Source organism: Pimephales promelas, chromosome 12 (genome assembly GCF_988280905.1).
Source record: "Pimephales promelas chromosome 12, fPimPro1.hap1.1, whole genome shotgun sequence".
NCBI lineage: Eukaryota > Metazoa > Chordata > Actinopteri > Cypriniformes > Leuciscidae > Pimephales > Pimephales promelas.
In genome coordinates this window covers 26,081,812-26,225,990 of record NC_142780.1, presented here as the reverse complement: position 1 = coordinate 26,225,990, position 144,179 = coordinate 26,081,812, and the positions used below count along the sequence as shown (strand labels likewise).

General features: G+C 37.7%; 4 protein-coding genes and 1 long non-coding RNA gene across 8 annotated transcripts; 2 read left to right on the top strand and 3 right to left on the bottom strand.

Moving 5' to 3' along the window:
* Positions 1–35,672: 35,672 nt before the first annotated feature.
* On the bottom strand, positions 35,673–38,870 carry paqr7b (progestin and adipoQ receptor family member VII, b). The gene is made up of 2 exons (XM_039679475.2): positions 38,717–38,870; positions 35,673–37,328 (listed from the first exon to the last, which is right to left on the bottom strand). The coding sequence occupies exon 2, from the start codon at positions 37,290–37,292 to the stop codon at positions 36,228–36,230; it is 1,065 nt and encodes a 354-aa protein (XP_039535409.2). The 5' UTR covers positions 37,293–37,328; positions 38,717–38,870; the 3' UTR covers positions 35,673–36,227.
* A 1,864-nt stretch (positions 38,871–40,734) lies between these two features.
* On the bottom strand, positions 40,735–43,736 carry stmn1b (stathmin 1b). The gene is made up of 5 exons (XM_039679476.2): positions 43,658–43,736; positions 41,882–41,927; positions 41,596–41,768; positions 41,321–41,512; positions 40,735–41,200 (listed from the first exon to the last, which is right to left on the bottom strand). The coding sequence occupies exons 2-5, from the start codon at positions 41,895–41,897 to the stop codon at positions 41,135–41,137; spliced, it is 447 nt and encodes a 148-aa protein (XP_039535410.1). The 5' UTR covers positions 41,898–41,927; positions 43,658–43,736; the 3' UTR covers positions 40,735–41,134.
* Positions 43,737–51,288: 7,552 nt separating this feature from the next.
* LOC148977029 (uncharacterized) lies at positions 51,289–61,736 on the bottom strand. Its single transcript, XR_016145764.1, has 3 exons — positions 61,549–61,736; positions 55,200–55,340; positions 51,289–53,033 (listed from the first exon to the last, which is right to left on the bottom strand). It is a non-coding gene; the product is annotated as an uncharacterized LOC148977029 (long non-coding RNA).
* Positions 61,737–62,865: 1,129 nt separating this feature from the next.
* Positions 62,866–80,807, top strand: serinc2l (serine incorporator 2, like). 3 transcript variants are annotated; one of them, XM_089117821.1, is made up of 11 exons: positions 62,866–63,015; positions 64,571–64,732; positions 64,822–65,009; positions 65,128–65,207; positions 65,948–66,085; positions 66,206–66,375; positions 67,513–67,603; positions 68,035–68,185; positions 69,198–69,407; positions 69,658–69,802; positions 79,884–80,807. In XM_089117821.1, exons 1-10 carry the CDS (start codon positions 62,977–62,979, stop codon positions 69,794–69,796), a joined length of 1,368 nt encoding a protein of 455 aa, XP_088973947.1. In that variant the 5' UTR covers positions 62,866–62,976; the 3' UTR covers positions 69,797–69,802; positions 79,884–80,807. The 3 variants fall into 3 exon arrangements, with proteins under 3 accessions (XP_088973947.1, XP_088973948.1, XP_039535929.1); XM_089117822.1 differs by having other exon boundaries at positions 79,875–80,807; XM_039679995.2 differs by lacking the exon at positions 79,884–80,807 and having other exon boundaries at positions 69,658–71,665.
* Positions 80,808–81,829: 1,022 nt separating this feature from the next.
* hivep3b (HIVEP zinc finger 3b) lies at positions 81,830–141,465 on the top strand. 2 transcript variants are annotated; one of them, XM_039679994.2, is made up of 7 exons: positions 81,830–82,103; positions 127,625–132,215; positions 132,397–132,548; positions 135,327–135,502; positions 135,629–135,730; positions 136,946–137,559; positions 139,740–141,465. In XM_039679994.2, the coding sequence occupies exons 2-7, from the start codon at positions 128,064–128,066 to the stop codon at positions 140,505–140,507; spliced, it is 5,964 nt and encodes a 1,987-aa protein (XP_039535928.2). In that variant the 5' UTR covers positions 81,830–82,103; positions 127,625–128,063; the 3' UTR covers positions 140,508–141,465. The 2 variants fall into 2 exon arrangements, with proteins under 2 accessions (XP_039535928.2, XP_088973946.1); XM_089117820.1 differs by lacking the exon at positions 81,830–82,103 and adding an exon at positions 118,660–118,875.
* Positions 141,466–144,179: the final 2,714 nt, after the last annotated feature.

The window sequence follows — 144,179 nt, the reverse complement described above, 5'->3', positions numbered from 1 at the left end:
CCTGTAATGGGTATTCTTAAAGGCAGTGTTGCAAAATTGGATTTGATTGTGTGGGTAAAAATGGGAGGGTGGATAAAATTGGGGCTGGTTTGGGGTCAGTTTGGCGGTTTTCAAACATCTAAATTTAGTAGGCTATTGGTTAATAAACTAAACTCTGGCCCACCGCAGAGTCGGCTGGCATTGGTGTTGATGTTGCTGACGAGCACGCACTTTTAGGCAATCAGTTACTCAGACATAGGAAATCAGTTAATCAGATAACTTGTAGCTGCATAATTGATTGCTATGCCAAAGTGGCATAAATATTCACTTAGTTGTATTTACAGTTAAGAGTGGGAGATTGACCAAACTCTCAAATTGTTGGCAGACGAAGGCTCTTTATAAATATAACTAACTCTAAGGCCGTGTGTCCACCACAGTGTTTTTCCTGGCGTATGTTTTCAATCGTTTTCAATGGGAGCCCCGCGTTTTTTAAACGCCATGAGCATGATGAGGCGCTGACCTTTTTTTTTTCACGCTGACGTGGCGAGCGCCCAGCGTTTTTTACTGGTCGCCCAGAGTTGAAGAATGTTCAACTTTGGATAAAACGCAGCACTCATCACTGTCACTTTTTACCCAGCCGTCCAATCACAGTGGAGGAGGGGCGGGGCTAAACCACACTGACCAACTGTCACAACATTCTTTCTTTAAAACGACATCAACCAGCAGAGCTAACCGAACAAAATGGATGAAAAATAAATTTTTAGTATGAAACAAACTATCTGCGAAATCAGTTACAAGTAAACTGTGCTGCGGATATTCTTTATCATAGCAACGAAACGTCTCAACGGAAAAAAACGCTCTTTTGCCATTTTCAGCTGGCAAAAAAACGCTTTGGTGGACACACGGCCTAAGAACACAGTTGAATGACTTAATTAAAATTGAATATGGGATGACTCCTGTCCATCATTATCTGAACACAGCCCATCTAACTGACGCTTTTGACCATGCGTCAACATCCGACGCACATGGCACCCTTTAGCGTCAATATGAGATGCGCCTCCTAGTGGTCTAACCCTAACCCTACCCCAGACCTAAACCTACCCGCATCAAGGTTGACATGTGCGTCGGATTTAGACGCATGATCAAAAACATCAGTTAGATGATGCCCTAGGATGAGAATGTGTTGATGAACACTGTCCTAAACATCTGTAACTTTTAAACCATCCAGACTGCACTTGTCCCTGACATCTGCTGAATGAGGTTTGAATCAACGGTAAATCAGTTTTGACTGTGCTAAGATCTGTTATATTCTACAATGTGTCTGTACTAGTTCTGTTTAAAGTTAAAGCGCAACACAAAGGTAAGAACATTATTATTATTGTCTGAGCACTAATGAGACCTTTTTGCCTTTTAAAGTTGCAGTATGCAACTGTTTATACTGCATCTTAACCCAACCAACCCCCTCCTTTATTGCTCCGCCCCCAAAATGCATGAACAACACGCAATGCAAGGGTGTTTCTATTATCGCAGCAGAACAAAAGCAAAAATAATAATTTGTTTTCCTCCTGGCAGGAGAATTGATTAATTTTAATAATTGTATTTTGAAATCATTATTTAGTTTTAAAGAGGGAAATGGTACTTATACATTGTGGTGGTCATGACAATTCTTTTTGGCAAAACTTTTGGCAGTGAATGATTTGGGCAGCTTGAGCAGAATCTTCAACCCTATCTGGCAACACTGCTTAAAAGTTAGGTGAGTTTGTTAGTTGGAAGTTTGAAAAGAAGACTTGATTATGGTCTTTACTACCAATTTTCTCAAAGAGGTGAGTAAAGTAATTCTGAAGCCTTTTACAAAAGCAAAAAGCAGGGAATGCAACGTTAAATTAATTCCCTTATCAAACAAGGCTCATTTAGTCTGTTTATGATTAGCTTTTATCCTCTAACACTGCCAAAATGGCTAACAACATGTAATTTCGGTGATGTTTACTCTCTTCCTTTGCCCCTTTCTACCATTCGCAATTCCCGTAACACCCCCCCCAGACCACACAAAAGCCCCAGACAACAGCACAATAAAAGAGATATCATCTCCATCTCTCACCCCATCTCTACATTGTACTGTGCAGCACTGTGGAAGCAGGCCAAATCTGGAGGATGCATTACCTGTTTGGCTCATGTTACGCTGGCCCATGGAGAGCCACGGATCAAGATTAAGTCACATTTGCATTTTAATACGCTCTCTGGCATGGCGACTTTCCTGTTCTTTCCTATTTTGCGCTTGTTTAATGGTCTTCCGTGAACCGAATGCACAAGTTTATAATAAACAGAGGACTTCATTATGTAAATGCAGGGTCTGAATTACACCCCGCAGTGGTTAAAATGTCTCTGGGGATGGATTGTGAAATATGTTGCATGAAATTCCACATCTAACGGAGGTGCGGAAAAGCCAGGTTGTTGTTATTATTGGATTATATGGAATACCAAGCTTGCTGACATGAATTAGACTCTGAGTAGGATTTTAGGTTGGGGGAATGCTATGAAATAAGAGATATTTCTGTTTGTATTATTGGTCATGATGGGGCGGCAGAGGATGAAATATTACCATGCAAAAACACATTTTGTAATCCTGTAGTGTCATGGAGTCTCTTTGAGAAATGTTGCCCTTTTATCAGTCATCTGGTGGCACTCTTTAGTCCCAGATTTATTGGGCAGAAAGGAAATGATAATTATAATTAAACAACCTAATTTGTATTTACATCGAGGCACGTTACCCAGTCTCCTTTGGGAAATATTTTACAAGTTCAAAACAGAGAAAATTTTAATTTTCCCTTTGCAGTGACCTTGTATGTGCACAGAGGCCCTGAACCGTAATGTTAAAAAAATCATTTCAAGATTAAAGTCCAAATATGTGTGTGTGTGTGTGTGTGTGTGTGTGACTATTGTCCATGTGTGTATTGCCAGGTGAAACATAACGGGCTCTTCGTGAATATTTTAGATGCTTGTTTTAATCAGTGTTGGTCATAAAATAATCAAATGTGTGTAAAGAAATGCGCTAATGAAGTCGATCTGCCTCGGACGTGAATCTAAACAAAATAGTAGATTTTTACTTTTATCTGGGCTTTCAACAAAAGGAAATTTTACAGGTACACATCTTAATTCTCCAGCGGGAGCCACCTTTGTTGTAAATGAATTCAACTTTAGGGACGTGGATGATTACGTTACGGTTGATCACCTGTCCATCATTGTATAAACTCCGCCCTGACATTTGATTGGTCCGAACAGCTTTGGTTTGGGCATACTTGTTTGACAACGGAGTCGAGACCAAACTTCCCGACCTCAAATGTTGTGGGCGGGGCTAAGGTCGGCTAGCATCCAGGCTACCAGAATAGACTTTATAGGCAGACTGATATCATGAAATGGCGTGTGTATGACACGGCCAATTCGTATTTCTATTTTTGCGCTTAATCGCTTTTCGCGTGTTTATGAACACCGTAACGTTACATTACTGTATATATAAATATGACCTACCTCAACCCCGTCCCTAAACCATGAGCCTTATCCTACCATCCTAGGAAAAAAAATATAGCTTCCCAGATGTAGATCATTTTGCTTCGTTTTGCTTGGACATTTAACAGCGTGTACATACAAGCGGAATCATTCGGACATTTAACGGCGTACGCATACACGCGGATAGCTCAAAATGCGTATAGGTAACACGTCACTTGACTTGAAAGTGGCGTGTATGTTTACGCAAAAGTCATGATGTCATGTTGTTGTATGAGAAACCTTTTCAGATTGTTCTTCTTCTTTTCGTTATATGGCAGATTGCAACCATGGCTTTTGAAGGTGCATACTGCCACCTACTGTATCGGAGTATGTAACATGAACTATGTTCGTTAGGACTCCTTTTCAGACTGGATGAGGTTTTCAAGCTTTATATAGGAAATTGCAGGAACTGGCCAAATGATTGGATAAAGAATGTTGCATTTACAATGTATCCAGAAAGTATTTACGGTGAAGAGGTATTTACGCTGCTTTTGTATATGTGTGATCAATGATGTTAGATTTCTAGCTATAAAATATTGCCAGGGCCTTGGTTTCCATATGTGTCATGAATTTGTTAGATTTAGCTATAAAATATAAAATATTGCCAGGGCCTTGAAGCAACAAAACGAATGATGCACATGAATGTGCGACTTAGTTGATTAAAATAGTTCATATTTAATTAACCTCAGCTCTGAGGAATCCAACGTTTGTCAGTGCTGTGTAGCCTACTGTCTTCCTTACTGCATAAACATCTCATATTGTGTTTATGAAACATCTGCTCTGTTGCAACACAAAACCAAATCTGAAAAGAGTCATGGAGTGCATAAACAGAGTAATTGGAGGTGGAGAAGGGTTTTTATGACTCCCACGTCTTAATACTGAATTGAAAATGAAACCTTTAAAAATAAAATGTGACCTCAAAACCTTCTAAGTGTTTACTTAGTGTGTATTATCTCAGTGGAGTTGTGGTTTTGAGCCACAACTATCTTTTACATTTTTTTTTCTCAAAAACTTTTCTCAAAGTTTCTCACTTTTTTTTCATTTGATCACAAACTCAACAATTGAAAAAGCATCTTTACCATATGTTTGATTTTTCTTTGTTTCTGTAAATTTACATATTCTTCAAGCTTCTCATTTCTGTCTGAGATACACATTTGCAAGTTTTTTTTTTTTTTTTTGTAATTCATGAAAGAAGTATACATCCTGTTCCCTCTTAGCAGGAAAAAGTACAGAAGCAAAAATGCAGAAAACCATAATGACATATTGCTCTTTCCACTCAGTCATTACGAGAACTAATGTCTTTTTGAGACTTGTGATTCAAGGGACTGTTGTAGTGTGAATATGATAATGGCCCACTGTTTACAGTTTCTCTTGATTAAAGTTGTAAATTAAAGGGAAAGGTTGCACAGCCTGATCACTTTTTCATAATGAAAGCTTCCAAATAGAGTTAATGCCTAACAGAGCTTGACTGGATGGAATATTTTCTGGTGTTCAGTTCAGTTGACATCAAATGAGCCGATCATGTGTCAAAATCAAGGCATTTTGCTTTCCCCAAAATTAATGTTTGAGTTTAATTTTTTCAGTCAGAACATAAATCATCAATACAAACACAACACAAGAAAAATAGATGTTAAATGTGTTCAATATGGATGATCAGGAAGATATAACAGAATTTTATTATACAAAAAAGAAAGCAAATATGCATATGTGGAGTGTGGAACAAAGAAAGATGGATGGACCAGTTAAAAACAAAGGCTGTGTGATCTGAAAACTTGTTTGATCTGGTGAATGCTGAGGATCTGCTACAGTATTAGTAACCAGAAATGTCAAGCAGAAGAGTGGTGGCCTTGTGTCACTTGACTTTGCTGTTCTTGGAAGCGTTAAGTGAGGAATCCATACAACCAGATGCTAAAATAAATTGTCAACGGAAGCTGTCTACAAAGTAACCTTTAGAAATAAAACTGACCTCTGAAAGGGGCACAGTTTAGGCAGACACATTTGGATTTATGCACATATTGATGTGGTTATTTTGAAATTAAATGTATAGCAGTAATGGAGATAAAATGAATTTTAAATGAGACACTTTGAATGAGATCATTATTTTATTGCGGATGATACACTTCATTACCAGGAGGACAGAGTTACAAACAAAGAAGTTTATTCAAGTGTGCTATTGTATATATTTTTTTAAACTAAAAATAAGACGGAATACTTTTTATGTACTTCAAAGAAATATTTTAAAATGACACTTTTTTAGTACATTTGGCAGAAACTAACTTATACTGACAGAAAAATCTAAATATATTTGGCCTGTACTTTTACTCAATCTTTTGATCGAGATATACTCAAAGTATAATCCGTTATTCAAAGTTCCTAGCTTAGTTGTGTTTTAGTTCTTCATCCTAAACTTGTTTTATTTCAGTTAGCTGTCAAAGCAGTATTTCAATATTTTAAAATACGTTTATGCCACTCAATATTTATAATTTGTTATGTTTCATCTCTATTCCAATTTAATGAAAACAAATATTTTTAGTAAACAGCAACAACACTAAAACTCTCAACTAACGGCATGGCACTGATGTGACTTGTGGGAAACGCTGATCTGCAATTCTATGTTGCATTCCCACTGCACCCCACCCGAAATTACATTTCACAATTCTATATTTCCCGTGTGTTTTGTTTAATGTGATGCTCACAATATGCAGCTCATATAAAGTGAAAAAAGATATGAAAATTAATTGTGAAACTATCACCTTTGAGCAATAGCTTGGAGCAGAGGCGGATCATGTCGTGATTTGGGATTTAAACTAGAAAAACATTCACACCCTGTGATGATATCACACGGTAATCTTTTGCATTTACAGTTTAATTTAAGATCTATCATTTTTATCTTTAATCTATCCTTGCTAGATAGAAAGTATGACTATTATATTTTCTATATTTTAATATTTACTATGTTTTTAGTGTTATTCATGTACACATTTCAAACTCTCTGCAGACGGTGACGATGGAACCACAACCATTAAATTGAGCAGCATTTTATTTTGTTTTTAGCTTTTCAGTGCCATTTACTTCTAAAGCAAACCTGAACGAGTTGTATGTCACAAGCATTGTGTGTTTCTTTGGTACTTGTGTTCTTGGGTCCGTCTTTTAGGATGCAATTTGCTTCACCTGTGATCGATTCCTGCAGTGCCTCAGAGAGCTGTAAGGAGAGCTGTTAATTTTTTTTGAATTGCTGCTGAAGCAGCACAAGGACTGATTTAAGTGTTTAAAAGACAGATTGTAATCTCTCCAGCTCTCTTTCTCTCACTCTTTCTCATTCTCTGTCCAGGATCAGGCCGGTCTCTTCTCTCTGCTGCTTAAGATAAGTTGTACGCCAGTGATTTGTCTCTGTCCGGCACCTGCCTCATTATTCCTGGTGAATGTTAAGGGACAGCTTAACCTATGCTGCTTGTCGACGAGAGCATTTGTCAACATTTAATAGCATCGTCTGCTGATACACCAGCAATCTGTATAGCCAAAAGCAGGGAACGGCAATAGAAGATGAGCCTTCACAAATGTCACATACATCTTAATATCCGTAGGATAGCTTCATCAGTCATAGTCAGAGGTTTATATGTATAACAAACAACTAAGATAAACTCAATGAAAAACTGGTTACAGGTAGAAAGCTAAACTATTTTGGGAAAACTCTTATAACAATGGAAGCTTGTTTCCATCTCAGAGAAATAAAAATAAATGTTTTTTTTTTATGTACTTGATAGTATACCCCACATTGCGATTTTCTCACAATTTTTATCTTGCAATCATAACTTTTTATCTCACAATTGCTAATAGTTAAGACAGTAACACCGTGTGTAATTTCCATTGTAGTTCCAACTTATTGTAGTCCCAATTTTATTCAAAAATAATAATAGATTAAAAAAAAAACGTAAAGATCCATAGGAAAATCTCAAGGGAACCACTATTGCACCAATCTATTGTTCTAATAAATCAATTAAATAAATGTTTAAAAAGATAATTGTGACTGCAAATGTCACTTCGTATGGAAATATTTCTTATAATTGTGTCTTCAGATCTCACATTTGTGACTATATATGCCTGCCTGTCTGTATTTATCCTGAAGTATATTTAGCAAAAAAGTTTATATTGGAGCTTCTGCCTGCTTGCCATGTCTTCCTCCAACACCATGACAGTATACTTAGCATAAAATAAATGTATTTCAAATACATTTTAGTATATTTATATATTCACAGGGTATATGCAACGCATTCTCATCCCAAGGCGTCATATACGACGCTTTTGCTAATGTGTAGACATCCAACGCACATGGCACCCTTTAGCGTCAATATGACACGCACAGTATTGGTAGGTTTAGGTCTGGGGTAGGGTTAGGGTTAGACCACTAGGAGGCGCCTTCTGCCCCGTATCTCACGATGTGCCATTATTTTTCACAATTGCGACTTTACAGTAGGCTATGTCATAATTGTTATCTCATATCTCACAATGCGACTTTATTTATTATATTTTACATTGTGACCTCATCTCACTATTGCAACTTATTTATTGTAAATGTGACTTTTTATCTCTCAAATACAACTTCACAAATGTGATTTCATATCTCTTCAATTGGACTTTATTTAATCGAATTGCAATGTTTATCTCACAGTTGCAACTTATTTTTTCACATTTGTGATTGACTATTTTACAATCAGACTGATCTCATGAAGTAGCGTGTGTATGACACGCCAATTCGTATTTCCATTTTTGGCGTGCTATCAAGACGCATAATCGCTTTTCAGCGTGTTTATGAACGCCGTTGACTTAACGTTATATAAATATATGATTTACCTCAATCCCATCCCTAAACTTAACCGTCACTGGGGTTAATGGCATTTATGACTGTTCCCTTACCATCCTAGGTAAAAAAAAAGATATGACTTACCTCAACCCCATCCCTAAACTTAACCGTCATTGGGGTTAATGGCATTTATGACTGGACATTTGACGGTGTGTACAGACACGCGGAATGACGCGAACGTTAATGGCGTAGACATACACGCGGATACACGCGGATAGCACAAAATGCGTAGAGATAACACGCCACTTGACTCGAAAGTGGCGTGTATGTTTACGCAAAAGTCATGATGTCATGTTGTTTATAATATATTATATAACTGCAACTTGATACTCATAATAGTGACTTCAAATCTCACAAATGCAGCAGTTTCTCACAATTGTGACTATATAGATCAGAGCCACAATGTGACAATTCTTTTTTCCTCACAGTTCTCTAAACTTTACCTCACAATGACAATTTCTTAGTTTTCTTCTTAGAAACAGTAGTTCTGTTCATAGTTCTGACCCTGCTGGATTCAGGCAACTTGGTAAATGTTTGCCCCAGTTGTTGCTTAGCTTATATTTTTCACTGCCCTATATCTTGTGGGCAATTAGGCAGATAAAAATCTCACAGTAACTTGATAAGTGAATTAATGTCCTTGCAGGCTCGGATTGAAAAGGGGTCAGCCAGGCAAAACCTGCATAAAGCATTCACAACATATTGAGAATTGGGCTAATCTTACTGTTCAAGCTGGAGGCAAGTGCATGAATGGTAATATTCATCACATATTTAGCCACTGACAAACTGTCTATTGAGAGAAGACACAGTGAAGTCTGAAGACAGTTCACACCCTCTAAAACCCCTGTAAAGCAGATTCGGTTAGAGGCTATTGTCTAACATTGTCATTAAGACTAATTACCTGCCTCAAGGGCAAGTAAACAGGGGGTAAATGAGATTAGACCTTGTTTGCACAGCTGATGAGTCCTGACCAACCCCTTCATTCAAGCAGCTGTGGACAGCCAGAGACAACTGGACAAAAAGTCAATGATGATGTGATGGAGTCATGCATGTGGTCAAACTTCATGATAGCTTCATCACACCTTTGATCAGAGAGGTTTATCCTGTGCATATGTCCTCAGTGGAGAAGAAAATCTGTAAAATGGCAATCAATAAAAGCCATTATGTGGAGCACCATGTGACATCCATGCTGTGAAGCGGTATTAAATTGATTTCTCCAGAACGAAGATGAATGCCAGGGATTCAAGATTGAAACGTTTTACAATCCATGTCAACAAGTCTCTTTTTAAACATTTGTATGTATGATATCCCACACATGCTACAGAAAGCTAAACAAAGTCTATATCAATCAGTCAGACTTTTAAAAAGGCTTTTGAGTTGTGAGTGACTGTCTCTGCTGTTATGCATTTTTTTCTGCTTGCTGAACCATTTGATTGAATGCTGTTTTGTTGCCTAGATTGCATAGCCTATCCATTTGCCATATTTCTTATCCTTAGAAACTTTTCATGCTTGTTATAAAATTGATTGGTCTAATTTGGACAGTTTACAGAGGAAATGCAAACCTAATTGGAATATATTGAGAAAATACGTATGTTTTGAACACAACTGCATTTTCATTTGCTGATGTTTTACTCTCTTCATTCAGAATGCATTACTGTGATTCATTCTAGAAGGCATTTGTGTTAATGGAAAAGAACATTGATGAGGCAGAACCCAGTCTATCAATCTGCACTAGTTCCATTTTTGTGATCCATCAAAGGGAAATTTAAGGCGCAAACCAAGACATCTTTGAATTACTGTACGCTCACACCTTGTGGTGTGGATGATGCATTACACAAAATTGTAGAAAGAAATGCTTAATTTGCTTTCATCCATTTACATGACTGTCTCCATGGGGCTGTAACACCTGGCCGCTTCATGTGTTTTCTGTGATCGGATAGCTATCCGATCGTGAAAAGACCAGGTGTAAATGCCCTCCGAAACGGAAAACAAATCCGAGATGGATTTGAATCCGATTGCTCAAACCACTGTGGTCTGTGCTGCATTCCAGACGAAACTGGACAAGTGTAAATGCATCTGGTTGTTGAAACCATATATGTAAATTTTACTCCTCCCAAACATACTAAAAAATAAACGTGTTAGAGCGTGTTATAGGCTATAAGTCATGCAGAGCCAGACCGATCTATCGGCAGGCCGATATTATAATAGGCATTTTCCAAACTATCGGTATCGGCAGTTATGATGGCCGATAAATGAATATTTAAAATGTCATGAGTGTTGGAGTTGTATGGTTTGTCCACCAGAGGGCACTCTACACCGTTCCCGTTAGCAACACTCGTTGAGTTGGTCACGAGACATACATTGCTTGAATAACAATTAAAAGAATATCTCCATCAGTTCTCTTAACTCAAATAAGCATGACAAAATTTGTGACTATCATGTCCAGTTTTGCTGCTGTTAAATAAGCTGAGAGTGAAGCGGAATTAGCTAGTAATAATTACGTTACGTTGTAACAGTGTAGTTGACTGATTGTCCTTTTAACTTTTGACAATGTGACTGAAGTATTTCTTTAATAGCGCGTGACAGTTATAGCAATGAGACGTACCATCTCTCCTTGGCCTGTTATATTGAAAATGTATGTTTTACAATTATGACGTTATCCATTGCTAAATTATGGCTCATCATAGACTACCTAACCATAAAGCTAACTAATGCCACTATCATCAGTCTGTTCTGTTGTGACTATATAAGAAACAAGTTTCTTTTTAAAATGCATTATCATATTATTTTAGTTAAAACTCAAATAACTACAAATAACTAATGTTAGGGAAATCTGTTAATGTTTTGTTGCGCGTTTCTGAAATAAAAAAAATATCGTCCGATATATCGGAATATCGGATTTTAAAACCAAAAAATATTTGTATCGGTCTCAGCCTTCAAAATCCTTTATCGGTCGGGCTCTAATGTCATGTTATAGTCAGATATGACGACGCTACGGCGATACGCATTACAGCAGAACAAATGAGCAGCTGAGCATCTATTCATCAAGCCAACATGCAAACTATCACATATCAAAGTGAAAGTAAGTCGCAGATGCTCAATCAGCAGACCCAATCATCATTAAAAAGAAACAATCATCTTACCGGGGCTGTTGCCGCACTCTCTTATTGCGGTCTTTGGTGATCGAAAAATGCACCTCATATCTGTTGCTTTCTGTGATGTACACTCCAGATCTGCATATCACGGGAGTTGAACATGGGATTTATATCCGTTTTGCAAAAACACATTTATATGACCAGCTGTAAATGGAATCGTTTTGATAAATGAGATAGCCATCTGATCTGAGTCACATGAAGTGGCCAGGTGTAAACAGCCCCCATGAGGCAACCACTTGTCCCAAAGATGGTTGCCTCATGTGGCTGGGCCCAAGCTTTGGAGTGCTCTGCCGTATCATGTGAGGTCTGCTCCTTCATTGGACATTTTTAAATCTACTCCGAAAACCCATTTTTATTCTTTAGCTTTTGGAAACTTGTAATTTGTTTTTTTTTTATATATAGTGTAGTCCTGCTATGCACTATGTACAGCACTTTGGATCAATTTGTATTGTGTTAAAAGTGCTTTAAAAATAAGGGGCACACTTTATGTGCACTTATGGTGGCTGTATGCACGTGTCCGTTAAGTTCAGAAGACTGTGTGGTGTTCTGTTTTTATTTTAGGTTTCACAAGGTGTTCGCGGGTGTCATTTGGGACAGGTTCTCTATGTAAAAGGCTGCTGATATGACTGTGAGCCATATCATCTTTTTAGAAGATGTACCGAGGAACGGAACATTTGATCTTAGGAAGAGATGTTTGTTTAATCTTGTGGCACTTTAGATCAAAAGTGTGTACGGAGGTTTGTCTCAAACATCTGGCTTTGGTTGGATCTGTCTTTTCAAACTTTCCCTCTATCTCTCTCTTGCGCCTGTTCTACTTTCTCCAGCCATCTGCCAGAGAGGCAGAGAAGGCCCCATTTCCCTGGCAATGTCTGTCAGGAGCCTCAAGGCCTACCAGTCTCTGTTAGTGCATCCTTCTTGGCAAGCCTTCCCCCATTCCATATGTCTGATATGCAGGGCTGAGAAACTGCCACGGGAGGACAAGGTAAGAAAGAACACGTCAGGGGGTGAAGAGACAGGCAAGCTGTTCCTCCGGTTTTCCTCAAAACATGGACGATAGTGAGGAGTTAGGTCACAGGTGCTGGGACCGTTTCTTCCGATGGTCTCAGCAGCATCATGGCAAAGACACTGTTGGAAGCATCGCTTAATTACTGAGATGAAATATGGAGAGTTCAACAGCAATTAGTGTTTATAGACAAGGCTGTAAGAATAATTATGGGGTTACATGAAAAGTGTGTGGTGTATCTGAAAATGTATTATTTATTTGTAGTGAGTATAATATTTTTTGTATAATATTCTAGGAAAAGGTTTAATGGACATACAGATATATGGAGCATTAATTGCGTTTATAAACGGTTTGAGATTTAGAATATAATGTGTTTGTAACGTTGAACCCGTAATGGGGGCTGAGTGTGGACGGAGGAGCCTCTATCTATAGCCTCATCAAACCTCTATTGCAGGTATAATAAATAATGCTGATGTACGGGCAAACAGTTTTAAACTTCAGACTTATAACATTTATATTTCCAACAAATTAAAGATGTACGACATCCTCACGAGTCATTTGCTAATTCAAAAAATTAATAAATGCTATAATAGTAAATAAATAATATTAAAGTCACTTAGTAATATAATAAAACTCAATAAGATTCACTTAATATATCAGTGATTCTGACAGGTACTAGTACAAATTAGTTGGCATGTTGCCGCAGAGTGTAAAGGCATAACAAAAGGTCCCTTTACTTTCTGTAACTTTCAGGGTGCCAAATACACATGGCATTTCATTAAATACTCTCTCAAATTCCTCAGTGTTATCATCAATAGGCCCAGACTCCTTATCGCCCTCTGCCAGTCTTCTCGGTGAATATTTCCAGCTGGGCTCGCCGGACCTGAGGAATACTAACACAAAGGCCGGTTACACATCATGGGAGGACTGTGTAGCAAGCCATCAAGACTACTTCAACACAACACTGATTAATACAACAAATATTTTCTCTTGCACATTCCACAACGCATTTAAATGAGTTTATTTAGGCTTGAGTGAACTGAAAGCAAATCACACCAGCAGGCGGAGCTTTTGAATAGGTTGTTTCAACGCTTTCATCTAAAAATAATGAATAGTATTTGGCTTTTAGTGTGGAAAAGCATAGGGGAAATAGCAGACTCATTGTAATTTAGAAGGAAAAAGCTGAAGGCATTGTCTTTTTTGGCTTTAATTCCACCTAAAAAGTTGAGATGTCCTTTTGCCATTAAGGTATTTTTCTGTTATCCCCTTTAAAAAAAGTAAAATGTCAGAGGAACTTTAAAGAAAAGACCCATAAAGTCAACATGACATCAGATTTGACCATTTTTTCTTTTTGTTAATACGTGTTCTTCTTGTGAACAATTGTGTTTGTAACTGCACACCATTTTTGTTCTTTGTAGAAAGATAAAAACGTACAGTATACAAAATCCAGTTGATTTCTGTATGATTATGCTATTTCAATTGAAAATTGTGGCAATTCTTTGCCTTTACAGATATCGACATGGAAAATCTTATAAAAGAAAGTGCCATGTCATGATGACATTAAATAAGAAACATTGTTTTTTGTTTCTAATGTGCAATTTCTATAACTGTCAGTTACTTTGTTTCCACAGTATTTTCAATTTTGATATTTTTAAGTCAAACCGTTCTTGTCTGTTAGTCATATAATGGTGGTTTATGGGGTCCACCTCAAAAAGCACAGAGAAGTCCAAATTAAACATGATTTAATTTAATTTACTCCTAAACGAAAGTACACATTGATGACCTAAGACACGAAACGAGCGGTTTGTGTGAGAAAACGAGCAGTATTTATATCGTTTTTACCTCTTGTAACAGCCACGTCCAAGTGATCTGAAGGCATGGGCGCTTCGGTCTGCGCAAACACGCGGAAAGCGCCGCAATTGATCTCTTGCGCGGAAGTGGGGAAAAAAAATCAACGTTGTCTGTTGATATATCGAAATCGTCTTCCATTGCGATTTCCTGTATATCTAAATATGTTTAGATCTTCACAGTGACGGATAACACTTCTGAAATCTCTGTGTAAACGATGAGTGACGTACACGCGCGAGAGATCACTTCCGGCGCTTTCCCACGCCCATGCCTTCAGATCACTTGGATGTGGCTGTTGTTAAAAGAGGTAAAAACGATATAAATACTGTTCGTTTTCTCACACAAACCGCTCGTTTCGTGTCTTAGGCCATCAATGTGTACTTACATTTACGAGTCGTTAAATCATGTTTAATTTGGACTTCTCTGTGCAATTTTAAAGGGTTAGTTCACCCAAAAATGAAAATTAAGTCATTAATTACTCACCCCCATGCTGTACCAACCCCGTAAGACCTTCGTTCGTCTTCGGAACACAAATGAAGATATTTTTGATTAAATTTGAGAGCTGTATAACTACCACATTGGCTCCTAAGGGACTGCCTCTTGACGGCCTAGAAAGTCAATGAAGAAAATGTTTAAATATCCCAAGTGACTACCGTGGCTCAACTATATGTTTATCAAGCGACGAGAATACTTTTTGTGCGAAAAAACAAACAAAAATAACGAGTTTATTCGACTATTCCTTTTCTTCCTTGTAGGCCAGAAACGAGACTTCCTTAGATTTCCACGACGCATGCGTGAGAATTGCGATCTCCTTACACTACTTTAGTTCAATTCTCTCGCATGCGTCGTGGAAATCTAAGGAAGTCTCGTTTCTGGCCTACAAGGAAGAAAAGGAATAGTCGAATAAAGTCGTTATTTTTGTTTGTTTTTTCGCACAAAAAGTATTCTCGTCGCTTGATAAACATATAGTTGAGCCACGGTAGTCACTTGGGATATTTAAACATTTTCTTCATTGACTTTCTGGGCAAAGCTCGCTCGCTGGTGACCCCTATCAAAATAGCAGAAATGTGGGTGCAGTTTTGTAAACGTGTTGTCATTTTTTAGCATATTATTGGCATGTGAACGTACAGAAACGGTCAGAAATCCCTTTCAAAATCAGTATTTAACAATGCAACAATCCACGTTGTCAGCTCTTGCTCAATCCATCTCTCCCTCTGTCAATCCAGAGATCTGATTTCAAACTTCAGCAGCTCGACCCCTCAATCCCCTTGTTTTCTCACAGACACTTTCATTAAGATTTTGTCAAGATATTCAGCATATTGTGTGCTTTGTTTTCCAGCGATTCTTGCCCCCCTCCGCCATCCTTTTGTGATAATATCAGGTAATGGGAGAATGTAGTACTCTTGAGAGGGTTGTTGCTGAGAGCACATTTAACTCTGTATGAAACCACTATTGTTACTGCTTTTCAGAGTCATTAACCTGATTTACAGTACTTTCTGACTATCATAGCAGTCCACTTCACAAGCTACAAAATTGAATCAGTCGAAAGGCTGTAAGGTTTTCAACAAGCTCACAGGAAACAAGCTCACCTCCAGTAAATTAAAATACCGTCATTTAGTTTCAGACCCCACTGAGTGAGGTCTGCAGGGAAGCACATTTGTGATTTCCTCATTCATGTTTGTTATCATTTAAAATGTCTCTGTGTGAAAATGGTCTCATTCCCATTGCTGCAGAGATAATCAAGATTGCAGAGTTTAGAGGAACTCCGTCCTGCTGTTGAGGTACCTTTCCTGGCTGGGGGCTGAGTGTAGAAAAGGTGTGCAAATTTAAATGTAAATTTCAACTGTTAATTAATGTCTGCATTTGATCTGGGTTCATAAAGGTGCAGTAAGTGATTTCTGAGAAACGCTGTTGAAAGTGGATCTGAGACAAACACAATGTTGGCTATAGCGGCTGGACAGTTTTGAGTGTCATTGTTAGTCTGGAGCTGGTGTGCTTGGATATTCTCTTACTTTGTTCGTATTTTGTTCTTCCTTGTCGTTTGTTCGCCATCTTTGCGTTATTTTTTTGCAAAGCATTATTTTTCTTCGCTTCATCTCTTGCATTGCGTGCTAGTTCATTTTGGGGGCGGAGCAATGAAGAAAGGGGTGTGTTTGCTGGGGTTGATTTCAAATATCAATATTGTTTCTTGGAAATCGCTTTTTTTTAGTTGTCACATTACAGATTTCTGCATAATGGCTGATCAGAAGAGCATTGATTGCATAGCTAAAATGTTGTGTTGATGGTTGAAAGATGTCACCCAAGCTAAGTTTTACGAGCTTAAAGCTAAGCTTACAGTTATACGTATTACTTTGAAGGACATAACCAAAAAATGACTCCAAGTTTAGAGAGGAGTCATTTTTGATGATTCACTCACTAACTGAGTCAGATTCAAATCACTCTAACTCACAAGCAGGTTTGGGATTTTTTCGGGAATCGTTTTGTTTGTTGTGCAGGAAACACTGGTATTTGAAGAAATTGCATATAGATGCTCTCACTGCTTTCCCAAATAAGTTTTAAATTATTGTTGTACATTTTTACTTTTTGTCACCATTTTAGCAGTAGCTAGTCAAGATTCCTAATTATTAGGTTTGAGCAAGCATAAGAACTAAATTAGTTAAGGAAAAAGGGAAATATAGAGTTGCCTCCTGGTAACCATGCACCCACAACACAGTGGCAACTTCAAACAACCTAAAAATATTTTATAATTTTTTATGAATTTTATCTGTTGAGGGCCTGATACTCAGTTTCCATTGGTTGTAATGCCACAGTATGCATCTGAATGCATGTCGTCATTCTCAGCATTTTGTGTCCATGTGTGTATTTATTTTTCTGAGCCATGTTTGCTTACGAGCAAGGTTTTTTGCAGTGATTCTGTCACTGTCAATGTAACAGATATCTGTTTGTATGATATATATATATATATATATATATATATATATATATATATATATGAAGAGTTCAGATGCAAAAGCCTCTAAATGCCATTTGAAATTTTTATCTTTAATGATGATTTTCATCAAACTTGTATATTTAAGTTCAGTAATTTCACTTAAATAACAATTAATAGGTAATTATCATTGCCATTTAAGTGAAATTACTGAACTTAAATATCCAAGTTTGATAAAAATCATCATTAAAGAAGAAAATTTCAAATGGCATTTAGAGGCTTTTGCATCTGAACTCTTCATATATATATACATTATCCACAAGTTTCCTACGCCCCATGAGGCCTTGCGTCAAAAGTGGGCGCGACTTCCGGTTGGAAGTAAACAAAGCACGATTTGACATGCTTGACACTCGTTCATTCAACAGTTGACAGTCATTCAAGTTATAGCGATCCAAACTAGCTAACGATGTGGGAACACAACCTCAACGAAATTAAAAAAGGTGAAATAACAGTACCTTTACCCTCCACAGTAGTTGATTGGGAGTATTATAACATTATTAATAATCAATACTCATCAAGGCATGGTGACAGACAGTTGTGCGAGCTGACAAACAATTATAATAAAAAATACACACTTAGTCATTGTGGTTTGGAGTTTATTCAAAATTATAAATGAATGTGCTACTTGAATACATTAACTGGCACATTTGGTATTCTGTCAACACAGGCTTTGATCCTGAGTAGGTGCAACATGTAGTGAACAGCCAAACACATGCTGATAAAAGTTTATAGAATATTAAGAATTTAAACAAATGTACACAGGAAGATTCGTCGTCTTTTGGGAGGTGATGGAAACTACAGTCGTTGGCAGGAACACTCTGATTTCGTTTTCAGCTTATGTTAAAAACAATCACGTTTAAGCCACTGAACTAGTTTAGTCCGGTTATACATACAACCGCGAACAGCACATGTTGTCCATGAGCTCCGTAACGACATCTCTCATAAAGATTTGCGTCTTTAAATAGTAAAATAATTCTCCGAAAAACAGCTAGCCTCTTCGCTAACTAACACACAAAATACCATTGGAATGCTACTTCCGCCGCCTCACCGGAAGTTTCACCCACTTTATTTTTTACAGGAGCGCCCCTCGGAAACTTGTGGATAGGGCATGTCATTTTTCATGTCAGTGCTTTGCTGTTTTACAAAATCAGTGCGGCCAACAGTTTCTTCCTCAGTCAAGACAGTTAAACCATGTTGTCTTAACATATATGACACACATTGAGCTCATTATGGGGGAATTCACAAAAAATCAGTGCACACTTGCATATGCTGCATTCATTGTCTTGATGCCTGGTTATTATGCTCCTTACCATCATTTGATGAATGCAATAACCCCTGCTATGTTTAATTGAAAACACAACGAGCAGTTAATTGAGTTTTGTTAATAAAGTTCAATATATACTGAGCCTATTTCACACAGACAGTATGCATGTTTATAGGTTTCAACTTTTTTCACTTAACATTGTGAGTGTTTGGTGAATTAGATGCACTGATATACTGTTCACACTTACAGACGGTATGTGATTTGTTTCCTGAAAGTTGGTGAACCGTCTTGGATGAGTGTAAAAACTCTTTAAAACAACAAGAAATCCAAACAAATGAACTCTGCCTGACATTTGAATGTGTTTTGACTACAAGATAAAAAAATAATTCAACAAAATTTGACATTCAATAATCGTAAGGACAACCCTTTGAGGTCAATTAAGCAATATTACATGAGCATGAGTGCTGTTTGAAAGCAACATTTCTGTAAAATCACATTTTCCATCTAAACATATAGCCTAAATTACGACATATGCTGTCAATGACCAACGCGTTCTCATCCCAAAGCGCCATATAGGACGCTTTTGCAAAAGCGTAAATATCCAACGCACATGGCACCCTTTAACGTCTAATGAGACGCTTCGGTTTTGGTTAAGTTTAGGTAAGGTGTTGGGTAAGGGTTAGACCACTAGGGGGCGCCTTCTGCCCAAATATATCTGCGTCCCATTTCACGTTAAAGGGTGCCATGTGCGTTGGATATTTACGCTTTTGCAAAAGCGTCCTATATGGCGCTTTGGGATGAGAACGGGCTCCAATGACAGTTAGTTTATGTGCTTATGACCTCAAGGCTTGATTATTATAATGCTCTACTGGGTAGTTCCCTGAACACTTAGTAAACAAACTCCAGCTGGTTCAAAATGCAGCTGATTTCTTACTAGAACCAAGAAATATGACCATATTAGCCCTGTTCTGTCAACACTGCATTGACATCACAGTTTTCTGCAGAGCTCCTTTATAGCTGAATTGAACTAATTTCATAAATGATGTACTTTACACAGTTATAGCACCGAATTAACACTGAACTGATTTTTAACTGAATAGTAACTGTTTACTATTAACATTTTAGAGCTGATTTGCAGCTGAATTGAATTCTGTTTGCATCATTGAACCATTATGTTCCCGTTTATCACTATAAAGCTCCCTTGAAACAATCTGTATTGAGCGCTAAGGTGACTAGGACTAGAAGTTGTAGCTACTAGAATATCAGCTTATTTTGGATATTAAATATCAGCAATAGTAATGCCGCTCAGCCAATCAAATTAGAGGAGCTAGCATTAACAATAACCGTTTTATTTAAAAGATATTCTCAAAGAGCAGTCTGAAGTGGATTGAGAACCAAAACTACTCGTGGCGGTTGTTTTAAATATGCGTTTGATTATTTTTACAAGAAAAGGTTTTATGGCAGTAAGACATAATTCATTTTCCCTTTTCTGTTGAGCAGTTAGCAGGCAGGTCGGTGACCTTCAGATAGAATTGTGCATTTCTCATCTCCTTGGCAATCTTTTCCAAGCCGGCTCTCATCTTTCCCATGATGAATTGGCCTGATCAGGAGGCTGAGTGGCTGTAGCTGAGCAGGTTGGATATCCAAATAGGCAAAGGTGCTGAAGATCTCAAACCAAGAATTACATAAGTGTATGTGTCTGTGCTGTGAACAGGTCCTTTTAATGGGCCTGTTTACTTCCATTTTTCCCCGTGCTTATTTGCTGTTTTATGTAAGCATAATTTTGTGCTGTTTCAAGTGGCTTTTTGCAATCTTTGCCATCTCGTCAAAATGAATGGGATCTAGTTGAAACGTGTGCCATGTAAAACAGATGAAACAGCCTGCAACTTGCCACAGGCCTAAAGACGGATATCAGTTCCTGTCAGCTTACCTCAGAGCGCTTCTTCCACGAACTTACCTCAGAAATGGGTGATTACACAAGGCCATGCATAAATAAAAGTGACCTAAGAGCAAAATCTGCCCGAGGTTCTGTTTAGTATGGTAATTCTCTAAATCCTACTGCAATCCTCCTTCCCAATCTATTGGTTTAATTTAAGTTTACCCTAAAATATATTCCAACGTTGCTCTCAAAATTGGCAAATATATCTTCAGTGGGCCAGTGTCCTACTTTCTAAGTGCTTTAATTAATCTTGCGTTAAGGCGAGACCACATCCACTCGCGTTGCTTTTGTCACAGAGTCAGCCACACCGTCACAGCCCCAATCATCACTCAATCACCAGGATGCGCCCACTCGTTCACAATCACCAGAGTACTGACTCGCTGCTCCTGCACTCCCTCATCAACACACCCTTTATATGCCACTTCACCTTTCATTCCTTGTCTGGTCTCCAGTGTTGTAGTCGAGACCACCTCACTCGAGTCCGAGTCGACACCGAGTCCATAGAGAGTCGAGTCCGAGTCGAGTCCGAGACCAGAGACGGTCGAGTCCGAGTCGAGACCGAGACCAGTGAGGGTTGATTACCTAATTTACTTTTATTTACTTAGAGTTGAAAAAATATGATCAGTTTAGGGTAAAAAGGCCACATAGTAGGTGGTGTTAAAAGTAATTTTATTACAATTTGTCATGTGCAGTTGCGCACTAGAAAATCACTGGGCGTGTCAATCAATTTAAAGAAATATTTTATTAACATACATTAATAATCATGAAAAATATTTTTAATTGAACTCGAGTGGACTCGGGAATAATTCCGAGTCCTAAAAAAAAAAATGTTCGAGTACGAGTCAATTCCGAGTCCAAATGGACACGAGTCCATGACAAGACCAAGACCATTAAAATATGGTCTCGAGACCGAGTCCGAGACGAGTCTCGAGTACTACAACACTGCTGGTCTCGTTGCAGTATACACTCACTCTATAAAAATGCTGGGTTGTTTTAATCCAATTTTGGGTCAAATATGGACAAACTCAAACAATGGGTTAAAAATATAATTTAAAAATGTAACCCAATGGCTTGGGTTAAAACAACCCAGCATTTTTTTAGAGTGCTGCTTTATGTCAGACTCCTTACCAATCTACTCACCTGAGATAGTTTCATCCTGTCTGTGTGTCTATTTCATCCTGATCGCCAGTCTTTGTGTTCACTCGTCACCTGCACAGAGAATCCACTTAAGTCTTCGCCAGCTAAGTCACCATCATAATCATTCTACAACCATCCTCTCACCATCACCTGGTTCTTGTTGTTCCACCACCACGCTGCTTTTAATAAATCGTGTGCACCTAAACCTGTCTGTCTCCACCTGCTTTTGAGTGGGCAGAAATGGGTTTTGAATTTATATTTCCTTTAAATCCTCCACATGGCTCTCTTGAGCTCTAGAATATTTGTAAATGGATATGTCCCTCCTATCATCCCATTAATCTTATTGTCTCAAACTTTTGGCTGAGAGATATTGGACCTGCTTTTTTATTTTTCCTCAGTTATTTATAAGTAACTACAAATGCCTTTGTATTGATCCAGTGACCATGACGATAATGACGGGCTGAAATGTCAACAATTGCTACAAATAAGTGGTATATTGAATTTGTTTTAGTGTGTGTGTTTATATTAAAACAGCTCAAATTATTTTAAAATAGCATGTGAAATGTGTAACATGGGAACTGTGAAATAAAGTGTTTCCCAGAACACTGCAGAAGAGGATCGAGTAGGTGCTGAATGCATCATTAGTCCACTGGAAAGTGACCTCATATTCTGGTATTGATCATATCCGCTTGCCGCTACACAAAGCCAGTCTGCCTTTTGATTACCTCCAGAAATGAAACAGAGGGAAATGCTGGTCTTGTTTTCAGACATGTTCGTTTTAAAATCATCTATTACTGAAAGCGATAATTGGAAAGAATAACATCTTAGCACATGCCCTCTGCCATGAAGCCATTACTCCGTCTTAATGAGGCCATCCATGTCATTTAAGACGAAGCAGCTCTCAGCAGCGAACTGAAATACAACCCCTCGCACAATCATTAGACGACTAAATGCCCATAATGTTTACACTGATCTTCAGGCTGTGTGGACAACGAAAGCACTTCATCCTCTCTGCATTGATTCTGCCATGGATCCTAAATCTCCTCCAACTGTTAAAAGGGTGAAAAGTGCATTACACGATTCCCCCAAGTCTTTAGCGTTAACACATTTTCTTCACCATTTTTAGTGATTCATTTTATACGACGTCCATGTGGTCTAGATTTGTTAGGTCTCATTCACAAATAATTGCTTACAAATTACAAATGGCTGCAAGATAGATTCTCGCTCACAAATCTGATTTTTTCTAAATATATAATGTTGTCTGTGAGCATATGTCGTAATTAGGTATAAATAGCTGGTTGATCTTATGGATTGAGAAATTTTCAAGTAATAAGCCCCAGTGAGTCTGTGTTAATGGGTTCTTATCTTATTGCATAGCACAGGGATGTGTATTATTCACCTCTGCTTTTCTCTGTTTGTACTAACGAATTTCAATGTAACAGGGACGATCTCGCTTTAATCAAATACTCTACTTGGTTTTCATTTCTTACCAAACAGACATAAATTGTTCAACTTATTTTGAGTATATTAAAATTCGGTAACACTTTATATTATGACCCGCAAACAATTGTGTAAGTAAACCAAAATTACAGTGTACTTTTACGTAATTACAGTGTACTTTCGTGTAGGTGTAAGGGAACAATATGTTAAGTTTTGGGTAATAAAGCAGTATAACCAGATAAAAAAAAAAAATTGGCTTAACGTTAAGTAGTTTAGGAGGAAAAGCCAATAGCCTGATGTACGTACAAAAAACATTTTGCTGGGTTTGGGAATAGACCTGTTTTTGTTATTGTTTTTCTATGAAATGTCCATATATGAATCACTTCATATGAATTCAAATGAAATCGCCACCTTGTGAAAAAGTTTGTGATTCGGTTGAAGCCTTTTATCCCCAACAAGGCTACATTTATTTAATCAAACATACATTAAAAACAGTAATACCGGTATTGTGAGATATTATTACATATTTATTCCTGTGATGGACAAGCTGAATTTTCTGTAACCATTACTCCAGTCTTCAGTGCCACATGATCCTTCACAAATCATTTTCTGCTCCAGATATATTTTTTATTATTATCAATGTTGAGAACAGCTTAATATTTTCGTGGAACCCATGAACCTCCATGTTTTCAGGATTCTTTGATTAGAAAGTTTAAAAGGACAGCATTCATTTAAAATTGAATTGAATTTTTGGTCACACTTTATCTTAAGCTCCAATTCTCACTATTAACAATCTATTGATTTTTGCGTCAAAACTCCTAATTACTGCTTATTAATAATTAGTTGGGCGTTGGGTAGAATATGGTCATGCAGAATAAGACATTAATATGTGCTTTATAAGTAGCTAATATCCTATACATGCAATGTCACTAATATCATGCTGTCACTTTTGATCAATTAAATGCGTTCTTGCTCCAAAAAGTATTAATATCTAGCAAAAAAAATGACACCAAATGTTAGTTGTTTCTTTATCGTTAATGGAAGTGCATCATGTTATTGATGAATCATGATTTCTGCTTGAAAATGTCCGCACACAGGTTTTACATATGGTGAATATGTACATTTAAGTCTTTCAATGCCTCTGTAATGCAAGTTTGTCCAATTATGCCTCAAGTCTGATGATCTCTAAAACATTCAAGACCTCTGACAGATCATCATTATAGCTGTATGTCCTGACTCCTGTGGATTAAGCACCAGCCTCAGGCGCATGTCACATGATATGAGCCGGGCTCTGTCTCACACTTCATATCTTTCTTAGATTTACTGTGCTCTATAAAGAACGGTTTGTTCTTTTACTCGGTTTCTGTTGTTTTCTCGCCCCCTCTTTCTTTCAACCTTTACTGAAGACAACGGCCTGCTTGTCAGGCCCAGTGCTTAATATTCTAAAAATGCAGATTCTTAACTGTCACTTTGCTTTTAGTGCTGCAAAAACATAATAAAATAATAATAATAATAATGCTATGAAATAAAACAGCTCTATAAAGCTATAATCTGGAAATCCATCTGAAACAGAATTGTGTCATTTCATTTTAACATGCCATTCTTGCATCAGACTTGTGGTGGACAGAAAAAGGCTTTCATCTTCAGGGCTCAAAAAATATCTTTCTTGACCGTGACCAGTTCAGAATACTATAGACCGATTCCGGGTTCCTTATTTTTCTTATAGATCCCTGATTAACTTCCCGGAGGGATCCGAGCAATGTTAGGCAGGGAAGCTGGGATGACAGGGAAAGTGTGGGAGTGATGTTCAGAAGTCAGCCAGGCTGAATCATGTTGATGAGGAGTTGGCTTTTCTGCCCTGTAAAAAATCAAATAAAACAATAAATTCAGCGCAACCCACTAAAAGTTTAACCATGTGTTTATTTTTTAAGTGGTGTCAAAGTTTAACCTGCACCGATGAGTATATTTTTTTAAACTACTTTGAATTTAAAGTAATACCGGTAGTTCACCCAAATATGAAAATTCTGTCATCATTTACTCACCCTCAAGTTGTTCTAAACCTGTATACGTTTATTTCTTCGGGAGAACACAATAGTAAGTATTTTGAAGAATGTCAGAAACAGTTCCTGGTCCCCATTGACTTTCATAGTTATTTATGGAAAGCTATGTGGCCCATCAACTATTTGGTTAGCCAAATTCTTTAAAATATCTTCTTTTGTGTTCAGCAGAGGAAAGAAATTCATACAGATTTGGAACAACTTGAGGGTCAGTGATGACAGAATGAAAAAAACCTATCCCTTTAAATTCAAAGAAGAAAATAAAAAAATAACCAGAGTAGCAGAATGAATTCACAGTACTCATAAAAGAGTAGGCAAAAAATACCTGGATGACCCAGCGAGACTCTAAAGTGTGCATATGATGGACACTTTACTATCTCTAGCAAGAAGATTTGTGAATAACAGTGAAGCAGCATAACTGATGCTGGTAGGTCACATGATAATGACATCATGGCTAGTGTAGATTACATTCATACTACTTTTACATTTAGTCATTTAGCAGACGCTTTTATCCAAAGCGACTTACATCTGAATACTACACACATTCATACTATATAGAACATTTTTAGCAGCAATTATTTATTCAAAATAAGTACCTCCCATGTATAGCGTATTTGATGCACACTTTAGTAATGAACCCAAAGTCATTTGTTTGCTGTTTATTTTTTTCTGCCTTCAGACTATCTGAGATGGTGTTGCCATCTAACCTTTTTTTTCTTTTGGTTATTCTCCTTATTGTACATGCATAAAATACAAGAACTTTATAACAATTGTCCCATATTTATAATTGTAACCACACTGTTTTATAGGCCTATAAATATAATGACTGTAGAAATTGTTATGTTGGATATTGTTGTAATTATATGATGCCTCTCTTTTATATTTGAGCCCCTGAGCCCTACTTGGGTTGATTTTAATAACTTTAATGTAGCTATTCATTTGTACCAAGCACTACTAGGAAAATACATGTTTCGTATTGTTACTTGGTATGGGCAGATATTCACTATAAGTTAACTCAATAAATATTACTCAATATCCAATGGATTGGATCGGGGGACCAAATATTATAGTTCACTAGCTAAATAAAAAAGGTAGATTTGAACAAAAATGTGTCAATGCAAAATGTAACCTTCTAAAATAACGTCGCACTGAGAAATAATCACTGGAGTAAACAAACAACAAAAAACAGTTCAAAAATACTTATTCCAGTGAGGATAACAAGTTGATGAATAATAAGTTTAGACATTGATGTGTTGACAGCACTGCATTCAAAAACACATACACAAGTGCACACATTATAGTCATTATTTTTTAAATGACAGAAAAACAGTATAAATGGCTACATAAATAGACTCTCTAGAGAGATAATGCAAGTGTAAAAGTTAAGAGCAATTACACCTTTGTCATGTTCTCCTACAGATTAGCCAACTGGGCCAAGGCTGCTGACATGTTTAGACTTGTAGCCATGGTACCGGCATTGTGTGTCATCACTTCCTTTTACTCACAAAGTAAGAAAATGTACGTAATGCTATATGAGGGCCATATAGAAGTTAGAGTGTGTTCACTAAGCCACATTTTCCTGCAGATCTGTTCGAGGAAATCAGTGAAACTTAAAGTATAAATTGGCTCCTGCCTTATATCTGTGCGCTGATGAATTCTCTCTGTAGTATTATATGGTTAGAGGGCTCTAAATCAGACAGACGAGATGGGCATAATCACCTTGCCGCCTGCTTCCTGTCTTCTAACTATAAATTCCCTCTCTTGTCTCCATCCATTTTCATCTCGAAATGTCCTCTTAGCTTCCTACCTCTCCGTTCCTGGCTCTTTCCAAGGAACCTCGGCTATCTCCACATTCAAAGCTCCTTTTCTAAATGTTCCATTTGGTCCATCAGACAATGATATGGATCAAAGTTGGCGAGGTAATATCAAGAGGCTTGCATCTCCTATCGTGCGGTGTAATTAAAGATCACGCCATAGCTCTGTGTTCAAAGTTATTAAATTGCATGGCCCTTCACCGCGACAGCCACCTCTCTGGCTTTTCTGCCTCTCGCCTTAGATTAGGCCTCTTCCTCCCTTTGTTGTTGCTGAATTTCCATCGTGTCCCACCTTTTCATTATCTCTCTGAGAAAAGCACAAAAGCACGAATCAATAAATTCTTCAGAGCTAATCCCCCAAGCATAGAAGAAAAACAAAACCTGAAGAGACTCGACATATGTTGAGGAATGCAGCTCACACATGTCTTTAGAGGACCTGTGGGTCAACATGATACAAAACTTGGGCTTTCTTAGGCCTACCTTGTTTGGTCCAGATTTTCAGTTTGATCCGAATCAAAATTACAGGTGTGAAACCCCGGACCACGGTCCGGAAATTTGGTCAGACGACTGAACAAAGGTTTGGTTCGTTTAGTGTGAAAGCATTTTGCGAGATGCATGGCGGTTTGAAATTGTGTCCGAGTGTGGCGCTGTGTAAATTTTGGTGAAAATATCTCGCTTCTGAGTTATAGACATATGAAGAAACACATTAAAAAATGACAGACACGTGACTTTGATTGAATTTTAATACCCCTTACTATCAATATTTTGACATTTGGGGATTTGCATTTTTGCCAACGACCTATGTTTCCAAACTTCTGACAGTGGTTTTGTCTGTCAACGGTTTTGAAGCGCTAAATCACAGCGCTACACAAACCGTAAGGAGAAACCTAGCATGGGTGGTATTGTTGGACTCGGCAAGGATTTAGGAACTCAGGAACTCCCGTGAAAATCAATGAACCACACCCAGAGTTATGCGCATTATAAACTATTGTAGAAAAAAATCACCACTAGGTGGCGCTGTTTCAAAACTTCTCAGGCTCCTTCAGGGCATTGTACTGATGACCGAGTTCCGTGACAATCTGTTTATGCGTTCATAAAATACAGCATTTTAGCAAATAATTCAAAATGGCCGACATCCAACATGGCCGACCTGTGAAAATTTGGCATGATGTCTTGAATCTAAAATGACATCTTTTATGATTTTTTGGGCAAACCGTTCAGAAGTTATAAGCCAAAATAGCATTTTTCATATCTCCGGACCAGTAGGTGGCGCTGCACCGAAACGCAGCATGTAGCTTCAAGTCATGCTTGTAATAACATGCATCAAGTTTGGTCTGAATACAGTTAACTGTTGCGGGATACAGCCTTACATCTGTGTTCGGAGGCGCTACATAAATTAGTTTGTGCAGTATTCGAGAACAGTTTGATAAATCAACATGAATTCCATAACTTTTTGTCGGCACTGCCTGGAGATGATCTGGTGCAATTTTCGTGAAAATCGGAGTAACGGCCTAGGAGTTAGAAAAAAGTAGGTTTTTCAGAAACTTTAAAATGGCGGAAAGATTTTGATGACGGAAAATCATGTGTACAATCGAATCGTCTTGATCTAAGGAATCAGATGAAAAATGTCGTTTCTAGCCCTTACGGTTCAAAAGTTATAAGCATAAACATGAGTGAAACTTTGGACAGATGGTGGCGCTAGAGTGAATGAGTTAGACACACCAAAATTGGTATTTGATGTTGGGAATGTCCTCTATCAGAATATCAAACCGTTACACCTTTCCCGCTGGAAAACGGGAAAAACGAAGACCTAAAACGGAGAAGTTTAGAAACGCTGCAGCTGCGTTTTTAAACGAAAACACAGTAGTGCAGTGGACGGGGCCTATGATTGATAAACACGTATTTGGAATGGAATTAAATAACAAGTAGCCTACTTTGGTCATTATATTTATTTTCATAAAGCAACAGAACTTAAATTACATGCAGTATAGCAACTAAACACTGTGCACGAGCGTGAATCCCGCGATATCCGTCTTTGATCTCACAGGTGTCTGATCCACTGCGAGAAGAGAGACTGTCCTCTTCCCCTGCTCTCTTTTCACTCCTCCCCTCACTGCAGCCGCCTACTCTCTCTGTCTGGACTACATTTCAGTCGAGGCAAGGCGCATCTCAAACAAGGCTAATGTCAAGATGCAGCCCACATAGTTGATGACGATAGGACCCAAGTATGTCATGTAAAGTTCTTTAGTGCACGCGCATAATTGCAATGTGAAAGCAAAACTTACCGAATGTATTAATTGTATCAAAACATGAACTTTGGTTCGGACCTTGGTGCGGACTTTCAGGTGTGAAAACGCCAGCCTGCCTTGTTGGAATGGAAGTTGGGGCCTAAAGTTATATGAATGTGATCAGAGCTTGAATGTTGTGTGTCAAGCCTTGCACTCTTCCCACTTTTCTAAAGAGGTCTGATGGGAAGATGTGACTCATAGCCAACATTTCCACAACAAAGAGAATAACACACAACAACAACTAAAAATATAAGTGCATGTTAAAAATAAGACGAGCAGGTGAGTTTGTAGGTGACACAATTAATGTTTTGAATCAAAATACAGAGGGTTTTTACACAAGTGTTATGGTGTTAAATAGCTGAAAAGGATTGTGCAACATTCACTTTGAAAAACTTTGAAAAAAATTGTTGTTCAATTTTGTCTCTGACAACACTGCCATCTTGTGGTGGGTGTGTGTGCTTTTAAAGATATATTTCCTCATTACAGTTTGTCTTGGTCGCTTTAGTGGATTTCTTGAATCATCCTTAAAATGTGCAAACCAGTCAGTGCATTTCTCAGCACAATTATAGGCCTACAAACAGCACAACACAATGGATTACCAGCAAAAGCCTGTTATTCGCTCAAAATCCTTAGTTTATCTAGTATTTATGTCAATATAAATATCAGTGCCATCATCAGAATAAGAAGTCATTGTGTCATGGTCCAAATTCTTGTCACGTTGTCAATATCAGCTTAGCCTACTCTGTCAGTGTTTTTTTTTTTTTATGACAATGACTGAGTGCACAAGACTGCACTTTATCTGTATGACATATATACATTTCAACAGCACAAATTGACACATATAAGCCCATGTATATGGGAGACTGGACAGGGTTACAGTTACGCTTTCACTGTTGGTCTGTCAACAAATTACAGTAAAAAGTCATTGTGATATTTGTATCGCAATGACATTGTACTGTGTGTATATATATATATATATATATATATATATATATATGTGTGTGTGTGTATAATATATATGTATATATCGTATATGTACATACATATATATATATATATATATATGTGTGTGTGTGTGTGTGTGTGTGTATATATATGTATATATCGTATATGTACTGTATATATATATATATATATATATATATATATATATATATATATCAGGATGATTGAGGAAAGAGTTGTCCTCCCAACATTTAGCTGTACTTTCGACCCGCCTCAGCCATTGTAAGGTCATGATTGAGAACATGGTGCAAAATAGTATTCCTTCATCAGAAACGTTTGCCTCTTCCTCATCTTGTGTTTTGTTGTTCTTACATTATGACACATTTTAACTCTGTGTTGTGTTGTGCTCTGTCTATACTTTCCGATTGAAGATTCATGACATGCATCTCTGATCTAATGCCTTTCATTCCCCTTCATTAATAAAATTCAAGAACTGAACAATAAATGAATCCACATTCACAAAAAAAAAGTGTCATAGAAATGTATAAAAAATAGCCTATACTTGATGCATTATGACAACTACTGTAGTTCAATCATTTCGCATTTCATGACTTATCCAAAACAAGACCAAAGCACACGCATCACTGGCAAAAATATCAAATCAAATCAAAGTTTATTTATAAAGCACCTTAAAAAACACAATGTGTACCAAAGTGCTGTACAATTACAAACGGATTAGATGAAACACAGTAAAATACAAAGAAAGAAATAGTACAATATAAAAATGAAATAATAATAATACTTACATAAACATAAAATCAAAGCCTAATGGTCCTTACAAAGTAAAGGCCTCATCAAATAAATTTGTCTAAAGTTGAGTTTTAAACATGGTTACAGAAGTACAGGATCTGATAAACATTGCTGACCCATTCTGTTGCCTTCTGTTATCTTCTCTGAAAAGCATTCCACACATTCAGATGACATAAACCACACTTTCAATAAACACACAAAATCTATCCAGTGATGAAATGTTTATTGATGTACAGTCTAAATGTATAGTTGTCAGGTGTCATGTTGAATAGAAGCGTGGATTATTGTTTGACACATATTTCTGTTTTAGCTCTATGTGAAGGCACAGGCTCAGATGATGACAGCCAGAATGAGAGCGAAACTGATAATCTCCAGAGCCACCCAGACCAGAGTCCCCAGATAGTGCTGCTTCCAACGGTGAGTTACCATCTTCTTACTGTGTGCATATTTTAAATAATTTTATATAAGTGACAACATGATTATGAAACTTAAAAGATGGATTCAGAATGTGTATATATATATATATATATATATATATATATATATATATACCTGTACTGTATGAGATGTTTAAGCTGGGAGGTATAAATATATCCACACTGTAAATTGTATTTGATTAATTAATCACTGTTCTGTACTTTAGTGTGTTCTTATGTTATTTATGCATTGTGTTCTTTATGCACAGTATAAATAAATTAAGAAAAAAACATTACGAAATTTACTGGCTAGAATTGCCATATATATATATATATATATATATATATATATAAGCCATGTATTATTTCTAGCAGTTTTACTGAAAAAGATGGAATAGGCTACAGTACAAAACATTTTCACGGATTACGATGAGTTTCTAATTTTTTTCTATTTTTTTTTTTTTAATGAAACAAATGAATAAGCTAAATAAAATATCAAAATTGGCATACATGCCATACTAAAGAGTATGGATTTATTGCATCCATACATTTATTGGAATAAGCTTCTAGACACAGATGGACTACCTTACAAGATTGCAAACAGCTCACTTTTGCAAATTCAGATTCAAATTGTGAAAATTATGTCATTTTACTCTCTCAAGTCATTCCAAGTGAATGAGAGAATTTGTATATTTTTGGGTGAACTTTCCCTCAAAGTGATCTGGCATATGTTGTTTTATCACTTCAGTTGAAGCTGTGAGCTGTGGATTGAATGGATTACAATAGCTTTTTTGTTCACGACAATTGTTACTCGTTAGTGTGTGCATACACTAAACTGATGTTTTATATTAAAGAGGACCACAGAGAGCACAATAACATGTAGTGGAAGGTAGGACACATTTGTTTATTTACTTAAATACCATAGTACATCAACACAGTCATTTCCACACACAATGGTATAGTTTAGGTTAACTTAACACAGTCTTTATTTCCCAGTTCTGCACTGCAGCGTTAGTTCAGCTCTGTGCAAGGGCTCGTGGTTGAGTACAGTCAAAAACTGAATTCAAGTGCTGAACGAAATCAAGAGGTTCTAAAGAAACTTTCTGAGTGGTCCTTCCTCTTCACTTAAGGGCAATACAAAAGAAACACCATCATCAAACTCTACATGGTCATGTTTAAAATAGAAAAGTCTATTCAGATTCTTTTAGTGTCTTCGAGGTGAATTTAAGAAAGAGACATTTCACAGTTTAGCACAAATCATTTACTGACTTTTTTTTTTTTTTTTTAATTCCACTTGAGCGTTACAGGAATTGAGGCTTTAGGTCAAATCCCGGTCGTGCCAGGATATGACCTCATCTGTTGTCTTCCTCAGAGACATCAGCTCTTGGCAGCCTCCCTGTTCGCTCTATGTGATTTCAGAGGGTCCATTTGTTTCCTAAACACAGGCTGGTACAACAGTAAAAACAACATGTTCTGTTTCTGTTTAATATCTTCTGTAAAAATTAATATTCTAAAATAATTTCTCATTTATATCATTATGGTTTTTCAATAAATAAAGCACCCACCATGTGATAATTTTCTGAGACATTTGCCTTGTAAATCACCATTTAGAGCCAACTGACGTCACTTCATCAGTCCCAGACTTGCGACAACATCATCAATCTGTGACATCATTGTTGTCTGCTGGTGCTGTTAAAATGGCTTAGGGGCCGTTCACACAGAATACTTTTTTTCAATTTCACTGCGCTACTTTTCCATTTTCGTACGTGTTTGACTGGTGCGGTCGCGTTTTTTGCAGTGTCTCGCGTATGATACGGCCTGGTATTCTAAAAACGTGGGGCTCAAGTTAAAATAAGTTCAACTTCAACCCTTAAGGACTGCTCACATTGAGCACATTTTTTCATTTCACTGCACTTTTCCATTACTTTTCGATGTAAACATCTTTTACAGCATCCCACTGCCCTGCGTCTCGCGTTTTAAGCACATTTTTTTTTTTTAGGTAAACAAGCGATAGACTAATGTCTTTGTCCATTCTGCTTGCGTCTCGGGTCTTTTTCCAGCATAGCTCTCAAACATAGCATTTTAAAACTTAAAAAAACCCATTCTCTAGTCCATGCAAATTTTCATCCCACTACCCTGCAACTTACGTTTGCTTTTCACTTTGCTGCTTTTCCATTATTGTTCAATGTAAACATGCGCTAGATGGACACATTTGACCTTTGTCTTTTGCAGTGCCTCGTGCATGACAGGGCTATTTTAAAAAGTAGCGCTAAAATAAGTTTAACTTTTTAAAAAAGCATTCCTAGACCTTGATTTTTGTATTACATTATCTAGTGTCTCGCAAAAACATGGTCTGTGTGAATGGCCCCTTTTTCTGCCATATGTATTCCAGGTTGAAAAAATAAATGCTGGTCACCGTTTATCATGAGTTTGATCTCAAACGGCTCATACCACAGCAACAATTTGTTTTTCTGGGACCGGAAATGCAGCAACAGTCTAGTGACACCACAATATTCATCTCAGGTGAATATGGATCACTTCAATGGGAAAGTAGATTATCCTTCTACTTTCTATCTGATGGATATGTGTTATGGACAAGGTCTGAAACAAGGGAAGATACACAAGATGTATTTCACGGTCATTAAAAGGCCAGACAGGTTCAGACTAAGATGGAGGCAGCCTTCATATCCTTTCTCATCAGTAGCCATCTCACATAGGTATACATTTACATTCAAAAACGCACACACACACACACACACACACACACAACAAGCACCTGTATGTATACTCACACAAGGAAGCATGCATGTAGTCAGGCACATTAGAATATACATTTCACACATATTAGTTCTGATGTGATGCTCAGACTGCTCTTGTAAGTAAAGTGCGGAACTTCTAATAGAAAAATCCATGTATGCACAGAACACACAAAGGCATTCATATCAGGGTATGAGTAAAGGTAAAGGCCATACCGTAGTTTTAGCCCTTGTGTACAAAAGGAGCATCTTCATGACAAAAGGACATCATAGAATTGAAGGACGTGTCATTGTTTCTCAAAAGCCTCTTTGGCTGTGAAAGTTCACCCGAAAATGAACATTCTGCCATCATTTACAATGAAAATCAATATAATCCAATGTTATTTGGACCCCATTGACCTTCATTGTTTGAACAAATAAAACAGGTTTAGAACAACATTAGGGTGAGTAAATGATGGATTTTCATTTTGGGGGGAACTGTCTATTGTAACATTATGCAAAAAAGTGTCATTGAGCAACTTTCTAATAAGTTTGAGAATCATAAAATACAGACCGTTTTTCATTTTTGCGTCAAATTAATAATCATCCAGTTGTTGCATTGAAATCCTTCAATTTGACTATACAAGTGAGTGACATAAAGTGAAGGCCAAGTATGGTGACCCATATTTGGAATATATCCTCTGCATTTAACCCATTCAAGTTAGTGAAGACACATTAGGAGCAGTGAGTAATGGACACACACACACACAACTCAGTCATAACGTACCGGTTTTGAGAATCATATCCACAACCTTCGGGTTACCTTCTGACACTCTAACCATTAGGCCACGACTGCCCAAGTCCAACATTGCTTGCACTCTACCCCTGAGCTACAACCCCTATACTTCAATCCAGTAACACCACATCCTGCCTACTGTCTTTTTCATAGCATCTGGCACTTTAGCCCTCTTAGCTCACTGGCTATACATCTAAAAGGCAGGGAAGTGTTCACTGGCAGTGCAAAACCAGTCGATTGCAATTCACAGGTATTTCTAAACTAACCTTAACATGGCACTGGGTGGGTTAGACGCACTGTAAGGCAAGTCAGAAGTTAATTTGACACTGATTTGCATTGCTCTGTTGAAATAAGTGAAGCCAAAACGTTTAAAATCTAAAAAGCACTGTAGAGGTCGGAATTTGATCGGATTAATTAAAGAGAAACTGGTTAAAAATCTTTCAATAAGGTAATTCTTATGGAGTTTGTAACATTTCTTTCATGGTTTATCCTGTGCATTTAACTGACATCTACTGTAAATTAGGTTCATCTGAGCTCCACATTTTGATAATTGCACTGGTCTAATGGCGTGGGAACTTTAGTTGCTCGCATTTTAATTTCCAGTGTGCATTCTTGTAACAGTAGCATGTGGCACTTGCAAAGCCAATGTTATGGGTTTGATTTACATGGAATGCTGGGGGAAAGAGTGTATTTTGAATGCAATATAATATGTCTGGCAAATGCGTAAATGACATGTCACAAATAATTAAGACCAGCACACTACGCCAAAATTAGGTTGGATTTAGAGGCACAATGCAAGTATGATCATATCCAGTTATGGTCAACATAAACTATCAAGTATGCAAACTAACCTACCAGCAAAATGCTGACATTCCCTCACAGATTTCACGTAAACTGGGTTTATAAGGTTGGAATGGCACTATCAAACAGATCCGCTTAGGAACTGAGCACCTTCCAGCAAGCAATCCATTATTTTAGAGCCATTCTCGATGAGTAATGGCATGCGGTTTGGTTAAAAGCATGTCACCAGTTTGGTTAACAGAAAGCTGTTGCTTCAAAATGCACTGGCAGGCCACATAATTAAACCATTAACAGCAAATATGGGATCAACTGGAAAAAAAAAAAGAAGGTCCTTTATTGTTAGTTGCTTCAGTTGTTGTAGACCAGTGCAATCCCTCCTACATGTGCAAGCAAGGTCCCTGCCAAGACATCTACTCCTGCTTCTCTTCTAGATACGCCTTCACCCGTTTGCGCACATAGAACGCAGTGAGAGCGCTGCAACACGCTGTGAAGATAAAAAGAGCCACTGCATCGTGAGCCAAATCACCATGAAGACGTTCGTAGAGAGGTCTCCTCTCGGTGAAATCCATGCGTACAGCTTCGATCTGCACTAGAGTGCAGAGCACAAGGAACACGTGGAAGATCTGATGGCCCTGTCCGATGAAGTCGCAACATCCCGGGAGCCAGCGCTCAGGATGGGGGTACGAGAAGAAGTAGGCGCTGATCAGAAAAAAGAGGATCTGATAGCAGTGGTAGTCCACCACCTGGTCAGCACAGCCTTGTTCGGAGCTGTAGCATTTATAGATGCGATGGAACACCGGACTGATGTCTAAACAGTAGGCCAGGCCCGAGGGGACCACCTGGAATAGCTTGTGAACGAACTTGGGCAAGCTTGGGCTGGCGTACTTGCCGTAGCAGCAGCCCGTACAGGACAGCCAGGCCAGGAAGGCTGCAGCTGGCAAGAAAAAGCTTCGTACTTGGGCGTGCCATTCTTCTTCGACAACGTAATAGAAGTGGGCCAGGGCGCTGCCATACTGGTAAACGGCTACGCCCACATAGTCCAAAAAATAAAAGGTGTAATGGGAGAGCTCAGACTTGGCTGAGAGTAGGTGGGCCAGCGCACTGCAGCCCAGGTAGGTGAACGCGGCTAGGAGCAAGATGAACATCGGCTGGGCGTGCGGGTCTCGCAGGAAATCCACAGTTTCAGACAGCTCCTGAAACTTGACTAAGATAATGAGGGAGGCTAGCAGGTGTGTCCACACATTTACAGACTCATTATGCCTCTGAAACAGAGTGAGGAAGTAGTAGCGCCAGTTCTGGTCAGGCGACCGGTAGCCCGTGAATATGTGTGACTCGCGGAAAACCCACGGCACATCGCTCACCATCACAGTACAAGGCAGTTTAGGGAAAGCTGACTCCAGGAAACGTGGGATCTGGCGAAGCTGCTGTGCATTGATGAACAGCCGCCCAATCTGCTCCATCACAACTGTCGCCATGGTGAGGAAAAATTAAGCGTCCGTCTAGCGTGAAATCTGTTTGGGGAAAGTATTAAATAGTTAAATATTATCCTTGCAATTTTTTGGTAAGTTCACAAGGGAGAATATCTAAATACAATGTTTTTTTACACTCTCACCACTTTAATTTGTCAACCAACAGTTTGAATATGCATCACATATGAGTTAGAAAAATGTACAGCTCAAATAATGTATTGTATAACATTCTGTGGAGGAAATGATGGTCATGGAAATTATTTCTCATGAGCTGAGGACAAATACATAGCAAACATTTCATTTGATATTCTGTTTTGTTTAATTTAACAAAATTAAAAATTGTTTACTTTGTAAATGACTCTCAATATACAACTTGGGCTCACAATAACTTTAGATGACTTTCCGTTTAGGTTATCAAAGTAGTAGACATTCTCATAGTTTTAGATTAAAAGTCTGAGCTGGGTAAAGCTATTTAAAAAAATACACATTTGAAAAATAAATCATGAAGACATAGTAAAAAGTTTCCAACACATTTTAATGTGAATTTCAACAAAAAAGAAATAAGATGAACCCAGTTAGATTTAATATAAAATCAACCAATAGAACATAAATGTACCTAAAGTTGCAGAACCCTTACATTTTTAAAGGTTTGCGTTTTTGAAACGTATTAATTTCTATGTTTTTAAGATCGTGGCCTATACTTTTTATTGGTTAATTTATTTTCATTCTATTTGAATGCAAACTCTAAACGATCCGTGCAAATTGATACTGTTTAAATTAATTATCAGGATTATTCAAATTTTATTTTATCAAAAGCGTTACCGAATAGTTTGCAAAAACTGTTTCTTTCTTTTTTTTGTAGCACAAATTGGTTCATCCTGAAAATTAAGGTAACATGATGTACAACGGGGCGTTTCTTCTCACCGCTTACGTAACATCAACTCGCTGCGTAAAGCTCCTCGTGCACATTAATTAATGAGGACGAAACTGACCAAACGAAATCATCGATCATAATGTCTGGAAAACAAAGGGTCAGGGAAAATAATGAGTTTTAATTTTCGAATCTGTTAAAAAACACGTAATAAGGGGGAAGCTGAGGACAAATTTAAATGATGGCATCCCAAAAGACAACCCTTCCCACACCCTCAAGCTGTCTCGTAAAATCTCGAAAAAGAAACGTGAGACGCCGGAAGCGCAACAATGAAATGTCTTGACGAAATTCAACGTCTACAGGTGCAAGCAACAACCCAACACGTTATAATGATCTATTTTGAACTATATATTCATTCCCCCCGTTTGTACACATTAACGGTTCAACACAAAGGCTATGTATGTTTATTTTTTCCGTTATCTAAAATAATATAGTGCATACAGCATAGGGTGGATAATTTTCACCTTTCATTTAGCATAAAACAAATGAAATGGTTTACCTTTTAAGAGGATAATCCCCTCAGTCAGAGAACTGCATTTAACCGAGCCTTCATATGCGTCTTGAGGAAGCGAAATAAAACAGAGGAAATTTCATAATGAAAAATTACGTAAAAATGTGTTGAGCGGTAGAGGCTCCTGTCAGCTCCCTGCAGTACCGCTGTCAGATGGATGTCTAAAGATTTTTGATGGGCATGTAAACTGTCCAATCAGAAAGACCGAAGAGCATTGTCCCCGCCTTCGTCTAGAGTAACTCGCCAATAGGAAACACCAATAGGTGGCGACACCCTGTCAAATGTATGGGCTGTGAAATGTGAAACTACCCTCTTTTTATTAATACCGCCTACACACCCTCTTTAATAAAAGGCGATGTGAGAGCCACTGAGGTATCACACCGACAAAAGATGTGTGTGTGTATACATACTATAATTTGCACATATCACATAATATGTGCCCATATATTTGCAAAGTAGTAAATTCACCTACATTCAGAGTTAATGTATTTGGTAAAAGCCACATGTACATTTTTAATGTCCTGTAATTACAATTAAATACATTTAAAGGTTATTTTAATTGTACACATTTTAATTACACATTGTGAATGTACTGTTTTCTCTTCTTGTGCTTAAGTTAAACTATGTGAAGGCTTATCTCATCACCCACACAGGCACTCTGACAATGTGTCCTTGTCATACTCCATTCACAGTGGAAACAAAGATCCACATTGTGAATTTAGACACAGGAAGGCAAAATGTTTCAGTCACGTAATTATACCATATTTCCATTCGATTTGCAGTATTGTACCAGCATAAAGTTGTCAAAGAGGCAGAATAAAATTATTCAAGACTTCCTGTTTAAATATAATTGTATGTCATATTGACAGGCTTTTCTGTCTACAGTACTGTAGTGACTGAATCATTCTGGCTGGGTCAAAACAGCATGTGGATGACTGAAGGAAATTTGGATATTCATAAACCTTCCTATGACACAGACAAGCATGTGATTTCATTTTTATTTTATTCAATTAAAAAAACATTTATTCAAACAACTGGGCATGATCTTTTTTTTTTTTTGGACTGATCTACTAAGTGAGTTTGAATTTGGAAATAAGGTATAATTAATTTTAGAAAAGATTGATGCACTACTTCTAATCTTAACACATAATAACGTGACAGCATGTGGACAACAAACCATTCGTCATTGCAAAGCAATACATTTTCATGCAAGCAACTCTATTTTGAACAAAAAAATAAATCCATAATAGTTGATTACGTCATTTTTTTCTGAAATAATTTTGAGATTTTTCACAAAAACCTTTTCCAATACCTGTTTGACAAACTCAAACCACTAGATGTCAGTATAGTTCAAAAACAGTCTCAAGCGACGTATTTTATGAGATTTTCTGGTAACACTAAAATAAGGTTTCATTTAACATTAGTTAGTATTTACTGATCATTAACTAACATGAACAATACTTTATTTGTTAACATCAGTTAACAGCGTGATTCTTTGTTCATGTTACTTCACAGTGCATTAATTAATGTTAAGAAAATACAACTGTTGATTTTAATAATATATTAGTAAATGTTGAAATTAACACTAACAAAGGTTAATAAATGGTGTAGAAGTGCCGTTCATTGTAAGTTCATGTGTGCAAGTGTTACAATAAGATTTTTATTGTCAGATTTTCTTTTTAACTTGTACCTTTCCAAGTAGGAAACATTTATATATTTTTTTTTTTCATTAACACATATTAGGTATGATTTATGATCTAGTGAAGGAAATGCTTGTGGATAATGTTTAGTATTAACATGAAAAATCTCATGCAGATTACAAAAAATACATCAAAACGTATCCCAGAAGATTAAATTATTATTTGGGCAAAATCATTTTTTTTTTCTATATAGAATTACAGAAACTGCCATTCATCTCCACAATGTACAAATTTTATGAAGTTATTTTACTCCACATTACATTCTGGCTGACTGCAGATCAACAAAGAGGCAGTGGCCAAAACTGGTACCATAACAAACAACTGTGCAACTTTATTAAGCTCAAAGGATGGCAGTACTGACATACAAGGGAACAGGTGCACAATGCAATATACCAAGTATATATTAGACCTATGCATAACACAGGCATGCATCCCTATCAGTAAAACACTGCTCATTTTAAATGCTATAGAGCTGCAACTAGACAAATCTACAGATTAGAGGGGATGATAAAAGACACAACTGAATACACACGGTGATGAAATGTTGTGGACCAGCTTTCCCCCAAAACCCCTTAATAAAAAAGTGGCAAGTACATGGATCCAAACATGGAAAACAGGCCATTTAATGGAACAAAAAATAAATCTTTGGATACATTAAAAAACCCAACACTATACCCTAAATGAAAAGGAAAATGAGAGAGGAAACTTAGTTTTCATCCTCGCCCCCCTCTTTTGTTTCTTTGTTCTTTCGTACCTCTTCAAGCTTCTTGTCCTAAAATAAAGCAACAAATGTCCATTAAAATAATGTGTTATTCAATATAGAACTAAAGCTTTATGGCGTAAACCACAATACATACTGTATGTATTCATCTATACACACACACACACACACCTTCTCTTTGAATTTCTCGTTCATAGCTGCCATGCGTGCTGTGCGGTTTTCTTTGTTGGCTTCCATTTTCTGGTTGAGCTTCTCCTCTGCCATCTTGCTGAAGTTGTTGTTCTCCTCCATTGCTTTCTGAAGGACCTCCTTCTCATGCTCTCGTTTCTCAGCCAAATGCTTCAGGACCTCTGCCTCGTGGTTCTAACGTGAGGAACGAATGAAGAAAAAAAAATGAAGAGGAACATAATGCAGGATCAGTAATTAATTCCTAAACAAGCACTTACCTTGCGTCTCTCCTCTGCTGCATCCAGCTTTTTCTGGATCTCATCCAGAGATACCTCCTTCTTCTTGGGGGTAGAAAGTGGGAATTCTCCCTTGGCATCTGGAGCCGTGGGACTCAGGATGACTTCAAAAGCCTGTCCTGAGGCACGCTTGTCCAGTTCCTTAACCTGAAACTCTGTGAACGGAACAGCATTGCATTTAATAATCCACGCTCCATTTTCTTTGCAGAATGGCTTCAATTAGAGTATGGTTATAGTGAAGCATATTGATGTAGAAATCACTTCTTACCTCCAGAGGACGCCATTGCACTTCTAACCTTGAAGGTTTCACACACCTGCCAAATGAAAGCATATAATAATAATATCAGATATAATAATATAAACATTCTGCTACTAACATTGATGCAACTTAATCTTAATCATCTGTATTCCGTCACATATTGTAAACAATAACATTCATATATTGTAAACAAGCCTGAGCTATACAACAGCCTTTCTATCATCTTTAAGGTAAGCTATTCATGAAAAATCCATTTGAGTGGAATCAGTCTCTGCGGTGACATATAAAATAAAAAAATATATAAATAACTATAAATAGCACACTATTTTAGGGAGTGGCGTCGCCAAAATAGTCATGAATAATTTACTAAATTAATAATATTATGGGAAGGAAACAAGCTAGACAAAACTCTTGTTAAAAATGTAAAATGTCCTGCCTAATAAATGGCAATATATCCTTTTTTTTGCTGAAAGCCAAGAAAAGGACGAGTCGCTAACAGCACAATAACCACCGGATCCATCTCTTCAGACGTGCTGTCATCGTCAACCAATTAAAGGATAAAAGTTCAATTATAATCTGCAATACAGGGTGTCCACTCGGGTGAAATGTAGAGAAAACAAATCATATCTTGTAGTAATGTAATCTGATCGAACTGGTCATTGGGAGAAACAAAGGGGATATTGTGTAAGAAACGAACAAAGACAAACAGGGCAGTGATCCTCGAGCTAACGTTAGTTCGTTGTACAAATTCCTCGCATATTAAGTATTACACAAACTTGACATCTTAAATATGACCTGACAACAAATCATCACTCGATGGCTGAATATAAACATCCAGCACTAGTGTTTGTCTGATGGGATGCAGGATCTCATCTGGAGACAATAGATGGCCGAGATACACCCTGAACCCCTATTTAAGCATCATGCAAAAATCCATAATATTACATACTGTATCATATTAAATAATGATGATAGCTAATAATGTTCAAGGAACATTCTAATATTGAATGCAACCTTTACAAATAATGGTATGAACGTATGACCCGTTTCCATCAAACAAGATCACACCCAAATCTCTCCCATTTCACACCAGACACTTACTGCACTGCCCACTGAAAAGAATAATCTCAGTGCTGACATGCAACATGCATATTGCTATTCATTAATTCATGTTATTTATGCATGCGAAGATAAATAAAAAAAAATTGTCCGGATTAGTTGGTGAATGCAAAAACAACGAAGACAAAAGGCGCCGAGACCCTTAGATCACTTGTCACGTATTTGGACTAACGTTACAGAATATGGCGGGCTTATTGTTCAAATATGATATAAAAAAAAAAAAACTTCAAGTCTGTGTCAGCAACAGCAAAACGACAAAATAAACATTCCAAAATGAACTAATAAGAGCCAATTGGCTAGTGTTGAGCTGCACATCGACCACATTTGCACATTTCCTCACGATTAAACGACGTAAACACAAAATGTTAGCTAATGGTCGCGCGACGACGAGCAGCTGCGATTGCTTAGCCTATTTTTAAATTCATGGACTTTATTTATTACGGTAACTATCTAACCATACAGAATATTCTCGATGCTCTTGTCTATTATGATCAACGTCCCCTCCCCAAAGACTCGAGAGTGAGATAAATAACGTTAGTGGTTTTACTTTAAAAAAAAATCAACCCTGTATATGTTTACAGTTTTGATAGTTGCATTGCCTGTCACGCGAGGAACGCCTGGAACACACTGCAAAAATATTAATAATTGAAAACAAAAAGCACACACCTTTATGAAGTGGAAATCAGAGCCAGAGTTGACCGCGCGCAGATTCCTCTCTGCCTCAGCACCAACCGTTCGCGCAAAAGAGGACCAAAATGTGTTACGTCATATTTTGATGTGACCAATGACTGTCGATTAGAGATTTCTGGGATTTGTAGTAGGCCTATGCTATAATGGCAGCTGCGTAATAAGATCGTAGTCCTAATTTACTTTTAAATGACTGGCATAAATGACCACCGCCTTCATGTTTACATAGTACAACGCTTATTTATTAATAGAAATCACCATAAATTATAAATGGCCATTACAAAGCACTGGCAGCCTATAGAATAGCTTAATTTAGAGGAATAAAATATGACAACTTATATGAGACTAGCAAATTTATTTTCCTTAAAAAGTAACTTAAAGGCAATATGAGATGAGGCTTTATTAATGTGACCTCACCCATCTGGTCATGCAGAGATATAGACAGCCCAATAAATGATTAGAACAAAGCAGCAACGTGCATATGACCTACTTTACTAATTGTTTTTAGAGAAAAGCAATCTGGCAATTAACAGTTGACTTGGCATTAGTGATTGTTTTGCTTCTGTTCTTTCCGATGCCTCAGTGAATCCTCTGTCATCGCATGAACTTTAGCTAAATGGCAGAGCTGATAGTCTCAGCACTGTGTTTCAAGCTGACTTGTTTTTACTGTCTTGTGGCTGGTGTTTGTTTTCGTGTCACTGAATGGACTTGGCCACTGCCTGTTTGGAATCAGTTACTTGTTTTGACTAATGCATAAATATCACAAATGCAAATAACGGAGATTATAACTATTATTTGATTTGATTTGATTATAACTATATAGAAATAACTATTAATAACTTAATAGCAGATGCTCTTATCCAACACTTAATGGCATACATTTGCAATACATTTATATAATTATTATAATGTTGCCTTACATCATTGTATGCATTATATATATATATATATATATATATATATATATATATATATATATATATATACACTCAGTTAAATATCTCTCTAATATTTTCTTTGTAGGCCTCATCTCTTTCCAAAATTGCTTGTATCATGCTCTGCCAGTCTCCTCATGCCCCACCCTGGATCTCATTCATCCTGTGTAAGGGGGGAGACATTTAGTAAGCTGCCCAGGGAAAAGGGGGAGCAGATGGTGCTTACATGCCTCGCCCTGTCTAGGGTCTCTGGTGTCTTACACAAAGACACAAAGAAAGCTGGAAGAAAATCCTGCCAAAAAACTTTTTGGCTGGTATTACTGGGGCCAGAGGCTATCATTAAAGCTATTTCAGCATTTTAAATTAAATTCATAGGCCTTTCAGAGACTTGCTGCACGTGTTGCTTATCACACATGTTGCTGATTGGCAAAGGAACGATAGTGTTTGAACGCATCATGTAAGTATTTATCAAAACTACCTATCCAATATATATATATATGTAACATTCAGACAACAGTCCAATGGTTTTAAGGTTTAAGTCTTTTAGTATACAGTATTAAAGTGTCAATACAAATTGATCATGATGAAAAACACCACGTCCTATTGATCTTCCTTTGTTATGTGTCAAACTTATTATAATTGGGATACAAACCTAAACTGATACTTGATCTGTAAAAATGTTCTTAAAAGCCAGTCTATCCATAGACGTACGTGCATTTTGACTGACCCGCATGTGGACCAGATGTGCATAGATAAATGCCAAAATACATTCTGATAAATGCATTGGAACATCTATTGGCAGGGTTGAGGATCAAAATGTCTGCAGGCAGACAGACGGATAGATATGTGCGTTTAATTTCCCACCGCTGACAGTGACCCAGTTTGTAGAACCACTGAGCGACAGAGAGACTCTCTCTCTGAATACACACCAGCCTGAATAGATATACAGATAAAAAAAAAACCTTCTATTTGAATGCTGGTCTACTTCTAATATGCATTGTTTGCTTTTTTGAGACAGTTTTTTTTCCCAGTGCCTAGGCTGAAGTCATCAAATTTTTAGTTAGCTTTTTGGATGATGTCATGAAACGTAATGCCAGGGTGTTATGTAATGTTTCTCCTCTTTGGAGTGGGGGATGTTAGCTTCCATAAGAGTGATGCCCCTCCCATACCCTAACCACAACAACATATTGGTCGGTCGCTCATGCTTTCTTCACACAACCACATCCCCTCCCATTGTCCTTCTTCTCCCAAAGCCCCCCAGAGAAAGGAAACAAATAGAAAAGACAACAAATAGAAAATATATACAGTATATATTTAAAAATGAGTAGCCTTTGTGAGGGCCCCTGTCATTGTCTGGCTGTATCATGGTAATTCGTCACTAATGTATTAAGCAGTTAATGCAGCATTTGTTTGCCGTTACCTCACTAGAATCCAAGTTTAACATGTGAACTGTGCTGCCTCCATTAGAGGGTGAATAAGCTTGTGATAAATTACAGATTAATGAAGCACTCCTCTCTCTGTTGATGTCCAGCCAGCCCCACTCCAGAATTTATTTATTTATTTATTTATTTATTTATTTATTTATTTATTTTTTATGAAATGAAAGTGAACCTGACATTGTACATTTTGATGTTCATGTAAAAGGTAATCATATATGGATGATGGCCCAACTGCAGATCCGCAGAACCATACGTCATAGCAGTATGAGGACGACAGACTAGACCATTTATATAATATATATGGTATATATATATATAAAATCAAATACTAGGCTTTAATATAGACAAGAATTATGTTTTGTCCAATTAACAAAAGACAATACAGTACTATTAACAAATGTTAATACTGTAATGTTTTTAAAAGTTTAATGATAAATAAAATGATACTTTATCCATTTTGTTAAATCAAAAGATTAACAATATAAATTGAACAAAGCTTAAAAAACAATTAAAACAAAGCTTGAGCATTTGAACATTTAATTGAATATAATTTTTTAATACTCAACCAACAATTTTTTCAGAAACCATACAAAACAATTATATGAGACTGAAAAAACAAAAATGATTTATTTGAATAAAATTAGTTTTTTTCCTCTAAATCAAAATATTGTTATGTGCTCCTATACAGTAGGTGAAATAAAATACAATTAATGCAATTCTCATGGTCAGAAAATTTAACCAATGCTGTATACTACGCCAACAACAAATTAAATCACAAACCATGAATATGTACTCTAACAAAGTGATACAATTTAACTGTAATATAATAATAGCCTACCTGATCAAGCCTTCATCACAATTCTCGCTTCATCACATTTATTATATACTTTTTACAATAGGCTACAGATTGTTTCAAAGCAGCTTTATGGGGATAATAATGCAACAAAGTTTATCTCAGCAGATCTAGAACAAAATAGTGTCATAATCCAGCTGTTTAACCCCCCCCCCCCCCCCCCCCCATTACATTTCGTACATACAGCTCCTTTAAGTTTAATTGGACATACCCCACAGCGCCTCATTTTTGACAGAAAGAGCGAGTCTACTCAATGGCAGCATCCGAAAACTGATAAATGCTGCCTTGGAGGCCGCATTCCAGGTCAGAAGGCATAGGCACATCTCCTGAGATTAGGGCTGTCAAATGATTAATCGCATCCAAAATAAAAGTTTGTGTTTACATAATATATGTGGGTGCACTGTGTATAATTATTTTATATATATAAATACACACACATGCTTGTATATATTTAAGAAATATTTTCATGTATATTCTGTAGATTTATATATAAATAAATATATTAATATTTTATATGAATATATTATATATATAATATAAATATGTTTATATATTAATATTTTTTTCCCTTAAATATACATGCATGTGTGTGTATTTATATATAGGCTATACAAATAATTATACACAGTGCACCCACATATATTAGTAAACACAAACTTTTATTTTGGATGCGATTAATCGCGATTATTTAGTTTTTTTAACCGCAAAGCCTACTTGTAGCTACCTATGTAGCTTACTGATAAAAGGTTTCAACTAAATGTATCAACTGAAGTTTGACTATAGCCTACTATTGTGGACAATATTTCCTTGCTAGGCGTAATCATTACAGATGATTTCCCCCACCATAAAGCACACTGTTCCAGGAACAGATGACATTACACCCAACAATGAGACTAGTCTCTACACAATCTAAACTGTTCTCCTTGGCACTTTTCCTTTTGTGTCTCTCCCAATGGTGCCCAAGTGGAAAAATACCAGCGTCTCCTAGGAGGGAGCGTTGACGGTTGCTCCAGTATAAAGTTGTAATGCTGGTAGCCGCCTCGATCAAAATGCACAATGGAGATGCAGATATCAGATGCCTAGTTTTCTCCGGCCCAGAACGGCCCGCCAACATTTCAACAAAAGATCTGATTATAACGGTCAAAGCGGGTGAGCTGAATACCCGCCTGTAGTTGGTCACAAGGTGGGAGGGGGTAAATTCAGTTGAATCTGTCTCCTAGTCTTTTATCCCTATGACACCAAACATGTACACACATTGTAAACCGACCAGGGAACAAGTGCGTGCTGTATAACAAAACTCACGACAGCAATTGAACTTGTTTTTAGTTACCTTTTTAATTACTGTTACAATCCTTAAACGTATGACATTGACACATGTAAGCCGGTTCTTTTTAGAGAATCAAACATGGGCAATCGGGGCAGTCTGATTCTTGAATGAATGGCTAATTGAAACTAAATGAGTCGATTCTGTTTCGTGAATAAAACACATAGGCCTACCAGTTTACAACTAATAGCTGGAGCTAATAGCTGGAGCTAAATGCAACTAACCAAATAATTATGCAAAATAAAAAGATGTGTCAATTACTAACAATATACTAATAAAATACTAAGAAAGGTTTCATTATTATTCTTATTATTCTTAATATCATTATTCTTGAAGCATTTTTGCTCATCCCTAATTAATTATTATTAAACAATTTTGGGACTGTGTTTGGTTGCCACCTCTTGTCCAATGTAAATTATAATGCAAAACCATGCAGCTGCAAATCACTTACTTAAACCAGTACAAATTGTAAACCAATGAAATCCTCTTTTCCCATCTTGGATCATTGTAGCTTTTGGCTGGAGGTCTGACTTAATGTTTGTCTGCATGTCTTTTTCTATCATTGCACCTCTGCTCTGTCTCTCTTATCCATTGCACTCACTTTGGCTCTCCCCTCCTCCATTTGCTCCATCTCTCACTTTCTCTCTCTACCCCAGGCAGCATGACTGGCACGTTAAACGGCATGTGCCGTGAGTCTGAGTTGGTACTGCCACCCCATGCCCCTGCGCATTTGCAACAACACAACAAATCCCTCTTGCCCGGTACAGCCAAAATACTATTAGGCTCAGGACCAAAGAAAAGGTCACCCCAGTCAGACTGATCTTACGGAAGATCTGAGGGTGCCATGGATGGAGTCAACTGGGGTTGCGAGTACTAGTTGTGCTTTCACACGACATGTAGTTATTAGCATGCCTTTTGTCTGCACCGCATGTGGGCAGATGTGATAGTAGCCCGCTGCTGTGAGGATGTAGCCTTTGTTTTCAGCTTTGCATCAGGCTACACCCATCCCACCTCCACATAGTGTCTCTCCATGTCAACAGCATGCGAGCAGTTGTGGATCTTGCATGATTTCTGAAAACATCAGATGAAATAGTCTCGCGCAGAGTTTTTTTTAGCAATACGATGCATTTTCTAAGCCTAGGTGGTTTCCATGGCAACATGTTACCATAGCAATTGCACAGGCACCATTATTATTGGCTGACACTCCCTCGCAGCATATTTGGGTGGCTACATGCAAGCTAACGCTATCCTCAGACAGCCAGACACAAAGTCAGTCCATGTGCTCGATATAGCAAGGGAAGGTGTCCCAAGCTGTATTTGATGTCTCACTGAATCTGTATTATATTATCCCTTATATAGCTTGAATAATGAGTGCATTAGTATTCAGTAAATTGGGGATTTTGTCATTTCTGTCCTTTCATATAATTTATTATTTTATAACATGTGTGTTTTAAAAATATACATTCTATTATCAGGAATACATGTGAAACAGGTTTCATTACATTTACAAATATCTGATTGTACATTAATTAATGATCTAAACCTAGATTTAGATTCATCTAGATAATAAATATTATATGTATTATAGAGCCCGACCGATAAAGGATATTGAAGGCCGACACCGATAGAAATATTTGTTGGTTTTAAAATCCGATATTCCGATATATATTTTTTTTTCAGAAACACGCCTCAAAACATTAACAGATTTCCCTAACATTAATTATTTGTAGTTATTTGTGAGTTTTAACCAAAATAATATGATAATGCATTTTAAGACTTTTTTTAAATTATTATTTTAAAGTGAATTTATCAGTGTTTTTTTTTATTAAACATATTCATTAAGTTACAATATTGTCTTTTAACATGGTTGGAATTATGTTTTGACCACCAAGAAGCCTCGAAATATACTGTAATATTCAGCTCAGAAACAACAGAACAAATGCAAACTCTATTTCCTATCCTAGGGACGTTCAGCTTATTATTATGTGATACAGTGGAAGCAAATGATAAGACAGAAAAAAATTCTGTATCATTTACTCTAAACTTTTTGTTTGGCATGATAATCTGCATTTCAGGTTTAAAGCTTATTTAGACAAATTTAAGAATAAATGAAATGATCAGGGCCTATATAAACCTTCAAGTGTCCTTTTCATTGTGGATTCATCACAGATCTTAAAATGTCAGAGTGGCACAGATGGGCAGATGTTTAAAAGGGGTTCTTATCACGATTAGAAGTCTCCTTTAATCTTGATTGGATGGAGTCTGGATGTTGCCCTCATCAAACCTCCATTAGACAGCCAAGAGCAGGACGGACTCCATAATATCAGCAATATATCACTGTCGTTTTTGCTTAGTAATCAGTAAGACTGAGGCCATATGATGAGCACTATACAAAGATGTTTAGGACGATTCATTGAGAGTGTGATGGAAAACGTATTGGATGAAGGCTGCAATCATGATTGTTTTCAAACGTTTTTATTAACAGAAACTGGGAGTGTTTATATTAAATTACACTAGGCTACATATATGTAGGGGGAGAGGGTATGATTTGCTATGTTTGCTAAATCATAAACTAATAATGAACTAACTCTGTTAAAAGCACAAAAGGATGATACAAATAGCCCCTATTGTAAAAGGTTTCAGTAAATACATATTTGTAGCATAATTACTTTGGGTTAGCATGACGATTCTAGCATGAACATATTTGACGTGATTTTTGATTTGTGTTCTGCTGAAGAAAAATAAAAGGTTTGGAGTGACATGAGGCGGGTATAAATAATGAATTAACTTCTTACCAAAACACTATTCTCAAACGCTGCACTGTCATGACTTGTTTCCTACAAATCCTCATTTACGCTGACTGCCAAGGCTCACAGACCATCTCAGCATCTTATAATTGTTTTCACCCTGACTTGTTTACATCTACTGCTTGGGTGCTATGCCCAGATATAGATATAAGAATCCATTTGTATTGATTATAAGCACTTAAAACCAGCTTCACGACACGTGCCTCTTTACTTCCTGTAAAAAGCCAAGCTAAATGTATTATGGCATATATGTATGACATTAGACTTTTATTGCAGAGAAACACATGGTCACCCTCTTATTGTTTCATATTGAAAACATATGACGTGTACAGTAGCTTGCAATGTCCACATGCAAACAGTGGCTCCACCTGGTGGTGAACAGACAGCACTTAATGCATTTAAAAGGGTTCTGAGGTACAGCGAGTTTCAATTGATTTTTCTACTGGCGCCATTCGGTTTAATACGTTCTCGATATTTGTGTATATACATAAAGAGCTTCACAGATTCACTGTCTTTGTAATGGTAGATACAATACACACATTGTGTGACTTCATCGATGTGTTTTTAACAGCACAGTTACTGCAGTGTAAAAACATACAAAGGCAATTTTATCCCAGTTTGGCAATTACAACATTTTACATACATTAGCAGTTATTATCAGCGTATAGAGTATAAACGATTATGTAAAATAAACACACGTATTAAAATAGACAAAAATCGACATCCCAAAACGCCCTGCGCTTCATAAATAATACACTTTTCACACTTATGACACAGACAATAAAAAATATCTCCCTCGGCTTGTCAAACATCAAAGTCATTTTCCTCCATTAAGTTTGCATGTTTCAGACCTTAAAAAAGGCTATGGCTCTTGGACACTCTTGCACCACATTTAAAGAATACAAGTCACGGTTTTATCATATTGTTTAGATTAGCTCAATTATTAACTCGAGTTCATATGTATCTTCAAGAACATATATTTTCAACTGACATCAAAGATCTAAACTTAAATATACAGTATATTGTAAGTACGCTTCCTTTCGGTAAGGACACTCTATACATCAACATATAGTATATGAGAGGGTTTTTTTTAGTTATAAAATCATTTACACACTGAGATTACATTAGTTTAGCATTTTTATTCATTTTAATATGCTAAACCATTAAAATTTAAGTTTGGAACCAGTGTTCATTATTTTCTCAAAACGCTGCAAACAATTTTTTTCTTATCATACTCTGAACTTTCCATTTCCCTTTCAGCCTTTTCATACTGTATTTTGCACCCCAGGTTTGGCAGTTATGATTCATTTAATCACAAATATTTTTTCCCCAACAAAGCAAACTTTTGTATCCTTTTTTTTTTTTTTTTTTTTTTTGAAGGCTGAAAAAGATAGTGCTACATGACGCTTGAATATTCACACACATCTGTTTGTATCTTTTAACCGTTACCCTTTCCAAAGACAGGCGATTTCCAAAGACACATTACTAAGATCACATAATATCATACAATATCAAACCACAACTGGATGTATACGTAACTCACAATAGTCATAATTAGATAGAAAGCTCATAAAAAGAACAGCATTTTGTCAAACAAATGTGTAAAATTTATTAAAGCGTTCTCAAGCAGGTCCCACCATGTTTTGGCTTCACGTGTTTAAAAAAAAAAGTGAGGATTGCTCTTCGACTTCCTTTTGCAAGTCTGCTTCCTTTCCTGTTTTTTGGACATTCTATTCTTTCATTGCACAGACCCTTTGAAGACCTTGTCTTTCATTGCAGATTTTAGCTGCCCTCTGTTTCTTCCCATAATGCAGTCTGACAGGCATCAGGAACAGTTGGTAGAGGATGAGCTCCAGGGGAAAGGCGAGGGCGGTCGAGGCCCCATCTCTGTGGTCTAGGCATAGACTCAGCCACCTAGGAGCCCTCCTTCACCTCTGGGCTCTCTGTGGGAGTGGGGAGTTCCTCCGTAGACGGGGATTGAGCATCACCTGGACCGTCTGAAACAGAGAGACAAATAACACAGGGGAATCATAGCAAATTCATTACTGAAAATATCATTGTTCCCTCACTTTTTGAATGTAAAGTGCATTCAAATAAAGTGCGATTGATTCATTTACATTTAGCTGACGCCTTTATCCAAAGCGACTTACAATTGCTATATATGTCAGAGGTCGCACGCCTCTGGAGCAACTAAGGGTTAAGTGTCTTGCTCAGGGACACATTGGTGTCTCACAGTGGATTCGAACCCGGGTCTCTCACACCAAAGGCATGTGTCCCCTTGGTGGTGAATCAGCACAGGAGATTCACTAATCACCTGTGAACCAGTTGAAAATTTACAAGGTTTACTAGACACAATAGGAATATTTCAAATAATAACAAAACAGGAAAATTATATTTACGTGTATAATTATTGCCATACTTTAGTGGTATCGACACTCATCCGAAGTCTCAGACAAGCGCGCAAATATTGAGTTCTCTTTCAAGTCTTCTTCGATGGACAAATTCACACAAAAATGATGTCAACATGTCCGCCGTGATGAGTATCCTAGCAGACATAGTCTGTTATGCCGGCTTAAGTGAATTTATACGGCAACGCTTGTGTATCAGTATTTTGGATTCGTGCATTGTCTTAAAGTGACAGTAGCTTAATATTCCTGCTGTCTGTGTTGGTAATATTAATCAAACAACAAAAGACAAGGAATCACTCACTGCTCTTGATTGAATAGCTTTTGTAACTTTAATAACGATTAATCTTTAATTTATAGTCAAACATGCAATGTTACTTTAAATTTGATGATTACTTTATTCAATTTCTGTACCTGAACTATTGTTAGACCTACCTGAACAACCTGAAAAGCATGCACTGCTTATTTAATAAGTATCTTTGCTCTATTGTACTTATTTTAGGGGTGTAACGGTACATGTATTCGGATTGAACCGTTTCGGTTCGAGGCTTCCGGTTCGGTACGCATACAAACCGAACGATTGCTTGGACCATTTTTCTTGCCGGCAAAATTCGTGCTGACGCGGCCAACACAACGTTGCGCAACATCAAATGGCAAGCGTAATGAAAGCAGAACGAAACTGCGCTAACACTGCTCGTTATGTGCTTCACGGATCGTTTATTAGTTCAGACCAGCAACATCTGTGCAGCGCGAGCCGATCTCGATCAAGCAACACTGTTACCACACAGCGCTGAGAGATCCGGTAAAGAAAACATTTGAATTCGCCACTGAGGTAATAACATCGCTGCGAGATCTAGTGAGAAGCACTCACATTTCTCCGTTATTAACCGTAGATCTCTTTTAGATCAAACAGCGCTGTCATGGAAACCAGGAGAAACATTGTGCTGTGAATGAACTAGTTTCTTCCACAGACCAGCAACATTCACCATGGATTTAATATAGTAACACTAACTGGAACCAGTTTGGCTGGAATGGTGAAATGCTTTCAAGTACTTCACACATCTTTTTCCAGCACTTCAAAATTCAAATATTATATAAATAAATATATATTTAAATGTTATTTTTAATGTGATGACCAAAACATTATTTGTTCATCCTTCAAAGATGACCCCCATTTAAAAACCTGAAAGTTTCAAGATCTAGGAAAACTCACACTTATTTAAAAATATTTTTTCTTTAAACAAATAGGAAATTTCTCTGGCATTTCTTTCTTTTTGCTGTATCGAAAACGTACCGAACCGTGACTTTAAAACCGAGGTACGTACCGAACCGTGATTTTTGTGTACCGTTACACCTCTAACTTATTTGTGTTTTTATTTTCATTTTACAGTAGTCCTTTTCTCCCTGAACATAGCACATAGCGAAGCGCATCAAAACCGTGAACCTAAAACCGTGTTACAAACCGAAGCGTGAGCGATTTGAACCCTTGCACCACCCTATATATATATATATATATATATATATACACATACACACACACACACACCAGAAACACACATTCATTATATATTTACATTTATTTGTATACTAGATGCAAATATGACAGCACTACTTCATTTTCATATTTTTAAATATTATATATATATATATATATATATATATTTATAGTTATATTTTATATATATATATATAATTTTATACTTTGTATTTTATTTAATATATTTTTTTTTAATATATAATAATGTAAAAAAGAGTTACCTGTGAGGGACAGTTCTGCCAGTTTAAGAGGCAGATCAGGAGGGACTCCAACAGGAGAGCCCAGGATGTCGGGCAGTGCATTACGGCGACCAGAGCGGCCCGATGAGGCAAAATCCAACACCGGCTCCACTTCTGTCATCGCTAAAGAAAAAACAGTGCACACACAAGGCTTGCAAACGGTATTTGAATAACAGATAGTTATCTGAATAAAGCACATGGACATGTCTTTTCTGACCACTAGATGGAGGTGGCACCCCAGAAATGTTTTTCGCCCACAGGGGGAACAACAGAATTATATAAGCAAACATTTTTATGCTTGACCCATCTCGACGGTTTCACCGTGGCCCGAGGCTTGTCTTTCACAAGCACAAATAGGCCACTACACAGAACGCAAAGCCTTCCCAAATCACGCTCCATTCTCTCTCAGTCAGGAAGCAGTTGCCTTGGCAACAAGATGGATCACCTATATTGCATAGCAACAGGTAATCTCTTCTGACATACAGCGCTGAGATGCACTTTTGCTCTGTTTTCTTTTGACACGGCTGTTGCAAGATTCAATTCAGCTATTTTTCCATTTGATCCCAGTCTCTGTGTGTGTATCCACTCACATACCGTATGTGAACACTTGGGTGGACGGACATGAACATATGCATGATCTCGCATCCCCTGTCTTAGCATATGCTTGCCCAAACATATGTCTGTGCTTAAATATAGTGAAATTCACATGGCACGAGTGCGTCTTTTGACCATCCAGACCAGGACCAATCTGCTAATTAAATCAAGGCTTATTCAAAAAGCTTATAATATCTTGTCCACATTCTCACACTCTGTTTTACACACTGTCAAAGTAACTTGCACAAAAAACAGACTAATAAATCAGTGTGTACATATGCTGTAAATCATTGACACCCAAGGCCATGGAGAACATGAACTAAAAATTTAATGTCGGTCTTTAACGCAGAGGAACATATCAAAGATAACATATCTTTACGATAGCAGACTTAAAACGTCACACTTCAATTGTTCGCATGACTCAAGTGTTTATTGCAGTGTAAAAGCAGTATAATTCAAACACTTATCATCTAAAAGCATTACAATTATTGTTTATGCACTGTTACACGACACCATTTTCATCTACAAACGGAAAACTTTTATGACAACAGTGTTTTAGGAGATAACGATGCCATTATCATCTCCATGTAAACAACAAAAACACAAATTTGTGAAAACGTTGACATCATACATATGTAAATTACTTGTTCAGTCTATAGGCGTGTAGTGTTTCTTTACAAAGTAACATCGCCAACTACTGGCCTGGCAGCATAATACAGCGTTTTTAGTCATTTTCACATCTGTGTGAATGAGGATCGCTATGACAATCTTGTTGTCTGTGTGCAAAAACCATTCTCGTTTTTAGCACATTGTTGACGTAGAAAAATGTACCCTAATTTGCTGGAGTAGGTTCTACAAAAAAAAAAAACTACTTCATTTTTACAACTTCAAAGTTTCACATTTAATTCAATGTGTAACTTGCAGTGTCTTTGTAATTGTTTGTTAGTAAATTGTTTGACATTTGCTATCAATTTCTGAGTGAAAATGGTTTCTACACTAATTTGTGTGTGCGTGTTTTTTTACTTTGGCTTTCATGCAACTCATCTGTTTTTGTTTTGTTTTTGTACGAATGGGATATTATTACTTTTCAAAGCATATTTTTGCCTGGTGGACAATAAAAAAACGAATAGATTTACATTGAATGAGGCACCAGAATATTAGAGACCTGAGGGTGGGATCTTCTGACCTGAGACATTAACGTTGTGTCCGAAATCTTGTACTGTCTGAGTAGGTATGACATTTGAATTTGAAATTACTCTGCAACCATTAAAAAAGTATGTTCTATATAGTATGAATATGGGTAAGATGAATGGAATTCGGATATACAACATTTGCAATGTTGTTACCGTCACATGACTGACCAGTGTCAGTTGTGTCGCTTCACTGCCATTCATATATCCTCTCCTGTGGCCTCCCCCTCCATCGAATGCGCCCTTCAGAATCTCACCGGAAGTAGTAGGTCATCCAGGGACTTTTCGCCCACTGTTTTCAAATGCTATGCTTTTGGACATATAGGTCTACTACACTTTTGATGTACTGTTTTTCCAACGCATTCTCATCCCAGGGCGTCATATAGGTGACGCTTTTGAAATTTTGTCTAAATCCGATACACATGGCACCCTTTCGCGTCAATATAACACGTTTCGCTTATGGGTAGGTTTAGGTCTGGGGTAGTGTTAGGGTTAGACCACTAGGAGGCGCCTTCTGGCCCATATATGTCTGCGTCTCATATTGACGCTAAAGGGTGCCATGTGCGTCGGATGTAGACGCAATTTCAAAAGCGTCAGTATATGACGCCTTGGGATGAGACCGGGCTGGTTTTTCACATACTAAATAGCAGGGAAGTTTTTATGACTCAGCGTGAGAAACCACATAGCAACCAACCAAAACACCTTAGCAACCACATAGTAAGACCTTGGCAATGGCCCACAATACCCTAATGTCTGCTAATGCTATAAAATATAAAAAGGATTATGCAAGGTTCTCTCAGCCAGTCCTCAAGAACTCTTCTTGGGCTATTAAACACTAATCACTGGTAAAAGCACATCTAGGCTAACTAAAGACAGCATCACTTCCTCTCTCATTCTGCTTGTCTCTCTCATGGTAGGCTGCCTGACTAGCTGTGGCTTTTGTAGCTTTATAATCCATATTGCATATTGTATGAAGCTGGAGGATTACGGATGAGAGACAACGCTGGAGTGGATCCACTGCACTCCCAGCTACACTCCTAATTTATTATCATTTATTTAAACCTCCCTTTTTATTTAAACTTCTTTGTCCACACTTGCTTAAACACAGATCTTAAACTAAACCAGATGTTATTGCCTCAAATGTCAAGTTTCAAAGAATTGTATGACCAATGCTAAGTAGATGGCAAACATGTATCTAAGCGTGTGGACAATCAAAACTGAAACAAGCCATGCAAGTGTAGTGTAGTCGATCCTTGATTTGAATTGGTTTTTAAATTTTATTATGTTGTTATCTGAGGTCAACTTATGACATTCGCTTGGTTTTTGCATTCAAAAACATAAAAATGAATAAGTAATAGGCTATTTTCTACCCTAGTTTTGAGCCCAGCTGAAAAACGCTCGTTTTTTATGGGCGTCTCGCATTGAAGACTTGGAAGTAAACGCCCACTGCTGTGAGTGGATAACAGCTTTGCATATTATAATGAGTTTCGACTCACTCATCGGTGCACTTGGGGGAAATTGTTTTGAAAATGTCCAATGTTGTAAAATGGCAACCGGAATGATTTGCCCATACATGTTCGACCCAGAGTCTGTGCGTTGTGCAATTCCTGTCGTATCCAATATAGACGGCACAGCACCGTTCTTTAATCTTAATCGAAATCCAGTCTTGCTTACAAAACAATCCTCAGTGAAATGAAACGAACAGACGGACAATGTCGATTAGCTATGATTAGCTATGTGTGTAATGCGCGAATCGGTGGGCGGGGCTAAACCGGCCGTGTTGAATTAGGCGTTGATCTTCTTCTGCAGGAGTGATGTTTTATCCTCTTTGACGTCATAGTTCCCCACTTTGAAAAATAAGTCGTTTGCTGAGCTGTCATTAAAAGCTTTTATTGGACTAACAAGGACGTTTTCCGTTCTGAAACTTACAGGATATTCTTATAATATGATGACCTCTTAGATGTCAAAAGCTCAAAGAAAATTTGATTTCTCAGTTCATCACCCCTTTAAAATCTAATGTACAAGTTGAATCAACTTGTTATTTTATCGTTTTATGTTATTTAATTTATTGTAATTTTATCATTTTTTTAATGAAATAATAATAAAGTTTTTTATACATAAAAATGGCCATATATACTGTATATATATATATATATATATATAATTTTTTAAATAACAAAATAATCCTTTCATGGGAAAGTTGAAAACAGTTTTCTTTGAGGAATAAAACGTTCAAAAGATTCGTTTTTGTTTTTTTTAACAGAAATCGTTTGTAACATTATAAATGTCTTTACTGTCACTTTTGAACAATTGTGTCCTTGCTGAAAACTAAAAATATTCATTTCTTACTTTACTTACCCCAAACTTTTGAGCATCAAGTTAAGAATTTACCAAAATAAATCTGTAAGAAATCTTTAATCTTGAAAATTAAGTTAAACAATATTAAATGTGTTTTTATTAGAAATATACTGTATATTGTACTGCAAAAGTTGACGACAACAATGGCTTTTGCTTTAAATATAAGCCCATTATAGAAATATTAGTTATTTTACTATTTTACCACAGTTTAACCTGTTTGTTGCTGATGACTTGGTTTTTGCTTAAAGATGAATCTCTTGTAAGAAAATAATGGGTTAGTTTGAGCAGCTTGTGCAAAATGATACCATCTGTACCTGTTTGCTTTCTCACACAAATAGGCAAACAAGACACAATTTGTGTTTGGGAAACATAATCTAACCTGCTGTACATTAAACATAATATGTCATACTGTATATTGTGAGTGATATGCACTTTTTGATTGATGTGTTAGTTTTTCTATTAGACTGACACAACAGCTGGAAGCCCAAAGCAATGACCTTCACATTGAAAACCTAATTCTGATAGAGGAGAGACAGTGCACCCAGATTACTGATATTACATTCTGTTGACAGATCTCATTTTGTGATTGTTCTAAATCCACACAGAAAAGCAAAATATCAACAAGAGTCGAAGAGATAGCTTTGCACAAGACAGGAAGAGTGACAGACTTTAAACGAAAGGGTATGTAAGCAAATAGAGGTGTACCGCAGGGGTCACTTTACTTCTCGAAGCATGCAGACTAGACAACTCCAGAACACTTTGGGGATGACCTCATACTGTCTATCAAACTGGACGACACACATTTGGAAATTGCAAAACAACAACATGGGACGAGACAAGAGTGATCTTAACAACTGTCAGGTGATCATTCTCAAGATGATAGTTTCTTCTTTTGCTTCAAGTCCCTATCATCATGTGTCTAGATTAAAATAATGATAATAATATTTTAACCTTGAGTTTTATATTTTATTTAATTTCATTAGAGAAAATTGATCTTAACCCTATCAGAGTGAGGACCTGAATCAGAGCTAAACTGGAGCAGATGATGTCATGTTCATCCTGTAAATTGTGTTTTTTCTACAGTCCTAAAGCAAAGGCAGCTGTGTGTGTATGAAGGTAATTTCTTATAATACTGGTTTCCCTTCCAAGGCGCCATAACGTCTAATGATCTGGAACAAATTTCTCACTATAAAATCATAAGTTGAACATAAATTAAACAATGGACAGACGGTTATAAATCAGTTTACTTCTTTCAGCTGCTCCAACCAGCAGCTGGTGGTATCATGCATGATATTCAAGTCTACTGCCTTCAAAATCTGACTAGATGAAAGCCTCCAAGTAAACAGGATGATACACTAATATTGGCTTCAGATATGACTTGATCTTCCTATTGTCAAATTCTGTCAGCAAATGCAATTTTCAGTATACTGACAATATATTTTACAGTTTCTATCTGCATTTAATGTAAATCTAACATACAAACCTATTTAAACTACTACAATCTTTTTGTTAATATAAAAATATGGGATGAATCAAGTGAGACGGTGAAAGACCACATGATAATTTAAAGTTCAAAATAGGCCTCTCGGGTAATTGTAGCCAACAATAAAATAAAAACAGAGTATGTGTTACCTAGAAACAGAAAACACTATTAGGTAACAGATGATAATTAAACACACACACACACACACATAAATAAAACATAATTTATAAGGTAGGGTAAATAATAGTTAGCCATATAACAGGTTTTTACTTTAGCATTTTTACAGAGAATCTATGAAAGTTGCCTTCGGGTTAACTTAGGCTGAAATTGATCTGACAGCAGTAGGAGCCCATGGGCTATAAACGTTTATGTTGCACACAAGTCCCTTGATGCCTCAGATCTGCTCTGTCACCTTCACATATCGCAATTCAACAGTTTTACAGAGAATCATCTATTCAGAGCGTTTATTTACATTTTTATGGTTATATTATCATCCTTGGTTAATTTTAGTCAACAACAGGGGTGTCCATCCTCCCGATATGTCATTATATAGTGTATATCTTGGGTGCATTTCAGTGCAAGTGATCGTTATTGCAAAGATTTGGATAACGTTTCACCTTAATGATGATAAAGAATGACTTCCATACACTGTGAATGAAGATTAAGCTCACACCGAGCTCGAGGTAGCGAAGAGGGGAGAACTTACCAGCGGTGTATAGATATCCACAGTCCCTGACTGATGCTGATTTTTCACGGTACTGAAGAACTATTGCACCTTTTTCCACGGGAGACGGTGTGTTTTGAAAGCACCTGCCGCGGTCCTAAGGTTTAACACCATCTCGCCTCCCGTTTGCGATCGTGATTTCTATGGATTGACCATAGACTGACAGGGGCAAAGAGGAAGATACCATTAATTATCTGCAGGGGAGACGGTACGCTGCAGCGAGAAGGAATACGGTATAAAATCGTTATAATTTAATATAATCAAAGCTTAAAATGACTAAATAAATATTTTCTGGTTGCTGTTTTTTTTTATTTATTTAATATGTTTTTTTTTCTTCTTTAATTTGATTAGGTCGATTCAACAAGTCCGAGAGGTGGCCCCCCAGTGTTTACTTTAAGCACACTCTACAGCAATAAAATATTTTTTAATCAGCTTAAAATGTCACCGTTCCCAAATGTCTTATAGAATTTTCAGTCACTTAATTTGTAACCTAAGCTATGAGATTAAAATCTTTATCTAACATATAACCGTAATTTTGTGGATCTAATAAAAACTCATGGGAGAAAAAAGAATCATTGATCCCCACCCTGGCACCAACAAGTATAGTAGCCTATGTGTGATATATGGCCCACTTTACATCTCAAACATAGAGATCTCAAATCAGGACCTTGATCCGCCTCTGTCTGTCACAAAAAAAAAAAAAAAAAAAAACTATTATGATCAGCACTGTTATTCTTCAAAATTGCTGATATACTCACAATGTAATTCTCTATATGCTATGTGATCATATATATTTAAAAATCAACATCACAAATATAAATTTATTTCAAAATAAATGTATTTTCAAATGCAGACTTTGAACCATAGACTGTAAAAAATAGCTTTGAACAGATCATCACCTTTGCTGAGCTCACGTTTCAAAATAAAAGTTGTTGAAGTCATCTCAGTTGGTACCTTTTACTGTCTATGGTTGGTACATACTGTAACTCAGTCAGGGGCGGATAAGTCGCAATTATAACTACTCAAGTCACATTAATGTAATTAAGAAATCAATTTATTTTATATTTTTGATTATTAATTATATTATTATCAAAATGTCACACTACACTGAAGAATACATTTATATAAAAACAGAACCGAGTTTTTTGGTGAACATAAAAGTAATGCAGTAATTTACAAAACATCTTCTATGTTTTTATTATTTAAAAACAGGAATTATGTATCATCAAACATTGTCAGCTCACAGTTTTAATAATATATATTAAAAAGTGGAACTTTTATTATGAAATATAAGTTGGCAAATGCCAGTTACAATAGCTAGCTTCAAATACCAGTATCATTTGACCAAATAAGAGAAACACCTCACTGTCAGTTCTGACGGTTTGGAGTTGTTTATTTTTTTAATACAAAATGGGAGCCTGTATGGCGCTGTGCTCTCTTGCGAGCTGTGTAAGTATTCTGTTTAATTTCTTACGTTTTAACTGAGCTGCCCCTTGACAGCGTCGCTAAATCGTTTTCTGAACATAAAATTTAGACTAACATAACTAATAAAACGTGTGGATAAAAAAGTACGTAATGGAAAATGTGTAACGTTAATATTGTAGAGCTTTTCACTGAAAAACAACTAACGTTACACGGAAGTGTGTTCATATTTGCATTTAGATCTATTGTATCAAGTCCCAACTGGTTTCATAACAAATAACAATGTATGATTATATGAACCATTCTGTGATATTTATTCTTCTTGTAGTTTCGACGCGGTTTGTGATTTGCTCATAGTAGTTCAGGTTCTACAGGTTTTCAGAATAACTATTTGGGTTCACCAGTAACTTACTAATGTTCAACGCCCATTTTCAAAGAATTGTAATTTTTTGTAATAATTTTGCTGGGGAGTTGGTGTTCAGCTGAGTATGAGTAACAGTCATGTGTTGAATTTCCTTAATTTAACTTTTATGCAATATGCATGACTGGATTTATGAAGGCCAAAGTCTTTAGCAATAATTTTCTGACTGACTCCTGCCTCAATAGAGTCAACAAATCCTTCCTTCTCTCTGGTCATTTGTTCATGAAAATATGCTCTAATTTTACAAGTCAAAGCATGCATTGATTTTATAAAATGCTCCAATCTTTCATATGTGGCTGTGTACTTTATTTACTATATGTGTATCTTTACTATTAAAGACACAAACATAACTATACAACTTGTTCAAGTGTACTAGTAAATGCATTAAATAAAATAAGTTTTCACAATCTAGTTTCAGCCATTTGTTCACACTTTGACCTGTTATTTGTTAGATTAAAGGTTTAGTTCAGCCAAAAAGAAAATTATGTCATTAATGACTCACCCTCATGTCGTTCCAAGCCCGTAAGTTCATCTTCGGAACACAGTTTAAGATATTTTAGCTTTAATATCCGAGAGTTTTCTGTGCCTCCATTGAAAATGTATGTACGGTATACTGTCCTTATCCAGAAAGGAAATAAAGACATCATCAAAGAAAGTAGTCCATGTGTCATTAGTGGGTTAGTTAGAATGTTTTAAAGCATTGAAAATACATTTTGTTCCAAAAACAACAAAAACTACAACTTAATTAAACATTGTATTCTCTTGTAAGTAATGATGTTAAAAATTCAGCTTTGTCATCACATTTTAAAAACACATTCAAATAGAAAATTATACGTTGTAATAATATTTAGCAATATTACTGTTTTTACTATATTTTTGATCAAATAAATACAGGCTGCAGCCTTTGTGAGCATAAGAGACTTTCAAAAATGTTTTTTTTTTTTTTCTCACTGACCACAAACTTTAGTTTGGTATTGGATGTGTACTCTGTAGAACCTTTGTTCAGTACATCTGTTTTCTAGTTAGAAATGTTTTTATACACACTGTATATTAAAGTTTCAATTTTTTTCCAGATTGTTTGATTTCTGGCAAATTGTGGCAATTAAACAATATGCTACCCCATGTTAACTGGTGATTCCTTTCACTCCTTCCATGTTACAGGCCTCATGTTTGTGTGGCTCTGCTCCATGTCTGCTCTGTGGCTGCTGTCCTTCTTCCAACAACTCCACCGTCACCCGGCTGGTCTTCTCTTTCTTCCTCCTGCTGGGGACACTGGTGTCTGTAATCATGATCTTGCCGGGCATGGAGACGCAGCTTCGCAAGGTGGGTCCACCATCAGTGGACTTCACTTTTACTTCACGTGTACTTTCAATGCATTGTGTTGATTTTCTCTGTTTTTAATGTCTCTTCAGATTCCTGGCTTTTGTCAAGGGGGGACCACAATACCAGGGATCGACAACCATGTTAACTGTGACGTGATTGTCGGCTACAAATCAGTCTACCGCATGTGCTTTGCTATGGCGTGCTTCTTTTTCCTTTTTTCTGCAATAATGATTCGTGTAAAAAGCAGCAAAGACCCTCGTGCTGCTATTCAGAACGGGTAGGTCTGACTTATGCTTTATGACCATTAATTTATTCTGCTATTTTTGTTGTTGTTGTAATGCTTCCTACATGAATTTAAATTGGCTCGATTTTATCATTAAATACTTTGTCAACAGGTTCTGGTTCTTCAAGTTTCTGATCCTAGTTGGCATCACTGTTGGAGCCTTTTTCATCCCAGATGGCACATTTCATGATGGTACATTTTTGGTTGAACTCTTCCTTTAACAGAACATAATAAAACAATTTCCATTTTCATATATTCACAAAGGGAAACACAATGACAGCATGGCAATGATGTTAAGCTCTAAATGCAGCAAAAACATGATGATGTTAGTTTGGGAAGCCCGAAACGCAGGGCTCAATTTCAAGGGATGCATAAAATGCCCGGTTTTCTGCTGGGAAAAAGTCCATTACTTTTTAATGACTGTTTTGAATGCTCTGACATGCATGGGAAAAGATGGGTATTGAAAGTAGACTAGGATGTTATTATTTTTTCAGAGCAAATTACATTTGCAGGAAGAATGCGTTGTTACTGTCTTGCCAGAATCCTCATGGTGTGGAATTAAAGATGCAGAACTTTGTGTTCAGAGTTCATGGGTAACTTCCAAAACAAGATCTTGACATTAGTATGCTTCATTGTGAATCTAAGGATGAAAAAATGGGCCCTTCAGAGAAGCATGTTTTATTAAACCTAGTTATAAATATAGTTTAAAGACAATTCACCCAAAAATGAAAATTCTGTCATCATTTACTCATCAACCTGAATGACTTTATCATCTGCAGAAAACAAAAGAAAATATTTTGAGAAATATCCCAGTTTTGCTATTGTTGCTTTTTTTTTTTTTCCCCATACGCATGGGTGTGACGCATTTGTATGCAATTTCCACAAGCACAATTGTTTCCAGCTGTTTCATTTTATTCTTTTTTTTATTACAGTTTGGTTCTACTTTGGTATTGTTGGCTCCTTCATGTTCATCCTGATCCAGCTCATCCTCCTAATTGACTTTGCCCACTCCTGGAATGAGGTGTGGGTTAGGAATGCTGAGGAGGGCAACAACAAATGTTGGTTCTCAGGTATGTAGAGAGCTGATACTCAGTAAGATATCCTGTTCATCACTATAGGCTTGCAAAGCGGTGTGTCCCAATCCACTCTTTTCCGAGAAAGAAACATGAGACTATATCCTATGTCTACAGGTCTGTTGTTCTTCACTATCCTGCATTACGCCCTTGCCTTTGCTGCGATCGTGCTATTTTATCTATACTACACCAAACCTGACGACTGCACCGAACACAAGTTCTTTATCAGCTTCAACCTTATTCTCTGCGTCATCATATCTGTGGTCTCCATTCTGCCAAAAGTACAGGTAAAGTATTAAAGCACATGTCAGAGTACTTTTCATTTCTGGTCTTCAAAATTCCCTCCAAAAAATGGAAAAACATACAAATAAAACAATTACAGATTTCAAATTCAGATTATAAGTTTTTTGACTTCTAAATTCTTGTTGATGTTACTTACTGCCTGCAATTCTGACTCATGAACGGGATATTTTAGCGCTGGGACCACGTCATCTTTCAGTTTCAAACGATTTGCAAATCCAGCGTCGAACTGGGCCTTGTTCATAAAACATTTGTCACCGAACAAACACACTTGCACAACTTGAAAAACGAACTGCATCCACTGTTCCCCTAACGCTGGGTTCTTTGGGAAGCTGGACAAGATTATCTTTCCCTCACAACCAAAAACACACTTCTTTTATGACATTGTTGATTTTGTGGTCTAAAAACAAAATGACCGCTCTGCTGGTCTGTAACCCGATCTAAGCACGTTGATGGGCGTTGCTCTTGCTCTGATTTGATGTGTGCTGGCACTCTTCCAGGAGAAGTGCCCATATAAGGAATTTCACCCTTTATGATGTCATACTCAGGGAAAAAAAAAACATTACGTTTAAGTGTACCGGTATATAAATCCTGTAGGAGTGTATTTGGCACAGAAATACATCCAACTTGTTATTTTTTAAACTTTGGCCATGTTTCGCATGAGAATCCAACTATTTAACAGTGTAAACAAGTCAGAATGCATGAAATAGCATTAGGCATCCCCTTTAAGATATTAAGCAGCATAAAGACCTTGAATGTGAAGCAACATACAGGAAATGACAAAACCGCTTTAACTAGCTGTTTGAAATATGTAACATTTTGCCTCAGTACACAAATCCTGACATGAATGCTGATTTATAATGTGCATAAGAAAACAGTCTCCCTGTTGTACTGAAGGTCATCTACTATTTGCATTAGCCTCCAGCTTTTGTCTTTTAACCGGAACTTCTTTGTTCCCTCTTTTGCATTCAGAATATCAATGCTGGCCTGCCACAACAGACAAGCTTTCTTCACTGAAAATCTGCAGTTTAGATTCTGTAATTTCATACGAGCTTCACTGGTGTTTACAATATCTGATGTGTACTTAACTAAGCATGTTTCTTTATTTTTGTATGTTTTTGCAGGATGCCTCACCACAGTCTGGTCTGCTTCAGTCCTCTATTATTACCCTGTACACTATGTATGTCACCTGGTCCGCCATGACCAACAATCCTAGTAAGTTATGCAAGAAAATCTCAGAAAATATGTACTCTGATGAAAATACCTGACTTTGGTCCCTCTTCTCATTTGACGAGCTTTCTTTATGAACCTACTCGGGTTGATGCTTTTTTTGGTGAGTTTTGTGGTGTCATAAACACGAGATCCTTTATAGCCTCCTTACAGAATAAAGCCAAATTACCCATTAGAATCCAGATTATGAATGTTGCCCTCTTTACCTATATTTTGCTATGGTCTAGACTAGTATGCATATTATGAGCTAGTAAATTTACCTATTAGCAATCCAAATAAGCAATAAAATGTGATTAGCTGAGCAATAGAGGTGTAGTGTTTAGTTGTAAAGTATATAATTTAATTACAGCAATTAATCATATTATGGTTTAGTATGTTCACTTTTAAACCATTTATTTTTCTGACTCTACCCATAGATCGTGAATGTAACCCTAGTTTGCTCAGCCTGGTGTCCAATATCAGCGCATCTGAGGCAATGCCCACAAGCTCCCCTGGGATGGTGCAGTGGTGGGATGCTCAAGGCATTGTGGGATTGGTTATCTTCCTCTTCTGCACCTTTTATGCCAGGTACATCAAGCACCAAAAAAAAATGAACATGATTTAGATTTTTGTGTATTTTACAGCTCTACTTTACTATTAGTATTTGTTATTAAAATGCATAAAGACCATCTAAATTTCTACATCAGCTTCTGTAGTTAACTGGTGTTTTCCATGCTGATTTATTGTACAGTACAATTTAACGTTTATAATTAACTGATCCAGAGATGGGTGAGCCAGCTGTCTTGATGAATTGCTAGTTTAATAGTTTAAGAATCTTGAATTGCATGTTCTTTGTTGCCAAAACATGTTGATCAACCTTTGTAATGTTTTAATGAATCAGCCCAGCGTTTTAAACTTTTTAGTTTAACCATGTATATTAGGAATATTATTTTTTTCATGAACCAGAGATGGATTGATCAGTGTGGTGTCAGATGTGGACACCTGTAGGCAAGGTTCATAATTAACATTTGCCAAGCAGCAAATGTGAGAACAAAATTGCCCTGGCAAGTAAATAATAAAAAAATTTTTTAGTTAGATAGTAACTTTAACCTTCAACATTTTCAGTGTCATAAATCTGTTATTCAAGTAGTGACTAGAAATGGTGCAGAATCTTAAATATTTTTTCAGTCTGTAATGTATCTATTATTTCGGTCTGTGGTTTTTAGGTTTTTTTTTATTTAGGTTTTTCAGAAACAGTTCAAACACAGATTTTGTTTATTTTCACTCAGAATTTTGAGTGGCACTACTATATATACATTATCATTCAAAAGTTTTTTTTTTTTTTTTGCTCGTCAAGGCTGCATTTATTTGATCAAAAACACAGTGAAAATGAATGTTGTAAGGTATTAATATTCTGAATTATTGTTCTCTATTTATTATTTTAAGATTACTTGTTATGTCACAGAATCCTTCCAAAATTATTTTAAAATGCTGATTTGGTGCGATAGTAAAATTTTCCAAAATTATCCATATTGAAAAGAGATGTGCTGCTAAATCTTTTTTGAAACCATATTAAAAACCATGTATGTTCTCTTTTCAGCATTCGTTCATCCAGTAACGCTCAGGTGAACAGGCTGATGCAGACAGAAGAGGGAAAGGGCTCTGTGGGAGGAGAGGAGATGGGTGAAGACGGTCTGCGGCGTGTTGTGGATAATGAAGAGGAAGGCGTCACATACAACTACTCGTTTTTCCACTTCCACCTCTTTCTGGCCTCTCTCTATATCATGATGACTCTCACTAACTGGTACAAGTAAGTGTTCGTTCTTTAACTTGACCACTGGAGTGAGTTCATCTTTATATATTATAGTTTAAAGGTATAGTTCACCTAAAAATGGAAATTGTCGATCCTATAACCTTTGGTGGATCACAAAAGGAGAATTTTTGTAAAAATGTACTAGTTTTTATTCATGCAGTTATAATGAATAGAGCATAACTGCATCATAAATTGACTCAGGTCTAAATACTGGGGTTTTTTTTATTTCCCTTGCATCTATCTTTAGACCTGAAATAACCACTCAGGCCATGCAGAGCACTATGCCTGCTGTGTGGGTGAAGATCTGCTCCAGCTGGCTGAGTCTGGGGCTCTACCTGTGGACGCTTGTGGCTCCTCTCATATTCTCCAATCGAGACTTCAGCTAAGCTTAAGTGGGTGAGACTCCCTCACCCATTCAAACTGTCTTTGTTTGTGTTGTGTTCGAAATATTGCAATCCCAAAAACTGTTAAATAGCATGATTGAAAGCAATTCAAACCTTAAACGGAACATTCGTGACTAGTAACATAAGGCTAATAGGTACTTACAAGTTTATGAAATTGCATGGACAAAAACAAAAGTATATGATTCTGTGACATTTTAAAAGTACCAAAATGACACTTCAGTAACTTGACACGTGAGAATTACTGTTGTGCAGAAAGTTGCCATATATCATTAGATTTGACAATGGGTGCTTCTCAGTACTTTCATTGAGGTTTGACACCTGATGCACACCATTTTTTTTTTAATCGTTTACGTTTTTGTCCCCACACGTGATGGATACATGAAGTAAATGGGTTATATAAATTCTGTTGCTGCTTCTGTGTTGTCGATACCCTCAGTAATTAACTTCTCATGGTCCATAAGGGTTATTTTGCTGTCATTTCAAACACAATATTGCTGTAAGTGTGTTTTATAAAGTAAAAATTTCTAGTTGATTTTGTATTGCATTTAGGAAACAGCACTACACATCAAATCTGCTACTCAAATCTGACACCACACATTTCTATTGCAACAAATAAACTCGATAACTATCTTAGAGACGTAGTGGTCAGCCACGAATACTAATATGCATAATACTGCTGCTAGAAACCTACTCTACCTGAAGAGGAAACCTTTTTTACAGTGATAGCATTTCAACATCAGGGTCTTATTCAATGCATTGTACAATAGACTCTGTGTTACATACAATTTCACTCTGATTTAGCAAGTTTTTTTTCTCAAGTAATTGGGAGAGAGGACCGTGGGGAACCCACGTGCACTGGGGGGCTTGAACAGGGGATTGTTTTCACTCCAGGTCCTCTGTAGAGCCCCTAAAACGTGTGCATCCAGGAGATAAGCCCAATCTGACACACCCTTCCCCAGTACAGCTCACTACACTATACTCCACAGTGAGGTCACGCACGCTGACCAGGGTCTCCAGCACTTCCATGGTGCTGCCAACCCGTCAGAGCCTCATGTTGGCATATCTAGCTTGTCGTTTGGCAGAATGCTTAAGTAAAATGTACTTTAGTGTGGCAATAGCTAATTTAGTGTGGGAAAAAAATTAAATAGCACTTGTTCAGGGCTGGTTAATATGTTAATAATTTATGTATTTAATGGGTAGATGTTGTTCCCGAAAATTGATTCAAGCTTTCCGTTTATGACGCTACACTTTGTTTTTTGTTTTTAAATGACTAAAATGCTTATTTTTGTTGTTCGTTTTTCTTGTAAGCACATGCTGGAGTTAAATTACATAAGATTTTGTGGTGAAAAATGTTTTAAAATTGACATCATACATTTAGTTACCCGTAAAAAATATTTCACACGTGTGTTATGAAAGCAAAATATGAAATTTCATAACCAAGTATTGTAGGTGTGTCTGCCTCTAGTCATTCATTATTGCTCATGCTATGCTTGTGACATTGGACGAAACTGGTTGTGATTGTGAAGTATGTACTGTGTATATATAAAGTATATTTGACCTTTTTCCTAAGTAACAGTTTAACACGCAATCATGGTGGTTCATCTGTTGTCTATTATTAGGAGAAACATACAAGATTAGTAATTCTTCGTGTGCCTTCGGCGATTACCCGTCTTATCAAAAGCGACCAGGTTTATTTCAGACCTGTGGAGAAGTGCCTTTCCTGTTTTATAACATTTCATTTTCATACAATATTGCCCTTTTAGTTGTTTCTGTGAAAGTACTATTTCAGTGATCTGGTGTTGTTTGATTAGTGTGTATGCTGTATATATTTCAATAAACTAATATAATAGGTTGGTTAGTCAGAGTCGAATCTTTTAATATTGATCTGACTGATAATTCACTATCAAAATTAGTCATGATTACTGGATATGGAATTTGTCCGATTACTGATTGAAGTTTGTTCAGGGCTCAACTAATATATAAATAATCTGAAGTAATAGATAAATAAATAAATTTTTTTCCCTACAGGCCCCACCACAAAAGTGTTGATTATTATTATAGAATTTGCTAGAAATATAAATTTGCTATATGCCCTTTTCACAAGATAAGTCTCTGTTGTCCCCTGAGTGCGTAAGTGAAGTTTTAGCTAAAAAATACATATATTTTCATATAGCATGCTAAAATTGTCAAATTTGAGGGTGACCAAAAAGCACCTGTTTGTGTATGTTCCTTTAAATGCAAATGAGCTGCTGCTCCCAATTCAGAGGGCGGAGCTTCAACAGTCCTTTTACCTCACACAGGCATGAATTACAAATTTCTAAAACGTTTAGAATCAAAACATTCCTGACCATTTAAGCCTCAGAATAGGTGAGAATGTTATATTTTTATTTGCTGTCTGGCCACCAGGTGGAACTGATGTGCTGCTGATTTTATCTATACATCACGGAGAACATGCATTTCTCAATACTGATGGCCATCACTCTTCAAACAATGTGCCCTTTAATTACTTGATTCTACTCCAGTTATGCAATTTCATGTCAGCAGTTTTTCATAGTTTTCAAATGGCACATTGTTGGAGGTAAAAACAATAATTAAATCGGTATCTGAACCTTTTAAGTGCTGGTTTTCCTCTTTCTCCATCCATGTTTATGCTTTTTTCGTTTACCCAAATTTAGTCTCAGTGCCCCAAACTGGCCTCACTGACCATAAAACCCTCTTGGAGTTGCAAGCAATTATCATGCTCACAACTGTGTAGCCTTTGGCAGCATTCGCAGCAAAAAAGTTGCTTTACTATTGCCAGAGAAAAGTACGAAAAACAGGTCAAAAAATCTGTTTCAAAATAAGCCGCGATACCAAAAGGGAACGTGTTTCGTAAATTCCTCTCAGTGCTGGAGATGTTATGAGTGGCTTGTTGTGGAATGTGGATAAGGAAGGTATTGAATGTTAAGTGCTTTTGGGCCCTGAAAATCAGGCCCCTCTTCTCAAATGTGTGGTTTATCAGTTGGCAGCTTGACTAAGCATAGATAATGCCTGCTTATGCAATAGTGTTTTGCTATAGTGTTAGTATGTTTCCGCACACTAGCGCAGCAGAAAGACGGCTGAGGTCCGTATCTGTAGGTCAGGGTTCCATGACGGTTTTCCTTTAGAACCAGGTGGGTGTGTTACAAACCCATGAGTCGACGTCAAGAGCTCCGCAGTGGTTTATTTCCTTCTGTGGGCAGGCTATGGGGTGTTTCATGTGGTTTTTTGAGAGCATTGAAGTTTAAACATTGAATGGCATATACTCTGAAATATTTATAAAAGTTTCCAATTGATATTTCATGCGATTTCTAGGATTGTCTTGCTCTAAACCCAAGGTCTAGTACACTAGCTAATGGTATGTAAGATTTTCTGGCATGAGCCGTTCTGAAAGAGAGGGAAATATGTGCATACTATATGGCTATATCCTGCAATTTCAGTAAAATTGACTTTCTTAATACATGTTCTTGGTCTTATTGTGTATAATTCATTGTTGCATGTTATTTCAAAGAAAATACTTTGCTTTTCTGCTATTGAAGTTGGAGGGAGAGAAAATAATGGTAAAGCCAGAAAGTCTACGCCCATATAGGTTTTCAACCAGAGGTCCATGAAGGTCAGCAGAGAACTTATGTTTATAAAACATATTACATTCTCTTAAAGAATTTTACATTTTTTAGCTATTTGGATGAACATTAACTAATGAATTGACTGCAAAATTGCATTTGGGTCTCAAATCTTGACTTGTGATGCACTGATATTATAATCAAATCAGTTCCAGGTGGATAAAATCAAGTCTCGCACAATTATATTTATTGTTCATTAATTTTTAAAAAAGAATAAAAAAAATAGAAATACGCTACCAGTGATAAGTTTAGGGTCAGTAAGATTTTTTATTTACGGTATTTATTTTATTTGAAAAAGACTTTTATTCAGCAATGGTGCATTAATTTGGTCAAAAGTAATTGTAAAGAGATTTTCATTGTTACAAAACAAAATCTGTTTGAAATAAATTCTGTTCTTTTAATCTTTCTACTCATCAAATATCATGAAAAAACAATCATCCGGGTATCCACAGAAATAATAAGCAGCACAACTGTTACCATTGTCAACTGTTGTCATTCAAAATATATTTAAAGTTTGAAATCGAAATAATATTTCACATTATTACTGTTTTTATTGTATTTTTGCAGTCCTATTCCCCAAGTACAACCGTTAACCCAACCTTAACCCATGTAGTTATCGTATATTACCCACTACTTATAGGTAAGAACACTGTAACTGCACTCAAGTGCACATACTGTAAAACAAAGCTGGGCATAATAAACTTATTTTAAAAACATTGAAGTGCCCCTATTATGCAATTTTAAAGTTTCCTAATGTCGTTTTGGAGTCTTCTACGACAGCTTTACATGCATCAAAGGTAAAAAAAAAAAAACTGTTTAATTTTCTCATAATATACATTTGCACGTCACCACATTTTCGTCTCGTCAGATGAATCAATCTCTCTAAATTCCTCCTTTCTGCGAGTTTGCGAGTCCTTTCTGATTGGCCAGACAGCTCAGTCTGTTGTGATTGGTCTACCGTGTACAGCGCGTGTGTCAAAAACAAAAACGCCCATTTCTATGTATTTTCTATGAGTATTTTTCTAATTTATTGCGGTGAAAATTTGGAAACTGTGTCAATAACGTTAACTTGTGCGTACATTAGCCAAGCTCTAGCGTGAATGACTGATGAAACATAAACGTTAGTAAAACAAATCTTGCTCTATGCTTAATCTTTCCTCAAAGTAGTGAGAACGACAGACATTCTGTATTAATAGACACAGTTTAAGGTTATAGTGGTCCACAACTGACTAGCAGAAGTATTTCAGTAACACAGTAATAATGTGAGTTAACCAGTTAGCAGGTGACCAACACAATATAAAACTCAAAACTAAGTATTTTGAACACCCTCTTTCAAGAGCAAACGGTTTGCGAATTCTGCGTTCAACTTTTTAACGAGATTTGAGAAGCAGTCGTCAGTAAAATAAAGGGAACACAGCAAAAGTTTAGGATTACTGCTGTGGTATCATGGTAAAAATTAATTTTAACCACTGATTCTTCACATGCTCATCATTGGGTCTTTACCGTCACATTGTAGATCACAGCGTCTTCTGGACATGATGTTATCCAGTATCCACAGGAATCAGCTGCAGTGTTAGAGGTTGAAGTTTTCCCTGGTGTCTGCCCGCGCAATAAGTGGCCGGGTAATATGCTAATGTACGGTTAATTTCATTGACTCAGAGTGGACTCTTACTTTTAAAAAAGACCATAACTTTATATATGGTGCACTCTTAGATTTAAAACTTTATAGGATGTTTTCATTCACTTAGAGCTATGTTACACACTACATGAAAGGTCATTTTCAAAAATCAATAATAGGGGCACTTTAAAAAAAATCGTACTGACCTCAAACTTATGAACAGTCACATTACCAAATTCAAATGGGTTGGGGGTCTATTTTCGTTAGACTTTAAATTAACTATAGAGATAAAGCATTGAAATGGCTGTATTTTACCAACGCTAGCAGCCAATGAGGAGAGACGATAATGACTCTGATGTTGAGTATTAAAGACGGAGAGCTAATGTGTGTTTGCAGAGATAAAGCTTCCTAATTAGCGATGAGATATTGACTGAACATGCTGTACGTTACTCTTGATCCACATAGCTGCTGTGCTGTGTCACAGAACTCTCTCTCTCTCTCTCAGTTTGGCTACTGGAATGTACAGTTGATTTTGGCTGCTGTAGTGGAGTATAACATTTCACATTGTCTTTGTCCTCATTTTTAATCAGGTCTGTCTCATAGCTGCTGCCAGAAACCTTTGGTTTCTTCTTGTTAGAGTCCAGCATTTTCACAGAGGTTCTAAGAACAGTGTACTTGGTGCCAACTCAAAACCGCATGAAAACATGGTTGGAGAAAAATAAATGTGTCAGGGAGGATATGTGTCTCTCCATACTTTTCAAATGGGGCTTTGCAGTTGTCTTTCTCCATGCCGGACTAAAACAAACATGGTATTAGATGAAATCAAATTAAGCGTGAAGCATTCTTCAATGTTTTAATGATTTTACTATGAAAATTATGCATATTTTGGTCACAATAAAGTGAAATTTTGCTGGAGAAAAAGAAACTGCTTAAGTTGTTTTGCTGGTCATGATTATAAAACCCTCTTAACTTTGAAAAACATATCTCACAACAAGACTGTTTTATTATATTTTTGATCAAATAAATTCAGCCTTGGTAAGCATAAGAGACCTTTCAAAAACATTAAAAACTCACTGTCGCCAAATCTGTAAGTCTTTCCTGTTTTCTTTAGTAATTATGTTAACCAACTGCTATAGTGTATTTGATGGTTTTAGTGGTTTTTAGTTTGGAACACCAGTGTAAACTAGCTAAGACCAGCAAACCACGGTGTTTATTCACCAGGGACATTACGTTTTTAGTCTGTATAATGCAGTGTTCCTCCCTGAAGTCTACAGTAATGTGTTCTCACTGTATCATTTCTCAGCCCACTCTTCATCTAAAGGCTTGTTTTGTTCTCTCGGAGTTGCACACACACTATCTCATTGCAATATGAGAAACAAACTTTGGAAGAAGCATAAAAGAAAAATAACTCTCCTCATCAATTCATATAAACTACTTACTCCTGTCTGGAAACTCTCCCTCTCTGGCAGGTTCGCCTAACAATGAACAAGAGAGAGAGAGAGAGACTCATCAACAAAATGATCTCACTGCCTAAGCACCAACACACACACACACACACACACATACTGACTCAGCAGTGCTGCAGGATGTTCTGTCTCTGCTTTGACCCTCTCTGCTCCTGAGTTCTCAGAGCCAGACTGGTAAGTGTATCTCCAGGGAACCCTTTAACCCAATATGAAATCACAATGCTGATACTCAACCTGCTGTCAATAGGGTGTGATGATGTCCAGATGTGCATTTCAACAACAACCGTTAAGCTGAAGAAATTCTGGATCAGTTACTCACTGTCTGCATCATTACTGCAAAAAAAAAAAATTTAACCACCAAATATCTATCCATGTCCGACATGGCATCATGACTTTGCGCAAACATACACGCCACTTTCAAGTCCAGTGGCGTGTTATCTATACGCATTTTGAGCTATCCGCGTGTATGCGTGTATGTGCATGCCGTTAAAGAGTAACTAAACACTAAACCAACTTTTTTTAGTTGATGATCTGTAAGAATGGATCTTTATTAATACCAGTCAATGATTCGAGTAACTTTTTTGACATTTGTTTATAAAGTGTTTTATTTCTACAATATATCGTGTAAAAACGTCTTAGTGCTGCCCTCTTCAGGTTGAACGGTAGCTACTGCAGTTGAATTTTCCTATTGGATGTTCCGCACTTCGTGACGTATGCAGGTTTCAGCTCACCACGCGTCGCGAGCTACGCCCTTGGCAGTATAAAAACTATCTTGTGTCGTCAACAGCACTGTAGGGAGTCAGGAGTTGGAATTGTGAGTATTGAAAACGATCAGGATAGAGTGTTTTAGCGTCTATTTCGCCCTCTATCTCCGCTGGGGTCTGCCCACTTTTTCAGCATTTTTCAAATATTGCCAATGGGTGAAGTCAGGCTCTGACCAGAGGTTTAGTTACCCATTTTAATGTCCGAGCAAAACGAAGCAAAATGTAGATCTACATCTGGGGAGTGATATTTTTTTTCCTATGGTAGGGGAAGACTCAAAAATGTTATTATCCCCAGTGACGGGTATTGTTTAGGGACGGGGTTGGGTTAGGTCATATATTTATATATACAGTAATGTAGCGTTAAGTCAATGGCGTTGATAAACTCGCTGAAAGGCGATTATGCGTGTTGATAGCACGACAAAAATGGAAATACGCCATTTCATGAGATCAGTCTGCCATATCCATGTACTGTAAACATATTTACGCACCTAGTAAACTCATTGTTCAGTTTACAATATATAATAAGTGTGTGGTTTACACCAGGACAAGCTGCAATTTGGCCCATTGATTGGCTTTGAGAGAATACTGCGTTCCTAACATGCTCCTGAAATTATTCCACAAGCCCCAAAGAAGTTTAAAAAACCAGTCATTTTAGTTCATGGGAGTTCCTGCTTTATGTGACATTTGAGAGTCTACAAAAACTAGTTGTAACTGGATTTTAGAACAAAATCTTTTTCAGAGAAAAATCATATTGAGAGCAACTGTACTCGATTTGCAGGCGCTGCTCTTGTAGTGAAATGACTGAAAGCAGCTGTCAGAGGTGTAATTGCATTTTAAGTGTAAAACCCTAGCACATTGGATTACACTGCAGTAAGGAGCAAAGCTAATTGAGTTTTGGTCCTGCTGGCACATGTGTGCTGGAAACATTTACCCAACATTACCACCCCATTAGACTCCACAAGGCCCAAAGTCTGGCAGCAGAGGATGCCTTACTACCCGCCCGGTTGGGTTTATCTGCTCTGAAGCCCAGGAGCAAGAAACCGCTTCTAGCTTTTGCTGCTCTATGCAAGAATAATTATCCACATGGGCATGAGATGAGAGGAAACTTATGAGGGAATAAAAAGGTCATAGATTAAAAAAACAAACAAACAGATAATCCTTGTACAGTAGTTCCTCATTGATGACACAGATTTCATTCACTTTTCATTCCCCACTTGCTTGTGTTTATTCAATAATTTTTGATGATATGGTTATATAAGATACTTATCACCTCCATATAACACATTTTACCATCTTTAAATCCTTTCTGAAGTTCTTCCTCCACAATCAGATTTCATTTCAGATTTAATCTCTGTCCACCATTATGGAATTTATTTGAAAACATGAGCTCCACGTATTGGGGGAAGGATCAGATGTACATGGTAATGGAAGTAACCGAAAAATCCGATATTACAAGGGTGATGGTGTACATTGCCAACAAAGTGAGATATATTTCAACCCATTGATTTTACTCTGAGCTATTATATTGCATGTGTATCAAGATCAAATGTTTATATATGAAGAGTTCAGATGCAAAAGCCTCTAAATGCCATTTGAAATTTTCTTCTTTAATGATGATTTTTATCAAAGTTATATATTTAAGTTCAGTAATTTCACTTAAATAACAATTAATAGGTAATTATCATTGCCATTTAAGTGAAATCACTGAACTTAAATATACAAGCTTGATAAAAATGATCATTCTAGAAGAAAATTTCAAATGGCACTTAGAGGCTTTTGCATCTGAACTCTTCATATGCAGTTTGACAGGATCCCATATTTCTTAGAAATATTACTCTGGAAATACCATGCTGGTAAAAATGTTATTATTGTTAACTAAATAAAATAATTGAATAACAGAAGTGAAGCAAAATTATATATATATATATATATATATATATATATATATAATTAAACTTTTAACAAGAAAATGTAAATAAAAAAAATCAACTTAAAAAATTACAAAAATTAAAAAATAAATAAAACTGAAATAAAATTTAAAGCTAAAAAAAAACGGGTGATTTACAGTAAAGTTGGCATGAAATGAAAGTTGTGACGTATATCCGAGTGAAACAAACAACTAAATATGAATGGCATGATTTTGCCCATTGGGATTTATTGGATCATTGGATTTATCGTGGTTTGCGACTGCTGTGACAGGTTGTCCCGCCCTCGTACCAAAAAAAAAAAAAAATAATAATAATAGGAAGGGAGAGTTATTTTGATTAAAGATTATAAGGGCACATGAATTAAAAACACATAAATTATTTGCACAGAATATTTTATACTAAATACTGCCACGTTCCATTATGAAAAGAATTGCCAGTTTTGATTTCATGGTGACCTAAAAATGAACAGATAGTTTTGGATAAAAAAAAAACAAAAAACAATTGTAGGTCACTAACCAGACAAAAAATATTTTAAATTACCCTCCTGCATCATCTCTAACTCTCTTTGTGTTCCTGCAGCAGGTCAGCATTGTTTCTCTCTGTCTCACTCTCGACATCTCTGTCTCTCTCTCTCTCTCCTTAGCTTTGGCAGGCTGCTGTATGCCATGCACAGGCGCAGCCCGGCTCTGTGGGGAGGCTGATCTAGTTATATAACAGTCGGTGCAGCCGTTGTCTGCTGGAAGATGAGCATGCAGGCATCCCTGTTACATAAGCCTGTTAGGATCATATTGTCACACTGTGGAGCATTCACAACGCAGTGTCCTTGCTACTGTGCTTCCCCGCCCTCTCTCTCTCTCTCTCTGGAATGAAAACCCAACAAAAGTGTGTTCCAATGCGGTTCAAAGAGCGTGAACTTTGCGATCACGGTTAACCCAATCAAAACAGACCTCTATGCATGGCCTAAACCCCCTAACCACTCGGCCGTCACGCACCTCACAGCCACATGCCCAGTCAGGTGTCCTGTTTGACTCAGCCGAGGACGGCGGCTGTCATGACGATGGAGCCAGCAACCGTCTCGTTCTCCACAGGGAGTCTGAACAACAGTGGCATCCAGTGATGGGATCAGGCAGCTGTAGGCTATGACTCATCACCTGAATGCCAGGTGAACTTTACCAGACACCGAAGAGTCTACAGGAGTCCAGCTAAGCCTTCTAAATACACCACGTTAAGCCCACAGAGAAGGGGAGAGTCTCACCTTATCTCTTTACTAATTTTAGAGCCAACACGACGACCTATTCAACAGCAAGACACCGTTGCGCATTACGGTGGGAAAATGAACAATACCACACTGGTTTTGTCACGCAATGTTGCTCCAATCGACCCCACTGTGACCTTCTTACGCATTCAAGTTTTTCTCAGTTTCTCAAGCACTGCTCTTCAGCTTCCTTGAGAGTAATGTGATTCTTTTAAAATAAATCTAAAAAAGCATAATAACAGGTTGGAGGCCGAGCAGGCGTGGAGTTTGGTAAGCTATATTTATGCCCAGTAATTAAACTGTCCTTCGGGTATCGACCCAGCACTGCATTTGCATCTGTTAAACAAACCATAACTGTTTATCATATGGTAGTCAGGGGGACTGTGTTTAGCTTCATGAGAGTGTCACGAACACTAGTATATTCAGAAACAAACAACACAATAGATAGAACTTTTGAGGTTGAGCATTTCAAGTCTGCGGGAAATAATCTGATTGGAAATATAAACCCGAAAGGGAATGTATGAATCAACGGATTCCCATGCAGAACTGGTATAACTTCTGGAATTTTTTGTGGAGACAAAGAGCAGAAGTGATCATTTGCTCCTCAGGTTTGTTTTATAATACCAAGGAATAGCCACACTTTCCTAGGAGTTTAGTAATGTTTTTACAGAGCATTATGATTTACTTTTCCTCCATGCCCCTGGGAAAGAGTTAAATGAATTAAAGTCCATGCTGAAGGTTAACCCCACTAATAGTCCTCGTGTGGGCTATGCTATCATTAGTGCAACTGAGAAGCTTTAGTTCTGCTAAAGAGTACAACTGAGTCAGGGAATTGTGGGAATTGTGCTGACATAAGCAACCCAGTATGCATCCCCCAGATGGGCCTGCTTGTGAAACACTTGCTCTGGATGTGTTAAGGGATTCTCACCCTAATATTACATTAAACATTTTAGTTTGGTTATGATGACTGTTACAAATATCGGTTTAACTGATAATTATAAATAATAGGCTATAAATGATATGAAACTATTACCAAGGACCAATGTAAAAGGACTATTTCACCCCCACACTTTTCCCCCATATGGTAAATAATAACAGAATTTGGGTGAACTATAACCTTTAAAAAAACATGTAAAAGTAGTGGTTGGTTGTAAAATGACCTTCCCTTCGAAATGAAGAATACCGGGATAAGGAATTTTTGGAATGTTCCATGACGTCACCTCACAGTCCTGACAGCGAGGAGGGAGCTAAAAAATTAAGGTACTTCTTCGGCCAATGGGCGACGCGGGAGGATACTACCTCATGATTATTAATCACCCTAGGATCTGCGAGAGCATGGGAAGGGGGCGGGGCCCTCGGGGCGTCGCGTGCAGGGTGGTGCGGTGTGAACTGTTTGCGTTGCGCGACACTGTGGCTGTTGTTGTTGCCCTGATCAGCTGGACGCATGATTGCGCTTTCAGTTTGACAAGCAGGAGGGGAAGCCCTGTTGGCTCGCGAGCGTCCAAATAACGCAGAGAGAGGCGTCAGCAGCAATTCCGTTTGACAAGCGATGGACCACGGCACGCTGCCCTGGAGAGTAAACGGCTAATGTTACAGCAACGCCAACAGCTGTGTCAGGTAGGGTCTAGCCGCAAATGTTTTTTTTTTTGTTTCTACATCATGTAACGTTATGTCTTATTCGATAAATTGGTAAACATATTTACCTAGTAGTTCTTTGAAGTCTTGATTCGGTAGAATTCATATTTTATGAAGTAGGCTATGTTAGTAAAACTTTGACATGGCTTTTTGATTAAACCCCTGTCTTCAGTGACAACCGTCCAAGCTAATGCACTTTTCATACGTTAAAAACGAAGACTGACTTTCTTTAAACGATGCGGACAATATGAGTCAAAGTCAGCTGTCTTGATTGTTCAAACAAGTTGAGAAATGTAGCGCGAGCACACATTTCAGTCTATGGTTTTGTCCCGACGGTCAGCCAAGAATAACGTTTTGCTACAGTACATTAGTGTAACATTGCAAACCACATAACGCAGGAATCTGACTCTCTCTCCTAATTCTTGGAAAGGATAGAACATAGACGGAGTTCCCCCGTGTATGTGGTAGGCTATACAGGGAGCACTGGACAAATGCTCGAGTGAGAAATCGCACTTAAAGGGATAGTTCATTCCAAAACTGAAAATTATTAAAAATTCACTTTCGTGTTGTTCCAAACTCGCAACACAAAAAAGGCGATTTTCAATTTCAGTCACTGTCCATATCACCTTTTTTTCATGCAGTGTCATTGTTCCTCAACATATCCTGTTGGAAGGCATGAAGTCATGGTTTGAACAACATTTTTAGAAAGACTAAGCTCATTTTCTATAAAAAAAAAAATAGACAGTTTTTAAGTAAATCCAAAATGTAATAATTCTTAATTTTACCTGGTTTTCTAGGTCAGGAACTACTTCTTTTCTGGAGTCAAAATTTGGAGTAAAATCTTTTTTTGGAGTTTAAAGTCGGCTTGAAATGTAAATTTCCCATTTATCATCAACATTGGTTTAAAAATTAGTGTTATAGTCTGGTAGCTTTGCTTAGGTAATTATAGGTATTATAATTATATAACTTTGCTTAGGTATTAACTAGCCTACATTTTTTTTGTTATTATAATTTTTCATGTTGCAATCAAAGGATTGCATTCAATGATTGTTAACCACTGGTACTACATTTAAATCCTTTACGCTTGTCATGCACTTGAAAAGTGTTTGTGTTTCATACTGTTGTTAGCGACTATTTTATTTAGGCTGGTTTTGTTTGGAGTTAAGTCAACTCTCTAATGTGATCAAACAGTTTCCATCATCTCAAGTAACATGAAAAACTTGGCTTTGTTTGCCTCAGACACAGTTGGCTAGAGCTATGTATTTTAATGCAGTGTGTGGTGGTGAGGTGGGAGAGCTTAATGATATTATTTTTGAGTGTATCAGCACAAAGCGGAGAACTGTGTGAATGAGACGTGTTGTTGCTTGAACTAAGCGGCAACAGTGCTTTTCATTTGGAATACTTGGTTGTAATTTGTAATTTTATATTTAAGTGACTTTTTGGCAACAGTGATAATGTGTTCCTAGCTGATGTGATGTGAAAATTACAGTGTATTTACTCTCCCAATGTCATTCCTTTTCCTGTGGACTACTTGTGGATTTATGAAAGTCTTTATGGTTGTTTTCAATAATAATAATAATAAAAAAGTAAAGTTCTTATTATATGTATCTACATCCACCTAAATGGATCATTAGGAACACCATACTAATACTGTGTTTGACCCCCTTTCGCCTTTAGAACTGCCTTAATTCTACGTAGCATTGATTCAACAAGGCACTGAAAGCATTCTTTAGAAATTTTGGCCCATATTGATAGGATAGCATCTTGCAGTTGATGGAGATTTGTTGGATGCACATCCGGGGCACGAATGTCCCATTCCACCACATCCCAAAGATGCTCTATTGGGTTGAGATCTGGTGACTGTGGGGTCCATTTTAGTACAGTGAACTCATTTACATGTTCAAGAAACCAATTTGAAATGATTCGAGCTTTGTGACATGGTATATTATCCTGCTGGAAGTAGCCATCAGAGGATGGGTACATGGTGGCCATAATGAGATGGACATGGTCAGAAACAATGCTCGTGTAGGTTGTGGCATTTAAATGATGCCCAATTGGCATTAAGGGGCCTAAAGTGTGCCAAGAAACCACCACCACCACCAGCCTGCACAGTGGTAACAAGGCATGATGGATCCATGTTCTCATTCTTTTGACGCCAAATTCTGACTCTACCATCTGAATGTCTCAACTGAAATCGAGACGCATCAGACCAGGCAACATTTTTCAGTCTTCAACTGTCCAGTTTTGGTCAGCTCTTGCAAATTGTAGCTTCTTTTTCCTATTTGTAGTGGAGATGAGTGGTACCCAGTGGGGTCTTCTGCTGTTGTAGCCCATCCGCCTCAAGGTTGTGCGTGTTGTGGCTTCACAAATGCTTTGCTGCATCCCTCGGTTGTAACGAATGGTTATTTCAGTCAAAGTTGCTCTTCTATTAGCTTGAATCAGTCGGCCCATTCACCTCTGACCTCTAGCATCAACAAGGCATTTTCACCCACAGGACTGCCGCAAACTGGATGTTTTTTCCATTTTCACACCATTCTTTGTAAACCCTAGAAATGGTTGTGCGTGAAATATCTGAGCAGATTGTGAAATACTCAGACCGGCCCGTCTGGAACCAACAAATATGCCACTCTCAAAATTGCTTAAATAGCCTTTCTTTCCCATTCTGACATTCAGTTTGGAGTTCAGGAGATTGTCTTGACCAGGACCACACCCCTAAATGCATTGTAGCAACTGCCAAGTGGTTGATATAGATAATTGCATAATGAGATAATTGCATTAATAAATATAATTACCGAACCGCTAGATGCTGCTGAAAATCGCACACTGCATCTTTAATATGCCTACTTTCTCTCTATGCATAGTATACGTGCTATAAAGTATTCTCTTCGTGTTATATATGGTATGCAAATAATTGTTTGTCAAGTGAGCAGTATGTTTGAATACACATTATTCATAAAACGGTAATCAAAAACAATGTGTTTGAATAATGACAGAAAGAAACGAATATTCATTTTTGGCTAAACTGTCCTTCATAATTCTCATAGATGGCCCTATTATGTTAAAGTTAACTTTATTTCTAAAGAAACAGAAATCTAATAGCGTATCTTCCTTCTAATGGTTTCATTAGAAAAGAGCATGGCAAGGTCAAAAAACATTTGTAACTTTCGTCGTCAAACTCTCTTGAAATCCACAGAGGTTAGCAAGGTTAACGGCCGCGTGTCGCCAGTAAGTGCGCGAGAATCTTTAATGACCATTGCTTACCTCGTTAGCTAGGACACCGCAGCACCTGTGGTGCGCTATAACCGTCAGACTAATGAGCTGTTGGCTGAATTTCATCTTCAGGTTTTCCCTGGCTTAACTGCTCCATTTACATTTCTTTCACATGCAAAATGGAGGACATGAAAGATTTGTCTCAGTAAAACAATGGCATTCTGAGGCATTAGAATTCACACTGTGAAGAAAAATAATAACGTTCTCTGCTGATGTTAATGTGCTTTGTTTCATGCCAGCATGCCACACAGGCCCCATCAGCGGCGGATGGCATGAAGTGTAGATCTGAAGGATCACAGTATGTGCACAGTGCCTTGTCCTTATCAACCCTCAGTGCATCTCTTTTCTCCTTTTCACCTTATCCTTGAACATGTTCACAAACATAAACGGACCGGTTGGACATCAAGTTCGCTACTTGCTTCTCCCCTGCACACACTCTTTTAGCAAGTTTTGATTTTTGATTTAGCAACTCTAACTAAGGGGTGCTGCAATAGTTACTTGGCACATTTTAAAGGGCACCTATTATGCCCCTTTTTACAAGATGTAATATTGGTCTCTGGTGTCCCCAGAATGTATTTGTGAAGTTTCAGCTCAAAATACCCCACAGTTAATTTATTATAACCATTTGAAAATGTCATTTTGGGGCCTGCTTAAAAATGAGCGGTTTCAGGGGGTATTCCACCTTAAATGCAAATGAGCTGTATATCCCCGCCCTGCCATTGGATGAGGGCGTAACTTGATACCTATGGCAGGCAGTCGGTACTGAGAGAGTGAAGAGACGCGCCGTATTGAATGTCATTCAGAGTACGTTTGAATCGGAATATTTAAATAGTATGAAGAGACTCCGGCAGAATAAACAAATGAGAATGGACCAGTACGTCTCGGTATGGTTATTTGATACTTTTATGTACTTTAGAGTTGTAATCGCGTCCCATTTGAAATGATGGATGTCCAACACACACACACAGACACTAGCGCAATTTTTTGAAACTACATATACATTCTGTGATAAAGTTTGCAACGTACGAGCGAAATTACATTTATGCGAGGGACCTGTGGCGTCATGTTTAGCTACTTGTCATAGGTGCTTCTGTGGCAAATGTGAGAAGATGGCTAACTTACAGAACACCAACATATATGCAGTTTTTAATACAATATCTTTAAAAATATATATATTTATAAACGTGTGGTTACACACTATACAAACAAGGTTTTAAATTATATACACAGACATCCTATGACGGCAATAACTTTAGACGCATTTGTTATTGAATTGGCTGACATTGACTGAAAAGACTATTTGCTCTAAAATCATAAAATACACGTACTGTTACTGGAGGTGACGGTGGATCGCAAACAGTAGACGACAATCCACACTTGAGGATTAACTTTTAAGCCACAACAACAGGATTAACCCACGAGTCCACGACAGAACATAAATTTACGTTTCCAAGAGACATTACCGGCTGTCGTCGTTGAAACAATGAAGGATGGTGTGTACAGATCACCGAGGGCGGGGTCTAGGCCACAGCCACACTGTCAATCAACCCCCTGTCTCCCGTTCTACGTCACAAAGACCTGGATCTCAGAACAGCTCGTTCTGAGGCAGTGCATATGATTTATTGAGATTGTAAAAAAACTACTGGATGGATTTTTATCATTCTAGGGTGGTTTTGCTCACACACTGCCAACACACATTTATGTTCAAACACCATGTAAAAGTGAATTTTCCATAATAGGTGCCCTTTAAATGTAATATGAATGCACAGTCAAATTCCTAGAAAGAACTGGCCAACAAAATATATTCAAATTTTTAACTACTCCTTTAAGGACCGATCAGCCTCCGCCATCTAGAGTTTCAGTTGTATGTAGATCATTTATTTGTTTAAAAATACATTTTGTAAAATCTTTTTGAGTTCTCTCATTTTTGAAAGATTTTAGTATTTTATTGAGAAAGAGATTCATTTAGATGTTTCTTCAGAATGTAATGGTTTACAATATATAGAAGTATATTAATATTGAAAAGTATTCCGTGTTTATGATGGAATTTGGATAAAGGGAAACAATTTAATTCCACAATAGCCCTCAAAATATGGACTCAGGGTGGTTAATATACAGACTCCTGGGTGGTTTGTTAACAGTTTATATTTTGTGTAGAAATGTGTCAAATAACTGAAATGTAGGAAAGTGTTCTTTAGGGACACCGTATCAGCATCGCAGTAGAAAAACAGAATCATCATCCTGTCGGGTATGTTATTGCAGAAAGATAAGAACTTGGCCGTTATCTTAAACAACCCAAACTGATTAAATGCCCAGTCATCACGCCACACTGCTCCCCTCTGAGAGTCCCAGTCCGCCTGCGAAGACAGGTGAAATGAATGGGGATGTCTGCAAAGGGCATCGGCTGAGATATGAAGAATGTGCAAAGTAACATATTCTAGCAACAGTGTGAAAGTAAATGGCACATAACAGTCACAATACCTGTAAACATGAATATCTATTGGTACAACATGGATCACATGACTAAACTTACCGTTTCACAGTCCACACTACAACGCGAAAACAGCGGTTTCAAATTTATCTGGCTGCTTTGGAGACCGTTACCAAAAGTTACGTTTTCATTGACTTAAAACGTCTCGGTGTGGACGGAAGGCCAAACCGGAGAGAAAAATATACGTTTTCAAACGAAAACGTATACTAGTGTGGACATGGCCTTAATCCCCCACCTTTCACACCCACAGGTGCTGAGCATTTTGCTCTTGTTTTCAGGAGCCAGAAATGTCAACTTTCTGTCTTTCGTCCTTTCAGAAGAATTTGATGTTTCTGGTGTAATACTCTAATAGCAAGAGAACAGGAGGTGATTGTCACTATCATCTCTAGTCTGACACCTGCCTCATGCTGGCATTCTGTTTATGAAAGCATTCTTGCTGCTGTTACTGGCGAAGCTCGAGTTTGTGAACCAAGTTAAAATAATTTTAAATTTTAATTTAACAGTAATTTAATATTATTTAAGTAAAAGAGTATAGAGAATTTGATAACTGAAATAAGGTGAAATTAGTTTTTATATTTTAAAATCTGCTGTATTTTCTTTCTTGCTTTTTGCTTTGTGTTATTTTAGTATTATTTGTATAAGCCTACTGCTATAATATATTTTGAATTGGCTTTTATTTTCAGTTTCCTTTTAATTTTAGCATATGTTTTAGTAACTTGATGTGCTTTTGTTACGTCTATTAGTTATTGTTTTTTTTTTTTTCATTTATCTTAAATTTTTTTAAGTGTTTTTGTAATTTTAGTATCTCAGACATAGTTCATTTAGTTTCCAAAGCAGCATTTCAACATTTTAAGTTTTTCCTCTAATATTTTTGATTTTAGTCCGATATTTTGTTCAGCTTTATTTAATTTTACAAAAATAAAATGAAATAATCCGTTGAAGCACCATATGCTAATATAAGTTGAACTTGATACTAAGAGGAAAAAAAATTGTTTTGTTTTATTTTTTTATTGAAAAATAATCCAAAAAAAAATAGTTTTCCCTAGTTGTCTCTGACTTTTGGACCTCACTAACTGTATTTTTTTTATTTTTTGCATGTCGTCTTTTTCACATGCCCAGTTATTTTTATCTTTCCTTTACGAATTTGTTCCATTTCCCAAAACATTGCCATTTAGGCACCATTACCTCATACTTTGCTGTGAACAAGCATTGTCCTAACAACTGCAATGGGCTAATCATTAGTCCTTCCACAACAGTTCCACATACCTGCTAGGGTGCCGTCACATACTTTACTATACCCACATAGCCACACTATCTGGATCGTACTTTCACAAGTCAATGGCAATCAGATCTTGTGTTGATCTTCAGGGTTTTCCAGTGTTTGAAAATATTATTTCACTTTTGTATTGTGTTGGAAGGTTTTTTCTTCCTGGTTCAGCGTTTATTAAGCCTCATTAAGTCTGATTTTTGTGCATTGAAATACGATCAGATTTAGCATTAGCATCGGTGAATGGCAAACAATCCATTTCAAGCTACTTTTAAATGTGGTTTGAAATCCTATTCAAATCGCATTTCTGGAAATCCATTTCAGTCTGACTGCTCAGATCGGATTTTGCGTGGTTTATGTGAATTTCTCACGCCACAAAATGTAAACGTCAGACTTTGTTATTGGAAACATGCTGAAAGTTGCTGCAGAAACAAAGTTGTGTTGTTACAAAGTGCCAGACGAGCAGAAAACGACAATATAGGAGACGTGTTTTGAGAGCGAGGGAGACGACAGCATGGAATAAAGCCATACCAGCCTGCTACCTTTCTGCCACTGCCTCATCAGACGCAGTAGTCCAGTGTGCCTGATACACTTTGTCATGTTGTTGATAAGACAACATCTGTATTGCAAACTCCTCCATGTTGCAGTTGTTGTCGTTTTTGGCATATATCTACCAGCATTGCCATGACTGAAAACAAAAGAGCGGCATTGAAACGCAAATCAGATCTGTTGGTTGGTTTAGATTCCAATCGGATACACAAATAATCCAATTTGTATTGGCAGTGTGAACGTAGCCTTGGAGCCATTGTTGTTTAAAACAAGTAGTGTTTTATAGCATTTCGATGAACACTACTGTAGAATTTCAAGTGATCTCAATCTTAAAAGCACCCACGTGACTCTTATTCAAATGTTGAATTAAGGCATACCCACCGGTTTGGAAAAAGTTGTGTAGAAGTTTAACTTCATGCAAATTAAAAATTGTTGCTTTTGTTATGTGTTCACTTTATTCATTTATAATTGTTCATCACATGACTTTAAATTGTGTCATATCAGCAGTACCGTTTAGTCATATAATTTAGTCGTGTCTTATAGTGCAAAATTTGGGCCAGGTGTTTGTTTGCACGGTGCAGTTGTGTTGAACATCATCTGGCATAATCCCAGGGGAATGTTGGCTACCACTACTGACGAGGATTGCATTTCCTTTTCTTGTACTGGCATGGATTGCCAACTCCTGTAATGCAAATGACTATGGGCATGGTCAACACTATTGACAGCCTCTATTCAATAACATTACATATCTTTCCTTTCTATATTTTGTGTTGCATGTTTATTGAAACTAGGTATTACTATTTGTTAATGAAGAGGGAGTAATATTTCCTCACTCTTCCCTTTTTTTATTACTGATGTGTTTTTATTGGTTTTCTTTTAAAGGTTCTTATTATATCCTGGACAGTTTCAAGACATCAAATGACTCCCATTTTTGTCAGAGGCTGTCTTGCCCAAGCCCCCCCCCCCCCCCCCAAAAAAAAAAAAAACACCTATTGGCAAATGTAGCTGTTACAGCTTTGTTAAGCAGCATTGTAAAAGTCTACTATTTTATTCAGTCAAATTCATGACAGACTTTGAAGCGTATTAAAGTACTTTCACACTGTACACATTTAATTTGAAGTAGGAAATCGTAGTAAATGAAGTACCTTGAATTTGGCCCAAAAACTTTTTTTTACATCCCTATAGATTGCATTGTAACAACTTAATATGCACTGTGGTTAGCTGCTCAGTTGACCCTTATGTAGTCGATATCTAGGAGAAACACTTTTTTTTTTTTAAAGTATAACTTTAAATGTATTTCTGTCCAGGACAGAGTTCAATCCAATAGGGCTGTTTTTGTATTGATGCACTTTGACATCTCTTCCAGACTGACTTTGTTTACTGCAGTGTACATGTATCCAAAAGTAACAGTTCGTTTATTTAGATTGGCCACAGCTGTGAGATTTGCTGGCATGCAAAGACATTTTCTGGCACAGGCTTTTGTCCGATAGTTGTGGTTTACTTTTCTAATTATTGACCGCTCTGAAATGGATCGTATTGAGCAGGAGGAGAACACTCGGCTCTTTTGGGTCTACGCTGTTGTACTCTGATATTTTAAACTGTCTTATCTCATTGCTCTTATAGGGTCAAATGTATACAATTTCCCAGAATCAGAGTGCTGATAACAAGGAGCAGCTCTTTACTTCAACGTCATAGAGAAATAAGAATCTCAGACTCCACCCCAAGGAAAGCCAATCCAAAATCTCTACTCTCGGTCTGAGACTTCTCCCCCTCTCGTCCTTTCCTCCCTGAAAACATGTGTATCTGCATGTGTCTTCACGCTTGGCCTGGCTCAACTTCTTCCTTGAATATTGGAGGTGTATGTGTGTGTGTGTGTGTGAGAGAGAGAGCGTGAGATGCTTGAACACGGCTGAGCTCAGCAGTCAAAGACAGACACTCGCTGTCTGTTTCACTCACAAACATTCCTCTTCCGTATCCCTTGTGGTTTAGTAGGGATGCAGTAAACTATGTATTTTCATGAACCGTCAAAGTACAAATTACATTTTCATGCACAGTTACTGTACAATGATCTACAGTTTTTTTTTTATTCATCAAGCTACATGCTTCATTTGTCTGTCAAAAAATTCCTTACACAATGCATAATTGAATACATAATTGAAACGCACATCATCTGACAAAGATGAGCTAGCTACGATAAAATTAGATGATGTTATTTAAACATTCTACAGAATTGGTTCAAAGTCAGAGTCAAAAATATATTTTTCTGCATTTTGTATCTATGCAAACTGTATACTATCCAAGGTACACATTTCTAGTAATGGTACCGTTAATTATCATCCCAGTAAACACAAAACGTTGGCACAAACGTTGGTTATCATAAAAACTCATATAATTGTTTCCAGCATATACTGAAGATTATACTACACTGAAACTGTACAACTCTATTCATAAAGTTGTTTATACATACATTTTATATAGTTTTAGCTTTAAAATAAACATTTTACCCATCAAGATAATCATATTAAAAAAATGTGTGCATTTACCCTCAAAGACGCAACGAAATATTCTGAGGTGTGGTTCGTAAAATAATATATCCATAGACCTTAACCATAACTGTATACTGACCCAAAACTTAGCCACATATGGGCAAAAATAAAACCAATGCATCAAATCCTCTTCCTCATCCCCACATAATCTGATTTTTTTTTTTTTTTTTTTTTGCAATACTTTTATAAAAGATTTAAGTGGAAATATTCTGGAATATGAATCAATATAGTTCTATAATTTGTTCTAAAGTAATCCTTCCACAAAATTGGATCATTAAATGAATCTTCCCAAAACTGGCAGGTTCTGTGTGGAAAAAGTACAGTGTCTGTGATATTTAAACTCCAAATCTACATTCTTTTATTTATCTTTACACCAGACAACCATTTTTGGCATCTTATTGGTGGGAGACAAACCCTTCATTTATTCTTCTTACCATTTTGCAATTTTATTTTCCAAGTTTTAGGATTTGCAGAAATCAGCTGGTTGAATTCTAACTGATGCCAAAAAAAAAGGTCATTGACAAATATTAACCCATTTTTTACACATTCCTCCCACAACAATGGCTTGTCTCCAACCGTAATGTTTGAATTCATCCATAGCAAGTGTGTGTGAATATCTTGAATTGTATCTAGGTGGTACTAGAAATTCAACCAAGCTTTCAGTGCATCCTTGAAGAATGGTGATAACTCGTTTAAACGGTTTTGAAATAGTTTATCAATATGTATTGTTTTTAATTGGTGAAAATTATCTAACAGTTAAATCTATCTTTCGACTAGTTGAAACTACCAAAACTAGTTGAATAGTCACTTATCATGAGCCATCCTTATTGCTTCCAATCAGTTGCTTCAACACACCTGTCCTACTCTGAAGACATTTTGAATAGGATTTACTTGGAATCTATTTTCACTCAGAAATTGCTTGTCATTTATTTGTGAAAGTAAAAAGACTGAAATAGTACTTTCTCATAAAACATCCTCTTATAATCACTGTTTTATTTACAACTTTGAAAAAAAAAGTTTTTTTCAGAGTGTACCTGTTGTCCCGCCTCCACCCTGTGTCCAGGTGATACATTGTTTACAATGAAAGCTGAGTCTTTGTGATCACCAGGCCTACGAAATTTTGGATGAGAAATCTTTGGAATTCTTGGACTAAAACATGATTAAACACACTACACTCTGTTTGGTGGCTAAAAAAAACATAATATTAGCCAAAATAGCTTATAATCAAACATGGAGGTGGGGACTACGTAGAACTTGATTGATTAAATAATGCATTTCAGTGCAGTAAGAAATGGACCTGGCAATCAGCCGTGTGACTGAAGCTGCTTCTTTTCTCTTTGCTCAGATGGAAGGAGGGGTTTAGGGGGCTTTGGCTGGTAAATCCCCAGGCGCAAAGGGGATCAACAGCACCAGGCTGAGCTCCAGCAAAGCATGTCTGGCATCAGATCCGTCATTAGCATGGGCTGCTTCAATACTCTAAATCTCTGACGGGCCTCTCAGAGTGATCTAGCTGTGATATCCCGCACCTGTGATTCTGATTTCTGCCTGCCTTTTAAGCCTTTTAAGGGGCTTGAGTTTTGCTGTGTGCACAAGTGTGATACAGAGGAAGGACAATGGTTGGGATTGCAAAGGGCAGAACAAGTTGTACATTGTCTGAGGTCATGATGTTTTTTTGTTGTTGTTGTTGTTGGATATACTGCAAAGTTCGCTGCACAGATTACTGGAGTGTTTCGGACCACCTTTGCATATTTGTATCAGATGTCAGTCAGTGCTTGTGCTGGTCCTGGTTGCGGAGCCCCTGATGTTAAACTGCATGTTTGAATGTTGATGGTTACATAACCACACGTCCAACGAGTCTCTCACCACTGCAGCTGTCTGCCAAGCTGCCAGCAGTCAGAAAGCTGCCAAATATCTTTTGCTGTCCAACAGAAACTGACTAACGAACAGAAGCTGAGTTTACACCTTCATTTGACAATCCAGTCTGTCACACTCTCATGCCTTTTTTAAATGTGTTACGAACCCAGTTAAGAAAAGTTATGAACTTAGCGATCATATGAATTTAAAAGTTAAAGGAGTAGTTCAATTTAAAAAAAAAAAAAAACATTTGCTGATAATTTGCTTACCCCCATGTCATCCAAGATCTCCATATCATTCTTTCTTCAGTCGAAAAGAAATTAAGGTTTTTGATGAAAACATTCCAGGATTTTCTCCATATACTGTAATGCACTTTACTTGGCACCAAACGGTTCAAGGTCCAAAAGACCGTTTCAGTGCAAAGGATCTTAAGGATCTTATCAAGCGAAACGATCGCTCATTTAAAAAAAAAGTTTGAACTCGTTCATCGAAATGAACAAATCTTTTTCCGAGTCAATTCGTTCATTTCGTTTGTTGAATGAACCAAATGACACGACAAAATATTTGTTCATTTTGATAAACGAGTTCAAACAGGAGAGTCAAGGTGAGCATTTGAGCTTATAAAACTTAAACCTTTTTTTGACTTGGGTTTGTCTGAGTATTTACACTAGTGTGCACTTTATGATGTTTAAAGATCAAATAGGTTTTTGTCTGTGTTATGCTGGTTTTGCCCCAGCCCTCTGTAAACACAACTCAGGGAATGCGTCAAGTTAGACTGCAGTGTGAGGCCATTGAGTTTCCTTAAGAGCGAGCTACCTGCCTCTTGACATATAGTACAGTCTGTTCTCAGCTGTACTGTCTGAGGTTTTTTTTTTTATTTTGGTGAGCAAAATAGAGTGAGAGGGGGCACATTTTCGAACTCGTTCGTGCCAAATTGCATGTGCCAGACTGACGACAAAAATAACCTGATTTGGATGTACATGCCTGCTAAACAACAACAACAGATTTTATAACCAAATACATCCTCTCGTTTCTGTTTGTATTTCTGTTATCAAATAGATGATGTTGTGTCATTAGCATGCTTAAACGGTGAGTTGCTGGAGAAATGCAAATATTTTTTGCCATAATTATGCTTTGCTGGATATGAAACATTTTTTTTTTATTTTATATATATATATATATATATATATATATTTAATTAATATATAATATAGTTATAACTATAATTAATATATTTTTTATTATATATATATATATATATATATATTTATACATATATATATATATATATATATATATATATATATATATTACCCTATTGCATAGAGATTATGCAGGTTTCTCTTGCAAATGTATAACAAGAGAAAGGTATGTAATAGTTAATGATACACTCGCAGCATCATATATGAAATGAGTCAGATCTCTGGTTAAAACCGTGCCTGCTGCATGAAAATGTGAAGACATATAGTCTAGTGATTTTGTTCCTCATATTTTCAATTTGGTGGCTAAATATGATGAATATTCCACGTACTGGAGTTCTGGAGAAGAAAAACTTGAGAAGAGAAACATTTTCGTATAGCTTCCCAATTTTACAGTCCGAAATTGCATGCTTTCTTTTTATATGCTATATAAGTGCAACTCAAAGGAGAATCATTCTTAATACCTACAGCACTTACACTTGGGAAGTATTTTTATATTATTATTTTTATAAATGCTTGTGACATTTCAGTGTTGCGTCGTAATTGTTTATCCTATTCATGCATTTTTTAAGCTTTGCCAATTACAGTGCAGGATGCTTTTCTGACAGGCAATTTTCAATGTGCACACACGCAAATTCTTCTGTTTATGAATCTTTGTTCTTTTGTTTTTATTGTCCTGTTGCTTGCATTTGGTTTCTTTGTTCTTCTTTAATAGCTGACTGTTTACTCTTCTTCAGTATCCTTGAGCCTTTTACTAGTAGACTAGTATAATATTGTGTAGAATGCATATTTGTTACATTTCTAAGTCATTAAAGTTCTTCATCATAACAACCTTATTTTAAGCGAAAGTAACTGTATTGTGATGTATATTATCTTAAAATAAAATTGCTCGTATCACGACATGAACTTAGTCATATCGCCCACCTCTAATAGTTTTGCAGTATTACGGAATCATTATAACATGGATATTTCTGTAGGCTCAGAGAGAGCAGTGCTTATAAATACTGTTAGATTTAACAAACGTTTCATCTTGGTGCTCATGTGGAAACATTCAAACCCTATCTATATATCATATCCTGATTCCTTTCTTTCCTGTTTTTTTAATACTTTTTTTAATAAAAGCTCAAAAATAGAATAAAACACTAACGTTTATTCTTAGAAGAATTGAGACCCCAATTGTTTTTTTCCCCTGCTCTGCATGAACCACTTTACCTGTAAAACAGAATCTTAAATGCACTAGCTCATTTCCTCTGATTCACCCCGAGATCCAATAATGGCCCGTGCTGTATTATGCAACACCCGTGTGGTATTTCAATGGAAAGAAATATTCTGGCAAACGAACGCCTACTCATGTCTCTGTTCTGCTTCTCTCACAGTTGTCTTTCTACAACAGCAGCTATTTTCAGTGCTGCCATAGTATCACATTGTATGTCATGAGCCGATGGAAAGGATGTTAGCTTGTAAACTGCTCGCCAAAGTCATTGCCATTCCCTCAGGCAAATGAAGATAGGGACCCGTTTTAATATCTGGCTGAAAGTGCTGCATATCACACCCAATCAGTGATAATAGCAGATTTATTTTTAAAGGGGCAATGTGTACTTTTTTTAAGGTATTTTATTATCTAAAATCGATTTTTATTCAGAAATATGTCCTCAATGGTGTACAAATACCTCTGCCAATAATGTGACTTATCCTCGTAAACAAAGAATTTATGTTTTATTATCTTTATATACATGGGACGGGTGGGTCCACAGAGTCTTCCATGTTCCGCCATCTTGAAAAACTATTATATCAGAGAGGGACATAAAGTACTAGGCTAATGCGTTTCCACAACGCGTTTTCGTTCAGAGCCAGCGTGACTTGACTGAAAGCACCAGAAATGGAGCACAACAGTGAGAGGCGCTTGTCACTGCCCCGGGCAAGTTTCACAGTCAGTAATTCACTGTAACATTCGTTTGTTCTTCGTTGTCAAGTTGCAGTTGGTTTGAAATACTACTGTACAACCTGTGCTGAACGCAGGTGTGCCGTTGGTGTCTTGCACGGACAGACAGTAGCCTGATAACCATTTTTGTGCTTATCCCAATATAATGAAAAATATTTGAAGGATTTAATTTGAAGGAAAAGGTATCTGACAACTTTTGTGCGTATGCAAAATCTAGCTTATGTGTGTATGTATATTTTTAGGATGAAATCTTAATCTACAGAAAGTTTTATACATGAGGCCCCTGCTGTTTCAGCCCGGTCTCATCCCAAGGCGTAATATATGTGATGCTTTTGAAATTGCGTCTACATCCGACGCACATGGCACCCTTTGGCGTCAAAATGAAACGCAGTTATATATGGGCCAGAAGGCGCCTCCTAGTGGTCTAACCCTAACACTACCCCAGACCAAAACCTACCCATAACCGAAGCGTGTTATATTGACGCGAAAGGATGCCATGTGCGTCGGATTTAGACGCAATTTCAAAAGCGTCACCTATATGACGCCCTGGGATGAGAATACATTGGCTGTTTAAGCCTCCTGCCGTGTTTAGTGTACATCTCTCAACGGTCTTCGCACTGTGGCACTATGGCCCCGCAGGAAATCCTCCAGACCCCTAGGGACGCTTAATGTGTGCCCCCCTGATCTGCCCACTTGAAAATAAACAGTAGACCACGTGCTTTGACTGCGTGTTTATGGTAAACTGCTGGATATGAAAAAGTCTGTTTGTCACCCCGTGGGTAACGTTTGTATAGGTCATGTTTTGTGAATGTTCAGACTCGATCTCTGAGTAAAACTGTGTCCCATGTCTCTCCTCTTTACATTTTGGTGCCTGGCTCTTGAGTAGAGTAGATCTGTGATTTTTCGTCACTCTTGTTTGTCAGAAAGGCTCTGTGCTTGAAAACTGGGATATGAATGACAAACCAAAAAAGTTTTAATGACCTATGTAATTCAGGCTTGTGAGGTGGGACAGAAAGTTTCACTAGGTTGAAGTTGCTCTCTCTGCTGATTAAAATTCATCTTGAAGCAATTTAAGCTATCCTGGTCTAAAATGGCCATTTTAGACTTGCGCATTACATTTTGATATATAATGTGTAGCCATTACCCATCTAAACATGTTGAGGATTGTTGGTCTTTTTGCATAGTTTCAAATTGGAATTAATTTCCTGCCAAACTTATTATCTGACACATTGTGAACTGTTGTTATGCAGTTTTACATGATATTTAGTCAAAACAAATTATTTAATTGCGTGAATTGCTGCAGCTTTTCTCTGCAGTGTCATTGTGTTTTATGTCCAACAAAGTCTGATTTAAGATGTTTTTAAGGAGGACTAAGACAAAATGGAGGATTTGCTCTGTCTTACCCATATGCTAATTTTTTGGCTATGACAATCTAAAAAAAACGCACTAGTGAAATTAAAACCATAGTATAAATAAAGGAAAAATGTTAAATGTCACATTAGTTTCAGACGTCTTCTATGCTCTGTTTCCCTTACAGTGCTGACATGAAACTTAGCAACCTAAAATGAAATGAAAACCCAGACACACTTGCTAAACCAGTAACCATAGAAACACACTGGAAGTCTCTATAACTCTAACTCGGGCTCGGGTCCCGACTGTTCCCACTTGTGAAAAATGGACTGTTTTGGAAGGTCAGTGAAGTACCCAGTTGAATGTTTTGGCAGTGAGCTCTGACACAAGGCACTTCGCTGGAGACTCTTGTTCCAAACCCAAAGCACTGGCGGCGTGTTGACCGAGCCTGGTTAATGACTTAAAAACTCAACAGACTTATGACTAGTCGTGAGTGCATGCTGGGTCAGCGACAGACCTAACAGTCTGTGAGGTGTAAAGAAAGCATATCTGGCTTAGTCCAGTCATTGACGCTTGGCTCAGAAATGAATTTCACCCCGTTTCGTTTGCCAGTTCTGAGATTCCATGAACACACTCATGGTTTATGAGCTTTAATGTGATGTAGCCCTGGAATGGCACCATGAACTTATTACAGGGTCAGTCTCACAGGAGAAACTGGTGCAAAGAAAGACAATTTTATTTTATTGTCCCTTCTTCCATTCTCCAAACTGCTTGTCCCATGTAGTGATGCTTGATCCCATCCCAGCTACTCAAGCTGAAGGCAGGGAAACGACCTCAACACAGTCTTATTTTAGTATGTTTATGTACTATTCCTTTTTTTAGTTTATTTTTGTTTTGGTTTGTAGTTTCATGGCATATTACACACATGACACTGTCATTTCAGTTACTGTTTTTTTTCTTCTTCTTTTTTACTCCTTTGGTGAAAATGGTTTTCTTATTTTATAAAAAACTCTGCTCAATTTTGTCAACGCATTTATTTGATTACACTAGTAATCGTATATACTTTTTGTCTCAAGTACATTTTCTTGATTTAAAAATATGGATATATTTTTATTAGAAAATTAGACAAAAATACTGATGATTTTGATGACTTCTTTTACTGACCAAACCAATTGTAATTGTAAATGTCCTATTGCTCATCATTTGTTGCAGGTATCACTTTGCTTAGTACACTGTGTTAGCCTCTTAAGATCAGCTTTTGCAGCTCTTAAGGAACATTAAAGGTGATTTATGTCTCAAGCCCTAATGGTCAACCTAGTAGGCCATTTGTAATAGCATGTGTTTTTGTGAGGAATTCCCTCTGCACACAACGATGGATGGGTTTGTATTCGCCTCATCCTCCCACCTCACATCTGACCTAACAGAGCTTACCAGGATGCAGTATTGCTGCATGCATTGCTGTACACCAGAGAAACACCAATTACTGTTTCCGTTACGAGATCAAAAGTAGGTTTAGTATTAAATTCTGAGCTTATCTAAATGCTTATGAATTTCAGGTAATTGTGTGGCGTAGCATATTCACCTCAGAATATCTGACGGTGTCTTTCTTTGTCAGACATCATGCAGATTCCTTTCGTCTGAAGCTCCTCAACCCTGCCAGGCTGTGACAGCTCCTCTCAGCCACCAGCAGGAGGGAGCGGAGTGGATGTGTACATCCATTATTTTCCTTCACTCCATCCGTTTTCTCAACTTGGAGCAGCTGGGCTGTGTCAGTAGTCTGTGGAAGACTGTATTGAAACGCCTGTGCTTAGTCACTGTAGAGGTTTTTTTTTTTTTTTTTTTTTTTTTTTTTTCATTATCATTCCAGCTATTTATGCAGGTTCTCTGTGCTCTGTTTTGGCTGGGACTCGCCCAGTCTCGAGGAAAGAAGAATGGATTCCTTTTACAATTAATCTGTTGATCTGGTTCACAAAATCAGTCTGAACGATTGGTTTACATATTGGTCTGTGCAATTTTCAGTTTACCATCACTTTTCACCCGAGAATGAAGAACTATCTGTTTTAGACATGCTGACATGTTGGCACTATTCTTTTATTAATACTGTAGCTGTAAAAATGTGTAATTGCAAAGTAAAAGCTTAACTTATTTGGTGTAGGGAGCCTTTTTGTTTAGCAGACTTGAGATTCTATGGAGGAAAATAATTAATATAAATGTAAATATAATTAATATAAATTATTTAATAATTAATCTTCATATTTCCAAACTTCTCAGAAGTATAAGTCGTCATGGGTTAACTTCTATAGTGGTGAATGGAATTTGTATGTTCACATTTGCCCCAGTAGGGAAAGAAACCATTCACTCAAGTGTTTTTATGACTTGTCAAAAGAGGAAAAAACATTGAGAAATTGATTATGTTGGTCAGAAGAAAAGTGTAAGATTTGCCATCACTTCCTCTGGTGTTGTATAAGAAATATTCATGCAGCAGCGTTAACTACTTGTCTGTAATTTCATGCCAAGACAATTTAACGTAGTGTCATAAATGTACATTAAACTTTACAAAAATTAAAAAGTTGCTAGATTTACTATGTTAATAATTGAAAACACATCATCACAGGGTCCATAAGTATCAAATATTGAATTATATTATTACTAAAATTAAAATTATGTTCATATTTAGACTAAAACGTTTGATAAATATGAAATTGTATAATTTTAATGTTCTTAGTGCATGAATATCTTTAATTTCATTATGAGTTACATGAGTTTTGAGACATTTAGACCACAAGCAGTTCAGCAGAGATGTAACTGACCCAGTCTCCTGATGTCCTGGGCGTGACTGGATCTATCCATCATGGTCTCGGCCCTGTGTCTGTTAGAGCTGACTCAGGCCTTCAGTCTGCTTGGAGGAGACCTCCCCACCTCAACCCCTTACAGCCAAGCTAACACCCATAAAATGGAGATGTCAGCTTACCAGTAAATAAGATTAAGGATGATAAGTATGCGTGTGCCAGAGTGTAAGGGAGGGGTGACTGTGTATGTGTAACTGGATGAGGGCCAGAGGACAGGATGCAGCCCTGTTCTGCAACAGTTTGCCTGTGTCTCACACTCAGTAGGAAGCGCCACACTTATAGACTTCTAGTTGTGGGACATTGTATTCCATAATTTTCCAAACTATTAAAGTATTTATTAATATTTAATTAGCATTTTCATATAGTTTTGAAAGTTTTAGTAATTTTGTGTTTTTGTCATTTTTATTTATTTATTGTAACTTTAATTCATTTCAGTTTTAGGTTTGGTCATTTTAGCACTTTAAATTTATTTCAGTTAATTTTTCACGTTATATATCTTATTTTATTTCAATTGCCGGAAGCAATGTTTAATAGTTTTAGTTAGCAACGACAACACTGGACCATCCCGTTAGTTTTTGTTTTGCCCTCGTCCTATATCTTTCAATGTTTATGCAAGGATGCAAAATGTCTGTTTAAAAGCGTTTAATCTCACCAAATTAATTGCAAAAATAATGTATTGCCTATTAATAGTATAATTGTCTCTGCACCTCAGACTTGGATAGGAGAAAATATTGTATCATATCATGGTCTTCAGTCGCAATGTTTTCAGTGGGAGTTTTTTTCATTATATTTAATGGTTACTCTATTCATTTATCTGTAGAGAGACTTGGTTTAGTAAATCATTTTTATACCCTTTCAATAAAGGGGACTCTGTGAAGTATCAGGACACATTGACCTTTTCATTAGAGAAAAGGTCTTCCTTGAGCTGGCACTTGGCTGTAAGTGGTCACTTACAGAGCTTCAATGTTTTAACATGGTAACTTAAACTTGACTGATTGAGTTATTCTTTCTACACTTGCTACAAAAACCAATACTTTTTCACAGCAAGGCTACAGAAGAGCCATTTTGGGTTCCCCAAAGAACCTTTCAGTGAGCAGTTCTAAATAACTATAAAGAACCTTTTGTGCAATGTAAAGGTCCCATGAATGTTAAAGGTTCTTCATGGAATCATAGATGCCAATAAATTGAATTCCTCTTGGAATCATAAATGATATTTGGTCTACTAGGTCTTTATTAGTCTCAGTAAAAAAAATATGCACAATTTTTTTACACTCTAAAAAATGCAGGGTTGTTTAAACCCAATTTTGGGTCAAATATGGACAAACCCAGCCATTGGGTTACATTTTTAAATTACATTTTTAACCCAATGTTTGAGTTTGTCCATATCTGACCCAAAAGAGAACAGTGTAGAGAACAGTTTACTTGCCTGTGGGACTGTTCAGATCAGCGGCAATGTTAGGGCCATTAAAATCAAAATCTGCTCACAATATAATTGGAATCACATTATTATAAAGGCATTATTTGTTGCTGAAAAAAGGTTTGGCATTTCAATCAAAAGACCTTTAACACAGGTCAGATGATATTGTACTCAAGCATTCAATCACATTTTTCTTTCCTTCAACCTCATAGAAGACCAGATTTTTCTTCTTTCTTTTTCCCTAGTCTCATTATACAGCAGTTTGGTTTTAAATCAGAGAAGTTCATCAGTTCCTTGAATAAAAAGATTCTGGCTCAATTCCAAGATTGGTGTGCTCGATAAAACAGTTTTGATCTCTGCTTCCTCTGTGTGTATTCCACACTGTATATTGATTTCTGAGTGCAGTGCTAAAGTTGAAGGCCTTGGCCAGCTCCCATTCTGTGGCAATTCACAAGTAGAAGAGTTTAAGAGAGAGGAATAGAGAGAGAGAGAGAGAGAGAGAGAGAGAATGTTTTTTCTTTGTCTACTCATTTCTAGCTTGGAGCTGCTGAGGTCATTGGGAGTGATCCAGAGATGGAGGCCCTGGGATATTAGATATTGTGGTTTGGATTCCCTGTATTGGTTCTCTCACTTTACTCGGAAAATTGTGTGTTGTTAAAGGACAAGTGCGGTATTTTACAATTAAAGCCCTGTTTTAAGATCGTCCCTGATGAAATAGAATGGTTAAGATTGTTTTTTAGACAGATGCTCCTGTCACGAGAATTTTTGGATTCTGTGTTAGCACCCCCCCACCTTTATAATGAAAGCATAGGTGCACTCGAACAATCATTCATTAAAACGCATAAAACTTTAGTTTACAAAGACGTGCAACTCACCAAGTGGTCTGGCGTGTTCACTGATATGCTCACACAAAAATCGCTGCAAAATATGCTTTCCAACAGGTTTTATCGTAGTTTTTGTCCAAGTCCATTTTCTTCCTGTTTTTGGTCGAAGGCCACAGTAGTCGATTATCGAGTTTGCGTGCGCGATCCTTAGTTATCTAGTTACCAATGATCGCGCACGTGAACTCTACAATTTATTACTGAGGACTTCGACCGAAAACAGGAAGAAAATAAAAGTCGGACAAAAACTACGATAAAACTACGGGAAATCAATGGGGTCCATACAAAACAAAATATAAACGTGCGTACACACTGTAAGTGCCCTCAGGAAGTGGAGAAGGAAATTTACCCACCAGTCATTGCCCATAAAGAAATGCATACCCGTTTGGAACAACAAGGCACATTTTCATTTTTGTGTGAACTATCCCTTTTAAAATGACTGCTATTTGTGCACATGTACCATTTAGACCCCATCAGAATCTTTCAGACGTGCCTGTGGATCATCAGGAAAGATTAATGAAGCATTGTGTCAGCTTTCAGACAGAATACTGTGACTGTCACTCTTGGCCCCATAACAGCAGGATGTAGTTGTACAGCACATTTAGAGTATAATGAAGACACTCAGTGGCTCAGAGCCCTTCCTCATCTGCACTTCCTCCAGATACACACACACACATCTCTGCTCTTCAAGCGGCGGGTAGATCAGAGACACAAAATGCAGTGTTTTAAATTGTAAAGCGTCTTTATTGGGGCTCCGTACTTGACGGGTATTAAATCTGCTTGACGGCATGAGACCAAAGACAGCAACCCAAGGACCCTTAAAGAATGCACAATAAACCTCAGGTGTTTTACAGTTTGTGAATGTTGCTGTATAGGATCTGAAAAAGGTTGCACCCAGTGCATTACATTTTTGCAACTAAACTCACTTTGGGCCGACTGGAACAATCTCTCCGGGGTGCCGTAACACTGACATCCTCCTACAGCTGGTATCCTTTGTCCTTGTCACTGTGGTTTCAAAAATAAGGATACCTTCCTGAATACCGATTGTAACCTCTCACAGTTAAATTTGGAGATGCTACTTCTGGAATTGTTAGATATCTTCGTCATAACTAGGTGTGAGGCATCACCGTGTGTGGGATTATCCAGCACGAGAGGTTAAAAATAGAAACCAAGCATCTGTCAAATCATCTTGATGTGCAACTGTGTTGACATTTGTGGCTAGTTGGGTTAACAAACACTCAAATTAACGTGATGGAGATGCCATTTATCACTTGAAGGTTTATTGTTAGGACATGGCACTGCTGCTACCCTTGTCTGCCATTTCTAGTTCACTTGCGTTTCATCCAGTCCTCTTAAATGACATCATCATTGGCCTAAAGGTGAGAGATGATGGAGTTTTGGCAGTAGCCAAGCAAAGTTTTTGGCAGGCAACCTCTGTCTGAAAATGTACTTTTGTGCTGAGTTGAAAGGTGAGGGATGACGTACTCGATACGATACTTTTATATCCTTCCACCATGAGCAGTTGTTGCTGCAATGTTAAAAATATATATTTTAATGAATTGGCTAATATATAGAATTCATAGCAGTTGGTGCTATAATCTGGTATTTGTAATAAAACAATTTAATTTTTAATTTTAGACGGACTGGATCTGCTGTGCATGCAACACAAGTTTAAATGGACATTAAGTTCCTGTGTTTGTCACATCACCGCTTTCATTGTAGACTGGTTTGTTGAAGTATAAGGAGACTGATTTTTTTTTTTTTTTAAGTTTAATATAATTTCATTTTGATTTACATCAGTCTATCCAAACTAAAGGTCACCTTAGCAAAATATGGGTGAAAATGTAAGAGCATCTTTGCTCTTAACAGTCCATTGCCTGTTGTCAGTAGTAGCAATATATGAAACACGGCAACCACAGAAGTCACTTTCAAACAAAAAAGTTATAAAAGTTATTTCTTTTATCTTTTCCATTGTACTATTTTGGTGTAATTTCAAGGTTCCTATTTATTTGAACTGGGAAGCACAATATTAATGCACAACATTTGTATCCTCGTGAAAATAATGTATAATAAAACTTTAAATCAGGGACATATCAATTATTTTGCTGTTAAATGGCAGACTTTGTATACTTCCGCTCAATTTCAGTTCGCTTCTGTACTCAATCTCTCAGTTTTCCTTCGGCCTGAAAACAGCCAATACGCTAAGCGTATGGAGATACGGGATGCAATTTGGCTTACGGATAACCAATGTTTTTATACTTCAGACACGAACCCCCCCCCACACACACACACACACACACAATTGTTCCAACTTTACATTTCAAGTGAACTGTGTAGAACTTGATTACCCAACAGCAACTGCTAGTTAAACTAAACTCTGCATGAAGGTCGATCTTCAGGAGATTGAGTACCATGTGTTCTCAGTGTTCAAGACGTAGTCTCCTTTTCCCGCTTGTGTTGGTATTGGTTGACGCGTGCACACACACACGCACACGCACGCACACACACACACACACACACACACACACAAAAAGAGAAAGAGAAAGAACAAAATCGATACAGAACAGAAGCTCTAGGCCATCAACCAGAGACACTTATATGTGCCCCCTCCCCATGAGCTCCTAGTCAAAGTGAGAGGGAAGATGAGATCCTAAGGGTTTTGTTTGAGAGCTGCTGGGAGCGACGGGCTACGGTGGAAGCGAGGTCAGATTTCCCCTCAACAGATTTTTTATGAGTTGATGACAGCTGCCAGAGTGTGGTGCCAATCCCCCTGACAAGAGTCATGTGACCCCTGCCTCAATTACTCGAGCTAACTCGGCCTCAGCTTCTCAATGATACGTGGCATACTATGGAGACGTAGGCTAAAGTTGCCCTGTCAGCAGTTTTTTGAAATGTATTGCTTGTACAGTATATCAGGGTTTCTGCTTCAGCCTGTGAAAGGGATCCACAACCACTCATCATTCCAATCCGATTACAAATCTAACAATTGCTTGTTAGGTGTGTGTGACCACACCCCAGGAGTCCATTCTGACCTGATTCCATTCCAGACCACCAGCGAGCGCCGACTCGTTTCTCTGACACACTTCTGCCTTGTTGATGGTGGAAAACTGGGCCAGTTGGGTTTGTAATGGAGTAGAATCTTTCACTTATGCCTAGGCAGGATTAATACTGCCATATCATATCACATCACTCCAGCTTCTTTAGAATTTGTTCCCATGCCTGATGTGGCCATAAGCCACTTTTTATTTTTATTTTTTAGGGCTAACTTATTTGTGTCTGTTGCCAGGCAGTATTCAACCGTTAACTGTGCTTTGGTCCCAAAAGACTTCTGCAAACGTGTGTTCACACCTCGCTGGAGGTGCTAAGCCGCTATTGTTGGTTGCTAGTTGCTGTTCCTAGTCGACCGCTGTTTCCAGCAATATCAGACTGTGGAAGTTTCTGCAAAAAAAGTTGAAGTTGAACAAGTTTCTAGGGATGCATAAAAAAATTAAGCCACAAATTATGTTCTGCTATTTGGCTGAATAAATTAAAAATGCTACAAGTGAATTCAGGCATCACATCATTATAATGTAGTTAGATTATGGCATGTACACTACAGTTCAAAAGTTTGGTTTTAATTAATACTTTACTTAGCAAGGATGCAGTAAATTTAATAGAAAGTAACAGTAAAGACTTGTACATTGTTGCAAACAATTTTATTTCAAATTTTTTTTGAACTTTCTATTCATCAAACACAAAAAAATCCACAAAAAAAATATTTAGCATAATAATAAGTAGAAATCTTGAGCAAATCACCATATTAGAATGACTTTTGACAGATGAGAATGATCATGGGACACTGACGACTGGAGTGTAATGCCTGCTAAAATTAATTTTTGCCATGACGGGAATAAATTACATTTTAAAATGTATTAACTCTTTCCCTGCCAGCGTAAAAAGAAAAGAAAGTTGTCTTGTCAGCCACCGCCAGCATTTTTGATAATTTTTAATACGCTCACTTTTTCTTCTCACATGTTGCCAGTACTCTAACCGCCCACACTGAAACAATCAGGCTTAATTGTATACATTGCACATCCGGAGCTTTTATAAGCTTGACAAATGAGTTGTTCCTTCCACCATAGGCTAATTTATTAACTTTATTAACTATAGGCTACTTTTTATAACTCAAGTCTGATTGAAAATGAATGGCATCCGGGTGCTTAATTGCAAATCGCTGTCACCCCTTTAGAATAATGACCTATAGTTACTCCGAACTATGAAATATTGGCTCACTTTTACCATCATGATAGATTGATTTGCCTACAGGAGGAGTTTTAAATGGTCTGTTCATCATGTTTTGTTTTTTTTTTTTCTATAAAATGGAGTATTAGATTTTGGTGGTGAATGAGTTTGCTTGCCAGCAACCCCTGGAGTGTTCTTCAGACCCCTACTTGAGAAACACCTTTTTAAATGATATTTGTCTGCACGTGTGTGTGTGTGCTTGTACGCCAGCCGTACACTCCCCCCAGAGGTCTGCAGTAGAGATCGAGCACAGTCAAACCTCTCTTTCTGTGCAGGCTGTAATAGCGAGCCAGGAGACCTGAACGAGAGAGGATAGAAATAGATGCCTGGTGTCAGGGGAGAGTCCTAGGGACGGCTCGCATCCAAGAACATAAACCACAGAACGTAAAGTAAACCACCCTGACCTAATGTGTCTGATTGACAGCTATCTGCCAATTAAGCCTTGTTTTGTTCTTCAGACTGTTTGTATAATAGAAACAACAAACAATTCACTAACTCCCAACTATTGTGCCCTCATTGGAAGCTAATTAAGCGTTACCAATGGGCAGATGAGAGTTTTTCCTCCATTTAACTTGTTTATGTCTGTGGCTCTTCCTTTGCATTTTTTCAGGCAGTCATTTGTTGGGCGTGAATGTGGAGTTTATCTGCAGAAGAGTCATTTAGGAATAAACTGCAGCAATCTTGCACTGGAGCTGCACTGCACTGATGGCAGACAGCTGTAATTTAATGTGCGACTCGTTGCACTGTCCCTAATATCATTGCCATGGGTGAGAGATGGACAGCAGATAGTGCACAACTGTACATGTCTGATGACCTTTTTGAGATGTTATCTGCAGTCATTCAAGCTCTTTTTCTGTGTGTTTGATAAACATAAACACGTAGATGGCCCTCTTGGAATGAGAGCCTTATGGTGAAAATGCTTGTCAAAAACAGGCAAATCGACATGCATGCATTAGTGTAGTAAAGATGAGGGTGACTTGCCCTTCTAAAATAATAGCTATTAGATGACTGCAGTATGCCATAGGCATGCCCCTCGCTGTATGTATGATTAGCAGAGGAAAAATTTGTCCAGGAAGTCATTAATTTTCTTTATACAACATTGAGGTTTGGCTATGCAGTCTGATTAGCTAAAAGAAATACTCAAAAAGCACAGTCTTCAGTGTGACATGATCCTTCAGAAATCATAAGTTGTCATACACATTCAATAATAAGACATAAATCACACACATTACAATATTAAGACATAAACAAAACAACAATTAACACAGTGCCATTAAAAAAGCCACACAGACGCTGTGGCTTGGCGACTTAAATTAGTATAGTATCACCTGAAACATGAACAATTTAGTTCAAAATAAGAAGACAAACTATTTTTAAATATGTGAACTGATGTTAAAGATCGTATATTTGAAGGTAAGATCTTCCAGTCTGAAGGAGCCTAAAACATAAATGCTCTCTGTCCTATTGCTTTTTTGACTATAGGTGTAAGAAAAGAAGTATAGAATGCCTCAGGTTATGTATTGAAGAATACGGTACCAGAAGCTGTTGTAAATATTGAGGATAGTTAAAATGTACACATTTAAATAAGATTTGCACCCAATGTATGTGAGGGCCATTTAAGTAAAAAAAATTGCAGACGAGCTTTTATTTTGTCTGCAAACAAGTTTACAAATTCGTGTCAACTATGTAAATGTGAAAATAATGCGTTACTGCATTCTCAAATGCACACTAAACACATGCCCAATGCAGTTCACTGCATTCATTCACTGTAAACAACTATTGAGAATTGAACCCGCAGAGCTGGCCGTGCTGGTCGCAGCAGCGCAGCGCAAACAGACAGTCATTCGCGATTTGTTGAGGACACAAAGCCTTTATCATGCTTTCGATTTAAGTTTGTTTGACCGCAATGGCGTAAAACATGACATTAAACACCTTTTATCTTATTATGAGTAGTCTCCGGTCGCCACAGTGTAGTTAATGAATGGCAAGCACTGAAATCTATTTGTGGCGGTCAATGTTGATATTGTGGTGGGCCTCCACAGATAATTCAGTGTATGGGAAGCAGTGCATGCCACTGAGAAATTTTCTCCGACTTGAGACAGCGCCGACGCCACATCACTGCGATGTATGGCATCAAAGTATCGTGAGATCGATTTGAGCGCAGAGAGCTGACTCATCTGGCGCAACTTCTCCAGAGCAACACATATGTTTCATGATTGGCTGGATTCAATGCATGTTTGCACGTGTGTTTTGTTTATCTGACACCTTCAGTTCCACTAAAGCTCACAAATCTGTGTCATTTTTATTAAAAAACATAGACCCCACTTCATTGGTACAGTATTTAAATAGTGTTGAACTTGCGCTTAACTTTATTCTTGTACAAAGACGCTGTATTAAGCAGTACATAGTATATAAATATTGCATTTAATTCACTTGAACTGTGAAAGTTTTGCGAACACAGCACGTATGTCACTATGGCAACCAGAAAGTGTCCAACATCAGGTGTCCGTTTTCAACTCCTACCCGACTGCAAACACTGATTGGTTACTTCCACACCTGTTCACCTAACACACCTATTCTAATATGCTGAAACATTTCTTATTATTCTCAATGTTGGAAATAGTTGTGCTGCTTAATTTTGTTGAAATTGTGATGCATCTTTTTTTAAACATTTTTTTTAGGAAAGTCATATTATAAATATATTTACTGGCACTGCATCCTTGCTGAATAAAATTACTTTAAGAAATAAAAAATACTTTCTCACTCCATACTTTTGAGCAGTCGTGTGTAGGTATTATAACGTATTGACCCAATGCTCTATAGATTTTGTTTCACTCAACCCTTATAGGTGTAGGCTAGTTATAGATATAAACATGGTCAACCAGATAAGAATGTTGTTCAACCACTAACCTCAGCTGAAAGTCAAACACCTACCCAAAACCTAAGCCTAACCCTATCCTTAACTTGATATGATGATGCTCTGCCAAAGACACACAAAAAAAATCTGTACCTTTAGCTTGTCCCTGGGGCTGTACCCTAAAGCTGGTAAGGCCCGGCTCAATCGATCCAATGGCGGCATTCAATCAGCAGGTGAAGGTCTCTGCGTGTTACTGTCTTTCCGCATGGCAATTTGTAATTTGATAAAATGAAATACATTTTGAATCACATTATGAAATAAACGTTTTTCTCAAACACGTTGGCCACAATTATTGGCAATGGCACCCTTTTATTAAATACTTTTTGCAATCTCCTTTTGCCAAGATTCCAGCTCTGATTTTTCTCCTATAATGCCTGATAAGTTTAGAGAACACCAGACAAGAGATCGGAGACCATTTCTCTCCAGATTCTTCTTCTCTTCTGTTCTGCGAGTGCCGTCAAGGTTACTCTCTCTGGAGCCCGCACAGCTGATTTTGAAGCATCTCACAGCCGCTTTGCGTCTAGTGTGGACAGACAAATTATTTGTCGCTGGAATCTTATCCCATCGCATCTAGTGTATGCAAATGATGGTTTTATAATCTGTTCTGTTTGTTGTCATGAATGTGTGTGAGCTCAGCTGTGTTCGTTTTTCTTTACACTTGGTTGGAGAAGCTCTGTTCTTGTGCCTGGTTAGAAATAAGACTTGCTTTTGTTGTTTTTACAGTGAGAAATTTTCTCTCGGATCATAGTCGGGTTGATGTCTTTGAATATGGCAAAGAGAAAAGAGAAAAGAAAAGAGCTGATTTTTTTTGGAACTTATTGGAGAGGAATTAATGTGTAAAATGTAAAAGGACCAGTGGAGTTCACAATCAAAAAATCAGCTGTCGGTTTATGCAGGCCAGTGTCACAGTTCTAAGTGAAACCATTTTTATTCTTAATTCCCTCTCCTTCATCTATGCCATTTCCTGGCTCACTGACCACTTCCTTGTCTTGTCGGTCATGTCTCAGCAAGTTCAGGTTGTTGTGTAGAGTGTGTGTGTTGTGGTTTCCCTGTGCTTTGAGACTTATCACCCACGCAATGACGTGTGAAACTTGTCGGCTTCGAAATGAGTGGGCGGCTTCTAAAAGTGTGACATCCTCCTTCTATTTTTATCGCTCATGTTCTCTTCCCATGACATGTCATGCTAATTTCGGTCTCTCTCTCTCTCTCCTTTGTTGCTCTCTTTAATTTTTCTTCCGCTAAGTAACTTGAGATTCTGATTGTTGCCATGACAGCTGGAAGTTTCTGTCAGAGAGTGTCTCATTTTGTCCCTTTACTTTCACAGATGCCCCCGTTCTTTTTACAGTTGTTTTCTGAACATTGGGTTCTCTGGTCCTTTTACATTCTCACGTTTATATCTCTTCTTTTTTTTTCTGTTTGTTCACAGAGAGAGAGCTTTTTCATGACAGTCATCATGACATTACAACCGAAACTGTACGTACAGATGCTGATAGTAGTTCCTGTAGCTAAACTGGTAGAGCACAGCAACGTTAGGGACATACAGATAAAATGTATCTTGAATGCACTGAAGTGTCTGCCAAAGGCATAAACGTAATGTAAATGATAGGGGAGGATACACAAGTGCTGGATTACACAACACACAACACCGGAGAGCTTCACTCCTACTCATGCTTCTGATGAGAGCTTCAAACTGCAGTATTGCACTATGCCACCTGAGTTTGAACAGTCTAGAGAAAGTGTATTTTAAATTTGGAATCAAGCGCATGATTTTGATGGATTTTTGGCTGCTTTGCTTTTCTGTATAGCGTAGCTCAGTGAAGCTGGATAAAGAGAATTGTGAGAGATATTGGCACTCTAATGCAATGCAGACTATACACAGAATTAGGATTACTCTGTAGACATAATCAGATCACATATCCGAGCCAAAGAGCAGCTTTATTGATCGATCATAACAAAAAGGACTTGCATGCAGTAGTCCATCAGGATCTCGTTCACTTTAGGTCATGAGAGTGGGAGGTATCTATGTGCACCTGTCTGTGTGCTTAACTGAGTTACTTTATAATGTGCTTATAAATACTTATATGCTTGTGTATTTAAATAATAAACACACTTTATTTACATTCCTTCCGGGTAAACCCTCATGTTTACTCACCCTCATGTTGTTCCAACCCCGTAAGACCTTCGTTAATCTTCGGAACACAAATTAAGGTGTTTTAGATGAAATCTGAGAGCTGGATCACTCCTCCATACAAGTCCATAGGCTTCTTGAGGGATTGAAACTTGCTGGCCTCGAAAAGTTGTTAAAGACATTGTTAAAATAGTCCAAGTGACTACGGGGGCTCAATCTTAAGTTTATCAATTGATGAGAACACTTTTTGTGCGCAAAAAATAACGACTTTATTTCAACTATTCATTTACTTCTCTCTCTGCCTCGAGTCAGGTTACTAGTTTAATAGCGTAAGCTTCTGTTCTTGTACGTCACACCACACGCATCACACACATGACCAGCGTCGGCCAATAGGAGCCTACGTGTTGCGTAGCTCAACTCTATTACACTACTATGTTAACTGACTAGAGGCCCACAGAGAAGGGAGTGAATAGTTGAAATAAAGTCATTATTTTTGTTTGTTTTTGTGCTCAAAACGTGTTCTCGTCGCATGATAAAGTTAAGATTGAGCCACTGAAGTCACTTGGACTATTTTAACGATGTCTTTAATAACTTTGAGGCGCGCAAATTTCAATTCCTCAAGAAGCCTATGGACTAGTGTGCAGGAGTGATCCAGCTCTCAGATTTAATCAGAAATATCTTCATTTGTGTTCCGAAGATGAACGAAGGTCTTACGGGGTTGGAACAACATGAGGGTGAATAAATACGGACAGAATTTTCATTTTTTTTGGGTGAACCAACCCTTTAAAATACTAATGAGAATTTTTAATAAAAGTAAATGACAAAGTTTTCATTTAGACCCTAAACATTCATATTAACTTGTACAAAAATTGCATTATATGACCCCTTTAAGATTTGTTAAGCTTTTTTATTTTCTTTAATTTTATGAGTAAACGCCCACATTTCTACAAATTTTCTTAGAATTTTGTCACTAGGAGCTACTCTTTGCATTAAGATTATTTATGAAAACGGGCCCTGGACTTCAAGAAATCCAAATTTTGCACCAGCATCATTTTGGGGGAAAAAAGCATCTGCCAAATGTATACGGGTCTATCACACCCAATAAATTAAGGAATTGTTGATTTGTTTTGAGTTCTTTTCCTGAACTCCAAAACCATGTTGTCTACTTGGTCTGCCATTTGACATCCCTGTGCAAATATTTTCACAAGCAGAACCATTTTTCCATTTTTATAGGTCCTCATTTTGTGGGCGGCAGTGCAAAAATACATTTCATCTGTCTGCAAAGTCTAAGACCGCTAATTTGATTTAAATTACAGTCTAGGATAGGGCCAGAATGACATAAATGTGCCTTGTAAAGCTTGATATGTACACATTGCCTCACATTGCCTGATTTAGCTAGGATAACTTGAAGAGCCCTAACGACAGATAACCCTGAGTGGAAAATAGCGTGGAATTACCTTGGGGGCACATAACTGCCACAACCAGGGGCACTGTTGTAAACCAAACTACCATCTCTGTTTGCCATCAGGGGTGTGAGGGAGTGTCACTGGCCGTAAGTTATTCACTTTTGCATGTGTGGGTGTTTTATTGTTGGTGATCGGGCTATTTTTGATTTCCAGTCCCCCACCTTCAACCATCTCCCCTCTGGAGAGAGACTGGTTGGTGACTGCCAAGGAGACAAAGGCCTGCTATATCGCTTTCGCTCTAAAAACAAACCCTCATCACTCCCACTGCAGGAGAACACTAATAGAAGTGAGTGTTTTGCTGAGAAAGCTGGGAAAGTTTGCCATAGCGCCAGCATTTTCAGAATATTTTTTTTTATCCCTCTAAATGTGTATCTAATGACATTGATAAGATATTGATGTATTTTTAAATAGCAACTTTAGCTTTTGAATAGGTGACACACTGTTAAAACCGAGAGTCCCGTCCGCTTTAGGTAAATTAACTGACGTACTTAGATTTTCAGGACCCCACCTGTTTAAACTGTTGCTTTTGTGCCGGGAGCTGAATTTCCAGAGAAGACTCATTAGTTGCATAAGAGTCTGAATGAGAATAACAAACAGGAGTCATGTGGAGATGTCACCCTGGAGGTATAGACTAATGGCAAGCTTCTGTCATTCCACCTTGAGGAAATCCAATACCTGACTTTGAGCAGCCACACAAAGCTCATTCTTAGTAGAAGTGCGTGCTACGTAATTACTATTCCTCGCACTTTGGGTTAGGGGAGCATGAATATTTGAGAATCTGAGACCCCCCTCAACAACTTCATAAAAACACCTTGGCACCCTAGAATGAGGGCTGACAAGAATCTTTGTTGTGTCGCCATGCTACTCCATTGAATTCTTGGTGTACAAGGTTTTTGAGAAGCAAACACGCCGGGTAAGGTAGTGGTCTTTCTCTTTCATGTGTGTACAGATGCCTCAACTATGTGGAGCCTCAGGCTGAAACGGTTTCAGTTTGTAAAGAACACTGAACATCAAACCTACTTTCGTTTTTTGTGTAATCTCTGGCTTTCATGATATCCAGTTAGTTTTGTTTTGATCTGGTATTGACAGTCCAGATCATTTTCTAATTTCAGTGCAGACTTTATTTTATGGTATCTTGCCTTTGCTGACAAGGTCCAAGGACACTGGCCTAGTTCTCTTTGCATGCTGTAGTAATGGAGATTTCGCTCTAACAAGACAATCCGTCATGCCATTGTTGTATAGCACTTGCCCTGTTGATCAGATTTACAGAGCCTCTGTTGTCTTCTCTTTTTGGAAAAACAGAAGACAAAGAGATGACGGAAATGTGAGTTCCCCTCCCAGAGGGCTACAGTATGGGCAATGCCTGGCCACAGCCCCCCCTTCCCTTCTAAATAGGCTGACCATCGGCACAAAGATCACATTCAGTCGGACACAATACACGCACAGCCCCAGGGCCACAAACACTGCTCTACTCCACATGACGCTGAAGGTCACACAATCATTTGGGATGATTGATAAAACCGAGAGAGAGAGAGAGAGAGAGAGAGAGAGAGAGAGAGAGAGAGAAAGAAATGAGGAAGATAAAGCAAGCAGTTAAAATTGTGTAAGATGATGTTATCTTTTGTCTTTAGGAGCACTAACATCCCTCAAAATCAATTCCAGGGTCCAAATTTGTCCATTTTGGGATGGCATTTTTATATAAAATGTATGATGCCTGTTAAATATTTCAAGGAAAGTTGATCGGAATCTTTTTCTTTAGTTCTTTAAAAGCTTATTCTATTTCATTGAAAAGCTTAATTTTAGCTACATATTTTGCTGCTTCATTTTAAACATCTTTGTCATTATTAGTCCCTGTATAACATTTATGACACTTTCTGTAGAAAACAAAAGGGGTGATCAAAAATCTAAAGCTGTTCCTTTCCATACTTTCTCAGATTTTGATTCACCTCTGCAGGCTACTCATTTTTTTTTTTTTTTTTTTTTACTATTTGGTGGTAGTTTGGGAAACTATAGAATTGGGGTGGCATGCATTTTAAATCTAGAATGGAAGAAAACTGTTGATTAAAACCACATTTAATAAAGAGTGTGTTCAGTGCTGTTGGCACAGTGCTGTTGTACAGTTAAATTCTCCCATGATTCTTAGTGCTCATGTCATCCGTTCACTGGGAAAGCCCCATTTTGGAATGTGTTTGTTTATTGGCCCACAATGCATCGTCACAGCCCTCTGTTTGTGCAGCAGGAACATTGTGCCGCAGCTCACATTCCTGGAGGAATTCCCTATAACTGTAACCTCCATTCACACTCACAGCTAGTGTGAAAAATCCAACATGTGGATATGTGTGGACAACTAAAAGTTAATTGTTTTAATATTTGAGAGCTGGGCTGTAGTTATCGGTCAGTTATGGTATGTAGCTTTCTTTGATTTGTTCGTATAGTAACGCTCTTCTTATTATGTAAACAGCTTTTCCTAAAATCATAGTAGCTCTCAATATCTACAAATTACTTAGAAATTCCTTTCAAAGTTTAAGAGCATCTTTTCTTACTAAAAATCAGTTCTAATTCTTAATAGTGGCAGATGCTTACTTGTACACATTCAGATACTCTTGTGCTTCCATAGTTAAGAACTCCACCATTGACTGGGTGGGGTTCTTAACTGTGGGATCATAGTGTCATCATCCAAATATGCTGCGCTTTTCAGTTGAACTGTAGATGTTAAGAAGGCCAAACTGAGGTGACCTGACAGTTATGCACTAAACGTGAGATTAATATTTTTTATTTTTAAGGGGCCTCCTGTTTTTATTTTTAAAAATATAAATAAATATACCTATAAATATAAATAAATATACCTCTCCTTTATTTTTAATAAAAATATTTTTACATTTTTATTTTGAAGGTACCTATTGTATCTGTTCCGGTACTTTTATTCTTCTTCCTTCCGACTTGGAGTCTATGGCAGCCCATAGAAACATTTGCGGGAAAGTTGTTATGGTTTGACATTCTGATAGAGGACAGTCACAACATTAAATGCACCAATTTTGGTGTCTCTAACTCATTGCCTCTAGCGCCACCCCCTGTCCAAAGTTTCACTCAAATTATGTGAATAACTTTTGAACCGTAGGGCCTATCAACAAAATTCTTCCCCCCGCTGATTCCTGAGCTCATGACGATTCGATTGACATCAGCCATTTTGAATTGTCCAAAAAAATACTTTTGCGAACTCGTCCTAGACGGTTTGTCCGATTTTTCACCAAAATTGCACCAGATCATCTCCAGGCAGTGGCAACAAAAAGTTATGTAATTCAAGTTGATTCGTCAAACCGTTTTCGATAAGCGCGCAAAAAAAAAAAAAACATTTTGAATTATGTGCTGAAATGCTCTATTTTTTGAATGTGAATTGTTACGAAACTTGGTATGGGTCTTCAGTACGATGCCCTGAAGGAGCATGAGAAGTTTTGAAACAGCGCCACCTAGTGGTAAAATAAAAATTTCAAATGCTTATAAGTCTTGCTGTGGTTGACTTATTTTCATGGGGATCGCAGATGTCTTCGAGCCGCTAGTCCGATAAAGACGAAACCACAATGAGAAGTTTGCAATCATAGGTCGCTGGCTATACGCCAATGCCAAAATGTCAAAATATTGATAGTAAATGGTAGTAAAATTCAATCAAATTCACTTGTCTGTCTATAACTCCGAAGCAAATTGAGATATTTTTACCAAAATTGACACACTGATGTCAATCACTATGTGTAAAAGGGAATGAAGGATAAATTGTCTCAATTTTTCGTTCAATCAATTAGTCCACTACTTTGAATAAAGAGAAGACGTGTCCCCATCAGTGTCTCTGGAGTTCATGGCCCTGTAATGAAGTACTTGACCAACTGACAAAGCCAGAATGCATCATTGGCTATCACAACGATAAAGCTCCTGGTTGTCCTTGTACACGGAAGTGCAGCCTGTTATTCAATCACTGGGACCGTATTCATTCACACAGCATTTTCTGCCACCTCGTTCCCGCCATGTGTCTCCATGTCTCTCTCACGCCCACTCGCTTTCGTACTCCTTGTGTTTCTCACTCTTACTCTCCCCCTCCCATCTCTCTCTGTCTTTCTCCCCTCTTCACCCTCCTCCCCCTCACTCACTTCACAGAAGTACACCCACTCACACACAAACATTCATATCCGCCGTGTAGTTTGGTGGCTTTCATTCATGCTTTAGCAGTATGAGGAGGTGGCAGATCTCCTCAGGTAGTGGATGGCACTACCTCCCTTCTTTTCGACTGTACGCTCCGTTATGTGTGAAAAACGGACGCTAACTGGAATTAAAAGACATAGGGGATCAGCTTTCACAGTGAGTATTTGACTGTTTTTGTTAACTGCGATTCAATTTGATGTCATCACATTTTGTGTTTGCGTGGCATCTGAGTTACGTTACACAGGACTGTGTGTGTGTGTGTGTGTGTGCACTGCAAAAAGCTTTTTTTTTTTTCATTTTCCAGTAAAGATATCTAAATATTTTTAAAACAAGATCGTATCTTATGTTGTTTTGTTTCTCTAGTCAGTTTAAGACAAGATTATATATCTTTAAAAAGATTTAATTGGATTTGAAGTGGCATTAATGTGAGTAAATTAAAGTATATATATATATTATATATATATATATACATGCATACATACATACATACATATAATTCATTATTTAGTAATTGATCAGCTTAATGACGTTTATGTATTTTACTGGAAATTAAAAATACTGACTAAGAACATTTTTGCTGTGTTTTCACATGAACTGTACATACAGGAAAAGCAATTTGTCATAAATGACTCGATTATTCTGTAAAAAAAAAAAAGAGGTAATTTGTCTTGCATGTAATTGGTTCTGCAGCTCATAAACTAGCTTTTAAAGTGTTTTTGAGCGTTATTCGTAACTATTTTTAGTTAACTTATCGTTTCAATTGTAAAAACTTGCTGAGTTGAAGCCGCCTAAGGCTGTGTGAGTATCATCTTTAGGGCGAGAAACAGTGCTTCTTGAACTTCATGCTAGTGTGTCAAATCTGGTCAGCTAGAGCTCTTTGTGGTGTCCAAGGCCTTTATATTCTTTGTATTACAGGTAAAGTGCACTTCTGAAAAGCCCAGAGAGGCTTCCTCATTAACGCTGCTTTGATTTTGGAAGGTTAAAGTCAGGAGAGACCTGAGAGGTGGCGGTAACGAGGGAATAAAGAAGCTCAGAAATGCAGCCAGAGTATGACTAATCATATCAGAGCGCACAGCGGCGGCTGTGTGGGGCGGCCCGTGCGCTTGTTAGAGTTCTGGGGGCCATCTGATTCACCATCGCTCCCTGTTAGAGACTCAGCTTGATTCACTTCCTGATGTGGGTGGAATTTTCCTATCAGCCCTGTGCTCTGAAAGCCTGAAGGGTGAGGTGATTGACGGGCCCGTGAACACGATGTTGTGGGTGGCTTGGAAGACTGAGCCGTTCCACTTGTTCCTCTGTGAATGTAAATGAATGAAACACGCACAGCTCATCTTTCTCATTCTTTGTCTCGGGTTACTATGGAAGCCCTGAGTGGCCGTGTTTAGCAGTACACTGAAGTAGGCATGTGTCATTTAGTTTTTTTTATTATCTTTTTTTTAGTTTAGATTATTTTATCATCTTTTTTTACCAGTCTAAATTTTTTTAAAGAAATAGTTCTTCTGAAAATGAAAATTCTTTCTTTATTTTACTCAGTTGTTCTAAACTGGCATGACTCTCTTTCTTACATATAGAATGAAAAAGGAAAAATTTTGAAAACTATTTTTGATGCAAATGCAAGGAATGTGTAATGAGGCTTATAAGCTTTAAAAAGGGTTAAAATCACCATAAAGGTATGATAAAAGTGGTCCATGTGACTTTTGTTCTGTTTAAAGTCTTCTGAAATCATAGCCATGCCAGTCGGTGAGCCATATCAATCGAATTTGTGAATGAGCCATTTAGACTGAATGAACCGAACAAATGGTAGGTCAGATGTCAAGACTTTTTTATTAATAACTTAAATTTTGGACTGGACTGGAAATCTGGACTTTAGAAGATCTGGAAGTGCACAAGTAACATTAAAATTGTTTTATCTGTGAAGCTACTTTTAAAAGCAATATGAGTATTATGAGAAGTGCTATTAAAAAAAAAACGTGAATTGAACTGAAAAGCCATATAGAACTTTTATGATACTTTTATAGTGCTTTTGCATCAATTTTTGAAGCTTGAACGCATCAGGAAAACTGTATTTGTAGTTTAAAATGTTAGTACATATTCACAGAATTTAAATTATTTTGTAAACTATTCATTTAAAATTGTTAATTTCTGTTCTAAATAAGGTGAGGCTGAATAAAAATAACAACAACATCATATCCAGCGTGCTTTTTTTTGTTTCTTTTTTTTTTTGTTGCTGATGCGCATACCTGCTCAGAAACAAGCACATTGGGCTGGTGAAACTGAAGACTTGCTGACCTGATTTGCCCTGGTTGCTCCTTAATCAAAGTAAACACAAAGAGCCTCTTGAACTCCCCTGTTCACAAGTCTGTAAGCATCTGAACATCTGTGAGGTAAACCCAGTTCATAGAGTTATTCAGGGGGTTTGGTGTGTTACAAGTGGTCTTTCTTGTGATGCATAGTTTCAGAAAAGTGTAGCCCCAAGTTTTAAGGCCCTGTTGCAACATTAACAGTATTTTCTTGTTGATTACTATGGAGCTGACTTAGAACAATCTGAATGGTATAAATTAATGTGGCATGACTTGGGCTTGTATCCCTCTGGCATTTTAAAGTAGCTGCTTTGAAATATATATATCAGGGATGGAGGGCTGTGAAACTGAACAGAAAGGCTAATTTAAAATGCCACCAAATAGGCTATATACTCATTCAAAGGTTTGGAGTGAGTAAGGTTTATTTAAAAGTCTCACATGCTCGTGAAGGCTGCATTTCTTTGAGCAAAATAAAACATAAATATTGTGAAATTTTATTACACTTTAAAGCTTCTGTCCGAAGCTTTTTGGGGGTTAAAGAATATTCAAAATACAGATTTCAGAAAATACATATCCAGCCAGTGTTCAAAACTATTGGCTTGCCTTTGCTCGATTAAAAGCGGTAAGCTTGTAATAATGTTTTTATTTCCAGTGGCACTGGTGGATTTCCGCAGGAGATTCGAGCATGTCTTTGTGTCATTACGTCACATCTGAGCACATAAAGGAGAGGAGTCTCGGCTATAGGATATATTGCGTGTGAGGATGTTGGAGGTGGAGATTTATAGCCTTTTCTCACAGCACTTGATATAATTAAACTTATCAATTTAATGGTGGATCCAGAAAGGTTCAAATGACAATCACCAGTGACAACAGATTCACCTGCTTCAGAGTGGCTACAGAAAAAAAGGATACATATCGGAAGGACATTACATTTAGTCATGCAATGCTTACGTTGTTAAAATTAACAATTTGAGAACAAAGTATAATTTGCACGGCGTGATATGATAACTTATCATCGATTGTTAGATTTAATCAGCGCGATGTCAGAACCAGAACAAAAGTGGATGTCAATTGACATTTCCCGATGAAAATTCGAATGTTGGTCATAATTCCAAAAAGAATAATCTGTGATTCTGATTGCTAGTATTCACACCAGCGCGGTGATTGACAGCTCTCCTCAAACATTGTGTTCATCCACGCTGTGCCGTGTCGAGGGTGTCGAAGTACAACTCACATAAAGTTGATATGTCTGCGAATGACTGCAATTGCAGATTTCGAACAGAGATGGCGACAAAGAGGGAAATAACTGTTTTCTATGTTAATACATTTTAAAATGTAATTTTAAAATGTATTAAAATTTGCCATCACAAATCCTGTGATGGCAAATTTATATTTAGTGTCACATGATCCTCCAAAAATCATTAAAATATGATTTGATGCTTAGGAAACATTTCTTATTATTATCAATGTTAAAAACAGTTTTTCTGCTTTGTTTTTGTGGAAATCGATATTTTTTTTTTTTTGTCAAGATACTTTGATGGCTTTACTGTCACACTTGAGAAATGTAATGTGTCCTACATTTACATTTACATGTATTCAATTAGCTGACGTTTTTATCCAAAGCGACTTACAATTGCTATATATGTCAGAGGTCGCACGCCTCTGGAGCAATTAGGGGTTAAGTGTCTTGCTCAGGGACACATTGGTGTCTCACAGTGGATTCGAACCCGGGTCTCTCACACCAAAGGCATTTGTCTTATCCACTGCGTCATCAGATTCACAACCCATGTGTCTTATCCACTGTGTCCTTGCTGAATCAAAATATTAAATTAAAAAAACAACAACATTTGAACAGTACTGTACAGTATACACATAATAATTTATTTCTATAAGAATATTTTGTTTTTGTTTGCTTGTTCGTTTTTTTTTTTTTTTTTTTTTTTTTGTATTACATAGCTATTAATGCATTTGTCTCTTTTCTCTCTTTTATTATCTTAAATCCTAAAGCCTATTAGTTCTACTTCTTTGTCCAAATTCTGCTTTGATTTTGGACTGTGTATTTACACAAAATTGGGAAGCTCACGTCTATGTTTAGATTTAGAGCTAACACTTTTTTTGTGGTAATTCAGTCACAATTTCCACACAAGCACAAACTTCCCCGAGCCAACAGACAGCAGGCCTGCAACAGGGTGCGGCATGTGGATATCCACGTGAGCTCCTTGTTTAGAGAACAGTCACAAGGTGTAATTCTATGCAGTCGACTATACATAAATAGATTGCGTTAGCAGACTGTTTTGCATAAGCAAATGATCTTCATATCAGCTGCCCATTGCTCTGTATAACATAGCTGTTTCTGGTACATAATTGAGCAAGTCACTAGTGATTATCCCTTCGCAAGGAAGGTATGTTTCCTTCGTGTTGGACCGGGACGATAACCAGCACGGTTCAGAGGGGTCGTGATGTCTTTCCCTCCATGATCTTTACTGAATGTTGGTGTTTGTGCCAGTACAGACGGGGTGGTGAGGTGTGCCTATGACTCCTGCGGCGCGACATTCAGGAGGGGCCTTCTGGCTGCACGGCCCAGCGGCACCGCCTCCTCCGGTTTGTCTTTGATGAACATGTTGAGGTCTCAGCAAGGGGACATGTGGGGTCATGAGATGCTGCCACTGGCGTGCGGAGGTCAGCCTGTTTATCTACTTCCTCTTGCCGGCGTGCCACTACACTAAGATAGGATGCTGGGGGACAAATTTAGACCTCCAGCTCACCCTCCATCTGCCGCGGCTAGCTGTAGGACTGTCTCCATGGGAACCGGAGCCAGGTTGCCAAGAGTAAAGCTGGAAAGAGAAGCACAAACTCTTTATCCGTCATTCGACTCAACTAAAAAAAAAAAACACCATTTTAATGGACCTGACATGAAGACGACAATGAATAATATTTCCTATACAGAATGATTGGATTATTATGATCACTTAAAAGCCAGAACACTGCCATCAATTTTGTATTGTAATTATACAAGCATTAGACAAAATTAGCTCCTTGGTCTCCTTATTTACTACAGTCTTGACAAGCTGCCATGTGGCCTCTAGAGTCCTTGAATCTACTCTCAATTCCATTAAAGAACCTATTTTTTCACTGCAGCAGGGTTCGCTCACCTGGAAACCACTAGAACCGAGCCGACCACATCCAGTCGGGAGATATTTATATCATTCTTGGTGGTGCAATTAACATACGACGAACAAGGTGACATTTCTTTTATCAAATCTGGCGAGTTGTCACTAGGACAGCAGGAGGCAGAGAAAAAAAGCAAAAAGATGGGAGAGCTTTAAAATGAGTTTTTCCTCTCCTGTCTATAAGCTTCTGTGGGTCGTTCTCTGCTGTGCACCGCTTATATAGGTTTATATGTGAATAAAAGCCTAAATTAAATCTGTAAATTAAAGAAAATCTGTTTGTTCAGATAAAATTTACTAATCCTTATATGGATTAGTTTGACAAACTCTTTATGAAATTTTTGAAGCATCAAAATGTTAGTTGTGTGAAATTTCATAGGAGGGACAGAAATTTTTTAGATTTCATAAAAAATTTGTTTTGAAGATTAAAAAAAAGTCTTACGGGTTTGATATAAAACAACATTTGAGGGCGTTTTTCCTTTGTTTTTTGCGCACAGACAACCACGTTGTCACGATCCATGTTCACAGGGATCGACAAAAAATGATTAAAAATGCTGGATTATGCATTTTTATCTATGTCACTCTGCGCTTATAGACCGAACACGTAATATTGCAACGAACATAGCAATTTCTCATTTTTGTAGTTTATATGGAGACAATATAGGTAGGCTATTGTAATTGTATTTGTATTGTAAGCCTGCACTTTGAAACCCATTTTCAAAAAAATAAAATAAAAAATTCAGGCCCCCAAAACGGGGGGTGTAAATGAGAGGCATCAAGTTTTCAGGGTTTTTTTGGTTAAAAATGGTGTTGTGTAAATGGCCCCTTTGGACTAGTCTAGTGAAAATAATACATCTCATTGTTTAAGTGAAAGTTAATTGCAAAAGTGAAAGTCATTTTATTTTATCCTATTTTACTTTTTTTGTGAACTTTTTCATAAATGTAAATTACATAACAGGAAGTTGTAAAGTGTCAGTACAGCATGGTCTGTATGTCAGTTTGAGGACCTCCCAGCTGTTCGATACTCCTTCTTCCTCCATATGTTTGAGAGAGAGAGAGCTAGAGAATAAGGATCTTGCATCATCTTTTGTCACATTCTCCTGATGCCTTCAGTTCATTCTTCACTTGACCTCTGTCTGGATTTTGTTTTCTGTCTCTCTATTCTTGATGTTACATGAGCCTGTTACAAATAGTAGTGCTATTTTTGGGGGGATTTCAAGTTCCAGATTCATTATCATTCATTATCATCACAGATTCATTATCATTATCTTTCTGTTGTGCCAATTATCATCCTTACAATCCAAGTGAGATTACACATAATCAAGCAAATATTCAATTAAAACAATTATTTCTTGATATGGAATAAAGCCAGAATAGCTAATTCCTGTTGACTTCAGGCCACTTTTCTAATGCAGGTCATTGCCATAGTGCACAGTATATTTGCAATTTTAGTTTGCAAGTGAGATTGACCATTCATTACATGATGTTAACTAACCACATAACATATAGATGTTTATTACTGCTATATTGGACTTTGTGCATAGATTCACATAGTGCTCTTCCCATCCGAAACCCTCTTAATCGCCCTGTTTCAGAGCCACATCAGTACCTTGTCAGAGGTCATTAGGCTGCATGTGTCTCAAACTGATTTTTGACGTATGGACATCCATTATAGATTGATAACAACACTGTCTCTTCTCCTGTCTACATTTGTCTCTCTCTGTGCCCTTCTAGTTTACATCTGTATGTATCAATCCAGATGAAAATTCCAGCAATCAAGCAGTGTAATTCTATAATGCACTGCACGTCCTAATCACTAATATACCTGTGCAAATCTGATGCGTTCATTTATAAATTTGTGGTTCAGTCCTTTTGCAGTCAAATATATACCTCTGTCATGATGATAATGATGAAGGTCTTAGTGTTGTTGTATCTTCAATAATTGCTTGCTGTTGATAAAACACTGTGTAACCAAAGCCTACCTCTACTCTGAGAAAGCTCATTAAATTGTTGCGCATCACTCAGCCAGCAGCAGCAGCTGTTTGAGAAAGCAAACTCAGTCAAGAATCTGTCAAGTTATTTCAAGAGGAAAGCAGTTTTTTTTTCTGCTCGCTGCCTTTTCCACAGTGAACACCAAGAAAAGAAAGCTAAGAAGGTGTAGTTTTTTTAAGATATAGAAAATATGTAAGGCACCTCACTGAAAATGTTTTCCAGTAAAAATATTTAAAAATCCTAATATTTAAATATGATTAATTTACTGGAAGTAAAATTGTCAAAACTACTAATATACAAATATATTTACCTCATTGGCATACTCATTAAAGCATAAATCTCTCTAGATTTTTTTAAATGATGGGGTAAACTCAAGTGCTGAATTATTCAAATAAAATGACCATATTTTCTGAGAAAAAAAAATCTTGTGTTAAGAAATCACAAAATGTTAAAAAAAAAAAAACTGTATAAACTACTGTTTATGGATTTTCCATTTCAAAATGTAGTCTAATATGGTCTAATTTCCTAATTGAACTCCATCTGGTAGATAAACATCAATGCTATATTTGAGTGCATTTCAAGACATAATCTTAATAGTTTAAAGGCGCAAGTATTTTGTCTCTCAAGTAAGGAATTAGACCAGTTTTAAGCCCAGTGTTCATTATGAAGTACACTTAAGACATGGTCCCTCCCTAGAACCTCTGATGTTTTTTACATAGCTTAGAAGCTTATTTTGTCTGTGTACAGAAATCATAAAAGAGACTGTTTTTTATTATTATTATTCATTCGTGTTTTTGTTTTTGCTGAAATGATGATAGCAACTTGCCACAACAAAAGCTACGTTTAGATCATATCATCCAGTATCATATTGTGTGTGCAAGGAACAGCTTGGAAGTTTAAAAGAGAAATACTATAGCTAGGTCAATGAAATTTAGCAATTTCCTTGTTTATGCTTATGAGATAATTTTGAAACCACTGGCTCTAGATGAGCTTGGATCACTTTAGAGTTTTGTTAAAGCTTTTTAAAGCTTTGCTTTGTTCATACTATCAATCTTAGTGCTCAAATTTTAGTGTTTGCCATTGGTGGTGTTTGAATTTTGTGTTTTTAACATTTCAGTAGAATTCTGAACGATTTTGTGACAGCAAGGTGGTAAGGGTAGGAGTGTTGTTGTTATTATAAAATCATGTAGAATTTTACTTCCAAAGTTTTTTTTCCTCAATTAAGTAGCTTGTTTTATTGTAATATTGTAAGTATGTCTCCAGTATTCTTTCCTTAGAAGTTTAGAATCAGGAATATGGATAAATGATTTGCAAAATAATCCCCCTTTTCAGAAATAGTTTAAAAATTAGTAGTGGTAGTTTAGCATTTTCGTATAAACAGTAGCTTACTCAATACTGTTTATTATAACAACTAACCAGTTCTTTTATGTTTCTGTGCCTCTGCAGGATGTTGTGAAGTTCTAACATGTGACAAGCTGAAGACGGGAGACAAATAGGTCTTGAATAATTATTCACGTGTCAGCAGAGAAAGTGCCTCAAAAGCATCTTGAGACATTCTTTGTCAATCCCCATTGCCAGGCTTCAGCCCAAAAGACACATAATGATGAATTTCACCAAGGCTGTTTGTCAACAGGAGAGGAGACATTTAGCACACAACCAGCACTCCCATTTATGGCGGCCGCATACTGACACTGCTTAATTATGCCTTTGTCAGTTAAGACACTATCCTGTATCTTACATTTAATTATGGCCTAATACAATTAGCCCCCTAAAGCGAGTGTAAAGACTTTTTCCTATCGGAAGAGGAGTGATGCAATGATGTTTATCAGATTGTTGCTCAAAGTAGCATTCCCATAGCATCCTTGAGGCCTCCTCCCCACATCCTATGGAGGCAGAGGAAAAGCAATCGACCGATGTGGAGCGGTCTGGTGGGCAACAGCAGCCATTGTCAGAGTCTCTGTTAGCAGCACAGCTGCCTCATTTACAGCAACAAGCTACCTCGCAATCTGTCCATGGATCACATGGCCGCCTTCAACACAGGCAGCCAAAACGCTTTGAAATGCTCCAAAGGCAGAAGAAGCAGCATCAGTCACAGGCGAGTGGGTTATCTTGGCAGCTTTCAGAAGTACCTGGTCCTTCACAAAGCAGCTGTACTGCCCTGGAAGAACCATCTCCCAATATTCATAATGTTCATCAAACTCAATCTCTGCCTAGTGTTGAAGTACAGCAAGGCACCCCATGTAGACGAGAACGCAAACCCCAAAAACCAGGGAAATATGTGTGCACATACTGCGGCCGTCCTTGTGCAAAGCCTAGCGTCCTCCAAAAACACATCCGATCCCACACAGGGGAGAGACCCTATCCATGTGTTCCTTGTGGCTTCTCCTTCAAAACCAAAAGCAACCTGTATAAACACCGCAAATCTCATGCACATCGAATAAAAGCAGGCATGGCCTCGAGTCGTGAAGAGACCAGTTTCATTGAGCCAGAAGGTGGAGCATTGGGAGATGATCAAGAAGAGGGTACAGAAGGAGAGAGTACAGGTTCTGAGGATGAGACAGGGAAACACCAACCATCTACCTCACATGGTAGGCCAACTCTGAAAAAAAGTTGCAAAGTGGAATTGTCATTCGTAGAAGAGGGACCCCAAACTGAGGATTCACAGGCAGTCAAGCAAAGGCTAGCAATGAGGCTAAGCGAGAGGAAGCGAGCTCCCAGAACATCTTCAGATGAAACCCAATCCTCACTGGGTCCTGGTAGTAAGGGGAGCACAGAATCTGGCTATTTTTCCAGTTCTGGGAGTGCTGAACTTTCCCAAGTGAGCCCGCCAAATGCCAGTGCTAAAACATATGCTGAGATCATTTTAGGAAAGTATGGGCGACTTGGACAACAACAAAGAATTCCACATCAACAACTGCAATTATCGTCATCTTCAGGTCAACAGGAAAAATCAATCCCTTTCCCTGTTCCTAAGACACAAGTCATTGAGCATATAACCAAGCTAATCACTATAAATGAAGCTGTGGTGGATACAAGTGAAATTGATAGTGTCAAACCAAGACGTTCTTCGCTCTCTAGAAGAAGTAGCATCGAGTCAGTCAAGTTCTCTTCACTCAAAGAACCCTGTGTTAAAGCGGATGCCCCAGGCTCTTGTGGTTCTGCCGTTCAACTTATTCCTGGTAGTTTTGCTGGTGAATTACCTAGCTCATACTTGGCTCAAACAGAAACTTTGGCTGGTCAGAGCTCCAGTGCTCTTCTCTATAGGAGTCAATCAATGCCATCTTCGGGTAATACTTCAGATGAACCTACACACAACTTTCATCTCAGTCATTCTTTTGATGATCAGCAGGCCATAGCAGCTGAAATGAGGATTGGGTCACATCAACGAATGTTACGACGCCAACCTGCCATTGAGGTGGCAGTTGGGGTGGACCTCATTATAGACAATGCAGATCCTTCTTCTAGTTTGAAAGAAACCGAATCAGGAAAACAGCAAGAGTCTGATGCTCACTTGAAGAAGCATGACTCTTACGCAGAACACAGATTAGCGTTTATGAGTAAATCTGCACACGGCCTGTGTAAGGAAGGTAGTTCTTTTATTGAGAATCAGCCACAGGTTATGAGCTACAAGTTCAAAGCCATGGCCATGGCTGTGCGCAAGAGGAAAAAAAAAGAGGAAAGTCTTGAGGAAGACCCTCCCAGTCCAGGTCCAACAGCTGTGTCCTTCAGTTCCCAGCCTCCATTGATGCTTGACAGTATTGATAATCAGGGTGCACCTTGTGGTCTTTCACAGAGTGAACTAGAACGGAGAAGTCAATGGAAAGAAATTTCTGTTATCCAGCATACCAGATCCTTTGAAAAACAGGAAAGCATCTCAATGGCAAATCAGGAAGCAGAGCCAGAGCATGAACCATCACAGGAGCCAAAACCAACCTCCACATCACGGTTAATCCGTCAACCCAACATTCAAGTGCCAGAAATTCTGGTTACAGAGGAGCCAGATACAGAGACAGTCTCTCATCCAGTGAACACGTACATCTTAAAAGAACCAGAGAAGGTGGAGGAATTCCAGTGGCCTCAGCGTAGCCAAAGTCTGTCTCAGCTCCCTGCAGAGAAGCTACCGCCAAAGAAGAAGCGCCTCCGTTTGGCTGAGGCAACTCAATCATCAGGAGAATCTAGCTTTGAGTCAGTATCCTTGCCACATAGCCCAAGCCAAGAGAGCAATGTTGCTCATTCCTCCAGTCGATCTGCATCCTTTGAGGAATCAGGAAGGCCAGACTCTGAGATGCAAAGTGGTACCTGGAGCTCCCAAGGGTCTCACATGCTGACCGTTCCATCAAGTCTCCACCAGCACCATCATTCTCACAGAGAGATGCGCCGTTCAACATCTGAACAAGCATCTGCAAGTCCACCAAACCCTGCACACGTTGAAGAAACAAGAAGTAAGTCATTTGATTATGGCTTCCTTTCTCTAGAGCGTACTTCTGCTACTTGGAAGGAGAGAAGGAAATGTCTCTTGGTGAAGCACGGAACCCTTGGTGAGCCTGACCAGGAGGAGCCATCTACTAAACCTGGTGTCTCAGCTGTTTGCCAGTCCTACCCAATCCATCCTCCATTCACAATCACAGAGCATAGAATGGAAGGCAGGACCTCTAGGTTTAGCTCGGAGCATATTGGGAAGACCTTGCAGCTCTTTCAATCTCCTCTTACCCTCCCACCAGCCGTATTCCCCCTACAAGCAAACCCTAATTTTTGTTCCCCAAGTAGGCTCACAAGATTCCTCCCAGTAACTACAGCAATTTCTGCAGTTGTTTCCAACCAGATGTTTCAACAAGCTTTCCTTCACAGTGAGGAACCTTTGCTACATCCAAGACCCATAGAGTACGTAGAACATCTTGGACTACCCCTTCAGCCACTCACCACTTTTTTCCCACTACAATCAAGTGATGTTGCTCAGGATGTTTGCTTTCCCATGCCAGGTGATCTGACTATTCAGGTCCCTTCAGGGCCTCTTTTCAGGGAGTCTAGGTCATCACCTTCCTCCTTGCATAGCCCCGGTCATTCACAACAGCAGCTAGCCATTCGTCACTGTCCCCATCCTGTGATTGCTCCTTGCCTTCAACAGCTTTTGCCAGTGGTCTCTCTTGTTGTGCCTGTGCGCTTACAGACTCAGATTCCCACCTATGCTAGTGCCATGTATACAACCATCTCACAAATTTTAGCCACAACGCAACATCCAGTCTGCTGCACGGCTATGGTCGTCATGGGTAAGCTAGAGGAAGACAAGCTTCAGAGATCTTACCTTAGGCTGCCGTCACCTATCGCCAAAAATTATATTCCCTTGCCGCTGCCTCCTGAGCATGGAGCAGGAACTTCATCTGATGACTGCTCTGGGCAGCTCATTGCTGGAGGAAGTAAGCGAATGCTGTCACCTGCAGGTAGTCTAGAACTCAGTTTAGAGGCACAGCGGCACCAAAAACGGGTGAAAGAGGAGGAGGAGAAAGAAGAGGATGACAATGAAGATGGTTATAACAAATGTGACAAGAAATCTCAGGAGGTGTGTCAGGGAAAATATACGCAGAGGCTAACTATGGAAACAGCAGGGAGCGACAACGATCCAAGAGAAGTAATAGAAACTGAAAAGTTTAGCAAGCAGGACATAACCCAACAGAAAACTGAAAACATTGAGGAGGGAAGGAAAGAGGCAGGACACCGGTACGCTCCAAGAGTGACAAGTCCTGAAAGATCTGTGGAACCCTCTTACCCCAGTTTGCATACAACTACATCCGTCAGCTGGTGCTACCTGAATTACACAAAGCCCACCCCATCTACACATAGAAATTCAACTTCTGTCTATTCCTCATGGAGTGTAAGCATGCATAACCCTAATATACCTGGCTTGTCCACCAAAATATTACTTTCTCTGCTGCGCTCCAAACAGAAGCATAGTGCTGAGACATACACTATGGCTACAGCTCCAACACCAGTGGCTGACAAGCTGGTTCCTACTGACAGCAAAATAACCAATGTGTCAGAGGTAAACATCACTGTAATTTTTCATTTCAACTTTTCAAAAAAATTTCAGTGAGACAATTATATACAAAAAAATTATATTGAAAGTTTGAAATTGCATGCATTTTGGTATCTAGCATGTGTTTTGTGGTGGTGTGTTTATGTACTACAGTGTTGGTAAATTAGCCTGTCTGTCTGGAGTGTAGGTATGTGCCTCTCCACCCAACACGCCCGCCAAAGTAAAAGAGGAACCACCAAATGAAAGAGGGGAAAAGGATAAGAAGAGTGCTGATGACGTGCCCGCTGCCTCGACACAAAGTGAGGCAGCTCGAAATCGTATTTGCATTTTTGAAGGCGGGTGAGTAAATTCTCATGAGTTATTTTGCAACTGTAGCTGTCCAGTTAAGATACAGTAGTTAAGAGTTGAGCTACTTTATGAACTATCAGCAATAACATATTGCATAAATAATTTTGTCACACTACACTCACCCCCACTTACTGGAAGAAATAGCTTGTTATTGGAAATGCACTATTTGAAAATATTTGACCTAGTGCGGCACTTCAAGATAGAGGCTTGGTGAAGTTATGAGGTTTAATCTACAGTTTTAATACCTCTTTTTAATATGTTTCATTAGTTAAATATTTGGGGTACTAATGATCAAAATGTATATCATGTTAAAGAGTACTAATGTGCAGTTTGTTCATAATCTTCCCCGCCATGAAATTGCATTATAGCACAGTTGCCTCTCAGCTTGAGCTTTTCTGTTTTTTATTTGCTGTGTGAGAGACAAAGACATGGTAGCACAGGTGAGACTACGAACCATTAGGGACTTTATTTATCCTGCCTTGTTCAGTTGTCTGCTGAATTCACACCTTGCTCAAAGGCATGAATTTGGATGGAGTATATAGAGATAAAGAGCGCTGATAACTTAGTAGCTCGGCAGATTGTTTTTTGAAGTCGGGTGCTAATTAGTGTTGTACCAGCTATATCTGCATAGCACAGTTAAAGAGTAAAGCAACATTTATTGTTTCTGTAAAGCATTGTAGGTTATTTGTTATTATTTCAGATTCCAAAGATGTTAGTGTAAATAAGAGAGATTTTGCAATGGATAAACAGCTTTTTTTATGATACTAGTGAGTTTTGTGAGTTCAGGTACTTGTGCTGAATTGCAACATCAAAGTGAAAACTTGCAGTGATAACTTCATTTGATGTAAAATTGGATGAGATCATCAAAATACCACATGAAATGAATGTTCATGTAAATTCTGTTAATAAACATTAGTCGTGTATATTATCGAGGGATATAATCAACAATGATTTTTGTCACAATCGTGCAGTCCTAGATTGTAGTACATGATTTCAATATCATTTTTAGTATAAAAATGAAAGGACAGCTGATTGATGGATGAATAGATAATAAACAGGAGAGCTGACCTGTAAACATCAAAAGCTTTGGATTCATTAGCTGGGTCTCTTGCATTCATCTGCTTATGCGGGGCTATCAATGTGGCTGAGTGCTTAAACTGCGGCAACAACTCACCACAGCCTGCATTTTTATCCTTGCTTCCTTTGTCTCTCTCACTGCCTTTATTTTGCTCATACGGTTCTTCCGCCTTGCACACCCACGCTGTCCCTAATCACATCAGACTCTGCACTCTGTCTCACACACACACACTCCATTTTGTCTCCAAAACTTTTCACATCCTTCAGCACCCTTTTGTCTTTGCACCTCTCATAACAGCATTTGTTGTTTGCTTGCTTTCTCATTTGGAGAACACAATGCTACTGAAGGACAATCAAAGGCACCAGATTTTCTGTAGTCACCAGCCCCCTTTCAAAGATACCTTTCTAAAAATAGACGATAGGTGTGTTCGTATATTAAAAGACTTTAATGGTGTCACTCTGATTGCATTTGCTGTATCCTGAATGATGTCCGGGTCCTATAAAATGGAGTGTATTGGATTTATTTCATTTTTTTACCTAGAAACCGATGTTTAGCAAGTGGTTTCCTCTCCACCCCATCCATTTTTGCATTTTTCATGAAAGCCTACTGACATTTTTTTCAAAATGCATGTCTACATCCCATCCTGCTGCCATCAGGCTTATAAAGCAGATGAGGATTCATACTCTATCAGTCAGTAATGCAATTTTACCTTAATACTGTATGTTCTCTCTGACTGCAATGTTAAAATGTGTATACTTATATTTATTTATAATATTTGACACAATAAAAATAAATATATATTTTTTAATATTTAAATTATCTCTATATATTTGTAATACTTAGTTTTTATATATTAATATAAATTTTACATTTAAATGTTACAAATAAATGATGATAATTTATTTATTTTTAATTTTTAAGTAGTATACATCAAGTATATTTTGTGATTAGGACCATTCGTCAGCTAAAAGGGGTTTATTTTGCAATACTAACTGACTGGCTTTACAGTTTACAGCTTATTAAATGACTGATTATACCAAATAAATAAATAAACTTCTAATATCAAATCAACTTATTATCATAGATCAGGTTAATGTTTCCTTTAGAAGAATAGTCTAATGCAACATACAAAGCAGCCTAGCAACAAGACAAACACTGCAACAAAATACAATTTTATATTATTATTAAGATTAGGGTTAGGGTTAGGAAAATGAATGGCATACTTATTGTCATTTATTTTTATCTTCTCTCTGTCTCTGGTTCTAGCCTAATTTACTTTTAATAGCTATGTTTTATTAATTCCTGATTGTTTTAGAATAAATAATGTCCTTTGTTTGAAATAAATACAACTGACATCTCATGTGCAGTACATTGTTTATTATGTAGAGACTTACAGTAAATGCTTACTATGGAGTTTATGGATTATAGTCTTGCCATCAAAAAACACCTAGTTTGAGCCAAAGAGTGAATTATTTTAGACCATCGGTGGACGAACAAGTGCTTGAAATATATATTGGCAGTCCATACCTCTTATAAAGAGGGATTCATTGTTTTGGTAATTCATGAGGATCCTGCAAAAATGAAGACTGTATCGTTATATTGTTTGTTGTCTTGACTGTTAACCTTTTAAATATTTTATCTATTATTTTTATTTACCTCTCTGTCTGTCTCTCTCTCTTTCACCTGAGCAGGTACAAGTCAAATGAGGACTATGTGTATGTTCGTGGGAGGGGAAGAGGGAAATACGTGTGTGGGGAATGTGGGATTCGCTGCAAGAAGCCCAGCATGCTAAAAAAGCACATTCGCACTCATACAGATGTCCGTCCCTACGTCTGTAAGCACTGCAACTTTGCCTTTAAAACCAAAGGTAGGCATGCATCTCTTTCAAACTCCTACTTTCCCGTAGCCATCTTTTTAATCACAAAATTCTTGTATTCATTCTTGTACATCCTTTTTGTATTATGCGTCATTGAGAATTACCTTTTCCTTGAAGGGAACCTTACCAAACACATGAAGTCCAAGGCCCACGGTAAGAAATGCCTGGAGATGGGTGTGTCCGAATCATCTGTGGATGAGCTGGAGACTGAGGAAGCAGGTAGGGTTGCCAAAAAGAGTTGTGCTTTGATGGACTTTGATTGATCATTCAAACCATCTTCCTCGTTTCTCAATAAGGATTCCTTGCATTACATGAGTGAGAAATTATTATGAACATTCAGGCATGGTTTATTGTGTTACAGCACATGCATATAATGCTTCACACATTAAAAATGTAAACGTCTTGTGTTAATAGCGCAGTACATGTTTTAAACACTTAGATTGCTTTCCCTTTTGGTGCCAGACGTCTTCTAGAATATGTTCTACCAGATCTATGTATTTTTAAGCTCTGTTCTTTTTTTCTTTTCTTTTTTTTTTGCTTCTTTACTTCATTGGTACAAAAGTGATGTCAACCTTTCAGTGTACTTTCAGACTTGCCAATGAAAATAGTTTGCCATACAGAGAGGCAAGACTGACCTCCAGTTTATCGTGTTTATATAAAACCAGAAGTGAAAATTGCCTGCCTCTCTCTCTCTCTCACACACACTCACTCACTCATTCTCACTCCGTCTCTTTCTTGACATTTCTCATTCTTAGTGCATCTAAGAGCTCCAAGGACATTTCAGTCAGCCACACACCATTCACTAGATTTTAAATGTAGCTGATGAATGAAACGCACATGAAAACAGATGCCTGCTGCAATTCAGTGTTATATATAGCTTTTCTCGGGGACAATATATAATTATGTACAGTTTATGAGGAGTTTTCACATGGGGAAGTTGTCAAAAGGGCTTTGACTTTGTGTAGCTGTTTGATGAACAAGTGAACACAATTCAGACAAATGTCAACTATATAAAGATGTATTTTAACCAGTGGGTTGAGTTGTGTTCTCTGGGAGAAGGGAATTTTTCATAAATGTCAAGTTGGGAAAAGTTGCCGCATGCCTTTTTAAATGTTCAATACTACCATTCAAAAGTTTGGGCATCAGTAAGATTTTTTTTAAATTAATTAATACTTATTTTCACTATATTTTTCTGTATTTTTGTCTTTTAAAAAATAATAAAAAATCACACAAATGGCAAACTTTTGAACGGTGATGTACATGTTTATACAAAAATTCATTTGAAAAATGAATCTACCCTTATTAAATATTCACAGGATTCATATTTGTGATAACTAGCCCCAGTCTCCCATTTAGTTCATTTTTGAATTTGTGTAGTTATTTTTTGTGTGTTGACACCTTTGCTATATGAACACATCCATTTCTGTCCAACAGGTGGCAGTGAGGAGCAAGTGTGTGATTCAGAAGACCAAGAGGGGCACCAGTTCTCTGATGTTGAAGATTCTGAAGCAGAAGATGATGAAGATGAAGAGGAGGAGTTCTCTTCCCACGATGAACCATCTTCAGCCTGTTCCACTGATACTCGTCAATCCATAGGTGACCTCTCTGAAAGTGGCCAAGGCTCACAGACTGAGCCCTCTGACCCTAAAGCAAAAGAGGAATACTCTTCACCCCACAGGCCTTTCCCTGGCATGCGAGCTGCGTCTCCAGGCAGCAAGAGGGCGTTGTTTTCTCGCAAGGGCTGGGAGGTTTCCCCGAGGACCTTTTCCCCTAGCAGTGAGGGCTCTCCTCTTAGAAGCCTGTCTCCCAGGCTTGAACTGTCCTCCCCTAGCCGTCATCCCTCTCCCTCCCCAGAGAGAGGCCCGTCACCCATCAGAGCCCTCTCCCCTCTCAGGCCCCTCTCACCTCTGCGGCCAGTATCCCCTGCGCGGTACAGGAGTGCCAGAGCTCTATGCTCTCTTACGCCTCTAAAGCCCCAGCATCGACCGCACAGCTCACCCGCTGGGCTCCTTTGGGAGCCTGGCTCACCGGCTACTGAGGGTCTAAAGGTGGGTAAAGTGACAGTTTTAAACAAGGCTTTGATTTTTTTCAATCCAGGCTCATGGAAAAAAAAACGTGCCTGTAGCGATATTTCTACAAAATAGTATTATATTGCTACCTGCGCATTCTTCGGCACTTTCAATGAGGAATGACCGGTGAGTGCTCTAATTTGTGTTTTTTGATTTTAATGTAAACATTACAAAATGTCAGATGACATCAGTAAAGTTAAGTCGCATTATTTCATAACATTGGCCGTTATGATTTCATTAGACATGATTATCACAATTTATCATAATAGTTAGCAAGTTGTGCTCAATTACACTATTTACAACATCTAGGCTTATATATGTCCTGATAATAATGTCAGATGTTGACTATGTCCTCATGATAATCGCAGGAATCAACATCAACAGCGTCAAGATTTAATTGACTCAATCAACACAATTTGAAGTAAAGTTACCGTCGGGAAGTGCACTGTTAGTCAGCTGAAGTTTGTATAAGCACAGTACGCACGGCCAGACACAGGACTAACGTTACGTGATGTGATAAATACACATCACAACACCTGAGTTCAGCTGGCAAACTAGCTCGCCAATAAAATATAACGAAAAAACAAAACTTAGAGAAACGACTGTTTGTTAGTAAGTCTGCTTACAGCTCTGGTAATTGAAAGCTAGCTAGACATGTGGGAATTATTAAACTGGTCTAATTATCAACAATGGATGAATGAACAGCACCGTAAAAAATGACGTACTACAAGCCAGCGCAGCAACATACAACATAGAATGCAAACAAGTTTACACATTTTACAGTTTACAAAGAGATTTACTTAAAATTCCATCAACAAGATCGCCAGGTCAGCATCGCTGTTGCATCCAGTGCTGCTTTTAAGCTCGCGCCAACGAGTGAAAGCCTGACCGAGTGGGACTCTTGTCCGGTTTCTAGCACGGTCCGATTCTCTTTTCCTTTTTCTTGACATTTCTGAGTCTGACCGAGTTTTCTTGGATGCGCGCAAGTAGCTTCATATGTTGTTGTTGATGTGTGCGACCGTAAAGCATTTCGTGATTTTCGTGAGCTGTGTCAGGGGTGCCACTCTCAAACTTGCATTTCCAAGCTTTACTACCAGGATGATTCGCCCAACTATGACTTTGTTTACCACCAAAACGAATTTGAAGCAGTTATATTAAGGTACAAATCTTGCATAGTGTACCTTTTAAACAAAGAATTGCCTACATTGTATTACTCTTTCACAGTAGTGTAAGGGCCAATCCCAATTCTACCCCTTACCCCTTCCCTTTCCCCTAGCCCTGAAAATATTCCCCTAAGAAATGGGACACCACTACGCCTCCGTTAAACGTCATTATAAGTCGTCGCTAGCGCCTACGTCACAGGATATGCGCCGATGTTTATCACAACTTCCAAGATCCCGTCGACAGCTGCAGTTATCTCAGTCGCGTGGGTTACAGCTATTTTCTTGCATCTTGTGAGGTTCGCAGGAAACAACGGAGACGACGAAAATATGTTGCGGGACTATCGTTAGCAAACTACAGTAATTTTAGCGATTTTTTTTACAAACGTTTCTGTGAAGAAACGGACCGTAAATATGAACACAATATTGAATGTAACATAAAGAAAATCATTATTTGTCTTTATAATACTTAATAAAGCCACAAATACTTAAATTTATGGGTCTCCTTTCTCGCTTGGGCAGCCAGCCTGGGTTAGCAGTGACACTTCTCATACCCCTTCGTTTGAAGTGTGCTCCCGAAAAATCTTCGTTTGAAGGGCTATTTGGCCCTTCACCCTAGCCCTCCCCCTCCAACCAAAAGAGAATTGGGACAGCCCTACCCCTTCACGTGGACGTGCAAAACGGAGGGGAAGGGGAAAGTGAAGGGGTAAGGGGTAGAATTGGGATTGGCCCTTAAGTGTACTCATAATTTTATTTCAGATGTTCCCGTTTTCAACAAGGACTTATGTAAAATGTTTATATGAAATATTTTAATCTTTTTGTTTAATTTTACACATTCTCGTCACTAAAAAGTTAGACTAAAATTTGATGCAATTTTAGAGTAAGTCTTAATATGGCATGACAAAATATTCATAAATAGACAAAAGCAATGTAAAAATGAACTGTCATCGAGAATGGAAGTTTGGACGTTTGATTGCAATGCCATGTCTCCCCCTACAGGACAAGCCTGCTACTCAACCAACTCCACAGGAGTGTACGGCCCCAGATCCCATCCTGCTCTACCCATCCCTACGCTTCTCTCCAAGCGACCCTTTCCCTCCCCCTCCTTTGACGCCACGGACAGTGGATCGCATGTTTAGTCACCTTCCTTTACACTCCCAAGATCAAGCCCGCATGCCCTATCACATGATTCCCATTGGGGGCATCCAAATGGTGCAGCTTAGACCCCGATCACGCCCTAAACTGGAACGACAGTCATCCTCCACCCCTTCGCCCACCTCTCCCAAAGAGGACTCCCCTTTTTCTCTCGCCAGGAGGGATTATCCATGGATCTCGCTTCCAGAAACCAGTCCTCAGAGAACTCTGGCGAACTGCAGGACAAAAAGCCAAGATGAGGGTGCCAATCGGTCTGACCTGTCTTGTCTCGGTACAAGCTCGACGTTTCCCAAACTCCCCCCTTCGCAGCAAGGTACAGGGGAGCAACTGACCACTAAGGTCAGAAAGCAATATGGCGACTTGAGCTCCGCCACAAAGACTCACAGCTTCGGTCCCGAAACATCCATAAAAGTTGCGGCACACAGCGATGAAGGAGCCGAGAGGATCTCGCAGGGGGAAGGGGCGAGTTCCTCGCGTGAAACCACCAGACAGCTGCGCGAGACAGAAAAGCCTATAGCGGCGCCACTCAGGGGACGTGGCTCTTTTTCAGAAGGATGTTCAGGATCCGCCAGTGCTCATCCGAGCCAGGAAGGTGATCCAGATAGCACTTAAAAGCATCTGTGCACAATGGTGAAATGCTTTCTACCGCTAATACTACTATTGTTTTGTTTTGTAATGCGCTTATTTTTTATATACAACATTTTCAATACTATTGGTAACTTGGTAAATGTTTGTTCTGCAATATTCAAGATTGTAATATGATGCACTTTTTTTTCTTGGAAAAAATATTTCTGTAAATCGATTACGTCTGTCCTTCCTGTATCTTAATTGACATTGCAATCTTAATATATCTATTTGAATATGTATATGTAAAAAACAAAACAAAAAACAAAACAAAAAAACTTGTACTTGTAAAACATTAAGTATGGATATGAATAGATTTCTAAGTGACCAAGATGAAAACTTAAATCGAGAGTAATTCCAATATTTCGTGTCCAGTATTGCGCAAATTCTAGTGATGTGTGCCTTTTTCTGTCCAGATTTACTGCTTGAAGTGTCAAAAATGAAAGGCTGTGAATTCTTTTTATGAATCTAGATTTTTGTTTTTTTATTTCAAACGATCTGGTATTTGAAGAAGCGGGAAGATTTTCTTTGTATGTGAGGGTAAACGAGACAAGAGACGAAGGTTTCGGTGAAGAGCCTTGCAGGGAAATTGCACTGAAGTCATATTTTTTATAATACAAGTGATTAATTGATTAGATATATTGTCTCTGTACAGATAGAAAGTCTATGGTCCATATTTATTGCCATGTGAAACTGAAAATACCTATGTTTTGTTTACTTTAGTTTACAAAGGGATTTCTATTGTCATTTTTATTATTCTTTACACTTTTTTTTTATATAGTTACTTTTTTTAAGTTATGACCTTAAGACTTGAAATTAATAAACTGGACAGGCTTTCAGTGAAGTCGGTCAATAGCCGAGGTTCAGGATGGACCAAATGCCCTCCAAATTTGTCACAGAGATTTTGCATTTCTGAACCAATAAAGGTACACCAGGAATTATTAAACCTGCTGATGGTGTCCAGTGTTTTGCGGCCAGCAGATGGTGCTGTCTGTCCTTTCATTGGCGAGTTCTAGTTCTCCCACAGGGACTGAACAGGTGGACCTACTGTATGTGAGCTGTGTGGGACGCATTCTTAGCGTGTTCAAAACGTGTTTTATAGTTTCCGGGAGAAATAAAATAGCGGTGTTGAGTCAATTATCAGGGATTCCTCACGAATTTTTATTCTCAAGCAAAAAAATATTTGATCCCGATATGTGGCAGATCATCTGTTCACTTCCTAAAAGCAGTTTGTCCAAAGATAATTCAGAAGTGTCATGAGGTGTTTTTAGTTCATTATTCTTAAGACTTTAAATCTTGCTTTGTGTCTGTGACCTTGACGCTATTTTATCGTTTCCTCAAATGCTTTATCTAAAATGATTCAGGTATGTGTACTTGGCATAAACATAGGACAGAAGAAATATTGTGAAATATTTAGTCATTTACACATAATTATGTAGCCCAATCTTATATTCAAGTGCTCATTCTACCCTCATTTATATAATTGAATAATATATATATATATACAGTATATATATATATATATATATATATATAATTCTTTTTGATTATATAATTTAAAATATTACAGTATTTTTTGTTAACATTAGTTATTACAAATACAAATATTCAATGTCTCCCGACCTGATGTTCAATCTGGTTTTCTCAATTGAGAAATGCAATGGAAACAATGATCTTGAGCTCAGTGAAATAATCCCGACAGGATGCTTTTGTGCAGTTCTCATGCTCATGTCATAAACCAAACATAATTACAATCATAAATCGATGGAAATCTACAGGTTAAATGGGTCAAATGGTTCAAACTGTATAATCTGGTTCAACCCCGGTGGAGTTAGTGCCATCCCAGTATCTTTATGGAACTTATCGCTATCACTTTCTCTTGAATACAATCTGGACTAAATATTAACCTATCCCAGTGATGCATGACACTACACTTTACTTTACTTTATTTTCAGTCTCTGTATTAGCGACAGCCTGTCTGACACTCAGGTTTATCTGCGTCACTGCATGATGCAGCAAATATGCAGCCATACACTGTAAAAAATTGCGGGGTTGTTTTAACCCAACTTTGGGTCAAATATGGACAAAGCAAGCCACTGGGTTACATTTTTTAATAACATTTTTAACCCAACATTTGGGTTTGTCCATATTTGACCCAAATTTGGGTTAAAACAACCTATCATTTTTTGAGTGTAGCATTCTGTTGATATGTTTCATACACACACACATATATCTATATGTGTGTGTGTGTGTGTGTGTGTGTGTGTGTGTGTGTGTGTATCTATATAAAACCAAAAAGAAGGGACTTGGGGGTTGGGTTGAGGATGTAAAGTAGAGCAGAGCTAAATATGCATGAACAGGTCGAAGGGTTGAGAAAGACTGTAATTGAAAATAAACAAAGGTCTTTAAGGAGGGGACAAAGACACTCTAACTAACAGCATTTAATTGCTAATACTACACCTCCCTCCGCACTGCCTGGTGTGCTTGTGTGTGTTTATGAGGGAGTACCTGCTGTTTTCAGGTTCATTTACGTCTACTTTTTCAATAAAACGGATTACTTGGTAGCACGAATGCACTGAACAGGAAGAGCAAATGGATTATCGAATCATTAAATGTTTTTATTTGGTTTCATGTGAAGCAGTATCAATTGACATAAAATGAGGGTTGTACATTAAATATTACTTTTTATTAGTCACTGAACATTTTCGCTGGTTTCATAAATATATTTAATCATTATATATTCTTCTATGTTGTAAGTATTTTTTTAACCTGTTTTATAATAGCGCTAAAACCTTTCAACAAGTGTGCAAGTGTTACTGACACTGTTTACAGGATAAATATTAGGCTACACATATTAGTTTTAACACAGTACATTCTGTATATTAATATATCCAATATTCAGTACATCTTAAAACATTCATAATAATCATAAATGTTTCATGAGCACCAAATCGTCATATTACAATGATTTCTGAAGGATCATGTAACACTGAAGACTAGTAATGATGCTGAAGATTCAGCTTTGCTATCACAAAAATAAATTACATTTTATAATATATTATAATAGAAATTAATTGCAATAATCAGTTTGATCTAATAAATGCAGCCTTACTTTATATGATCATGCGTCTAAATCCGACGCACATGGCAACCTTTAGCGTCAGTTACATGACGCTCATCCTAGTCCGTCATCTAACTGACGCTTTTGACCATGCGTCTAAATCCGAAGCACATGGCAACCTTTCGGCAACCTTTAGCATCAGTTAGATGACGCTCATCCTAGGGCATCATCTAACTGACGCTTTTTGACCATGCGTCTAAATCCGACGCACATGGCAACCTTTGGCGTCAGTTAGATGACGCTCATCCTAGGGCATCATCTAACTGACGCTTTTGACCATGCGTCTAAATCTGAGGCACATGGCAACCTTTAGCGTCAGTTAGATGACGCTCATCCTAGGGCATCATCTAACTGACGCTTTTTGACCATGCGTCTAAATCCGACGCACATGGAAACCTTTGGCGTCAGTTAGATGACGCTTATCCTAGGGCATCATCTAACTGACGCTTTTGACCATGCGTCTAAATCTGAGGCACATGGCAACCTTTAGCGTCAGTTAGATGACGCTCATCCTAGGGCATCATCTAACTGACGCTTTT

What these genes read in the sequence shown, in the direction of transcription:
- stmn1b (XM_039679476.2), bottom strand. An exon ending in CAGCAGAGGAGAGACGCAAG is followed by an intron (nt 41,513 to 41,595) that starts GTAAGTGCTTGT and finishes TCCTCACGTTAG; the next exon opens with AACCACGAGGCAGAGGTCCT. An exon ending in ACGAGAAATTCAAAGAGAAG is followed by an intron (nt 41,201 to 41,320) that starts GTGTGTGTGTGT and finishes GCTTTATTTTAG; the next exon opens with GACAAGAAGCTTGAAGAGGT.
- serinc2l (XM_089117821.1), top strand. Translation starts at nt 62,977, where the DNA reads ATGGGAGCCTGTATGGCGCTGTGCTCTCTTGCGAGCTGT. An exon ending in TGTGCTCTCTTGCGAGCTGT is followed by an intron (nt 63,016 to 64,570) that starts GTAAGTATTCTG and finishes TCCATGTTACAG; the next exon opens with GCCTCATGTTTGTGTGGCTC. An exon ending in ACTCTCACTAACTGGTACAA is followed by an intron (nt 69,408 to 69,657) that starts GTAAGTGTTCGT and finishes ATCTATCTTTAG; the next exon opens with ACCTGAAATAACCACTCAGG.
- hivep3b (XM_039679994.2), top strand. Translation starts at nt 128,064, where the DNA reads ATGGAGGCAGAGGAAAAGCAATCGACCGATGTGGAGCGGTCTGGTGGG. An exon ending in ATTTGCATTTTTGAAGGCGG is followed by an intron (nt 132,549 to 135,326) that starts GTGAGTAAATTC and finishes TCACCTGAGCAG; the next exon opens with GTACAAGTCAAATGAGGACT. An exon ending in CGGCTACTGAGGGTCTAAAG is followed by an intron (nt 137,560 to 139,739) that starts GTGGGTAAAGTG and finishes CTCCCCCTACAG; the next exon opens with GACAAGCCTGCTACTCAACC.
- paqr7b (XM_039679475.2), bottom strand. Translation starts at nt 37,292, where the DNA reads ATGGCGACAGTTGTGATGGAGCAGATTGGGCGGCTGTTCATCAATGCA.